This window comes from Hippocampus bargibanti, linkage group LG05, assembly GCF_051943395.1.
Source record: "Hippocampus bargibanti isolate YZ-2025 linkage group LG05, ASM5194339v1, whole genome shotgun sequence".
Classification (NCBI taxonomy): Eukaryota; Metazoa; Chordata; class Actinopteri; order Syngnathiformes; family Syngnathidae; genus Hippocampus; species Hippocampus bargibanti.
This window is the reverse complement of record NC_142738.1, coordinates 13502560-13646738: the sequence shown is the minus strand read 5'-3', so window position 1 is coordinate 13646738 and position 144179 is coordinate 13502560. Positions and strand designations below refer to the sequence as shown.

At 42.7% G+C, this 144179-nt stretch overlaps 6 protein-coding genes across 12 annotated transcripts in view; 3 read left to right on the top strand and 3 right to left on the bottom strand.

Moving 5' to 3' along the window:
* Positions 1–53011, bottom strand: part of shank3a (SH3 and multiple ankyrin repeat domains 3a) — a 235201-nt gene extending 182190 nt beyond the window's left edge. For 3 of the 4 annotated variants that reach the window (XM_088996754.1, XM_088996749.1, XM_088996750.1), the window contains exon 1: positions 52529–53011. Coding sequence is in view for 2 of the 4 variants with exons in the window: in XM_088996749.1 (XP_088852875.1) it covers positions 52529–52542 (14 nt within the window). In the remaining 2 variants the exon portion in view is untranslated. Of the gene's footprint in view, positions 1–4113; positions 4211–52528 lie in introns of those variants that run through there. The other variant, XM_088996753.1, reaches the window with a different exon arrangement.
* A 23750-nt stretch (positions 53012–76761) lies between these two features.
* arsa (arylsulfatase A) lies at positions 76762–82714 on the top strand. The gene is made up of 8 exons (XM_088996733.1): positions 76762–77065; positions 78370–78610; positions 79731–79949; positions 80019–80188; positions 80407–80531; positions 80750–80877; positions 81118–81220; positions 81880–82714. Exons 1-8 carry the CDS (start codon positions 76845–76847, stop codon positions 82173–82175), a joined length of 1503 nt encoding a protein of 500 aa, XP_088852859.1. The 5' UTR covers positions 76762–76844; the 3' UTR covers positions 82176–82714.
* Positions 82715–82821: 107 nt separating this feature from the next.
* On the bottom strand, positions 82822–112109 carry mapk8ip2 (mitogen-activated protein kinase 8 interacting protein 2). 4 transcript variants are annotated; one of them, XM_088996727.1, is made up of 16 exons: positions 110937–112109; positions 110532–110826; positions 100422–100527; positions 92956–93198; positions 92780–92858; positions 92182–92382; positions 89786–92009; positions 89507–89715; positions 89209–89284; positions 88803–88975; positions 88454–88563; positions 88190–88312; positions 87835–87905; positions 87661–87759; positions 84942–85010; positions 82822–84638 (listed from the first exon to the last, which is right to left on the bottom strand). In XM_088996727.1, exons 2-16 carry the CDS (start codon positions 110594–110596, stop codon positions 84467–84469), a joined length of 4020 nt encoding a protein of 1339 aa, XP_088852853.1. In that variant the 5' UTR covers positions 110597–110826; positions 110937–112109; the 3' UTR covers positions 82822–84466. The 4 variants fall into 4 exon arrangements, with proteins under 4 accessions (XP_088852853.1, XP_088852855.1, XP_088852854.1 ...); XM_088996729.1 differs by having other exon boundaries at positions 92284–92382; positions 110532–112109; XM_088996728.1 differs by lacking the exons at positions 110532–110826; positions 110937–112109 and adding an exon at positions 110241–110503.
* Positions 112110–112477: 368 nt separating this feature from the next.
* On the bottom strand, positions 112478–118690 carry LOC148898000 (uncharacterized). The gene is made up of 8 exons (XM_088996732.1): positions 118195–118690; positions 117952–118082; positions 117489–117592; positions 117242–117416; positions 116183–116300; positions 116002–116087; positions 112658–114555; positions 112478–112584 (listed from the first exon to the last, which is right to left on the bottom strand). Exons 1-8 carry the CDS (start codon positions 118588–118590, stop codon positions 112523–112525), a joined length of 2970 nt encoding a protein of 989 aa, XP_088852858.1. The 5' UTR covers positions 118591–118690; the 3' UTR covers positions 112478–112522.
* Positions 118691–118816: 126 nt separating this feature from the next.
* LOC148897999 (zona pellucida sperm-binding protein 4-like) lies at positions 118817–130292 on the top strand. The gene is made up of 8 exons (XM_088996734.1): positions 118817–121417; positions 126203–126387; positions 126461–126558; positions 127761–127918; positions 127998–128190; positions 128277–128460; positions 128893–128968; positions 129078–130292. Exons 1-8 carry the CDS (start codon positions 121186–121188, stop codon positions 129164–129166), a joined length of 1215 nt encoding a protein of 404 aa, XP_088852860.1. The 5' UTR covers positions 118817–121185; the 3' UTR covers positions 129167–130292.
* A 1573-nt stretch (positions 130293–131865) lies between these two features.
* Positions 131866–144179, top strand: part of LOC148897998 (axonemal dynein light intermediate polypeptide 1-like) — a 14047-nt gene continuing 1733 nt past the window's right edge. The window contains exons 1-5 of the mRNA XM_088996859.1: positions 131866–132071; positions 133084–133220; positions 133292–133461; positions 136399–136577; positions 144018–144179. The exon at positions 144018–144179 is cut by the window's right edge and continues 3 nt beyond it. Of these exons, the coding sequence (XP_088852985.1) occupies positions 131991–132071; positions 133084–133220; positions 133292–133461; positions 136399–136577; positions 144018–144179 (729 nt within the window). The 5' untranslated portion in view covers positions 131866–131990. The remainder of the gene's footprint in view (positions 132072–133083; positions 133221–133291; positions 133462–136398; positions 136578–144017) is intronic.

Below are 144179 nucleotides of genomic sequence, written 5' to 3'. Positions count from 1 at the left end.
GAATTAAATATTAGAGAAATTCTTGCTTCAAAGTTCGAACAACAATCGGATTTCGAACGCCGGTACGACGCGCGAGTGCGTACGCGAGGGTGGGATGCTGAGCGGTGTACAGGTGTATTGCTCTCTTCGTGACCAACTGTTGTCGCTTGCGGACGTGCTGCGTTTTGCTCTCATGTTTAATATAGGTGTACGAAGAGTTTTAGCCCCTAATCATGCCTCCAAAGAAAGTAAGTGCTGCTACAAGTGAAAAAAGAAAAGTAGTGCGTACAACTATTGCATTTAAGAAATAAATAATAGCAAAATATGAAGGTGTGCGGGTGTCTGATCTGGCTAGGGCAGGGGTGCTCACACTTTTTTCGGCATGGGAGTATCTTTTGAAATGACCAAGTCAAAATGATCTACTCAATGAGAAATATAGTGAAGATGATTGCAATTTATGTTGATGTATATCCGCATATGTTGCACAACACAATATCAATTGTCAATGTCAATTGTTTGCCATTACCTGAGTCCACTCAGATAACTGACAGACGAGACAACCGCAGTTGAAAATGTCATCGTGAAAAAAAGTCATCCTCTCATTCCGTATGAAAGTGATACGTTTTTTCTTCTTACTTGGTCCAGCTCTTCCACTTTTTTATACTCTATTTTACGTTTAAGGGGAAAAACCGAGTGAAAAATTAGGATGTAACTAACGACATCCTTGTTCACTTTGCAACAAAGGGGCGTTGTTTGAGCTCGCAGTGAGTCTCTCAATGAGATGTCATTTGATTGCTTCCCCGGTGTATCAATCAAATAAAGGGATGGCTGATTGGCTGACGTCGAGTTTTTTTCAAAAGAACTCCACTTGATTTGTTAAGCGTCAGTTCCTGACAATGTCACATCACCGGGTCTTGCGATCTACCAATAGTACAATAGAGATCGATTGGTCGATCACGATCGACGTATTGAGCACCCCTGGTAGGAACTACAGCATGGCGAAATCTACGATCAGTGGCCTGGGAGTCGAGTGGTTAGCACACCGGCTTCACAGTGCAGAGGTCGCCGGTTCGCGTCCTGGTCCGGCCCCGCGTGGGTTTTCTCTGGGTCCTCCGGTTTCCTCTCACACTCCAAAAACATGCATGGAAGGCAGATTGACCACTCCAAATTCATCCAAAACATCTTTTTTCAATTACTGCTGTGGACTGCAAATTTCCCCATTGTGGGACGAATAAAGGTATTCTGATTCTGAAATTGTCCCTAAGTGTGAGAGTTGTACGTATTTGTGTGCCCTGCGATTGGCTAGCAACCAATTCAGGGTGTCCCCCACCTCGTGCCCGAAGACTGCAGAGATAGGCTCCAGCACCCCCCCCCCCCCCCCCAACGACCCTAATGAAGAATAAGCGGTACGGAAAATGGATGGAAGGCCACATTTTGTCCAATGTAATGGAGACAAGCAGTACGTTTTTACAAGATTTATTTTTAATAATCTTATGGGAAATATCTACTATGTTATCGATTGATGTTATTGGAGGACAATTCCCTTTACTTTTGCTGTAGCCACACATGTAACTAAAAGCAGCCGGCAGCATTTTACATTTTGTCTCAGACTAAGCTTTTGATGTCAAACGCAAATGTTTTCAGTCGACAGTGAAAATGAACATTCAGTTTGCTCAGCACATGCAAGCCTGAATTCAACAACTTGTATTTGTACACTGCCGGTCTGAGTCCATGGTTTCCTAAGTTCACTGCCCATCCATCTATCCATTTTTAAATTTTCCGCACAAGAGTTACCGGGCGTGCTGCAGTCTATGCCAGATGTCTTTAGGCTGTAAGTGGACGACACCCTGAAATGCCAGCCAAACGCAGGGCACACAGAGACAACCAACAATATGCTCGCAAACTTCCACCTCGGGACAATTTAGAATGTTTAATCAGCTTGCCATACGTAGTTTGGAATGTGGGAGGAAACTTGAGTACCCAGAGAAAACACATGCAGGCACAGGAGAACATGGACTTTCCATGCAGGAAACTAATATACTACAATATGAGGTCAGAAACAAGCAATAATTCTTACTGCTGTGTTTCATTTGATTCTTTTATATTTAGGGCCTGGAAATTGTTCCATTCTCTAGCAGTGATGATTATATCTGCCTGTTTTTTCATGGCATCCAGCAGCAGTGTCACAGCACCGCTTCGAGGCTCGGTAAATATTTTTACCCTAGATAGAACAAGCAAAAATATTCAGTGATGACTAAAAAGTCAACACATCATAATATGGTCTATTTTTGTTCTCCACTTAAGGTCAGTGTGTGTCACGTCCACTCGAGGCGTGACGACAGGACTCGAGGGACGACGGAAGGTGGTGAAGGTTGGATCCGAAATACACGGGGAGACAGAGTTTCCAACAAAGAGTCTTTACTGAGACACAAATATTTGACAGAAAATAAGGCAAGGATGAGGGCAATGACAAGACAGACCTGCACGCGTAGGGGTGACGGGGAACTTCCCGGAATACGCCGACAACAATCGTACGGTAGGTGTGGCTTTTATAGCCAGATGGCACAATTAAGGGAATAGGGAACAGGTGCGTGAGCCGGGAGAGCCAGGAAGGGAGGGGCCCGCTCCAAGGAGCAGCGGAGGAGACAGGAGGGGAGGGGCGCGCTCCTGACGAGGACGAGGATGTGACAGTGTGCAGAGAGTGAGTACATCACATATCAACATTGAAGATCTTAGATATGAACTCCCATATCAATTACCCATCACACCACATTTGCAGGTTTTATCTGCTTCATGATGAGCTAAGTGGTGCTTCCTCAGGTGAAGAGACTCATCACATAGATAGAACATTTGCTCAGTGAAGGCCTCCAACTGTCTGCACCAGTCATGCTTTCACGAGCAAATGGCATATTTAGATGGGATTTTAAACCTGACAGTAAACGCACATTTTGCCTTCCAGTGCCACCCTAAAATGTAGCAGTTCCTGTTCATTCATGTGTGGATGCAGAATAGCGCAGCTGGCAATCAAGCTCACTTGAGGAGTTGCTATGTGGGCTCCAGTCAATGATGCCAGGAAGCTCATGTACTTATTTTGCTTTTGTGTGGAGAACACATAGAGAGGTTTATATTATTCTATTTATTTGTTTGAGATGTTCTTTTTGGAAATTACCAGCATCAGGCAAAAAGCAGAGTAATTTTCTGTGATTTGTTTCAAAGGGTATGGCTAAAAATGACATAAAGCCCGAAACAATTTTACCCGAAATCAATCGAAAATAAGGAATGGAAATGTTGTCTGTCATGTATTCACATTTACTATTCGAACCAGAGATTCACAAATAGGGACAAAACAACAGCAGAGATTTAACAAACTTCAACTTAATTCACACTTTTTCATCGAAGGTGAAGAGATGGGGACTTGAGTCACGTAACTTTCACTCACCATTTCAGAGTGAAGTCAGCAATTTTACATTTTAAAAACTCGGCTCTAACTACAGCAAAAGTGAATTTTACTTTGACTTGGCATTCATGGGAATAGATTTGACATCAGTTAAAAGGTCTTGCCCTTTGAGAGCTGAACATCTGCATTCTGAAATGAGTGCACCTTCATTTTCATTTTGGAAAGGACAGTTATATTTTCTGCGGTAGATAGAAATCTGGTGATCCATGAGCAGGGTAAGTGCAGAAACCACCACATGAAGTAAGTATCACACAGGGTTTTATGTTTTGGAAAACTTGAAGTGACAAGGATTGCAACATGAAGAGAAGTGACACAACAGAAACCACATCAAACTTAATGCGCACACCACATCTAGAAAAAGCAGGAGAGCTCCATCATATGCAAGCTAGTCAAATTTAATATTTAACATCAAATATCCTTTTTATATCTGACTGTTATGCGATCAATGATGCATTAAATTGTGAACACAATAAAAATAATAACAATAACAATTATACTAGAAAATACAAAGATTTTTTGGTATTGGATTGCACTGTAAATATGTTTGTGCATGTGACTCATGAAAGTACGGCGATGTGATGCGACATAATACTGAGTGCAAAGTGGCTCGCAAACAGCATATATGTAACTGAGCCCATTTCAACTGTGACATGCATGGCAACAATCGTGACACGTACCGTGTAACAGTGCTTACGCCTGAATGGAGCAGCAAGTCGTTAACGAGCCGAAGAAGCGACGGTGTCCATCAGTCATGTCATAGCGTAGCCTCTGAGAAGGTTAACGCCTCTCTTACCGCAAGAGGTAAAGACGTAAGAGGATCACAGGCCGACCAGCTGGCCTCATTGCTGACACAAAGCACAAGACGATAATAGACATGCTAAGAACGTTATTAGCTGACCGTATCACATGGAGGCGTCAATCGATTGTATTGTCGAGATATCAAAATAATGTAGAATTTTAGCAAATGTGCTTGACGGATATAGTGGGAGATAAACACGACAAAGCATGAACTTTTGAACCTCAGCGTGGTTGTGGCCGACAACACGTAGTAACTTGCCACTGTCCCCAATTTGACCGGCCTTGCGTCAGCACTGCAAAGTGGCAATCCCAACTTGAATGATACTTAAATTCTGCCATCTTCAGCGATACAAGCTTCTCTGAAATATTTGATGCATGCGATTTAGCAAAGAAATATTATTTTTATGTGAGACTTTCATAGGTTGAGAGTGTAAATGAATGTTTTGTTTCATGTTGGTACATTAACACAATAAAACGTAAACATTGATGTATAAATAATATCAATGCATTTAAATATTGAAAAAAAGTAAAAAACATTTGAAATTTCAATTACTGACTGATTGATGAAAAGGTTTCTTCAGACGTCATCTGTACTTCTTTGAAGGTGTTGGACGTTTCGCTTCTTATCCAAGAGGCTTCGTCAGCGAACTAAAATTTGCTGGTAGTTTTGGCCCTATAGATATATCCCAACTGTTCAGAGGTGGCGGTCCCAGACCTCTGCTATGATAGGTCCCTGCTCTAAGGTTGGGGGGGAGCAGAGGACTATTCCCTGAGACTACACTGGCTGGGTTATCAGTGGCCATGACACTATCAGTCAAATTTGACCAACAAATTGCTAACGTTAGTTAGCAAAATACAAGATGCCAACAGGAACCCATTTGCCATGAAAGACACATTCCCTTCCTGACTCTTGGCATTAATCTGGGCCTGGAACTGAGTTGCAAACGTGCGGTTACACAGACATCAGGTAAATAGAAGTCTGGAATTCCCAATCGGTCCCTCAGCCAAGAACCAATCTGGTTTAGTTATCCTCGGTGATCGGATGAAATTTATTACACGTCATCTAACTGCACCATAACGTGAGGGTAAAAAAAGCAAATGTGAATTTTAATCTATTGCAGCTTTGAAGGAGGCCACAGTCAGACAGCTGGTTAACTACCCATCTTATTTGAGACAATGTTGACTGATGACTGTCGAGGCCACGGCACCCTTACGGGACACTGCAGTTGATTTTCCTGGGAAAGCTTCCGCAGCATATAGCCGAACTGGTTTCTATCATATTGACACTGACAGATATCAAGAAGTATCCGGCGTCCGTACAAATGATCAAAACACAAACTCAACGCACTTCCAATCTTATGACGAACATTTCTTAGTCCAAAAAAGAGCTTCCATCGTGTCATCTAGAACTGCTTCATGTCACAAAGAGGGTACAGCAAGTGCTAAAGAATGAATGACTCTCTGTCTTTGGGTTGTCATATTATTTGTTATTTAGTTTTTTTTGTTTCCTTTCTTTCCTTTCCTCTTCCTTTCATAATTTTGCTGCTGTGTTACTTCCAGGTAGAGTGAACGCTGGTGTGAATGGTTGCCGCTGCTCACCCACACAAAAAAAATCCAGTGACTGTAAAATGTCCTTGAGAGTTGTGAAAGGTGCTTAGAAATTAAATGTATTATTATTATTATTATTATTATTATGTATTATGTATTATTATTATCATTCCAAGTTTGGAAGGGATGCGAGTAAAATGAATAGGGAGTAACTGTAGAGCACAGGTGTCAAAGTCAAGGCCCGCGGGCCAAATCCGGCCCGCCACATCATTTTTTTCGGCCCGCGAAAGCAAATCAAACTTGTTAAATTCCATGATGATTGCTAAAATCTGAGCCAAAATGTCATATTTTTGGATGTCAACCACAATAAAAGTCATTGTTCTTGACTTCAGATTTGAAAACGAGTTATTCATTAATTTGCTGTGCGCTCTATATGTAATATTTGAAGGGATTTAAACATTCTAATGGGTTCCCCAAATTCATAACGGCCCTCGAGAGGAAACCATAACTACAATGTGGCCCGCGGCAAAAAATGACTTTGACACCCCTGCTGTAGAGCATAGCACTTGATCACGCATGCTGCCGCACGCTTTGGTCTGTGTGTGTATGTGCCCGTGTGTGCATGTTAAATGCTAATTGTCTCCATAGGAATATGATAACAAGGGCTTCACACAGAGAATAGCAAATGTGACCTGGAGTCCACTGGAAGAGCCAGCATGCACTAAAGGAAACAGTCAGCCCTTACTATAATGTGACTTGCCATTATGGATGAAAAAAATACAACTAATGATTGTCCTGATACATCTAAATATAAATTCAATCTCTTCTTACAACATTCCCATTGAACACAGCTCAAACATGATTTGATTATGAAAAATGGGAGGACACATCCTGGCATGTATGTAACCACTTTGCAACAATCCCAACTTTTGCCCGACTGTTAGGCATTTAATTCAGAATCATAAGTATCTTAAATTAATACAGTATTACGCCACCAATTTATGATTTATTGATCACAAATTCACATCTTAACTGATGATCCCATTCTCTGTGATTTGATGGCAAACACATCCATTATATGTGTCTGAAATGCCCCAAAAAGTGACACAGAATTGTGGAATGTTTTGCGGCTTTTTATGCAATATCAGTGTAAAAGAACAATGTTAAAGTCATGGGAGGGTCTTGCATTATCCATGCCAATTTGGACAAAGATAAAAGTAGTGCGATCTACATAGCTATCTTGCTAAATATTTTCAATTGAAGTCATATAAAATGAACAACGGAAAATGAATGAATGGGTTTTAAGTGATGACACCACTCAATGACGATTAAAAATCTAATTGTAATTTGTCAAAGTAAAGTTTTTTTGTACAAAACACAATCCTATAAGAATGGATGAATGGCATTTCATATAACAATTTTGATTGGGGTTGAAAACTAAGCTATACCTTTGGGGGAGCTTCTAAGTATCTGAGTTATATGTGTGACAGGTGTCACAACAGTGACTGTCTTCATCTCCACGATGCTGCCGTCTTAATAAGACCAGACACGTGGATGTGTCTTTTTATTTCTTTTATTTCTGCAACACAGTACGGCAGAAGGGATGGGTGAAGTCGCATAGGTTTCGTCTTGTGATTAACATGAATCTCGTCCATATTGTTCTGAATATGCAAAACATTGTAGATAACAAAACAGAATGAACAATGTGTGATCGTATAGTGGTCATTTACAGAAAATGGGAATACAACACAAGTTCACTGTTATTTACATGATGTCCCTGAACGCATCATATGCGGAGACTCGGCAAAAGACGCAGTTCGCTTGAAATGGCGCACAGTTCAACCCGCCACGAACACTCACGGGCAAATGAAACACGACACAAGAAACTAAATATTGTACAATAAAAACGAAATGAAACAATGATTACCTGCAACACAGTATGGCAGAAGGGATGGGTGAAGTCGCATGGGTTTCGTCTTGTGATTAACTGCGCAACAGAAAAGCACTATGAAGCCAATGTGCTTCAAAGTTCCACTCGACAAAACGTGAATTCAATAACGACACAAAAAGTAATCTGAACTCAAAATGGATAAGGGAACTAATTAGATAACACTAGACAGTACAAAAGGGGAAACAAAATAAGATATTGTCATGAAGATGCGACTCACCCTAAATCTCGTCCAGATTGTTCTGGAAACTATGGGCGGGACCTGGTGCCACACTGTGCGCCGTTGCGTCACTTCCTTCATAATTTAATGATCTTGTGCCCAACTCCGTTACATATGTTCCCCACATTGGTATTTAAAATCAAATTTGAGGAAATCCCAGGTCACTTGGGCAGCAAAACGACATCCACCTGTCAGTTTACAAGGACAAATAAAATTCAGCAAAGTGTCGGATGAGACTCATGAGATTCGCTCTCACAGCTGCTGGCGTCCAAAAACCAAACGGCCCAGGACGTAAAACCTCGAAACTGGCGTAAGGACGTGAGAAATTACTGTACATGTGAGAAAAGTAATGATGTGGAATGCATTATTGGTATCCGAATTAGATCCGGCGCCTTCTGACAGGATGTTGCAATATGTTCAGCAGCTCTCTGACATCTGGCTATCATTTTGACGTTATAATAGTGTCTCGCTAAATTACATTGATGCCTCCAAAGCTCATTATTACATCATTACATATGCAGTTCGTCACAGCTGCCATAGTGTCATTTAAACAGTATGTACGTATTACATTGAAGAAATAAAAAAAATCATACTTTGCAAAAATTCTGACATTGCGTACGAGCAGGCCCTGGGGTGCCAACTCGAACTCTGATTGGTTAAAGCAATTGTTGTGTAAATAGGCAATCACATGTTAGACTTGGCTTTACAAGCAGACTTGAAAGGGTTAATCCGATCAGCCGGTGAGTGGGTGTGGCGATAAATGCTGTCTGAAGCAGGTGGCTCTTGTTAGCCAAGGGAGACACACCGCCGGTGAGTTGCATTCCACGTTTTACCTTTCTATTGATTAAAACCTAAATACAGAAAGTCTCGTTATATCGATATCGGATATATCGATAGTCCCGGTTATATCGATATTTTTTCGGACTCCCTTGAATATCGATATAACGAGACTTTACTGTAATGTCAAAGTAGTGATAGAAATGATTGTGAATGAGTTGCATTTACATTCTGTGTTTCCATTTGTAGGTTTATGACCTACTTCCCTGCTCGCCTACAAACAAAAAGAACCAATGTATTCAAAACTCAATCAACAATAAATAACGAGAGTGAGTTGTATCAGCGTGGTCTCTCTGGGATCCCTTTTGGTGGGAAAACGTGGAAATGTAAATTGACCGAACAGCAATTGTTTCATCACCATTTATTTTTATGCTCTCGAGCAGGCCTGGCCAACCCACGGCTCCCGAGCCGGATGCGGCTCTTTGGCTGATTTCATGCGGCTCTTAAGGGGCCGACTCGTAAGGGGCGTCCACATGACAAGCGTAAAAAGTTATGCAAATCGTCAACTACATCCGCACTCATGCGCGTCACCACAGACAATTCAAGAATCTCATCGCTGAGCTGCACCAAGGGCTTCCAGGTGACCTGCCGCTGCACTGCTGTCAAAAGGCAAAGTACTTTCTTGCTTTTTTGAGCTGTTGGATGCCGTGAAACTGTTAATGGAAGAGAAAGACAAGGACTATCCCGTGCTCTCGGACCACGAGTGGATTATGGAGCTGGCTTTTTTAGTCGACATGCTGTGTCACCTGGACAAACTGAACCTTACCCTGCAGGGTAAGTCAAAAATTCTGCCTTACTTGGTGCAAAGTGTGTTTGCGTTTGTCAACAAACTGAAGCTGTTCAGGGCGCATATTCAAAGGGAGATTTAACACATTTTCCACCGTGCTAAAAGCCAGCGGGCAAGTCACCAGCGACACCCTGGATAAGATTAATTTAAGAGTATTTAAAAGGTGAGACTTATAATAAATCTGTCTGAGCAGAGGTCTGTGTGCGTGACGGATGGGCCGATGGAGTGTTCATGTGTGCCCATGTTTATCAAAGTCAGCGTTATTGTTGAATATGCTCATATGCATGACATACAGCACAGATGAAATGACTGTGCTCTCGGTACACAGCGTGCAAGGCACTTATAATGACTTTAACAAACATAATAAAAACAAAAACGCCAATTTGCCAGGAGTGAGAGGGGAGCCGCTGCGTGTTCACGCGCCGCCATCTTGATGGGCTCTTTTTCGTAACATAGTAAAAAATGTGGCTCTTAGTCTCTGACTGGTTGGCCACCCCTGATCTAGAGCCTGCAGAAATGATTGTGAATGCGTCCAGGTACATTTTTGACCCTGGTAACAAATGATGACTGAAATGTGATTGGTTTAATGCTTAAATACGAAAATGTATGTCTGGAAGCATCACAACAGAGGAAAAGTAGTGAAAGGAAGCTGAGAGAAAATTTGGAATTATATAAAAATAATTTATGGACAAAATATAATGAATTAGTCTGTGATTCAGATATTTGTAGGCCAGCAGCGAAGGCCTTACAGGTTGTTATACATCCATAATCAATAAACATGACAAATTTGTTCACGTTTTTGTTCTGTATTTGAAATATAATAATTGCGGGATGAATAATTTGCTTTTCAGTAAGTCACAAAAAAAAAAATTTAGTGCACTGGACTGTATCAAGATGAGTGCTCGAGGTGAAAATCAGTGCCAAGTGTTTCCAGGAGAGTGGGGAAAAAAGGAAGACCGTATTTTGCTATCAAGCAGTCTTTCTGAAAAATTAACTGTGACACTTCAAGAATCGAAAATTATGGCTCTTGCTCAAGTGTGCGCCAGCATAAACTGCTGTTAGGGCTATGGTAGTGCATGTGTGAGCGTGTGTTTATGAGTGTGAATACATTTCTTTTGAGTGTCCATGACATTGAAACAACAAAACGAGATAACAACTGTAATGATGTTAATTTACACAAATCCGAAACGAGCAGCCCCCGAGCAGCACAATGAGCACGAGTGACCTTGAATGGGCCAGGCGGGACTCGGGTGAGGCTTCTTGGAGGCAGAACACACATGCGTTTGAGTCGTAATAGTCTCGTCCAGTGTGTTAGAAAGAGCACACAAAGAGATGTAGTCTTTTGTAGAATTGGACTGATGATTAATGCTCGTCTTTGCAAACAACAGTCATGTCTGATGTCAGTCATGTCTCTGACAAAGGCGGAAGTAGACGCCGAAACATGTCAGGTATTTGAACACCGACACTACACTGTCTGTAAGATAAGAATCTGTTTTAAACAGTCATGTCATTTACATAGGCACGACATCTTGGAAGCAATGTTTACAAATATTGAAACTCATCTCACTCCACATTTTTATAGCATTGAAAAACGTTAAGAATATTTGTGTCACGTTTCCAGACCGCTTAATCCTCATTAGGTTCACAGGATATTTCCCTCCCACCTATCTTTTATCATTTATTATTATTTTTTTTTAAGTGGCAGGGAGCCAATGGGCGCCGCTCAAGAGTCGCAAGCGGCTCGGAACCCGCGTCTTCCAGACCACTGGCCAAGCTAATCACACAACACTGCAGTGATTGACGATTGATTAGTCGCTGGTGGGTGCTGTCAGAGATGGTTTGATATTTTGACACCTTCAAGTAGGTGCCATCAAACAATGGCAAAGGCGGAGACGGGGTGGGGGTTCAATATCAATAAAATGATTGAAATTCTCAGCGTGTTGGATATTCGCGAAGGGGATAATCGGGACTGGATGGTTGTCTGCTGAGCACTGAGAGTCCTTTTATAGAGTTGTGTGTGTTTGGCTGCCATCTTGGCAGCGCTTTCCTCATCAACGGCTGTGTGATGTGGCGAAGCGACACTCACGTGCATTCAGGCCAAAGGAAGCACTAACACAAACAGATGAGGATTGAAGCCTCTGTGACGGCTTGGCAGATGCTCCCGCTCGTATTCAATTCATCCGCAGTGTCGGAAATCTCAAAAGACTTCTGGTTGACTCTTTCCCAACAGGTTTTGGAAAAGCCCTTTTCGAAAGGCCAGAACTCACAGTCCATTTTGAAATCTTATCTAAGATCAAGTCTACTTGATCCAAATTGCTTCGTGGCCATTTACCCTATTTTCCAGTGCGTATAAGGCGCACCCAAAACGGCTTTATTTTCTTCCAAAGATGACCGTGCACCTTACACGCAGGTGCGCCTTATATGTGAAGGAAGATTGAGCCACAACAGGTCTCGCAACTACTGTCACCAGCCACAACTCCATTTTCCTTCATAGAAGAAGTAGTAGTGCCTAACCCAAGCCTCTTTTGTAACACCTCATAATGTGGTGTACCTTGTATTTGAAAAACTTTTATAGGTGCGTGTGCGTGCGCGTGTGCGTGCGGGTGCGCGCGCCGATGTGCCAGTCCTTGTTAATTCTGAAGACAGCCATATGCACAAGTTACGAGGGTGTGCTCACTTTTGCAACCAAATAATTGCTGATGTTTCCTTTGACTTCCTATCGCAAAAAGAATATGTTTTGCCACATTTGTGTAATGTCTTGGTGTCATTGGCATGTCTCAAAAATAATTTGAACAAAGGTGAGTTCATTACATGTAATTAAGTGTTCTTAATGAGTTGCCCTTTCCCTAAACTTTTTAATCATACATTCTCACTAATGCAAGGACATCTGCACTGAACCGACAAAATCGTACCAGAGTGATTCCGTCATTGCATATAAATGAAGCAGGATAATTGTTATTGAGCGACGAGTGCCTGTATATGGACAGAGTGACTGCACTTGAAGCGAATGAGTAAGGACATTGATCATTTTCTGCAGGCTCAATAAAAACAACTGAAAGATAACAAGACACACTGACCAAAGGGTAAAACAAAAAGAAGAAAAAAAAACACCAGGAGATCTCTGAGCATAGAAAATAATGTGGAAGCAAAATACTGAAAAGAGGTTTTAAAAAAATGAGATTTTGGTTATTATAGTCATTATCCAAGCAGCCAAGGACATGTAACACGATTCCAGTCAAATTTAGATGAGTAAAACCTCAAGGGAAATTCACATCCTCAGGATTCACAAACCCAAAGAAAATGTTCAACATGACCAGTATGTGTGTCGGGGCAAAGCTTTCATCCTCTACATCAGGGGTTTCAAAGTCATTTTTTGCCACGGGCCACATTGTAGTTATGGTTTCCTCTCGAGGGCCGTTATGAATTAGGGGAACCCATTAGAATGTTTAAATCCCTTCAAATATTGCATAAAGAGCACACAGCAAATTAATGAATAACTCGTTTTCAAATCTGAAGTCAAGAATAATGACTTTTGTTGTGGTTGACATCCAAAAATATGAAATTTTGGCTCAGATTTTAGCAATCATCATGGAATTTAACAAGTTTGATTTGCTTTCGCGGGCCGAAAAAAAATTATGTGGCGGGCCGGATTTGGCCCGCGGGCCTTGACTTTGACACCTGTGCTCTACATCATCTTCTCTCATCATTCAGAGATCAAGATAAAAGAAAAAAGGTGATAATGGTAAGAGACAAGTGGACCCTGTGCTGGAAATTAATTGGCTGTGACAAATGAGGCAAATTATATGTATTTTAATCAAAATCAGACAAGAGTAAATGGGACAAAAAAAGGATTTAAAGCCCGCATCTGACTGATGAGTGTTTGGTGGGGTTGGTGTTCATCAAGGATGACAATTAACATTGTTCACAAACGTTAAAATAGATGGTAAATATCTTCGTGACTGTTTGGCACCTTCAACAAAACCTGTCAAAATAAAACATTTTCTAGTTGCACACACACTGGCAAACAAATATGGCCCAATATGTATTTTGGGTACACAGTGTTTTTAAATGGAATGATCCGCTTCGATTCAAGACAATTTCACAAATTAAAAGAAAGGTTATACTGGTATTTCAGCAAGAACACTTTCACAAATTAAAAGAAAGGTTATAGTGGTATTTCAGCAAGAAATATGAAGTGAATGCACATAATTACCTTTGGCGGGCCAGCTAAAATGATATTGTGGGCCAGATTTGGACTCGACTTTGACACCACCGACACCACCAACCACGCATTGTAACGGGCAGAACAAGGAATTCCTCTTCCACATGGGGGTGCATAATTAACCCATATTTGTGTCACTATTTTTCCTGATGTGAAATGTTGTAAAGCACAAGTTTCAAAGTCAAGGCCGGGGGTCCATATCTGGCCCGCGACATCATTCTATTCGGCCCGCGAAAGCAAATCAAGCATGTCAAGTGCCATGATGCTTGCTAAAATCCGAACCAGTATTTCAAATTGTCCCATGTAAGCCACAATAACAGTATTATGTTTTACTTCAAATTTGAAAATTAGTTCTAATTTTGTTGTGCGTTCTGTATGTGATATGTGGAGGGGATTAAATGTTCTAATGTCTTGTGCAAATTCATAAAGGCCCCCTAGAGATAATCGTAACTACAATGTGGACTATGGCAAAAAAATTGTTTGACACCCTAGTTGTAAAGGTTGTGATTCAAAGGTGCTATACATAATGTGATTATCAATTTAGCATCTTTGTGTAGACCAAATCGGCAAAATAAATACAAAAGCCAACAAAACTCACTGCGTCTCTGCTTACCTTTCGGCTTTGACATGTTTTTTTTTTAATCCAATAATGTAAGACGGATGTTCTAAGAAAAGAATTGGAGATTTGGAAAGAGTGGCAAGCGTAATCCGATCACATCTGATGGCTTTAGAAAAACCCCAGTGTCCTGTTCTGTTAATCCATCATCAATTGTTCCAAACTGCCAGACTGGAATGCATGTGGAGTGTTGAGTTGAACACACAAGCTGATAAATGACACCCAGAGAGAGAGAGCACACAAACGGCCCTTTCTGCAAAGCCGTGAATCATTGATTGACTGGCACTTTTGGGGAGAATGTCAATGCTAAAATCACCGTGATGTCATCTCACTTCATATTTATTTTGTGGTGGCTTTTAAGTCATTGAGGTGTCGAAGGCCTGCCATACACCGGGCAATGAGGGTGGATAATCACTAAACAAACTACCTTGAGCAACTCACCTTCGCATTCTTGGCAACTGAATATCACACATACCAACTCGATGCAATCGGAAAAAAAATGTGATCCTTGGTAATTATATCAGTGAAAAACACTTTGAGGTGTCACCTGTATTTCAAGGTGGCCAAAAAAACTCTGCTGAGACCCCATTTGACAACAGGAGAGCAATTGAGAAAACATAGGAAATGGCAGGAATGATAATTTAAAGGAAAACACGCATGATGATATTTTTAGTCAAATGCAAAACGCCAATAAAAATGACTTAGTGTTTAAAAACTACTTCAAATTGAATCCAGAAGTGGTCAGTTTCAGAAGGTCCCGCCCCCTTGTTCATGGTGTCACGTCAAGACGTCTTGCCTTGCTCGAGAATCAAACCAATGGCTTCAGATTCGGTGTAGATGCTTTCTTGTTACTCATCCAGTTATGAATATGATATGAATAGTTCTGAAGAGGAACGGATACATGTTTGCAATCGATTAAAGGAGTCCTCCCATATCAATTCGAGCCGTCAATGACAGCATGTAGTGTCCAAAAAAAATGCTGAAGATGGTGACAGAGCCCCATGGAAATGGGCTGATTTGTCTCCTGGGAATTTTTGTCAGCGAATGTCAAATAGTTGTCTCGGTGCAACACACAACGATTCACCATCGCGTTATTTATGTGCTTTCCTTCTAATTTCGCCATCAACGCGGATCAACACAAAGTTTTCAGACCAAACAAAGCACCGCAAAATGCATTGTGTGTCCTTTCTCGGTCAGGGGCGTTCCTTCCGTGACGTGACGTCAGGAATCGTCACCAACTCAAAAACAAGACTTCCGGAATATTGAGCGCGAGTCTTAAAACGTAAAATATAGCTATATGCGGTGGAATCTTTGTAAACTACGCTCAGTAGAAGTCATTTGAAGCGATTTTACAAATTATGGACACAACTTGTCCGTAGGCGTCGGTTGTCCTTTAAGCCTTGTTTTCTACTGCCGTTGTTTTAGTGTCATGAACTGAGGAGCCCCTACCGAGTTAATTATGGTTTATGATGGTGACACTTTGGCCAGGAACAAATTAATTTACTTAATCCTACAGTAAATCCTCATATGTCGTCGGGAATAGGTTCCAGATCCACCAGTGATAGCTGCAACTCCATGTTATAAACAGACCAGATGAAAAACCTTTCGAATATAGTTTTATTTTTCCCATGCGCTGTAAACATAAGCTGTCACAATTTTTTTTGAACAGACTTGGCTGCTTTCATGCAGAACTCTGTCTACTTTGTCCGCAAAGCTTCAGTTCCCATTGGCCAATATCTTATGTGTCCGTCGGCAGGTGATTAAGAAAAAAATAGGCAGAAGTGAATACAGTGCAACCTCGGTTTTCGAACAACTTACAGTTCGGAGTCCGAACAAAATATTCGAGAAATTCTTGTTTCGTAGTTCGAACAACAATCGGATTTTGAACGCCGGTACGACGCGTGAGTGCGTACGCGAGAGGGGGATGCTGAGCGGCGTACGGGCGTATCACTCTCTTCGTGACCAAATGTTGTCGCTTGCAGATGTGCTGCGTTATGCTCTCGCGTTTAATATAGGTGTACGAAGAGTTTTAGCCTCTAATCATGCCTCCAAATATAGTAAGTGCTTCTACAAGTGAAAAAAGAAAAGTAGTGCGTACAACTATTGCATTTAAGAAAAAAATAATAGCAAAATATGAAGGAGATGTGCGAGTGTCTGATCTGGCTAGGGCAGGGGTGTTCAAACTTTTTTCAGCAAGGGAGCTACTTTTGAAATGACCAAGTCAAAATGATCTACTCATTATATTTATTGAGAAATATAGTGAAGATTATTGCAATTTATGTTGATGTATATCCGCATATGTTGCACAACACAACATTATGTCGCACAAAACAACATTATTATGTCAATTCTTTGCCATTACCTGAGTTCACTCTGATAACTGGCAGACAAGACAACCGCACTTGAAAATGTCATCGTGAAAAAAAGTCATCCTCTCATTCCGTATGAAAGTGATACGTTTTTTCTTCTTACTTGGTCCAGCTCTTCCACTTTTTTATACTCTATCTTACGTTTAAGGGGAAAACCCGAGCGAAAAATTAGGATGTAGCTAACGACATCCGTGTTCACTTTGCAATGAAGGAGCGTTGTTTGAGTACGCAGTGAGTCTCTCATTGAGATGTCATTTGATTGGTTCTCCGGTGTATTAATCAAATAAAGGGATGGCTGATTGGCTGACGTCGAGTTTTTATTTAAAAAAAAACTCCACTTGATTTGTTAAGCGTCAGTTCCTGACAATGTCTACCAAGAGTACAATGGCGATCGATTGGTCAATCACGTTCGACGTATTGAGCACCCCTGGTAGGGAATACAGCATGGCGAAATCTACGATCAGTACGATATTAAAGAATAAGGAGGTTGTGAAATCTAAATGTGCCTATGGGAGTGAGAGCAAGTGTCATTGGATAGATATTTTAAGAGAAAAGAACATCCTGTAGCCGAGTCATCCGTAGCAAAGAAATTAGAACGTGTGAGCACCCCTCAGACAGAAGAGCTCCCCGAAGTTTTTATGGAAGGGGACACTCCTTCCAAACAATAAATTTCCTTCCCCCGTCCACCTGCGCCTTCTGCTGACCACCACAAAGGTAAAACATCCTATTCATAATTCTTTTCTTTACGAACGTACAATTAGCCTGGGTTACATTTGTGTCTTTGCCATTTTGCTTAACATTTTCTGAGATATACATTGCTTTTTATGTGTTGGTCAGAATTTTAATGTGCAATTTCATGCATAAAATGTATAAAATACTGTACTAAAAAGGTTTCTTCAGCCCTCATCTGTATTCAAAGAAGTACAGATGACGGCTGAAGAAACCTTTTCATTGATGGACCACTCCAGTACGACTGAGAGCTTACACAGACGTACTGTACTAAAAAGGTAAACATTCAGGGTGTTGGAACGGATTAAAACGATTTACATTATTTATGATGGGAAAAATGGTTTCGGTGTTCGAACAAATCGCTTTTCGAACAGGGTTCTGGAACAGATTATGGTCGAGAACCGAGGTATCACTGTACATTTTTTCCTCCCAAGAGTCAGGGCAAGGTGATGCTACAAACGAAACAATGTCTGGAACCCAAAAGGAACATGATGGCCACATATCTCAGTGTTTAAAGCGTGAGTAATTAAAAAAGTTACACGAATGCTAATTATTTTGTGACAAGCAAACGAATCCCTCAATTGGATGCATTTGAACCCGTTAATGCCACAGCATTATCCAAGTCATGACACAATTAATGAAATCATAAGCTTTTGCATTTTGTTTTGCCTTCAGAGACATTTGAAAGTCAAACAGTGTCCTGAATAAGTATTGAGTCTCACCGCACCTTAATTTCACAGTGAATTGTTATTGGCAAGATAACATAGAGCAGCTTTGAAACCTCAATATTGCTATCATTTCAACCTCCTCATTATTTTAATACAATGATTTAAAAAAACCAATATGTAATTCTCCAACAAATTACACCTCTCAGATAATATCCAATTAAATATCCCGGTTCCTTTGTGTCTCATATACGCTGAAGAGTTTCCAATAGCAACCAGTTTTGGTCAGCTGGTTGTGTTGATAAACTGGACGACTTTGTGTGTGTGTGTGTGTGTGTGTGTGTGTGTGTGTGTGTGTGTGTGTGTGTGTGTGTGTGTGTGTGTGTGTGTGTGTGTGTGTGCGTGTGTGCGCGCGTGCGTGTGTGTTTGTGTTTGTGTTGCCTGTGCAGCAGCAGACTAGATTTTTATATTTTTTTTTTCCAAGATGGCGCCTGAATAGGCAGCCATCAGCAAGTGCTCTCACGAGCCTTGCTTTTTTTGTTGTTTTTGTCTTGTTATTGTGTTTTCTTTTGTCACTTTATGTTGTTGTGCGTCACGTGTAATGGATACAGATTGTTTTTCAGCATTTTTGGCCATGGCATTCATCAAGGAGGAGACTGTGCTGAGCGGTTGCGCCTTTCGGCAGCATGAATATGCCAGTACTGTTTTTGAATGGGAGGAATGTCGGAGCCATTTGACTACCATCGCTGGACAGCTCTGGGGCCATTGTGGTTTTTTTGCGCCTGTAATGGGCAGCATCGTCACAGCCCCGCTTTGTTCAGTGGAAAGGTCAGTGCTGTTGGACAGTCTGCGGTTGGATGGATGCATGGCGTGAGGAGCCCGCGATAAGAAGAAAGCAGCGTCAGCGCAGAGCGCCGATGCGTATGTGGAACTGTCGCGGCTTGGAATTGAAGCGCATTTATGTGGGACAGGAGATGTGAGACAATGTCTTTTCGTCAATGGATGCTACAGCTTCGTGTTTGCTTTCAACATTTAGCTTGTAGTAGACGTACAAATTCCACCATGACGTCCCTGATCCACTGCTGACATGGATGCTTTGATCCTCTCCTCTTTCAACTAGAACTGCTTCATGTCATCGCAAAGAGGGTACAGCAAGTCCTGAAGAATGAATGACTCTGTGTCTTTGTGTTGTCATATTTGTTATTTTTTCAATTTTTTTTTTCCCCAAGACAGCGGCGCGTGAACATGCAGCGGCTCCCCTCTCCCGGCAAATTGGCGTTTTCATGTTTATGTTTGTTAAGTACAGTAAAGTCTCGTTATATCGATATCGGTTATATCGATAGTACCGCTTATTACGATACCATTTTCATTTCCCTTGCACATTTCTAGTCTTTTTATGTATAATTAGTACCGTTTAGTACGATACCCGGTTATTACGAGAATCCGGTTATTACGGTGCTCCTTTTCATCCCCCGCCGGCCATTTTTGTTGTTTATATCGATATATCCGGCGCGCCATTGGTCAACTTGGTCACGTGTCTTGTTACGTGAGCCGCCATCGGTCGCGCCATTGGTCGACTTGGTCACATGAGCCGCCATCGGTCGCGCTAGTGGTCGACTTGGCCGTGTGACTTTGTCACGTGACACGCCATCGGTCGCGCCATTGGTCAACTTGGTCACGTGTCTTGGTTACGTGTCACGCCATCAGTCGCGACATTGGTCGACTTGGTCAGGTGACTTGGTTATGTGCCCAGCACCCGTGTAGCAGAGCCATTTTCATTTTCAGACGCTAGCTCGTGTGTAGCAGACGAGATTGAAGTGTTTGTGTTAAAAGGTAAAAATGGGAAGCAGAAGAAGATTGATGACTTTTTTAAATTGTATACATAATACAGTAAGATGTAAGCGTTGCAGTTTCCCTGTTGTGTTATGTACATGCCCACTGTACTGTATATGAATGCAATCGTTTTTTGCAACAATGTTTCTTGTTTTGTCTTCTGAAGCGCGATGATTTTGAAAATTATTAACATTCCATACTGTGTATTAAAGGACAGCCGATGTCACTTTTTATTCAAATGCAAATAAAAATGACTTCACGCCAAGACGTCTTGCATTGCTTGTGAATCCAAACAATGGCTTCAGATTCGGATAATATGCTTTCTTGTTACACATCCAGTTATGAATATGTTTCAAATACACTGTAGTTCTGAAGATTAAAGCATACATGTTTACAATCATTAAAGAATTATATGTGCCATTTTGAGGCAACATTGGGTGAACATCTTTCACCCAAAAAAAAGGGAGCTAATGGCCAGCTCCGTTTCTTATATGGCGCTTGGCTTCCCTCTTTTGGCGGCTTTTGTTTAATGCAGTTCGGCGCAGGATCGGATATATCGATAGTCCCGGTTATATCAATATTTTTTCGGACTCCCTTGAATATCGATATAACGAGACTTTACTGTAATTATAAGTACCTTGCATGCTGGGTTCGAGAGGACAGTAATTTCATCTGTGCTGTATGTCATGCATATTAGAAGTCCAAGATGGTGCCCGAGTAGGCAGCCTCAGCAAGTGCTCTCATGAGCCTTGCTTTTTTTGGTTGTTTTTGTCTTGTTTTGTGTTTTCTTTTGTCACTTTGTGTTGTTGTGCATCGTGTGGAACGGATACAGATTGTTTTTCAGCATTTTTGACCACGACATTCATCAAGGAGGAGACTGTGCTGAGCGGTTGCGCCTTTTCGGCAGCATGAATATGCCAGTACTGTTTTTGAATGGGAGGAATGTCGGAGCCATTCGACTGCCATCGCTGGACACCAAAGGGGCCATTGTGCTTTTTTGCGCCTGTAATGGGCAGCATCTTCACAGCCCCGCTTTGTTTAGCGGAAAGGTCAGTGCCGTTGGACGGTCTGCGGCTGGATGGATGCATGGCTGGAGGAACCCGCAATAAGAAGAAAGGAGCGTCAGCGCAGAGCGCCAATGCGTATGTGGAACTGTTGCGGCTTGGAATTGAAGCAGATTTATGTGGAACAGGAGATGTGAGACAATCTCTTTTCGTCAATGGATGCTACAGCTGCGTGTTTGCTTTCAACATTTAGCTTGTAGTTGACATGCACATTCCACCATGATGTCCCTGATCCACTGGTGGAAAGACGCTTTGATACTCTCCTCTTTCATCTAGAACTGTTTCATGTCATCACAAAGAGGGTACAGCAAGTCCTGAAGAATGAATGTCTCTCTGTGTCTTTGTTTTGTCATATTGTCTCTATGCTGTCATATTATTTGTTATTTAGGTTTTTTTTTTGTTCTTTTGACTTCAAGACGGCGCCGCGAGAGTGGCTGCCTTTCCAGCAGCTCATGTATTTCGTTTTTCTACTTTCATTCCTTTCATCACTTTGCTGCTGTGAAATGTAAATTTCTCCACTGTGAGACTAATAAAGGCAAATCCAATCCAATCCAATATTAGCATATTTGACAATAAAGCTGACTTTGACTTTGATGGAACCGTGGGGCTCAGGGTTCAGCCATGCAGAACACAGGAACAGCACTTGAAAACAAACCACCACAATTTCAAACTGGAACACCTGCTATTAAACCCGGTGCGCTTCAGTCTCTCGTCACTTTGTGCTAAGCTTTTTATTGAGTGTACATGCAAATTCAAGTGAAACAGTAAAACGCTCCCTTCTTGATTTGAATACCACACCCCTGGCTGTCCCCATGTACAGCCCTCCAAATGGTCCCCTGATAAAAGCACCAACATCGACAAACCAACAGAACATAGACATTGTAATGAATGGCCTTTCCACGAACTGATAGATTCGTAACCTGGCTAATGACATCTTCTTGTGCAGGAGTGTACCAAATACTCCCTTCCGTCCTGAGTTAGACAGTTTAACAGGCTGTGTCTGTTCGCCTCAAATTGACCCCTGATTATCTGTGCTTCATTGTGTCTACTGGATATGTAGTCACACGTGTTCGGCCAACTAAGCATCCAACAGGATGAAAGTTTTTAACATGATAACTTTGATTCTGTCTGTTCTCAATCATCAGCACAACAGTTACCTGCCTTTGATGTTGCACGATTATGGAATAGATCTCTTGAAACAAATTGCAGTCAACTTTACATGTTCCACTGTCGATTCGCAACTTCCACCTTTGCCACTTCTCCCTCCGCTCTATTTGCTGTTGTTCCCTACAGATGAAAAGGCCAGTATCCTTTGCGCTTAACCTATAATCTCTGTTTAAAGGGCAACATGGAAATGACAACAGTGGTCCCCAAACCAATAAAGAAGAGCGGGAAGCCCCTCAAGAGTCATACCTGAGGAGAATTTTAACAGAGGATAATTTAAAATAATTATGCCTCTTTTGTCCGGGCAACAAAAGGTGCCGTTCACCGCTAACAGGAGGAAGTGAAGCCAATGGAGGATAAATTGGTCATCACAAGGAAAAGTACAAAAGGTAAGCACACATCATTCTGAGAGGGTTTAATGTCCTCAGAACGTGTCACTATGTGGTAGATTCAGACAAGATGAAGTCGGAGTATTGTCAATGTCAGATAAAAAACTGACTATATTGTCAATGTCAGAAAATTATTAAACCTGTTATTAGTTATGGGGACTCATCCATTTTCCGTTCCACTTTATCCTCACAAAGGTCAGTCATGGGGGAGGACTGGAGCTTATCCCACTTTGGGCAGTAGGTGGGGGACACCCTGAACTGGTTGCCAACCAATCACACCAACACGCGTGGTCACACTCACACATCGGAACAATTTACATTGTTCACTAAGATTGCTATGCATATTTTTGGAATGTGGGAGGAAACCCGAGTACTGGGGAAAAGAAAGCGAGCCCCAGAAGAACATGCAGACTCTACCCAGGAAACCAAACCCTGCACGTCTGGACTGTGAGGTCAACACACTAACAACTGGACCACCGGGCCACCAATTTCCCCCCTCTCTAAATTATTTCTTTATTGAATTTGTCATGAATAATATAACCTATTTCAAGTTGAACGTTATTCACACAATATGGTCAAATTGCAAACTGCCAATTGTGTTACAATACAGTAGTATGTCTGTGTAAGCTCTTAGTCGTACAGGAGTGGTCCATCGATGTAAAGGTTTCTTCAGCCGTCATGTGTACTTCTTTGAAGGTGTCGGACGTTTTGCTTCTTATCCAAGAAACTTCGTCAGCAAACTAAAGTCTTACTGGTAGTTTAGGCCCTATATATATATATATATATATATATAGTGATGTCACGAGAGGCTGTGTCCTGGAGGGCAAATACATCCCCCTAAGATGGCTCCACCCAGAGAGAGTATTGGCCCCACCTGATGGAAGGCAGCAATTAAAACCACACACCTGCAGCTGATCAGGGCTTGATTGGCAAGCAAGGCTCTTAAGGCAAAGAGCCTCTGAGTGTGGAGCTTGGGGAAAGACAAGCTCGATTGCTGTGCTCTGTGAAGAAGTTGATTGCTGCGTGGAACTCATTGCCAGTTGGGACCACACGACTGGACACTGGATTTGAACCTAGCTAAGGTGGCTAGGCTACATGAGGAGGACGTCAAGAGGGGTGAGGCCTAGAGACTCTTGTAAAAGAACTCCGTCTTCAGTTTTTCCTCAGAAGAGACTTTATTTGGATTTAAGTATCAGAAGAGACTTTATTTGGATTTAAGTATCAGAAGAGACTTTATTTTGATAGGTATTGGAAGAGACACTATTCAAACCTTTGTTGCTTGTGAATTCCCCCTGGAACCCTTGATTAAAACCTTTTGTTTGTATCCAAACCTGTCGTCCATTGCACTTCTTGTCCTGTCCCGATGAGAGCTAGCCTCTCATGATATCACTATATATATATATATATATATATATATATATATATATATATATATATATATATATATATATATATCCCTACTGTCCAGACATGGCGGTGCCGGACTCTGCTATGATAGGTCCCTGCTCTCAGGTTAGGGGGAGCAGAGGACTACTCCCTGCCACTCCACTGATTGATCCTATTGTCCTGACTAACGACTGGCCTGAATGCCCCATTTCCATCGGTATCACCTCATCAGTATTCTTAATCCTATTTTGCCTAAGTAGGCTGTTGTACGAATGATCCAAATTGAACCTCACCCCACCAAACCGGTGTAATGAAGGATTTAGTTGTTTTATGAAAATTGCTTCTTTTACTCCCCTTTCAAACCATCTATGTTCTTTTACTAAGATTTTAACCTCATTGTCATCAAATGAGTGGTTGCTAGCTTTTAGGTGCATATGTACTGCCGATTGAGGCCCAATAGTATTATTCCTGTGATGTTGATAGTCTTTTTTTTTAGAATTTGTTTAGTCTCCCCAATGTAACATTGTATGTACATGCATGCATTCATGCATACATACATACATACATCATGCATGCATACATACATACATACATACATACATACATACATACATACATACATACATACATACATACATACATACATACATACATACATACATACATACATACATACATACATACTGTAGAATAGTATGCATTGTATTTCACTTTTCTTTCATAAGTTTGCTGCTCTGAAATGTAAATTTCGCCACTGCGAGACTAATAAAGGTAAATCCAATCCAATAGCAGGACCGCTTGTCCTCACAAGGGTACAGGGTGCACAGGAGCTTATCCCGGCTGTCTTTGGGTGGTCAGTGGGTACAGTCTGAACTGGCCCCTAGCCAATCATAACTACCATGCATAATAAACTGGGTTAACTTTTGTGTCAAACAAGGGCTATAACAGGATACAAAAAAGCACAGGAGAACCTTGGTCATAGTGATTTTGCTTCCCTTGAAAGTGCAGGACATGTTTCAAGAAATATATATAAGAAGTATAATATATATAGATGTCAAACTCCAGTCATCACGGGCCACGATGTTCCACGTAAAATGCTTTGCTCCTCTAACAGATCTTTGTCAAACTCCTGCGAAGTTTGCTGATGAGCTGATCATTTGAATATGGTGTGTTGGAAGACGAAAACATCAAAAATATGCAGGACAGGAAGGTAGTTTGACACCACTGGCTCTAGAAGTATAATGTCTGTCAACAGTTTTCAATCCCTCATTGTTTTATTCATCGGTAGAACCGAAAATTATCCAATCCAATTTGAAAGAAGTCAGCGCATCTTCATTTCCATCCCTCAAAACAAACACGTTAGTCCCTTCATGTTTCACTACATCCATCAGCTGCACTTTTTGAAGTCCTATATTGTTTTGCTTGTAAGTTGATGAATGTGGAATCTGCGTGCACATCTTCACACACAGCGTCATTATAAAATCAATTATAAAATGACACATGAGAACATACTGTCCATGTGGTACTGTACCATATTTATTTTAGATCAATCGAGATGTATATTTGATCTAAAGGTAAAACCATCGCCAGATGGCATCGGCGAATGTCCCAATAGATCATCGCATGTCTCAAGGTTCTTCTTCTGCGTGGAAAAAAAGCAGCATTGTTTGTGCTCTCATGCTGACATCAATGATTCTGTATTTTTTTCCACCATGACAAATCCACATTGTGAATTTAAGAAAAAAAAGTGCACTCATCTCAAGTGAATGTGCCTTTGTTGGCAAACCGTTTGTTCTGTTTGGATCTTTTAACCGGCGGAGTTATATGCTGCACATCCTCATTTTTCTGAACCCTTGTTTTGTTAAGTGACATTTTTTTGAATAAAAACAAATGATTGCTTATGAAGAGAATCTGTCAATTACCTCCTGTTCATGTTCCCCTATGTTTTCCATCTGCTGTGTATGAGTGTCTCATGTTTTGGAAGGTTTCAAGCTTGATTCAAGGTAGTTTCCATTGAAGTGCACAATTGTATTACTAATACCTCATCCAGACAAGTGCGCTAAATGGACAGTTTCAACATGAATGAGCTGTGTTGGGATGGCGCATGCAGCAAAATAGCATGAAGAAAAGCGGACAGTGTCGGAATGAGGAGGTTCTGTTTAAGCCTATGTGAAAGAGAGGACCAATGTTGATTTACACTCACGGGAGAAGATGAAAACAGAGCATGTTTGCTGGTAACCTTGGAGATTGAAATGAAATCTTATATTTTCCTCATCAATTTAAAACTTTTTCTAAATGACCAGGACGTTTTGTGATTTTTCAACAATCGTACAAATGCACAGTGATTACCCAGCTGACAAAAAGTGAATTTGAGGGACATCTCCATGGAAATAAAGCCAGTGTTTGCACGAGTCTTTCGCTGCGCTTACAAATCATTCTCATAAACTCACAAATCTTGTGAGTGTATGTGGGTTTCTTCTCAGGGATTTGATTTGACTTGTTGCGATGGTGACAAACGCTTTGATTAAGAGTAGTGCACAGAGATGTGATTCTTTTTTTTGAGGGCTGGAAAATATTTTCCCCATGGTCCCATATGACACTGTACAAAGACTGGCACTCACTCACACACACACACACACACACACACACACACACACACACACACACACACACACACACACACACACACACACACACTCTCTCTCTCTCTCTTGGCAGTCCATCGAAGTCGAGGATGACGTCGCTTCCATTGCTTTGTGGGGTATTGGACAGTGGTTATTGGCGCTGGCGGCGATGCCACTGTAGGTGACTATGAAGCCCGATTCTGGAGCCACAAATCCTGCCACATTCAGGACATGTGAGGCCAGGACCGGGCTGGCGAGACGGTACTGAAGCAGCACAAAGGTGTCTTTGCTCGTGCCGCACGATCCTCCTCTGGGTGCGCTTGTCTTCAAGTTGTGTCACCCCTTCGTGGCATAAGGAGCGCCACAGTGGCCTGTTCGCTGCAGCAGACTCCAGATCGCTGGGCTTGATGTTGCAGTTCTTTAGAGTCTGTTTAAGCTGGTCTTTGTATCGCAGCTTAGGACCACCAGGCTTCCTCTTCGCTGACAAGAGTTGTCCATAAAGCACATGTCGAGGCAAGCGGCAGCTAGGCATCCGGATGACATGTCCAACCCACCGAAGTTGCCTCTTTGCCAGTATGGCCTCGATACTGGTGGAGGCAGTGCGTTGAAGGATGTCGGTGTGTGGAACACGATCCTGCCAGGTGATGCCAAGGATTCGTTGGAGGCACCTGATGTGGAATGCATCAAGGCGTCTCACATGGCGTCGATAGATGGTCCAGGCTTCTGCGCCATATAGCAGCGTGGACACACACACTGCTTGGTAGACTGCGACTTTTGTTGGAGTTCTTAAGTGGTTGTTTTCGAACACACGAGTACGCAATCTGCCAAAAGCTTTGGAGGCTTGATGGATGCGGGCCTGGACGTCATCATCAATTAGACAGGAGGGTGTTAGAATGCTGCCGAGGTAGCTGAATTGTTGGACAACCTTGAGGGGTGTGCCACTGAGGGTGAACGCTGGGGTTGGAGAACTCTCTTTTGCCATGACCTCCGTTTTGGTTACATTGATCACGAGACCGAGTGATCGGTAGACGGAGGACATGGTATCAAGGGCATTTTGCATGGCAGCTGGGCTGTGGGCCAGCAGAGCACAATCATCTGCATACTGTAGCTCGTGGATGCCGCTGATCAGGGTCTTGGTCTTGGCCTGTAGGCGTCTGATGTTAAACAGGTTACCATCCAGGCGGAATTGGATTTCTACGCCGCCACCTTCCTGGATGGACTTATGGAAGAGGAGCGTAGCTACCATCAGGAACAGGTTGAATATAGCAGGGGCCAGTACACAGCCCTGCTTCACCCCGACTTCCACAGGGAACGGGGAAGATTGCTGGCCACCAACAAGTACAGTTGCTTGCATGCCGCTGTGGAACTGTTTTAGGATGCCGAGAAATTTGGAGGGGATGCCAAATTTCTGCAGTATGGTCCAGAGAATGTCACGGTTAACTGTGTCAAATGCCTTTGTAAGGTCAATGAAGGTGATATAGAGGTCCTTGTTTTGTTCCTTGCATTTCTCCTGAACTTGGCGCGCAGCGAAGATCATGTCCAGAGTGCTTCGATCCTTCCTGAAGCCGCATTGTGTCTCTGGGAGGATGTCTTCGGTAATGTGCGATGTAAGACGGAACAGCATTACTTTTGCAAGAATCTTGCCAGCAACAGAAAGTAGGGAGATGCCACGGCTGTTGCCGCAGACTGACTTGTCCCCCTTCCTTTTGTAAATGGTGACGATGTTGCTGTCTTTCCATTCCTGAGGAAGTGTCCCGTTTTGCCAGATGTTGCAGATGAGGTGGTAAAGCTTCCGTGTCAGGAGGTAACCGCCGCTCTTGAAGACCTCAGCTGGAAGTCCATCAGGGCCAGGGCTTTTGTTGTTTTTAAGGCTCCGGATTGCAGAGAGGACCTCTGTGAACTGAGGAGGTTCATCAAGGGAGGGAACTGATGGAAGCTCTGGGAGGGAGTCAAGGACAGATGTGTCTGAAGGGTTTACTTGGTTGAGCAGGGAGTCAAAGTGCTCTGCCCAGCGCTCAAGTATTAGCTGTTTGTCCTTCAGTAGTACAGAACCGTCTGCAGATTTAACTGGGACAATGTGTTGTCTTCGTGGGCCGTGCAGGGATTTTACAGCATCATAGAAGGCGTGTGTGTTGTTGTTGTCTGCATGCCTCTGGATTTCTTGGGCCTTGCTGAGCCACCACTTGTTCTCCATCATCCTCAGCTGTTTCTGTGTTTCACCACGGATGGCCTTGTAGTGAGAGAGGAGAAGTGGAGAATGAGGGTTGGAGAGAAGTGTGGTATGGGCTTTGCGCTTGGCTTCCAGAAGCTCCTGTATGGCAGCTGAGCTGTTATCGAACCAGTCTTGATGACGTTTCTGAGTGAAGCCGATGGTCTCAGAGGCAGCTTGATGAATTGTTGTCCTCAATTTTTTCCACCTGCTTTCAACATCAAGGTCACCGTTACTGGTGTCGTTGTCCAGGCTGGCAAGTCCCTCTGCCAGCTTGTGGCGGTAGCTGGCTGCACATTCTGGGGACTCCAGGGCCCTGGTGTTAAGACGCCTTTGGGGTTGCTGTTTCTTATGAGGAGGTCGAATTCTCAGCTTGAGCCTGGACTTGATCAGTCGATGATCAGTCCAGCATTCAGCCCCACGCATGGCCCGCGTGATGCAGACATCATTTTGGTCCCGTTGCCTTGTGATGATGTAGTCCAGTAAGTGCCAATGTTTGGACCTGGGGTGCATCCATGATGCGATGTATTTCTTTTTCAGTTGAAAGATGGTGTTAGTTACAATCAACTGATGCTCAGAGCACAGAGTGAGGAGTCGGAGGCCATTGCTGTTTATTTTCCCCGTCCCGTGCCTTCCGATTACTTGTTTCCAGAGCCTGGCATCAGTACCTACTCGGGCATTGAAGTCACCCATCAGAACAAGTTTATCAGAGGCAGGGATTTTGGATATGGTAGCATCCAGGGACTCGTAGAAGGCATCTTTGGTGTTATCGTCAGCATCCAAGGTGGGAGCATAGGCGCTGATTAAAGTTGCGAAGCGACCTTTTACCAGGGGAATACGCCAGGTCATAAGCCGTTCACTGATGCCTTGGGGGGACTCAGGGATGTTACTGAGTAAGCTGCTTTTCACAGCAAAGCCAACTCCATGGAGTCTTCGCTCATTCTCTGGGAGACCCTTCCAGAAGAAGGTGTAACCTTCACCAACTTCTGTGAGTGAATCCTCGCCTGAGAACCGAGTCTCACTGAGTGCGCCAATATCGATGTTGTACCTTCTCAGCTCATGTGCGATGAGGGCAGTTCGTCTCCGAGGTCTCTCCATCCCGTCTCGAGCATCGAGGAGGGTGCGAACATTCCAGGAAGCCAGGTTCATAGTCATGGGTTTGATTATATTTCGTTTTCGACCGCAGAGGGGGGATGCCTTGGTGGCTGCGGTGGGCCACCCAGGTGTGGTGGAACAAGCAATGTTTAGGTCACCTTTTCTAGACCCTTCCCCTATAAGGGGTGAGCAGTGCGGACCCTGAATAGGGCTGCTCAGACGCACAGGATGCTGCCGAAGGATAATGTTGCTCCATCCCATCTTCGCAACGACCATCAATCCTGTACCGCCCCTGTGTAGGAATCAAGCTAGAAGCTTCCAGTCACATCCATGACCTGCCCCCGTCACTTTATCCTATCGCCAGTGGACTTATATGGTGGAAGCTGAAACCTGCGCTACTAGTGGATTTAGTGTGAGGGACGGGGCGCGCAATTCCTTCCCCCACATACTTGGCCGCACCCACTGTATTCCAGTGGCAAGAGTGAAGACTCGAGACGACCTTCAGGTGAGTGCGGTTGCAAGGGGCTGCCGGTGGTCCGATCTGTTGGACTCCGCCTACGCCTACCCCCGGGTGCGGATTTGGGATCACTCTTTGTCTGGCCTCTACCCTCCGACCTGTTCGGCTTGGGTGACCCTGCCAGGAGTACAAGACTCCAGCCGACATAGCTCTCGGGGTCACGGAGACGCGCAAAGTGCCTCACCACGATAAGGTGGTGATCCCAGTCGAGGCACACACACACACACACACACACACACACACACACACACACACATACGCACACATAGACACAGACACACACACACATACGCACACAGACACAGACACACACACACACACACACAACTTCAACAAGGAACTTCAACAAGTATGTGGATAACTAGACTGAGATCAATAAGGCTTGTAAAGAAGCTGTTGACAAACCCACTTGTTCAGTTTCTCACTGGCTCAGTTGTCTGGAACTGATCTTAAATGTTGTGTTTGTCAACAAAAATAAAGCTCATTCTTAGTTGGACAGTTGTACCTCTGCTTGTTTAGTATCCTTGCGATATCTATTTTTTTCTGAAGTATGTTTTTTAATGTTTTTTCTTGTTTTAAATGTTGGTTATGTTATCTTTAGTTTACATTTACTGGTTGAAGTGGTTAAAAAAATTGGGTATTTTGCATGCTAACTGTTTAGTCTTATTTTACAATTATGTCAAATTACACACATCTACTGCATATGGTGGGTGCACAGCTTATTAAAAAAAGGAAGCTCTTCTGGCAATTTGGTGCTGCTTCATATCCTCTCAACCAGGAACTGTCATCAGCGAAGCCTTGATGAGCTTAATACTGCTTGATTAACCTGATTCCTCTCTTGCAATGAATGGGAGGAGGTTACAGCACCAAACCACAATATTCAAAGTGATTTTACGCCATCATACACTTGCGCAGAACACTTGCCTCAGCATAGCACGTGCATGCAAAGGGACACAAAACCTCAAGGTCCATAGTCTCCCCCACATCCACCCACTTTTCTCCAGCCTCTCATTTGCTGCAGAGGTTTCGCTCGTCGCTATGGTAACTTGAGTTTCCTGCCAAGACCGCTTCCACTGCACCAGATTTCTTCATTTCCTCTTTTCCCACTTGTGACCAACTACTCCATTTCCTGTTTTAACCTATGCTTGCCTCAAAGTCAAGGAGAGTTTTAAATGAGTTGACTCATAGCAATTCAAAATCTGCAAACTCAAATAAGAAACAATTACAATTTTTCTCAAACAGTGAGCATGAACGACGACACCTGTGTAAACACTGTTGAATGGCTCACTTCAACGATTAACTAAGACATTAGTTTTGAAGGAATGATGAAGCATGGAGAAAGTGGTTCAATATTTGTGAGTCAGACGTGGATTTTGGTCATTGCCAGAAGACAGGTGTTTCGATACATGAAACAGGTTGAGGGTATCTCTGAAAAAATATACTTGTCAGAAGTGTGACTGATGTGGGGTGACCCAATCCAGAAAAAGGGGGAACGTGCAGTTGCTACAATTGTGTACATGATGTGGCTGCCATGCCAGTTTGCTTCACTGCTTGATGTTGTGGTTGTTGTACCGTCTATCTGTTTTGCCCTAGTATACAGACTTTCAATATGGGTTGGGATTTATCCATGACAATAGTTGTCAGAAGTGGGATTGTCACCATTGGCATGATCTCACTGTCGGTGTGTACACAATATCGCTGCCATGCTGAATATAATGCCTGGTGAACCAGTATTCTGGTTCATATCGGGTTGGGGTACTTCAAGACACTTGATGTAAAAAGTGGGATTGTCAGACGAGCTCTGCATGCAGATTCTTGGATGATGGGTCACAGCTAGTGCGAGTGATTGGTCATTAAGGAACCATGACTCAGGGAAAGGCAATAGAAGCATGATTTAATATTCTAAGTCTTTAATAGATTTTATGCATATCTGTCGTATCTGATTTATCTTTACTGAGGCTCTGTTGGTTGATGAGAACATTTCTCTGTTCGTGAGCATTTTTAAAAATGGATGTGTTGCTGCAAAAAAGGCATTTTTTTTGACTCACGAACGTTGACTTTTTAATAAACAGTAATGGGGTCAGAATCAATAAGACTGGATTCATATTGGTTGTTGGGTTGTATCAACTTCAAATGCAAAATGTTATTTGGTACAGTTTATGTTCAGCAGCTAAAAAGAGGGCTTTTTCAGATAAACCCACACAGTTGTCTCTGCACAGATGAGAAATATCTATTCCCCCACCCAAAAAAAAGGCATATTTAATATGAATGAAATTGGCCCAACAATTCGGAAACACTTGCACTTTCTGAGAAGGACTAAGCAAAGTCTTTTATTGTTATCTATTGTTATCAACTAATGCAATTGGGAATAGTCAGACGGCAACAACGGACCTGCTTAATAAAAGGCACAGATTCCGTGACCTACAGTAAACCAGCACTCAAAGTTTCCTCACAGCATCTGTTTTGCGAGGAAAGCACACTGTCAAGTCAAAGTGAAACTTGTGCATGCTGGCTTGCTGAAGCATCTCACTGACGGCAGCCATCAGAGAATCCTGGTCTAAATCTTGATGCGTAACCTTTACCCAATGTGGAACATCTGGGTAATGAGGTCTGGGAAACCAACCAAATGCAATCTTTTTTTCATAGTTTCAATTGAGTAAGGGGCACGGCAGACTTTGCAACGATGAGACACCTCTCAATTTCACACAAAGACTGGCACATAAAGTGCTATTGCACGGCAAACTAATCACCTCTGCTCCGAGCGAACAGTTTGGTCACAAAGAAGTGAGATAGGAGGCTTGGTTAGAAAATTGCAATTGTGAAGAATTCTGCATTGTGGATTTGAATCTTGATGAAATTGTTATTGCTTGTCAAACACCAACAGGTGTTTATGATAATACTAGTGCAGCGTGTACTCCTGGAGACAAATTACTTGTGTGTTTTAAATATTTGACCTATAAAGATGATTCTGATTACTGAGTGGAAAGCACATTGGCTGCTGCCAATAATGCAGAGTCGAAATTACCTGTGCAGTTCTCATCTCATCTCATTTTCCGTACCGCTTACTCCTCATTAGGGTTACGGGGGTTGCTGGAGCCTATCTCAGCTGTCTGCGGGCACGAGGCGGGGGACACCCTGAATTGGTTGCCAGCCAATCGCAGGGCACACAATGACATACAACAGTCACACTCACACCTAAGGACAATTTGGAGTGGTCAATCTGCCTGCCATGCATGTTTTTGGAGTATGGGAGGAAACCGGAGGACCCACGCGGGTCCGGGGAGAACATGCAAACTCCACACAGGGAGGCCGGATCGGGACGCGAACCGGCGACCTCTGCACTGTCAAGCCGGTGTGCTAACCACTCGACTACCGGGCCGCCCCTGTGCAGTTCATTGTGTTTATATCTTAACTTCTGCCAAAAAACGTTGATATGCTGTAAATATCGCTCCGGGTTTCGGCACGCAGCTGTTCCTTTTAGTTCCTCTTAATGGCACGATGAATACATGTTTCATTCATTCATTCATTCATTCTCCGAACTGCTTCATTTTCACTTAAATTGTAGTATTGACAAAAAGAGTGGCTTTTCTCCCAAGCTTCTTCTGTCTCTTGCTTGGTAACTAAGTTGTGAAGAGACTACTACAAATAGTTATTATAATGTTTTGATTCCTATCAATTTGGAATGCGATTCTGGGTGAATGCTGTGAGTATTCTCTGCCATTATTTAGCAAGGGTCTATGTGAACCTAACTGGACTCACTCACTGTTTTGGTTTGGAACACACAGCAAAATAAAAACAACAAAAAAATACAAAAATTCTCAAGTTGGTGAGTCAAGGTACCACTTTCCACAAATTATTCTCTGAGAGGTGACCAAGCTTCAGTCCACTCATGAGCGTCTAGGGCAGCCATGGGCAAACTACGGCCCGCGGGCCACATACGGCCCGTTAGGCTTTTCAATCCGGCCCGCCGAACTTGCCCAAATTATAGTACAAACAGTGTCTAAAACTCATGACAAAAAGCTAGCGAACAACAGGGCAGAAAACTGAAAAGTTGCCGGCCCCATTTTTCCCAACTTGAAGCAAAATGAGAGCAATCCCATTAAGAAACATTGTCACAAAGTATAAAGTTTTTTTTTTTTAAATCAAGAATGCACCAACTACAAATGCTACTTTGCTTAATTTACAGCAAATGCGCATGGCTGCAAATTTTGCTACAGTAGTCGATTGTCATTGTGGTGCACAATGCAACGTTTGCATTGATTCCTACGAGCCACTAAGCCCCTTTCATAAGTCTCACGTACACTTTACAGTGACGGTTTAATGTAAATTTACGTTTTGTAGCGTCACATATGTTGTTAGCTTCTTTTGAATCTTTTTTCTGGGCTGAGGTTCTGTGCATCTATTTTGGAAAATGACATGCAATTGCACAACTTTATAACGCTTGCGAAAGTCCGGAAGAAAGAAGCAGGCTTCTGATTGGCTGCCGTGCCGAGTATGCAAATTTCAACTGCAGGTAGCCTGTCAGTGTGCTCGGCAACGGTACACGTGTATTGTTTGCGCGTGACGGCGACGGCGTCAATGGAGAGTTTGTTGAGCGCGCGGTCAGGACAAACCATCTATGATTTGGCGGAATTTAACACAAGTAGGTATTATTGAGCTTGAATATTTCGTTGTGTAATATGTTTTGAATGTTGAAAGTGATTCCATTTTTCAATAAATGTTGATTTCTTTAACTTTGCCCCTTCAATGAAAACTTATTAAAAACAGACGCAATCTTGATAAATCAGAATCAGAATCAGAATACCTTTATTCGTCCCGCAATGGGGAAATCACAGTGCATATGTTATTTTAATCTATTTCCATTTCCTCCTCCAAGTATCTGCGAAATAGTATGTAAACGCCATATTCCTTGAGACAAATTTATTAACGGATCAGGGATATTTTTCACATTTGAAAGACAGTTAATAAATTGGGTTGTAGTGTTCTTACTGTGCTATGAGGTTTGTACACACTGCATTTAAAGGACAACCGGCACCATTTTTTTGTTTCCCACTGACATCAGAAAAACGTTTTATAGCATCTAAAATACCCAAATCAGGCAGGCTGATATTTTTAGTTAAATGAGAATCACAAATAAAAATGACTTCAAAATGAATCCAGAAATGGCCAGTTTCAGAAGGTCCCACCCCCTTGTTCGTGACGTCATGCCAAGACGACTTGCCTTGCTCGAGAATCAAAACAATGGCTTCAGATTCGGAGAAGATGTTTTCTTGTTACTCATCCAGTTATGAATATGACTCAAATAGTTCTGAAGAGGAAAGCATAAATGTTTGCAATTGATTCAAGGAGTCCTCCCATATCAATTCGAGCCGTCAATGACAGCAATGTAGCACCCAGAAAATGCAGAAGATTGCGCCCAAGCTCCGTTGGAAATGGGCTGATTTGTCAGCTGGGAATTTGTGTCAGCGAATATCAAATAGTTGTCTTGGTGCAACACACAACGATTCACCATTGTGTTATTTATGCGTTTTCCTTCTAATTTTGCCATCAACACAGATCAACACGAAGATTTCAGACCAAACAAAGTACCCAAAATGCATTGTGTGTCGCTTTCTCGGTCAGGGGCGATCCATCGTCATCAACTCGAAAACAAGACTTCATGAATATTCAGCGCAAGTCTTAAAACGTAAATTATAGATATATGCTGTGGAATCTTTGTAAAATACACTCAGTCGAAGTCATTTGAAGTGATTTTATAAATGATGGACATAACTTGTCGGAAGGCGTCGGTTGTCCTATAATGCTTTAGGTTTAGTATTTCCGGCCCAAACACTCCCTCCAAATGCTCCTGGCCCGGCCCCTCTGTCAAATTTTAGAACCCGATGCGGCCCGCGAGTCAAAAAGTTTGCCCACCCCTGGTCTAGGGCAACACAGACACACAGCATTTCCCTGACTCACTCTTGGGCGAAAAAAAAATAAAAACAAAAATCTACCCAAAAGGCCAGAAAAGAAGTAATGAGATTCTGAGTTTCCTCACTTTATATTGCCCAACAGCTGAATCGTGATCTGTGTTGAGTTTGCTACCACAACATAGGTCAGACGGGCAGAGCCATGAAAGATGACACATTGTTTGCTCTGCACAAGACTCACTATTTGGCTGGAGCTGGAAAGACAATCACACACATCTTGTGCTACACAGACAGACTGTAGTCATCCAATTCATATTTTCATTTTCTCCAATTTGTAAAATCACAATATGGCACGGCAATATGTGTGGTTGCGTGGGTGTATGATGGGTTGCCTTTATGCATGACGGCTGCGTTTCCATTAGCACCTGGCTGCCTGCACCTCACCATTTGTGTCACTGCTGTGTTCCAGAACAGATTGTGGATGGACAGTAAGTACATTACGGTTCATTTAGTCTTAACTTAAAATAGTGGGTTTGAAACTGTATGGTACAATTATTGTTTTCCTCTTTCTTGGAATGTTTGTTTTGTTTTGTTTTGTTTTTAATATTCTAGGTTAGTTCACAACGACTACAGTAGGAAAACAAAAGGAAAGAAAGGTCATTTGAAATGATAACATAAAAATGTACAACATACCAACAGTGTGACAGCATTTATTACATTATCAAATTAAATATAGAATGGAGTGAATATGTCCATTTCAGGATCAGTTGTTCTTTTTGGGATGTGAATGATTCTGTCACGGTTTGCAAGGTGGTGATGGCAGATGTGGATCCCAAAAAGCAGGCAAGAGGGAGCAGAAGGTTGTGTTTGACAAATTGTACTAAAATAAAGTCAACAGGAACAAAATCTAAAACGTTAAAATCATTTGAACAGAAAAATACAAAGTATCAAAAGAAAACTGAGACTAAAAGTCCGCCAAGGTTAAACAAAAACATCCACAGCATACAATGCATAAAATTGCATACAAAGCATACAACAATGACCCGAGAGCGAATGGTCGTACCGGGAGTCCTTTTGAGTGTCACTGATTGGGAAGGCAGGGCTGACAGCGCTATCCGTTGGTCACCCATCCGAACGTAGCAGTCCGCCACTGATCGGGACGACCAGCACCTGTGCAGGTGCAGGCGGGGCCGACAGTGCCACCCGTTGGTCGCCAACCAGATCATGACAGATTCTGACAAGTCCAAAAGTAATAGTTTGGCCAAGTCTGACGAACAACTACGTAAATGGAAACTTTCACAACAGCGGTTTGATCCATGATTTGACACATTTTCAAGGACATACACCTTTCTTTGACTCTTCCAGTCTCTGTGCAAATATGTATTGGTTCACACGTGGATCCTAGCTAAGCGTTATCAGTCAGTTGTAACAGCAATGCAGACAAACCGGAAGATTCTCACAAAGGCAGATGAAATGTATCAAACACCAACATGGATCTATGCCATTAAACTCTTTGTTAGAAAACAGCAAGTTTTGAAAAAAGTACTTAATTCCAAAACCATTGGAATTATGCACTCAAAAGTTGAGAGATGTTCAAATAAATGTCAATCACAAGTGTTACTGTGCATTTTAATGTCATTGGGCCTGTAGGCCAAACATTTTGTAAGTACTGTAAAGCCCACCTAAAAGCATTCACCTTTTTCAAAAGCTGATGGTCCGCCTTATATTCTGATTCCCACATAGGTGGATTTCTTTGCAATATTATTTCAAATTCCTGTCAAGTGCTTTGTGACAGCTGCAGCAGTTGTGAAGGCTTAAAATAAATAAAGCTGTATTTTAGTGTATTGTATTCCCTTGAGCGTTGCTCCATCTATTGGCTGTATGACTCAAAGTCGGCCACTATTGTAGCTTCTATTCTGTGCGCCTTACAATGTGATGCACTCTCTATATGAAAATAGGTCATTCGTACAAAGTGCGCCATTTCATGTGGGAAATACGGTCATTGGTCTTCATTAAGCTTCTGACCGCGATGGGTGGAAAGTGGCGTCATTGTAGTATTTCTATATTTAGATAAACATCTGTCTAATGTCACACTTGGTAACACAGCAGGTTCAGTGTCTGCCAGGCAGACAAATCCACTAGCAGCTTCTTCAAGGCTTCAACCAGCACTGTCCTAAACAGACTCTGGAGGCCATTTTGGAGAAAAGAAGGGATTGTGTTTACTTGAAAGCACAGACAAAAGGCTGTGTTTACTTGTTCGCCTCAGCAGTACGTCAATTGCAGATTTTCAATCAATGTCCAACTGTGTCGTCTTTCACAAGCGAGGCCAACCACGCGGATGCTAATGAGTTCTTGCATCAAAACAGCAGGTTGCGGCTGAGAGTTGGCCCTCCATCCATGCATTGACAACCTCGGCAAACCATTGCGCCACTCACGCTGATTATAATAGGGCCACATGACACTGAACCGCTCCGGATATTTTGAATTAATGAATTCCTCACGATGATAATAAGCAGACATAAAAGTTAACATTTGTGCAACACTTGATATCACTTTGAGTGAGTTGATTTTATAGAAAATCACATAATAAACCAAGCATGACATCACACTTGATGTCGACTATTTTCCTGTATCATGGCCCAGGGTTTGCTCCCCTACTAGCCAGTTCTTTGTTCAACATATACAATATAAGCCTACACTGTTATGACCATAAAGCATTGTACTCACTGTAATTTAACCATGCTGGACAAGCTTAATATTTCAACAGCGTTTTGAATGTTGCTCAACTAATTGAAAATGTGTGGTAGTTCCTGCTAAAACACACACACACACACACACACACACACACACACACACACACACACACACACAGCATGATCGCATGTTATTTGACAGAGAACACAGCATGCAATCACGACACAAATGTTGCCCTTGGTTGCAGTTGCATGTGACATCACAGCAAGCTGAAGTGTCAAAAGAATCCATTGCTTTTATTAAATCCTCATGTTTTATTGATCTTCATGTGACATGGCATGCATCATGCAACGAACAGAACTGATCCCAAACATCCTGTTCAAACTATGTGTATTTGAAATATTGATTTGAAGTCAGCCATGTGCATTCATCTACAGCACTGCTAACATGTACAGCGAATAAATTCTGGACCAAATCCGGTCAGTGAGTCATTTCTAACCCATAGTGTATTTTCATATAATGAATCACTAAAAGTATAAGGACATTTGTTAAGAAAAATAAAGAAATGAAAACTGAGATGTTATTTTTTTTAGTCTCATTGCGCGTGCGTGTGCATGTGTGTGCGTGTGTGTGTGCGTGTGTGTGTGTGTGTGTGTGTGTGTGTGTGTGTGTGTGTGTGTGTGTGTGCGTGTGTGTGTGTGTGTGTGTGTGTGTGTGTGTTTGTGTGTGTATTTATGTATGTGTGTGGTTAATGAGAGGGAAAGGTTCATACCACAAAAAGTTAAATTATATTTTAACCAAATTCTCTACAGGCGTGAGGACTTTGAATGTACCCATTCAGAAACCTCACTCCTGCTGTTATTTCAGTTTCAAGTTCACTTTTTATTTCCTTGTTTTTAAAGAAGTTGAAGTGGGAAATGGGGGTGACATTTAGTGCTCAAATGTAACACTATAGTCCTTTTCTAAACTTATCAGCAACGGTGGTCGTCACTCCTTATCTGGAGTTATCCGGACCTCACAAAACCATTGAAACAGGAGTATGTGTGTGTGTGTGTGTGTGTGTGTGTGTGTGTGTGTTTGTGTGTGTATTTATGTATGTGTGTGGTTAATGAGAGGGAAAGGTTCATACCACAAAAAGTTAAATTTAACCAAATTCTCTACAGGCGTGAGGACTTTGAATGTACCCATTCAGAAACCTCACTCCTGCTGTTATTTCGGTTCCAAGTCCACTTTTTATTTCTTTATTTTTAAAGAAGTTGAAGTGGGAAATGGGGTGACATTTAGTGTTCAAATATAACACTATAGTACTTTTCTAAACTTATCAGCAACGGTGGTCCTCGCTCCTTATCGGGAGTTATCCGGACCTCACAAAACCATTGAAACAGGAAAGTGTGTGTGTGTGTGTGTGTGTGTGTGTGTGCGTGTGTGTGTGTGTGTGTGTGGAAATGCATTACATACTGAACCAGCCAGAGTAAATGTCCCATTTTGTAAAAGAAGGAAAAAAACTAAACATTGTATTTGCAGAAAGGGCAATCACTGGCAGTGCAGAAGGTGGCAGCATACTGGAATTGACTTTTTGCAGCACAGTATAGACAAAGGTGAACGTTAATGATAAACAGCTTCATAAAAATCATGTGATTTGCACTATTTGCCTGTGTTGTCCTTCAAACTGGCTGGTGCATAAGTTATACGAGCTACTCATAAATGTCACAACACTCACAGCACGCTGATCCAAGAATAATGTAAGAAATACAACTACCTCCACCGCATACATCAGTGGAACACAGTGTTTGTCTCAAAGCCTTCAGTAGTGCTACATCTGAATCAATCCAACCCTTAAGAACTATTTTAAGACTACACAACTTTTACCGCAAAAACCGCTGCAACTCATATAAATAAAAAGTGTTGTGTTATTTATTACAAGTCCACTAGAGAGTACCCTTAGCCAGGAAATAAGGCCTGCAAGAAGGCCTTGTTGTCACCAACTCGAAATCTGATTAATTAGAGCAACCGTTTGATTGACACATTTGATGCGACAGGGCCCTCAGAACTGATTGTGAAGGCGTCCAGGTAGATTTCTGACCCTGGTAACAAATTATGGCTTAGATGTGCTTGGTTAAATGCTTAAATACGAAAATCCACATATGGAAGCAGCACAACAGGCGAAAAGAAATAAAAAGAAGTTGAAAGATAATTTGGAATTATTTAATAAGAATTCATGGACACCACTGCAAAAATCCCATTACACCACCTGTGCCACAATTTAGACAAAAAAGTCTGGTTAATCTTCAATTACCAGATTGGCAGTAGCACCAGGGGGCGTGTCAAAGAAAACACTCTCGTCCACGCAAATGGCCAGCACGGTGATATGCCCAATTCCCAAACACTGCGAACTAAACTTAGCCTGGCACAAAAAAAACTAAAAACAAAAAGCGGAGCAAAGCAAAGCCGGGGGCAAAGTCACCACTGTCATCAACCATCACTGTGACAGTGATGGTTGCATCAGTGGTTGGTCTCAAGTGACGGGCAGAGACACTCTCCACCTCAGACGACAGCCTAGACAACAGCCAAGTGACGTGACCTTGATGACTTAACTACCATTTTTTCCTGCACTCGCATCCCCAAAATGTGGTTCAAATCACACTGTGGGTGTGGATTACAGAATCACTCAAAACCATCATATAAAGACTGTAATTAAGCCAGGCAGATGTGGCAATGACACTGGAGTCCACTAGTGTTGGCCCCTCACAGCAAGACAACTCAATCATACACTCTCCTTCCTAACTGTCTTTTGGGGTTCATCTGGGGAACCCTCAGGTGCCTGACACCACATGACAAACTCAAGGCTCGATCTGTCTCATCACTAAGGAAAATCAAATGCATCCACGTGCCGTTTCTTGTAAAACTGATTTTTTCCCTTTGGTTTTGGAAGAAAAACAGTCCAAAAATTGATATTTTCCGTCTCTTTATACTGATATCACAAGCATTTTCCAACTTTGCTTTGAAACATCATATTTATATTTGCTTGTCACGACCTTCCATGACTGATTTAATTATTTGATGATAGAAAAAGAAAATAACAGTCAAATTCAGTTTAGAGAAGCATGCATACAAGTAAAATGAATTAGCATTCTGCGGTCTGTTTTATTGCCATTTCTCTCTCCTACCACCCTTCTCTCCAGCCTATAGAAGCATTTGTTTTTAACTCGCTAAAGTTTTTCATAAAAGCATGGGGAATCACGTCAGGCTTAGCACAAGGAAAAGTGTGAATGACAAGAGTTGCATAACATACATGTAATATTCCCCTCTTCATATATTGTGTCTTTGTTTCGCGATTCCATGCGGGTGCAAGGTAATCTCCTTAATCATGGTAATCTCCCATAGCTAAGATTCACGCCTTCTCTAATTAACTTTGACCAATAGTAGTTTCAGAGAAACACAGCCTGCAAAAGACACGGGCATCATTCCGCATACACTATTATTACAATGTTACACTACTATAAAATGTCGACCCCGTGTGTATACAAGCAGCATTTAAAATAAAACTTAAAAAGATATACATTTATAAATGTAGCTCTGCATAAAGACTGGAAATTGTAGCATTCCTCCTAACAAGTAAAGAGCAGTTTTGAATTTTCGATAACAAAGAATTAGTAACGGGAGTACCAATATCTCATAAGGCTGATTCTTAATTCAATACCCGTAATGGCTGCCGATACTGGTATCTTGCCACGGTTTTTGCCACCATCAGAAAATAAAAGTCAAATATGTCTGTGATAGAGAATAGACAGAATAGAAGTTATTATATTTAAAAGTTTCAAGGTTAGTTAGCCGCCAAAGACAAAGCCCACAATGGAAGCACAGAGAAACCTGGGGTGCTGAGGTCAACAGACACAGCCTGTTGACCTGTTATCTTCATGTAGGAGATCTGGACTTGGACTAATTTAGTATTGGTCAACTCCTTCACAGGACTAATTTAGGACTAGTTACTCCTTCACAGGAAGAGGTTATTAGCCAGGTTACAAATCTATCAGTTCATGGAAAGGACACCCAATTAAAATCTATGTTCTGTTGTTTTATAGTTGTTGGTGCTTGGGACATCCAGGGGTGTGGTAGTCAAATCAAGAAGACTATGTTTTACTTATGTTTTAGTTAAATTTGCATATACTCTCAATAAATAGCTTGGCAGAGGGCTGCAGAAGTTGGCCGTCGGTCATGAATGGCTGCGTCCCCTGCCGGCGGTAAAATACAATCTTACTGTGTTCGAGACTTTGTTCACAGTGTCCGACCGAAGATCTCTGACAGTCTGATCAATCTGATCAGGATGCCTCATGGTGCCGATGGTGAGGTAGTCTGGGCATGGCCCGCTGGCAGAAGACCCGGGACACACTGGAGAGACCGTCACCCAGTTGGCCTGGAAACGCCTCGGGATCTGCCAGGAAGACCTGGAAGAAGTGGCTGGGTAGAGTAAAGTCTGGGCTTCCCTACTAAAGCTGCTGCCCCTGTTGCGTCACACGAGTGTATGATTTTGAAGTGCGCCTTTCAACACTTTCATGTCTTTCAATTCCTTGATCTCCTTGATGTGCGTATCACCCTGACGCATAGCACACGCTTGCAAATTGTATAAAAGAAGCTGTCGCGGGACAGAGAGACCGGGCGAACCACGGGGCAGACTCAACTCGGACTCACGCCCGGCTCATGCCGGGCGTCGGACGGACATCACGGCACGACTTGCTCGACTCCACGCCACGATCAAGCTCTGCGCGTCACCTGCCTGGGAGATCTGACAACGAACCTACTTACAAATAAAGAGAAACATCAAACTCTTTATTGGCGAGCCAGCCAGGAGGATTTTTTCCCTCCTCCTCAGCCCAATCAACTCTCCAAATGGAAAGATCCAGATTTCCCAGCCGCCCGTGAACCCGGCATCTTCACAGCAAGACCCCTCAAGCCGAGCTCCCGATGGGCCGCCACCACCCGTAGGCGCCCCGACCCCACCGTGAAACCTGCCGCACCCTGATGGCCGACATCGTCCAATTCGCCTGGCGACTCTGCAACTAGCTGCATCGTATATGTCCACGATCGCACATCGTCGGACATCGCTTATGTCCACGATCGGACATCATATATGTCCACGATCGGACATCGTCGGACATCGCTTATGTCCACGATCGGATTTCGGGAAGACGCTTCATGGCCGACACGGCCGCCGACGTCAGCGTTCTTCCTCAGCGTCCTGCAGAGCGCCATGGCAGCGCGATCAACGCCACCGTCGCCGATGACCCGCCTGTCCGTGCCCGGCAGCATGGCCAACCCCACGCACCTTCGTCCTCACAATCCCTCATCGATTCTCCGATTTGACCGATCCCAGCCGAACAACTCACGGTGAGAAGACCTTCCGGCATCGACTCGACGGCCGCGAGGAAAGTTTCCATCGATCGACTCAAACTGGCAATCGTAGGGCACTCTTTGCCGTGCTCCCGTACAACGACTTCAGGCACCACGAAACCTCCTCGGAAACCACCCCACCGACGCCTGCCATGCCCGGTGACCGTCATCTTGCCTGGCCTCACCATGTCGCAGAATTACTTTTGTTTTTATTTCTTTTTCCTTCATCGTTTTCACAGACTTCGGATCCAGGAGGGGAGCCCTGTTGCGTCACACGAGTGTATGATTTTGAAGTGCGCCTTTCAACACTTTCATGTCTTTCAATTCCTTGATCTCCTTGATGTACGTATCACCCTGACGCATAGCACACGCTTGCAAATTGTATAAAAGAAGCTGTCGCGGGACAGAGAGACCGGGCGAACCACGGGGCAGACTCAACTCGGACTCACGCCCGGCTCATGCCGGGCGTCGGACGGACATCACGGCACGACTTGCTCGACTCCACGCCACTATCAAGCTCTGCGCGTCACCTGCCTGGGAGATCTGACAACGAACCTACTTACAAATAAAGAGAAACATCAAACTCTTTACCCCCGACCCAGGATAAGTGGCAGACGATGGATGGATGGATGGATGGATGGATGGATGGATGGATGGATGGATGGATGGATGGATGGATGGATGGATGGATGGATGGATGGATGGATGGATGGATGCCTGACAAATGGCAAGTAAGATATAAATTATGTAAGTATACATATACAGTATTCGTATGATTAATGTCACTGCTTTGTTGAATATGACTTGGGTGTCACAATACTACATACAATTATTAGTCCATAACTTTATGGATTAAGTACATTGTGCCATGTAATGCATACTGAGAAACGAGTGGCTTCACACACCAGCTTCCATTATCATGGATGTCACATAAACCAAAAATTCCCACATGCAATTTCTGGATTGAAAACACACAATTTGGCATCGACAAGAGATTGTCATAAAAATCGGTTGAGAAAGAAGCAGGTTATGACTTATTTTCAACATGTGCATTACATTGAAATTTGCTTCAGCATGCCTAAAAAAATAATAATTACAAATCTTGCCCATCTTGTGCGAAGTTTACATGTTCTCTCTCTATCCACTCCGGCCGCCCGTGTTTGTGTGTTTTAGCAGATGTCCTTCCACATTTAAAAAAATGCCCATGGTAGGTTGATTGCATGTACTAAATTGTATTTCAATGAAATCGTGACCGTGAATGGGTATTTGTCTATGTGTGGCATACAATTGCCTTGCAACCAGTTCAACGTGTACTTGGCCTGCTGCGTAATGCAAACTATGATAGGTTAACGTATGTTGGCACCCCTTGTGAGGAGAATCAGATCAAATCAGGTGTTTATCTGTGGTATCGTCAAAGAGCATGTGCCTTCGTCGGATTCTGAAAATTGAGTAGAAACTGCTCAATCAACAGTTCTCTGCACATCTATAAAACAGTGAGGCATCACTGTCTCTTTGTAAACTCAAAGAACTGTTTGTCAAGGGAGCTGATCTCAGACTATAAAGACTTGATATGTTTCTTTTTTTCTGGTGCTTGGGTCTGTCCTGCAAAGTTTTTTTTAAGATTCAGGAATTACCAAATGTGTGTCCATTGTATTCCCATGCTCCAATTGTATGGGGCATCAAAAATATGATGTTTAAAGGTATGCCTTTTAAGTATGAATTGTACAGGTCACCGAGCATGCTGGTGAACATTTCACATTTGCAGGTTGGGATATAACAGTGAAAAATGCAGTCTTGCCTATAATTGCCAGACATTCTGGGTGGTATTCGCCTCCAGTAGCCTATGCCGTAATATTAAACAAGCTGTCTGCAGGCTTGCGAGTGGCCATAGAAGTCAAAGTCATTAGTATTTTATTTCATATCGTCTATGTGCTTGAGGGAACGTCATTATGACTGCACCCTATGTCAAAAGAGCTTCTACATTGGTTCTATGGCTTTCCATGCGCTCACATCATTGCTTTTTGTAGCACTTGTCGTGCAAGTTACGCCGCTGAGATAAGGTTGGCTTACAAATTAAGAGGTCAGCTGCTTTTTTTTGAGCGGTTGGTCAAAATGAGCCCTTTTGGTAGCGTTCTTCATCACCTCCATGACAGCTTGCAGTAAGCGCCAGCAGCAGAGAATGGCTCATGTTCAAATTGACTTTCTTAGAATGCAACAGAATTTGTTTTGGGAGATGGGGGCAAAAAAGTAAGCTCATTACTCTTACGTTTTCATATTTACAAAATCCTGTTACCACCGCGAAGGAAGGTGTTGCCAGGTGAGAGATCGTCTCAATTTGGTTAAACTGCATGTTTCTCCTTTAGCAAAACACCGGCTAAGACATTTGTAGCAAGAACAGATATTTCAATGAATAGTTATGCTCCGCTTGAAAATAAAGATTTGGTAGTGTTTTTTTTTTTTAATTCTTTGATTCTTAGATTCTTTTGACTTACAGCAGCACAAACCTCACCTCAATTTCGAGCTACCGCTAAGCTTCTCTTTGATTCTCAGTGACACCACCTGCCATTTTTATGCAACCTATATTATTTTCTGACACCTCATTCTAGTTTTTAGGACTGTCCGGGCTTGCTGATCTTGAGTTTATAATGGGGTTCTGATCCTGATCCTGTGGCAGAGAAACCAAATGTGTCCTAAAAATATGGTTTGTATTTGTTTTAATCTAATTAAGACAGTAAAAACACTATTAAATGACATTAAATATATGTGTAAAACATAAAGAGACTTGGTTTTCCTTTGCCCGGACACGGGTCACCGGGGCCCCTCTCTGGAGATGCAGCTCGTTGGCGAGCGCCTGGTGGCTGGGCCTACACCCATGGGGCCCGGTCGGGCTTGCCCCGAAGAGGAAACGTAGGTCCCCCTTCTCAAGGGCTCACCACATTAGTTCTTGGGACGTGGAACGTCACCTCTCTTACAGGGAAGGAGCCCGAGCTGGTGCACGAGGTCGAAAAGTTCCGACTAGACATAGTTGGGCTTGCCTCCATACACAGCCTGGGTTCCGGTACCAGCCCTCTCGAGAGGGGTTGGACTCTCTTCCACTCTGGAGTTGCCCACGGTGAGAGGCATAGAGCAGGTGTCGGCATACTTATTGCCCCCCGGCTCGCCGCCTGTACGTTGGGATTCTCCCCGGTAGGCGAAAGGGTTGCTACCCTCCGCCTTCGGGTGCGGGAAACGGCTTCTGACTGTTGTTTGTGCATATGCACCAAACAGCAGTTCAGTGTACCCATCCTTTTTGGAGACCTTCGGGGGTGTGCTGGAGAGCACTCCCCCTGGGGACTCCCTTGTTTTGCTGGGCGATTTCAATGCTCATGTGGGCAATGACAGTAAGACCTGGAGGGGTGTGATTGGGAGGAACGGTCCCCCCCGATCAGAACAGGAGTGGTGTTTTGTCGTCGGACTTCTGTGCTCGACACAGATTGTCTATAACAAACACTTTATTCAAACATAAGGGTATCCATATGTGCACGTGGCACCAGGACACCCTTGGTCGCAGTTCGAAGATTGACTTTATAGTTGTATCATCGGATTTGCGGCCTCATGTTTTGGACACTCGAGTGAAGTGAGGGGCGGAGCTGTCAACTGATCACCACTTGGTGGTGAGTAGGCTCCGTTGATGGCGGAAGATGCCAGTCCGACCCTTTGTCACGATTCTGTTCATAACCTTTATGGACAGAATTTCCAGCCGAAGCGTTGGAGGTTTCCGTTTTGGTGGCCTCAGTATCGCATCTCTGCTTTTTGTAGGTGATGTGGTACTGTTGGGGCCTTCAAGTGGAGCTCTCCAACTCTCTCTGGAGCGTTTCGCAGCCGAATGTGAAGCGGCTGGGACGAGAATCAGCACCTCAAAATCTGAGACAATGGTTCTCACTCGGGAAAAGGTGGAGTGCCCTCTGTGGGTCAGGGAGGAGATTTTGCCTCAAGTGGAGGAGTTTAAGTATCTGGGATCTGGGATCTTGATCGCGAATGAGGGTGTGAGGGAGCAAGTGGTCGACAGGCGGATCGGTGCGCCGTCTGCTGTGATGCGGACTTTGTACCGATCTGTCGTGGTGAAGAAGGAGCTGAGCCAAAAAGCAAAGCTCTCGATCTACTGGTCGATCTACATCCCAACCCGCATCTATGGTCACGAGCCATGGGTTGTGTCCGAAAGAACGAGATCCCGGATGCAAGCAGCCGAAATGAGCTTTCTATGTTGGGTGTTCGGCTCTCCCTTAGAGATAAGGTGAGAAACTCGGTCATCCGGGAGGAGCTCAAAGTCTCCTCCACATAGAGAGGAGCCAGATGAGGTGGCTCGGGCATCTGATTAGGATGCCCCCAAGACGCCTCCCTGGTGAGGTGTTCCAGGCATGCCCCACTGGCAGGAGACCTCGGGGACGACCCAAAACACGCTGGAGAGACTATGTCTCCCAGCTGGCCTGGGAACGCCTCGGGATCCGCCAGGGCGAACTAGAAGAAGTGGCTGGGGAAAGGGAAGTCTGGGCTTCCCTACTGAAGCTGCTGCCCCCGCGTCCCGACCCCAGATAAGCGGCAGAAGATGGATGGATGTACATAAAACACTTGGAGGCTATAAAACTAAAACAAGGGGCTGTGACTATGAGGAAGATCATGTCGTCCAGTAACCAGATTGTCACATATTCAGTTCCTGCTCTCTCTCAGCCATGTGTCAGCATTTCCTTGGGTGGGACACTTCACCCACTTTGACCCAGGTGCCACTCACCCAGGTGATCGGCAGGGCCACACTGGCATCCACCATCCTGTCGGCATTTCCCTCGATAGCTGTGGTAGCATACGTAATTTACCAGAATGTGAATGCGTATAAATTTGAACACTGTATCCATTGTGAAAAATGGAAACTAAATGTGACATCATTATATGATTTATTCTCATGCCGCAGTGTGAACAGGCTCATTGTGAGACTTTATTTGTCTCTTTAATCCAGTAACAATGTTTACACTCAAAAGCAAAACAACAGATTTTCTAAAGCTCTTACCAGTCCACCTCCGAATTTGCAATACTGTTACACCGAGAATACAGCTCTGGGCAATGCTTTACCACTAATCCAATAAGCAGACTATCTGAAAAACACTCATACACCTATGCACAGAAAAGAATGAAAGTCCAGCGAGAACAAGGCAAAACCGACAGAGGCGAGCAAAGATACAATAAGTAAGCGAGGCAGCAGATAAACCATCCGTCTCGTATGCAGCTTGTTGCCGACTGCCTGTCGCGGTGGTCCCAAATTATCTCTCGCAGACACTCATGGCAGCTGCCTTGCCTTACTCATCCAGATCCAACGGTGCAGCCCACACTGAGAGGCAAAACATGGGGACTTCTTGTTTTTCATACTTGAGGCGCATCTGTGTCGCCGTGCATGTGCTATCGACCTCTTGGCTCCACCCCGCACTATGCTTAATTGAAACAGATGGAGGAGCCGGAGCAGGCCGGGAGGAGGAGGCCCTGAGGGGGACAGTGATGGAAGAAGAGGCGAGTACGCAGAGCATGTTGGGGTTGTTAAGATCGACCGTCACACATTCAGGTGCCACTCACTTGTGCAGGGCATGGACACAAACAAAGAAAAAGGCTTGACTCACAATGCAGGAAAAATAATTAAGTAGTAGAGCAAATGCAAGTTTGAGCAATGTTCGAAATTGAGAATCATTCGCAACTCCCTAGTTGGTGTCTTTGGCGATTTTGATTGTATTCATGACACTGCTGATGTGAAACATCATTTGGTAACGATGCTGTATTCGACATCAATTATGTTATCGTCATGAAAAAGTACAGTACAGTGATACTTCGGTTTACGAACCCCTTGGCTTACGAACTTTTCGGTTTTTGAACGTTAAATTTATGATAAATTTAACCTTGGCATACAAACTATTTTTCAGGATACACACGGAGCGCCACAATGAGCGATGTGTCATTCGCGAACGAACCCGTTCTCCTAACAATGAAATGGCAGCTTACTTGCTTTTGTCCTCTATTCCCCATCCCCAGTGTTCGGTCAAGAATGCAGCAGTGAGGAGGGGTTCACCATTAAAAAGACAGGCAGAGACAGAGAGAGAGTGAGAAAATGGATACAAAACTGAAATTTGGACTCGTTTCAACTTTGATAGTTCAAAGGCAGAGTGTCGACCGCAAGGTTAAAATATCCTATCAATCAGGCTCCACAAATAACCTGCACAAGCCATCTCTACACTTGATGCAAAATGCCATCAACCCAGCTAAACAGAACACAATTGATGAGTAACTAGGTAAAATTATCACAGGGAAAGCACCTACAATGGATCATTCCTCAAGATGGTGAAAGAAGAAGGTTATGTTCCTCATCCAGTGTTTAATGCTGATGAAACCGGCCACTCCATTCCATCAAGCCATCAATGACCATCACAAAGGTAAATAAAACGACTTTATTATAAAGTGCAGTTTATTCATTTAATTATAATACCATAGCAAATTTATTATACATAAAATAAGGTATATTTTCTGTAGTTTTAAGGCTTAGATAATTAGAAAGTCTTATTGTTTTATGGGGACCTGGGAACAGATTAGTCTCATTTTAATGGTTTCCTATGCGAAATACATTTTTGGGATACACACTTTTCGCCTTACACACTCTTTCTGGGAACCAATTAAGTTCATAAGCCAAGGTATCACCGTATAACATAATAATGAGTACTCACGATGTTTCTACATCATGGAAATACCCCCCCCCCCCCCCTTCTTTAATGAAACCAATCATTTCCAAGAGAGCGTATTATTTTATTTATTTATTTTTTTTGTAAAATCTATACAGTTTAGATTTAGAGTGTCGGGAAAAATTCACAAGCCCAAATAAAAGCTCTTGTTACGTATGACATCGTCACTCTTTTGTGACATAGTGGAATTTATAAAAGCTAAACAGTAGCTCACAAAATGCTAGAGTGCCTGAGGAAATTGTCCAGTACCACTCCTTTTTGTGAAGAGAAAAAGAAATATTTGAGTTTATAAGCTCAACTGACACTATAACTTTACACATTGAGACCGCAAACAATAAAAGGTGAGATTCTAACTTTCATCATTCCTGCCAGTTTCCCATGACATGACAATTATGTGCGGAAATATATACAGTGCTTCTTTCGATCATACCAGGAATATTTTTTTTGTTTATTTGTTTTCCCTCTTTTAATGTTTGGCATTATCTAATTGCCATCTTGTCATTTAATCTCATCTAAAATGGTGAAAGGAAAAATACATTTCTCTGTTTTTTTTTTTTTACTGAAAAAAAAAAAACATTTTTTGTTTTCTGTCTGACAATGTCTGAAAACAACTATCACATCAAGTATTGCCAGTGCAATTCAAAGCTTGTTTGTAAGACATTTTTCGCTTGCAAATCTTCATGGCTGACTTAATAATATTGGTTCCATTTTAAAACATGCTTTCTTTTCTCTCTGCTTTACCAGAATCTGAACCCATCCACTTCAAAAAGTGCCTCCCCATCCGTGTACTTTGGCATCGAGACAAGATTGGTTAAATATCTCTGAACTAACAACATTCCTACCCTTCGCCACCTGCGAAATTGCTCCATCAAAAGCTTTAGAATTGAGAATGAAAATATACATCCACATTACTTCTTTGCATATATTTAGAAAGGTACACCACAAGAATATGGTCAACGCGGTGCCGCAGGGGGACAGAAAAATGCTGAGTCTCTGCATGTGCTACTTTGGCATTCAGCTGCCTCCTTCAGGACCAACTTCAATATGGCAGGCTTTTGACATTATCGACAGGCACTTTTAGCCCTCTGTCTCGTTATGTATCATGTGTATGGTGCACATTTTTTGGGGGCCCCGAAATACTTGTGCAGGTAAAATGTCAACAATTAACATTACATATACAAACATTGTGGTTTTTGCAGGCCCTTTGATTGTTGTCAGGCAGGAACGAAGAAATGTAGATCAAAAGCAAGAGCAAACTATAGTAGAAAAACATATCAATTGATGTATGAATCCATATAATGACATAACATCGATAGTTGACTCATGTCCTACCTCAACATCAACATCAAGCAGTGGGAGAACTTCCGGGTGTCTAATTTGCAAAAAAGAAAAAAAAAAGATTTTTTTTTTCAAAAAAGAAATAAGACCCTCATTCATTATCACCGCGCAGAAGTTACTGTGTCCGTAAATCAGCTTGCTAGATGAACGACAGCACAAAATGTGACCGCTGCTCTCGGTGCATTTGTGTGTGTGTGTGTGTGTGTGTGTGTGCGTGTGTGTGTGCGTGCGTGTGCGTGTGCGTGTGTGTGTGTGTGTGTGTGTGTGTGTGTGTGTGTGTGTGTGTGTGTGTGTGTGTGTGTGTGTGTGTGTGTGTGTGTGCGCGTGTGTGTGTGTGTGTGTGTGTGTGCGTGTGTGTGTGTGTGTGTGTGTGCGTGTGTGTGTGTGTGTATATCTGTGTGTGTTTGTAAGGAGGCAATGCTGGCCTCTTTGTTGTCCGCAGTAAGAGGATCCTACTGGTGAAACAATATCAGGCCGTTCAAACGGAGGTGAACACATAACTGAGTCACGCTGGGCCAGTCTTGAACAGACCAGCCAGTATAAATGCTATGCGTGTGCGTGCGTGCGTGCTTGTGTATGTGTGTGTGTGTGTGTGTGTGTGTGTGTGTGTGTGTGTGTGTGTGTGTGTGTGTGCGTGTGTGTGTGTTTACTGACTCCCTCCCGTGCGACTGGGAAGTAGACATGCCCGTCAGCACTGGTCAGTCATTAGCCACCACAGTGTGTGTGGCTGTGTGTGTGTGTGTGCGTGTGCGTGTGCGTGTGCGTGTGTGTGTGTGTGTGTGTGTGTGTGTGTGTGTGTGTGTGTGTGTGTGTTACCTAACAGGGTAAGTTCAAAGGTCGTAGGGAACAGATTGGCTTTGTTGGAGATGAAACTTTGAAGAGGAAATTGGGTAAACAGCACGAAAGATCACTTTTTAAACAAAGTGTCAACTCTCCCTCTCGAGGCAGAAGTAATCCACACCTGCATTAACAATTGAGTAGCGATCGAGCGTGTGCGCCTGAGAGGGATCCAAAGTTTCCGCTCCATCCGTAGCATGCAAGTGTTGTCCCCAAAAAAGTCAGGAAAATGCTGCTCTTTTGTTGGCAATTTATCAGCTTTGAATTAAGGGGATAAGGGGATAAGGATCAATACCTCAAAGCAATGGCGTGACGTCGTTATCAGCGCACTTTTTTAGGAGGGGCTTTCTAACTGCATCCAAAATGTCATTCCTGATATTGTACCCGCACAGGATTCGATCCCAGAACCTCAACATAAGTTTATTCTTCTCACCCTCCCACCTGAGAAGGGCAATGCCTTCCACTCATGGCAATGAGTTCCAGGCTATTTAACAGTCAGTGAATAGGCCCTCCTCTAAACCGATCTGGCCTGTAATTGAACTCCCCCGAAAAATACAACACAATATATAACATAACCATGACTATGACAAGGGTCACCTTGAAGGAAAATTAATTCCTGCTGGGGATGGAGATTTTCTTTAACCTCGTATGACCTGGCGTGAATATGTGTGGACATCAACCATTTCTGGTTGTCAAAACTACAATGTTAAACAACTGTCCTCATGTCTGGCCATCATTTTTCTCAGAAATGTATGTATTGTTTTAAAAAGATAATTCTTTGTTTTTACACTCATCGGGTCCCAATTAGCCTTAATATCAGCAAGAAAAAAATGCATTCCTTTGCCTTGCAAGAGTTTGGGTCTTAGGAGGTTAATAAAAAATTGAAAAGCATGGTCGGGTGTTTGTTTTTCTTGTGGCGGTGCATTTCAAGCTTTGGTCAGACTTGACCAAAACTTGACCAAATGCTCCCCACTGGGGGGAGCATTTACCTTTTGTACAGCCACCCCCACTTTCAATGAAGACAACACTCAGTAAGAAGACACACAAAGTAAGATCAAAATAAACTTTGTTCGGGTTTTGTATTTTCTTGCAAGGGCGAGGTACGTTTCAAGCTTCGGTTAGACCTCTGGCAATGTTTTCCATCCCACGAGGGGACAGCATTTGCCACAACTTGCACCTCATTTTACTCCAGACCTATATAACTTAGGAATGTACTCTTTTTTTCTCTGATAATGGAAGAGAGTCTAAGGTTTCTTACGCAGCATTGAATGTTTATGTAGTCCGGCGATGAGTCCACGGCGGAACACTCCTCTCAGCGCCCGATCGTTGTAGCCACTCTGGACGGCCAGGATGCAGAAGGCGATGGCATATTCGGCGGCTGAACTCGTACCTTGCGTGCAGTCCAGGAGTAGCCCCTCTGCTTCGCATTCAGTTACCGGGTGGTGGAATACCTGGCGGAGCTCGACCACGAAGTCTGGGTATTACGCGCAGAGTTCGGGTTGGGACTCCCAGACCGCCAGCACCCAGGACGCCGCCTGGTCCGTGAGCAGGCTGGTGATGAACGCAACCTTGGCCTTTTTGTTTTTTTCTCACGGGGGGTGCCAATCAAGGGCTGGTTAGACCTCGGGCAATGTTTTTTTTCCTTCCATAAGGGGGCAACATTTGCCTTTTGGACATCCACTCCCATTTGCACCCCATATTACTCCAGATCCATATAACTTGGAAATTTACTCTTTTCATCAGATGAAAGAAGAGAGTCTCGGGTTTCTTACGCTGCATTTAATGTTTATGTAGTCCTAAAACTCAATATTCTGTGGGTCCTGGAATTTGAGTGAAAATGACAAAAACCCTGGCAATGGAGTGGACACATTTTTGCACTTCTGGCAGTGAATGAGGGATGGGGTCCAGAAGAACAGGATATGTGTTATCAAAACACGGATGGATGGATAGATAAATGGAAGTAGGTACCATGTGGTGCACAGTGGGTTTGTCAATTCTACATTTGGGTAGTGAACAATACATTCTATCTTTCCATCCAGGCTAAGCATTTTCTTCATTGCGCTTGGTTCAGTGTGTCGTGTTCTTTACACCATCACGACTTCTATCTCCTGATGGAAGTTTTATTCCCTTTCCAGTTAGTTTGTGTGACGCTTCTATTTTGTTGACAGCAAATGACTTGATGTACGTATCCATCTGTCTCGCCGGGGATCATGTAAGCCTATGTTGTCAGAAAAGAAGAGGCCTGCATTCGCATTGTGAATAAAGAACGCAATCGTAGCCTCTGTGCCCAGGGGAAAGTGTACTAGGCCAGAGCGCTCTCTGGTGATGACGCCTATTGATCATTCTTGTTTGAAAATGTTGAGCAGCAGAATATTTAAGCAGGCATGGGCGCATATTAAAGACGAGATGTTTCATGCGCTGACAGAGGACAATCAGCCTCAATGTGACCAGCATTGATGAGATTGAGAGCGTAGCATTCCTATTCGATTTGGGGTGATGATGAAGCCGCTGATAGCATTGAGGAAGTGACCTTTACTAGTACTTTAAAACTAAGCACAGTGCCTTCAGACTGGCACAGGTTGAATTTAGTGTGCTGAAGTTCCATTATTCAGGCTGCAAGGATGGAACACGACATAGTTCTCACTTTCACAAAAACACGATTATTGTTTTGTTTTTGTTTTTTTTTATGTCGAAGATCTTGAAAAAGTTGAGTCATTTCAATCAATGTACTGGTAACATTGTACGCTATAAATGGAGGATTCCCACTACCTGGATATTGTTGTCCATGTCTCTTGCTCCCCCACCCTGAGATCAGTGACCTATCAGAGCAGAGGTCTGGCTCTGCCACTTCTGTCCATTTGTAATATACAGTGTAATAATAATAATAATAATACATTTCATTTATAATCGCCTTTCAAAACTCTCAAGGTCACTTTTCAGGCACAGGATAAGTTTTTCTGTGGGTGAGCAGCGGCACCACACGCAGCAGCGTTCACTCAACCCGGAAGTAACTCAAATAGATAGAAAGCTAGCTAGCTATGAGATAGTCAATAGATAGGTAATAGATAGACAGCTAGGTAGGTAGCCGTATAACTGATAGATCGCCAGCTAGATAGCCAGCTGGGTAGTGTATAGGGCCAGAGTTAGCAGCTCAACTTTAGTTCACTGATGAAGCTTTTCGGATGTGGAGCGAAATGTCCGACACTTTCAAAGAAGTACAGATGACGGCTGAAGAAACCTTTTCCTCGATGGACCACTCCTGTACAACTGAGAGCCTACGCAGACGGGTTGTCCATGTAACACACAACCTTGTTCTCAAACACTGCTTTTTGGGAAATTATAACAATTTGAGGGTGGCCCGTTGGTACATTGGTTAGTGCGTTCAGTGCTTCGTGTGGAGGTACAAGGTTTGATTCAGGCATTTGGGATAGTCTTCAGCCCTCACTGTGACCCTTGTGGGGATAAAACTGATCGGAAAATAGATGAATGGATTGATAACAATCAGACCATGATGGCTCTGTCTTTGGAGTGCATTGGACTGTACAAATTATACTCAATCTATTGGGCCTGTGAGTGTTTTGTGAGAAGGACAGTGCCTGTTAGATCCGTGAGACAAGCGAGACACTGCTTCAGCAGGGCAAGTTCAACAATGCGGGAAGACGTTATCAAGTGTGACACAAAGAAATAGGATGTCACTCTTTGGTCACCGCATTGCTAATTGATTCTAGGTATGGCAGCTGACATGCTCTGTGATGACCTGAATAGCGATTCGGTGAGTTTCTGTAGCTAATAGCTTGTCATGCTAATTCCGAGTCAAGAATGCAATTAAACACCATGAGACGCTATACTTGCTAATTCATTTACGTTCATTAGGCTGCCGGCTTCCTCGCCAAATGAATTTCATGTGATTAAGCCGAGCCAACGCCGGAAATGGTAACGAGAATTATGAGCTGCCGCTCGCCGCTCCTCAAGTCAGCGGAGACACAGACAAAGCCTCACTATGCAACACAGGAATTCCAATTCCTTATTAAATTATTAAATTATTAAATTATTGTTTGTTGTTTAGTTGTTTTTTTTTTGTTATTTTGACTTCAGGACGGCGCCGCAAGAGTGGCTGCCTTTCCAGCGGCTCATGTATTTTGTTTTTCTACTTTCATTCCTTTCATCACTTTGCTGCTGTGAAATGTGGATTTCTCCACTGTGAGACTAATAAAGGCATACCCAATATCCAATGTGGAAGTTTGACCACTAATTTAATCCTCTGCCTGAGTAAAGAACGAGAGCATTGGCAATTCAGTCACCATTCAGGGGAAAGAACAAACATTTAGCAGCTAAAAAAACTATTTCAATTTAATTCCAAATGTTAATTTTCATTTGGAATCACCTTTCGCAATCCAAAAGGTTGCATCATAAAAGCAAAGGGAGAAGGTGTCCCTCCTAATTATTAAGTACACATTAACTTGTTAAACCCTTCAAGAGTATTGGAACGGGGAGAAAAATTCCAGCACTGAAGCATTTTTTGCAGTAGACTGAATTTGCCTATAAAGACTATTTTTATACTCATTGAAGGTGTAACCAACATAAAACCAGAGAGGTGTCTGTGAGTGAAAAAAATAAATAAATGGACTTCGTTTCTGGAGCTTACATTTACATCACATTACATGAATCATTTGCGTTCCTGGCAATGCAGCATTCACTAAACGAGCTGGAATCGATGCAGGGTTGTTTGGATGAAGTCCTCTTAATAGGATAATCCCAATGTCCAGCATGAGTGGCAAAATCAGCCATGTTTACCAAAAGCTGATTAAGATAAACTCTAAGACTAGTAAAAACTAGCTGTGAGGCTTGCTCATCCATTTTGCATTTATGACGGTACTCGTCTCTGAAGTCATTAGCGTGATCTGCTTGCACACTGTAAGGGAGCAAAGCGATGAAGCTGCTAATAAAGAGCGGCGATTGCATTGCTAGCAATCTTGTTTACATCTTCCAGTGTGAAATACATTCTGCAAGTGTTTATTGGGGTTTGACATCATTTTGTTCCATGTGAAGAGTATAAATTGTGAATTCATTTGAATACGTTAAGAGTTTGTCACTCTGAATGCATTGCTAGCGGGGTTTTAAGTTCCTGCGTAACCAGCACTGGAAAAGTATGCCAGAGACGGATGCATAGAAGGACATCTTTGGATAAAATTTGGAAATAATCTATATTCAGTATTGAAAAAATAACAAGTTACTGGTCTTGGAAGTCAACCCATCCATCGATTTTGTGGTCCGCTTTAGGCTCACAAATATTGTGGGGGATGCCTATCCCAGCTGTATGCAGAAGGGGTGGGACACCCTGAACCAGTTGCCAGTCAATCATTAGGGCACAGCGATATAAACAACCATCAAAACTCACACTCACACCTAGTGACAATTTATAGCGTTCAATCTACCATGCATGTTTTTGGAATGTGAGGGAACCAGAATACCTCAAGGGAGGCCGGAGCTAAAGTTGAACCCAATACCTCTCCACTGCGAGGTCGACGCACTAACCACTGGCTCACCGGGTCACCCTGCTCTTGTAAGTCATAAAATAATAATAATAATAATAATGAGAAAGGAAAAATACAAAGATGATTGTTTATTATTATAGTACAGTAAAGTCTCGTTATATCGATATCGGATATATCGATAGTCCCAGTTATATCGATACTATTTCTATGCACGCACAGAGAAGATTACATGCAAACAGGGTCGGATATATCGATAGTCCCGGTTATATCGATATTTTTTCGGACTCCCTTGAATATCGATATAACGAGACTTTACTGTATATAGTTCCTTGACTATTGCACAAAAATACGTTTTGCCCTCCCACGAGGGGGCAGCATTTGCCTTTTGTACAGCTGCCCCCATTTCAAGCTTAATTTAGGAATTAACTTTTTTTCTGATGAAAGAAGAGAGTCTGAGGTTTCTTATGCTGCATTGAATGTCAATGTAGTTCTAAAACTCCATATTCTGTGAGTCCTGCAATTTGAGTGAAATGACAAAAACCCTGGCACTGGAGTGGACACCTATTTGCACATCAACTGGCAGAGAATGAGTTAAAAAATAATGTACTTGTGCGTGTGTGTGTGTGTATGTGCGTGTGTGTGTGTGTGCGTGTGTGTGCGCGCGTGTGTGTGTGTATGTGTGTGGTGTATGCGCGCGGGTGTGCAGGCATTGAACGCATCATCCATTGTATGACTAGGGGATTGGAAAATGAAAGAGACAATTTACTTCTAACAAGAGGCATTTGAGGTGAGTCTACAAATTTCGAGGTTAGGAGCGGGTCTTGAGTGATGATACTCTTTGGTGATGGTACACTCATTGCAAACGCTGATCAATTCTGCCAGAGCTGTTTATGGTCAGATTAGCGCACCTGAGGACAAAGCGAATCTCAAGGTGATAATGATGATGAATTTTCACCTCCAAAGCCCACTCATCGAAATAACTTTAGGCAGTTTTTTTTAATAAATCCACTCCTATTAACACACATGCAGACAAACCGATTCTTCCGTCTCTGTCAATTGCTCAGAAGCTGAGGCTGAGGAGGGAATGAGCCTGAACTGGAAAAAAAAATCCCTTCTGGAGCTTGGCTTGGTGGATGGGACGGGAGAGTAAATTAGTTGCCATAAGGGTGACTCGTGCCGCCTCAATTTGTTATATCACAGGGCAGGTCCAAAAAGAAAATGGTGAATTCATCACTGAATTTGATTCAATCTGGCAGTGTCAAAATGCCGAAGTGGGAGCAAAACATATTCCTGACAGTTGCCAGTGCAACACAAATTGCTGATCAAACTGACTTTGAATGAGAGTAAGTATAAATAAATCAATAAATAAAGATATACAGTAATGCCCTGTTTCTTGCGCTTCATGGGGACCAGAACCCCCCACACAGTGACGTGCAGACAGGGGAGCCAGGTGAGGCTGTGCCTCACTTGTCATCATGGAGATATCAAATAAAAAAAATAATTAAACAGTTATATTTATTTCGGAAGTTGTACTTTAAAGTACTTTTTGTCACGTTCCGAAGGCGACAGTGGCAGCTGACGAGTCAGAACGTTAATAATTTGGGGAGGATCGCTAAGCAGGTGACAGAGACGTTGGTGCTGACAGGTGATTTATTAACAAAAGGCGCGGGTCCGAGGTAACGCGGACCCGGAAAAAACAGTTGAACAAAAAGTGACAAAACAGAGCGAAGCTAGTGGGTGAGCGGGGGCAATCCGCCCAACCTCACTAGATCGAGAAAAGAATAAAAGGCACACGATTGTGCAAAACAGCATACGATAGCGAGCGTACAAACCGACGCGATCGTGGCTAATAAATACCTCGGGCGAATACGTCTGTGTAAGCTCTCAGTCGTACAGGAGTGGTCCATCGATGAGAAGGTTTCTTCAGCCGTCATCTGTATAAAAGTGAAGGTTTCGGACGTTTCGCCTCCTATCCAAGAGGCTTCGTCAGCGAACTAAAGTCTGACTGGTCGTATCGGCCCCATTTATATATCCCTAATGTCCAGACATGGTGGCGCCGGACACAGCTATGATAGGTCCCTACTCTCAGGTTGGGGGGGCAGGGGACCCCTCCCTGTGGCCCCACTGATTGTTCCTACATTCCTGACTAACGACTGGCCTATTACCCCCACTCCCCCCGGTATCACCTCATCAGCATAACGACCCTCATCAGCATTGCGAAAGTTGCCTAACCTGTTTTGCCTAAGCAGGCTATTGTATGAACGATCCAAATTGAACCTCACCCCACCAGACCGGTTTAATGAAGGATTTTGTTGTTTTATAAGAATCGCTTCTTTTACCCCCCTTTCAAACCATCGAAGCAACTCTCGTACCGATAGCAGTTCAAGGCACGGGCGAGGCGTAGTATCTTCCAACGCTGGGTGAGTGCCAGCGTCGGGTTTAAACGTCCAAATGACAGTGATGAGGGAATTGACAGCAGCTGGCGGACATCGGGAGCGGAGGCCCCGCTCAACTGTCAACTCGCTCGTGACACTTTTCCATTTAACTTCATCATTTTTTGATGTTTTTTTCAAAATCACGAAATTTTCACATTTACCGTTCAAATACTAAGTAGAGAAGAGCGGTGAGGCAGCAGCCGGCTGAGCCTCACCATGGATTGCGCAATCACAATGCTAACTGTGCCGGCTTGCTCTGCAGTGAGACTGCATTACTGTCCTTCTGCATACTGCTATTAAAGTGTTGAAACACTTTTAGTATATGAACTACATTTATACAGTTTAGCAGGTGTCTATAATGTAGAGTCACTTTACATTATAAACACTGAACTACAGTGTTTATTTTATTTTATTTTTATCAAAACTGTGTGCATAGGTGAGGCACACAGTTCTCCTGCCTTATGACAGGGGGCGCTGGTGATTACAGAGATTGTTCTTGCGCCTCCTCGGCTGCAAAATAATAGAATTAGTGAGAGCAAGCTACAGTAAACAGTTAGCAAGTTAAGTGCAACCATCCAGTCATTTTTTCATGTTGCTTGGCCTTGTTTTCAGAATGGAGGATTACATATCTAAATTGAAAGAATTTTCTAAATCAATCGAAGCAGGAGATAATAATTAAAGGAAGACAAACACCGGACTGTATAGCTCACAAACGGTGAGGGATGAATGTAAATCTCCTGGACAGCTTCTCCGCTCTTTGGCCAAGAAGGATCTCATTGAAACTATTCCTGAAGCGACAAAGTTGCTCCAGCTCGTGCTCACTGTTCTAGCTACTACCGCATTTGCGGAGCGGGCATTCTCAGCACAAAAGACTGAAAACATACAATCGGAACAGGACTTATCAAGGACGACTTTATTCATTGGCAGTGATCTCCAAATGTTTTTTTTTTTCTACAGTTTGTATACAATATATAAAGAATGCTGACATGACATTTTAAACAAAACATGTTAACTGTTGCCAATCAAATGGTGAATAAGCTCCTCTGTGGAGTTCATGTTTGTAAATGTTTGTGGCTGCCTTTCCAGCAGCTCATGTATTTTGTTTTTCTACTTTCATTACTTTCATCACTTTGCTGCTGTGAAATGTAAATTTCTCCACTGTGAGACTAATAAAGGCATATCCAATCCAATCCAATCCAAATCTGACTGTGAGGACGTCAGCGCCTCACCAGCCATGAACCTCACCGGACGTCACTGTGCCCCACCCACCACACGACCCCGAGGAATTTGTGTGCAATTGTTTGTGAGTAAAAAGTATTTATACTTAATATATTTGAGACAAAGACTATAGAGTACACACAACTACTTAAATGTTCAATGAATAAAACATTATATATTATTACTTTGAAAAGGCAGAATTTGAAATATAAACATACAAATCACAGAGTTCAAATCTCAGCAATAACAAGTCAAAGTGAAGTCAAAATTTTAGCCAAGTGAGTTCGTCCAAAAATTGGTGACTTCAGTCTGAAGTTAATTCATGAAACTTGAATCCTACACGATTAAAACAACAAAAGCAATGTCCATTGACAATTTTACGAGCAGATAATTCCCTTTTGCCTCCACCTCCGTGTGGAACAACGACAGTGAAACAGTGCGAACTAATAATGCCAACATTAGTCCAGCAACTCCTCAAACATTAATGAGTTCCTGGACTCCACCGAGGCCTGTTAGATTTCACTGCATGATTCCACTCGCTCACTTTTCTAGCGTCTGTTGTGCCAGATAGAGCTGGTGTCAAGGTTGCCAACGTTGCCATTGCTCCCGCGGCGCACGATCCAGACACACAATAACTTTCATCATAAGGACCGCTTGATCTCCACTCAAACAGTGGATGGCCACAAAATGTGCCTTGAGCAAACAGCTCAGGCTGTCACTGTAGCGTAGTCAATCTCTAGCGCAAATAGACCACTCACACGTGCTCACTTTTGATTGACAGTGTTATTTTTTTCCAGAATATGCATTGCGGATACTTAAGCAGTGGCTGCATAATTATTGCAGATTTTACAACCGTTTGAATTTTTACACAGCCCCATTTTTTTGTAAGAGTGGCTACAATGTAGATAGTGGTAAGTTGACATACCCGTGTTAAAAAGCTGTTTTTAGGGAGGGGAGATAATATACCAAAATGGCACCAAGTGAAATCATTTTGAAACGTTTCCCACCATTAATGGGACCGCCAGTATACACTCCACAATTCAGCTTTTTTTTAATACTGAGTCTAACGATGAATAAGTAACTAACAGCAAAGTGGTTGCACATGTCTGGAACGCTCTTAAAAATTAGGGGCTTCAATACAAAAATGTCAGGAAAAGCCAACTAGAATAGGATGTACTGTACTTGGATTGAGGTTAATCAGATGCACTTAAAAAAAGTATGGCAGTTGTATGCTGATTCCCACTCACTCCAGGCTTTATGCAGGATCAATGCTAAACCCATGACAGGGTATTTTGTTTTCAAATTTGTTCCATATTGTGTTCAGGTAAAAAACAATCATACATTTTTTTGTTCAAATCATATCTGACAGTTTCAACTTTTAAGGGATCATTAAAGGACAACTGACGTCTCCGGACAAGTTGTGTCCATAATTTGTAAAATCGCTTCAAATGACTTCTACTGAGTGTATTTTACAAAGATTCCACCGCACGAAGCTATATTTTACGTTTTAAGACTTGCGCTGAATATTCCGGAAGTCTTGTTTTTGAGTTGGTGACGAGTCCTCACCCTACGTCACTGAAGGAACGCCCCTGACTGAGAAAGGACATACCTTGCATCGCCTCAATGCATTTTGCTGGACTTTGTTTGGTCTGAAAACTTCGTGTTGATGGCGAAATTAGAAGGAAAACACATAAATAACGCGACGGTGAATCGTTGTGTGTTGCATCAATGCTTCTACAGCGTATTTTGGCATTCGCTAACAAAACCTGGCAGGAGACAATTTCCACGGAGCTTTGTCGCCATCTTCTGCCTTTTTTGGGGTACTGTGAGTACTAAAGAGTTTGTCAGTACATTTCTCTCCAGATGCATCAAAATGACCGGAATAAATTATTTAATCGATTGCAAACATGTATGCTTTCCTCTTCAGAACTATTTGAATCATATAACCGGATGAGTAACAAGAAAGCATTTCTTCCGAATCTGGAGCCATTGTTTTGATTCTCGAGCAAGGCAATACGTCTTGGCGTGACATCACGAACAAGGGGACTGGGGAACAAGGAAACTGGCCAAGGGAAAACTGGCCACTCCCGGGTTCAATTTGAAGTAGTTTTTGCACACTTTAAGTCATTTTTATTGGTGTTTTGCATTTGACTAAAAATATCATACTGCGTGTTTTGGGCATTTTAGATGCTATAAAACGTTTTTCTGATGTCAGGAAACAAAAAAGTGATGTCGGTTGTCCTTTAAAAGAATAATGAATGGACGTTTATGCCCCTTGTTCAAAATAAATAAATAAATCGATGGGTGGCCCGGTAGTCAAGTGGTTAGCACGCCGGCTTCACAGTGCAGAGGTTGTGAGTTTAAGACCCTGTCTAGCCTCCCTGTGTGGAATTTGCATGTTCTCCCCGCGTCGGTTTTCTCCGGGTCCTCCGGTTTCCTCCCACACTCCAAAAACATGCATGACAAGCTGATTGACCACTCCAAATTGTCCCTAGGTGTGAGTGTATGAGTGACTGGTTGTTTGTCTCTGTGTGCCCTGCAATTGGGTGGCAACCAATTTAGGGTGTCCCTTGCCTAGTGCCCGAAGACAGCTGGGATCGGCTCCAGCACCCGCGACCCTAATGAGGAATAAGCGGCACGGAAAATGAATGGATAGAATGAATGGATGGAATGAATGCATGCATGAATGAATAAATAAAACATTGCTAACTCGATTTATGATCCTTTAGCGCCCACTAGTGTTCATAGGATAGCCTGCACTTTTTTTGTAAATGCTCTTGCACACCCAATTAAGGTAGCAGATTTGGGTTTCAAATTAAGGTTTCAAGAAAACTGTTTCAAACTACAGTTATGGTTTCAAATCCTGATTGAAGCTTCAAATTCTGCTGGACCCTTAACTTGTCAAGACAGGTTAAGAGTCTCAAACTAGAGTGGTGGTTTTAAATTAGGGTTTTACAGTACGTTTGCTCCAGTAACTCCTCATGAGGTGTTGAAAAGGAATGGATACATACACTGTAGTTTGTGTTTTGGGTGGGTGCAGGGTGTCACGTTAGGCTCTAAAGAAGTGTTTGGGTTTCAAACATGAGTTTAGGTGTTCCATTGGGGTTTCAAGCTAAAGTCAGTGTTCATTTGGGGGATTTATTGTGGTGCGTCAGGTAGGATGTATCGTTTTTATCTGCCGGCCACTACTTTCCAGAGCACATTCAACTGAATGACAGAAATGACAGACACATTCAACTGAGTGACAGAAATCCGTGGACACACACACTCAAACAAAACTGTGAAAGCTGATGTTAGAAACAGTTCCAAAGCTACTCAAGACTCGCAAGCTCCAACAAGGGAATTACAAATCAGGAGACTTGCCAACCTATCAGAGGAAGCACAAATTGAATTACTGGAATGCCATTTTAGAATAAATGATAATTGAAAAAATAATAATAATCTAATTAATTAAAAACTGACGAGTGGCTAAATAACAGATGTCTTAAAGGTCAACCGACGCCGCAGGACCAGTTGTGTCCATAATTTGTAAAATCACTTCAAATGACTTCTACTGAGCGTAGTTTACAAAGATTCCACCGCATATAGCTATATTTTCCGTTTTAAGACTCGCACTGAATATTCAGGAAGTCTTGTATTCGAGTTGATGACGATCGCCACGTGACGTCGCGTTGGAACTCTCCTGACCGAGAAAACGACACACAATGCATTTTGCGGGACATTTTGCGTGTTGATCCGTGTTGATGGCGGAATTAGAAGGAAAACACATAAATAACGCGATGGTGAATCGTTGTCTGTTGCACCAAGACAACTATTTGATATTCGCTGACACAAATTCCCTGCAGAAAAATCAGCCTATTTCCAACGGAGCTTGGGCACCATCTTCTGCATTTACTGGGTGCTACATTGCTGTCATGAACGGCTCGAATTGATATGGGAGGACTCCTTTCATCAATTGCAAACATTTATGCTTTGCTCTTCAGAACTATTTGAATCATATTCATAACTGGATGAGTAACAAGAAAGCATCTTCTCCGAATCTGAAGCCATATTTTTGATTCTCGAGCAAGGCAAGACATCTTGGCTTGACATCACATACAAGGGGGCGGGTCCTTCTGAAATTGGCCACATCCAGGTTCAATTTGAAGTAGTTTTTGGACGCATTAAGTCATTTTTATTGGTGTTTTTCATTTGACCAAAATTATCTGCCTGTGTGTTTTGGGTATTTTAGATGCTATAAAACGTTTTTCTGACGTCGGTTAGGAAACAAAAAAATGGTGTCGGCTGTCCTTTAAGTCAAGGCCCAGGGAGCTGATCTGGTCATTTTATTTAGCTGTGAAAGCAAATCAAGCATGTCAATTTCCAAAAGGCTTGCTAAAGTCTGAACCAGAATTTAAAATTTGCTAATGTAATCCACAATAAAAGTCGATATTCTTGACTTCATATTGTAAATTGTGGTTCAACATTTACAGTACAGTGATACCTGGGTTTACGAACCCCTTGGTTCATCAACGCCCATAGAAGCAATGAACCAGGGACGAACCATCAAGATAAACCCATTACTTGGCTTCCAAACTTTTCGGTTTATGAACGTTACAAAAAATTTTGCCTTGGCATACGAACTTTTTTCGTACACAGAGCTGTCTCAATGAGTGATGTGTCGTTCGCGAACGAGCCCGTTCTTCTAACAACAAAATGGCAGCCGACTGTTTTTCTCCTCTATTCCCCGCCCCCAGTCTTCGGTTAAAGCCACGTGATTGGTCAAGAATGCAGGAGTGAGGGGGGGGGGGGGTTAAACATTAAAGAGAGGCAGATGAGAGTGAGAGAGTTGCAACTTTGAAATACCCCATCAATCAGGCTACAAAAATAACCCGCACAAGCCATCTGTACACTTGATGCAAAAAGTTAAACACAACACAATTGATGAAGAACTAGATACAATTATCACAGAGAAAGCACCTACAAGGGATCATTCCTCAATATGGTGAAAGAAGGTTACGTTCCGAATCAAGTGTTTAATGCTGAGGAAACCGGCCACTCCATTCCATCAAGCCATCAACGGCCATCACAAAGGTAAATAAAACGACTTTATTATAAAGTACTGTTTATTTATTTAATTATAATACCATAGCACATGTATTATACATAAAATAAGCTATATTTTGTGTAGTTTTGAGGCTTCGAAAATTATGTTTTATGGGGACTTGGGAACAGATGATTCTCATTTTAATGGTTTCCTATGGGTTTCCTATGGGTTCCTACTCTCACTTTATCTCAAGTCCAGACAACGGACGTTGATTGCATCAGATGCACTCGTTCACTTCCAATCTTTGCTGTACTTTAAACTGTCAGTATGAATCCATAAGGTACGTTTGGTTGCTACTGAAGCAGCGCAACCATTTGTTTGCTGTTTCAATAACAAATGCTCGCTGAGGATATGATTTGATATTTTCATATAAATATTGTCTATTTCATCCATGCATGATCCGAACTGCTTATCCTCATGAGTTTTATGGCCGTGTTTTGAATGCAAATATTCCTGTCAATCGGGCCCAGTTAATCGTGGCAGCCCACATTATTGAAAATGTATATATTGCAGCCTTACTAGATCTATTTAAAATATGACCATGTACTGATATTTAATCATAAAATAAACTCTCTGAAAAATAATCTCTTTGGAATGACCTGCTCTGAACATTCGTCAAGCCCCCTCACTGCCCATCGACTGCGTTATTTCCTGAGTATGATAGCTGTCCATGCTAAGCGCTTTGTTACAGTTTCAGCTGTTGTTAAAGTGCGATATAAATCAATATGTATTGTATGATATTGTAAAAATGCACACATTTTACATTACACACATTTTACATTACACACATGCACACACATGCACACACACACACACACACACACACACAATTTCATTTTCTAAGGGGAAAGATTACTGACACTCCGACCATAAAGCTTCTACTGTAAAAGAAAAAAAACAATGAATAACACATTGAACTGACTACTAAGAACCCAAGTGAGAAATAAAAGCACTCATGCCATTTCATCAATGGCTAGAGAGCGTCTCATTTTAATATACTTCGTTCACAGTCTCTCTCTCTCACATACACAAACACACAAAATTAGAAGCTGAATCTAGGTCAGTCCTACAGAGAAATGTGATAGTGAATATTAAAGCAAAACTATCACCAGTTGTTACAAAACACACCGCCCAACCCCTAGAGCAAAATTGCAACGTGAGGGTAAAGCGCACAAACAGACACAGATGCCATTTTTTATGCCTCACATTTCAAGTTTAGAGATAACGCTTGCCATGGTAAAACGTCAAGAATTTCAAGATTTAAGAAATTTGATGTTTTCACGGTGGGCTATCACATTGTCAGGTGAGTTTTCATGTTGTCAATTTCAAGTTTTATTCAATGCAATACATCTACTGAAGATTGCAGCTGTAAGAAGGCACATTACAGAACAGTTAACATAAAATAAGAAAATACAGTAATATAACATCAGATAAGACATGTAAAGTGATGCCATTGAAACGACTTTTCCCTAACCGGAAGAACTGCTTTGTTTTTGTTTTGTTACATGTGAACCACATGTGGTGGGTTTTAAATGAAGGTGATGCCACATGTCTTCCTCCCACAACATCCTCCTCTTTCTAATTTCAACCTGTCCACTTCAAAGGGTGGCAATAGATAAATGAGAATAGATAAATGGATAAATAAAGCAAGCGGAGCGTTGTCTTCACCGAAATTGTTGCGCTCTCCACTATACTAAGGGAGATACGGTGTTGTGGGATCCAGGAAAAAACCACAAGACAAGCAATGTGATACGTCTTGACTCAACAGTGGTTTACTTCGAATGCCCCGATCTAATGCAAACGTACGCGCACAACAATTTCCGGTCCAACGATCTAAATCGGTCCGACACGAAACACGAACCGAAGCAGGCGTTCCTTGTTTAAACAAACATTTTCGATATATATCATTTGTAAACCAATAGAACTACGCGAATGTAACCAAAATAGGAAATACGATAATTTACAACCTGTCACATACTCCCCCTCAAAATAGATGTTGTCCCCAACATATGTACTAGTAAATACATAAATCCGCTGGACGACGTCCCCAAAACAATGACGCACGGTATTATGAACTGCATCCAAATATGAACTATAATAATGAACAGTTTACAGACTGGAACTCTTTTCATACATTCTGTTTACATTATAACAATCAACAATTCACAGACTGGAACTCTTTTCATACATTCATGGTGAATTCGAAGGGGGAACCCAAACTTTAAAGCATAGTCATTAAAGATTTTGTTTGCCGCTGTTTTGCCAGATTTGGACGTTGTAGCATAAACTTGAGCGAAATGTGTAAAATGGTCTACTAGCACAAGCACGTATTCATAACCACCCTTACATTTGTCAAGATGCAAAAAGTCAACGGAGACAAGTTCAAAAGGCTGAGTAGTCACAATATTAGTGAGAGGGGCTCTGGTCTCACGGTTGGGCTTTTTGTGTTTTGGGCACACACACTCTCTACACAGTCCTCTATTTCTTTTTGCATAAAGGGCCAGTAAAAACGATCCCTTACAAGGGAAAGAGTCCTTTCTACACCATGGTGGCCCATTTCATCATGCAGCTCTTTTAACACTGTCACCTTGTGTTTTTCAGGAAGCAGTAGTTGGGTTCTGTTTGCCGTTTTTCTGTACAAAACACCTCTGTCATTAAAGTGTAGCTTGTCCCATTCCCTCACAAGACAAACAACTTGAGGACAATGCTTTCTTAGTTCAGTACCTAGCGGTTTCGTTTCGTCTCCGCCAGTTTGTATCTAATAATATGTCCTACAATGGGGTCAGTCTCTAGATCTAGCTTGATCTGTCCAACAGTCAATGGGGCTATCGGTGTGTTTAGTGACACCTCGGCACACGTAGCTGAGATTCCCATAGACCAAGCTGCACTAGACTCGTTCTGTTGGTCAACCGCTTGTACGGCAGCACTCACAGCATCATATGACATTTCTTTTGTACATCCTTCCATATATGTTACCATATCAAGGGGCATCCTAGATAAACTGTCTGCATCAACATTTTCCTTACCGGGACGATATTTAACAGTAAAATTAAAATCAGAAAGTTCTGCGACCCACCTGCACCCAGTTGCATTTAACTTAGCAGTCGACATCGATGAGAAGGTTTCTTCAGCCGTCATCTGTACAAAAGTGAAGGTTTCGGACGTTTCGCCTCCTATCCAAGAGGCTTCGTCAGCGAACTAAAGTCTGACTGGTCGTATCGGCCCCATTTATATATAAGATTTTAAGGTTAAAATCTTAGCGAAATCTAAGATTTTAAGGTTAAAATCTTAGCGAAATCTTAGCGAAAGAACATAGATGGTTTGAAAGGGGGGTAAAAGAGGCGATTCTTATAAAACAACAAAATCCTTCATTAAACCGGTCTGGTGGTGTGAGGTTCAATTTGGATCGTTCATACAATAGCCTGCTCAGGCAAAACAGGTTAGGCAACTTTCGCAATGCTGATGAGGGTCGTTATGTTGATGAGGTGATACCGGGGGGAGTGGGTGTAATAGGTCAATCGTTAGTCAGGAATGTAGGAACAATCAGTGGGGCCACAGGGGGGGGTCCCGCGCCCCCCCCCAACCTGAGAGTAGGGACCTATCATAGCTGTGTCCGGCGCCACCAGGTCTGGACATTAGGGATATATAAATGGGGCCGATACGACCAGTCAGACTTTAGTTCGCTGACGAAGCCTCTTGGATAGGAGGCGAAACGTCCGAAACCTTCACTTTTGTACAGATGACGGCTGAAGAAACCTTCTCATCGATGGACCACTCCTGTACGACTGAGAGCTTACACAGACGTTAGCAGTCGACAGTACATAAGTGAGTGGATTATTGTCACTATACACAGTGAAGAATGGTGCATAGTACAAATAATCACGAAACTTGTCTGTGATCGCCCACTTAAGCGCCAAAAATTCCAACTTGCCCGAGTGTAAGTTATAATTCTTCTCAGCTGCAGTTAATGTCCGAGAGCCATAGGCTATCACGCGAAGTTTGCCATTTTGTCTTTGGTACAACACAGCACCTAAACCCCGGTTAGAGGCATCTGTATGCAAAATGAAAGGATGCGCGAAGTCAGGAAAACCTAAAACTGGTGGTTGAACTAAACAGTCTATTAGCTGCTCTAACACTGACTGATGCTCATCACTCCACTCAATACGTGTGTTGGAAGACACACTGTTATGTCTCACTTTCCATTTTTGTCTTTGATGCTGCTGAGTCTCAACATTCAGAGGGGCTTTAAGCAAAGCATACAAGGGACTAGCGATACAAGAGAAATCTTTGATGTATTGCCTATAATAGCTTAATAGTCCCAAAATGGCTCGAAGCTCACCGACAGTGCCTGGCTGCTTGTTTTTCAGGGCACGCACTGCTGCTGTATCTGCCGGGTCCATTCGGCTCCCCTCAGCAGAGACAATCCTGCCGAGGTACCTCACTTCCGGCTTGAAGAGGTCACACTTTCGGGCTTTGAGTTTTATTCCATTTTCCCTGAGACGTCGCAACACTCGTCTGACGTCCTCAACGTGGTTGTCAAATGTCCCGCTGAAAACAAGAATGTCATCAAGATAGGGGACACATATTTCGTCCCGTAACCCCTCCAGACATTGTTCCATACACCGCTGGAACGCTGCTGGTGCATTCATGAGTCCAAACGGAATTCGAATCCATTCATAAAGGCCCCAAGGGGTCACGAAGGCAGTCAGGTGTCGGCTCCCTTTGGACATGAACCCCTGGTGGTATGCTTTGCCTTGGTCCAGCAGCGAGAAGATGGTGTTACCCCCAAGGCTATCCACCACGTCCTGTACCCGTGGGATGGGGTGCCGGTCAGGGTGTGTTTTCCGGTTCAGCTCTCTGTAATCAATACATAAGCGCAGTGTACCATCTTTTTTCCTGACACAGACGACAGGGGATGAGTAGGAGGAAGTGGACTTTTCCACCCACCCCTGCGCTATCAAGTCCTGTAAATAATCTTTCACCTCTCTGTACATTGGCTTTGGGACAGACATATATGTCTTTGAAACGGGCTCAGTGTCTTTCAACAAAATGTCCATTTGTAGGTTTTCCACACACCCTATGTCGTCGTCCGATTTTGAAAATGATGCCGATTCCTCTCTCAACATCTGCTGAACGGTCTTTCTTTTATCTTCGTCCAAATGAGAAAGGTCAATTGGGGGGTCCCACTGCTCACTGAGAGCGATGGTGGTATTCTGGACATGGACCTCATTGACAACTGCTGAAGGAAGGTCCCTTTTAAATATGTTAGCTGGGTAGACAGACCCTACTGACTGCACTGTACCAATAATAGTCTTTACTGGAAACCTAATATCATGATTAGTAGGGTTCTGGACACTAACAACTATCCTAGGGATGGAACCTGCCTTTACTGAGACCAACGAGTCACAAAGCTCGAGGCCATCTGGCCACTGTGGGTTTTCACTTGGCTCAAAAACCAATGTAACATCTTCCTTAAAGGGCTTAGCCTGTACTTTGCATGGAATAATAAGTGAGCTATGCCTGGCTATAGTGAATCTCTCATTTGTTGTTTTTACACGGTACTCATGTGCTTGTCCCAGACTAACTGCTTTTATGAAAGTGGCAGCTTTATTGCGCTTAAGGTGGGGAAAAGCTAGTCTAACCGATTTCAAGAGCTTTTCTGTATCCCCTGTTTGTGACTCATTAGAGAGACTATCTAACACAAGACGCTCAATGACATTAAACCCTATGATAGGACACTGTTGCTGGTCACCTTTTAGTACTAATACTGGTACAAGTAGCCCTGGATCATTAGCACCAAGTTTAAATGGTATCTCAAGCCATCCTACATAAGGCATATCCGTTCCATTAGCTGCCACAATATTGATAGTGTTATCAGGGTCAATAAGTTCATTCACATTTTTCAATGACACGTCAGGTAAGTTTGTTTGTTTCCATAACTCATCTACAGCACACATGGGACCCCGAGTCCCAGAGTGCTTCAACCCTTTTGTTACCCAAAAAGCACCGAATAAGACATTTCTTTCCCACTAACTCCCTGACCGAAGGTAATTTGCAACACTGTTTCTTATCTGTACGCTCAACAAATGACTGCTTATGTCTCTTCTGAACGGGGCCACATGTGTGGGGCTTACATTCCATTTTCATAGCACCACTGTAATACTGGGACCTATCTGTCTCTGTGGTCACACCATGTCCCACTGGGGTAACCCTTTCTAGTTTAAAGCATGGTTCCTAGCTGAGTTCTGTGCTTTGCAGCCTGCTCTGAAATGTTCACTACTTCCACATTTAAAACAGTGCTGACAATATTTTTCACCTGTCTGAATACAAGAATAACACCTGGGCTGAGGGCGACGGGGCATGTAGTACTGCTGAGGGGCGAACCGCTGCTGGAACTGTGCTGCCCCCCTCATCGGCCTGGGGCCTGGTGCTGGGTGGTACTGCTGAAGAGCTGATGGGGAGTGCTGGGTGTAGTAGTGCCTGGCTGGTGGATCTACCTGATATTGTGAAGGTGGAATGAAGGCGACCTGTTCAGGGTAGTGGTCAGGCAGGCGTTCAGGTCCTCCGCTGGTGGGCTGAGAAGTGGCTGTTGGTTTCTGAATAGTCTCTTTGATCTGGGACACTTCTGCACGCAGCTCTTTTAACAGCATCATCTCTGACCTCATCTCTTTGATCTCTGAAAGGAGTTCATTCGGCACAGTAACAGTATTCTGCTTTCAGACTGTCTTCTTCCCAATCGGGACTGGTGTGTCATCTAACTGGACAGTGTTCAGCGTTGTCACCCGTGCAGCAGCATTTTTCTTTTTTTCCTGTCGCTCTTTTTCATTTGCACATGCCATGTTTAATTTTTCTAACAGTACTTCATCTGATGTGGTGGTTAGCAGGAGGAAAGGTTGCATGTCACTCTTTACATTGTCACTCTGTAACCCCGTCAGAACTGTGTGCAGGAATAAACTCTGGACCAACGTGGGATCATACTTCACCCCTGATTCGGCTTCTTGAGATGCAAAAAGAATCCTTTGACGAAGATCCATTGCACGCAGTAGAAATTTCTGTGGGGACTCTTTATTAGTCTGCACTTCCGATGAGAGCTGCTTGTACAACTCAGTGGCTCCTCTCTCTTGATAGTGAGATCGGAGAATCCTTCGTAAAGAAGTTAGGGTAAGATTTTCTTTCCCTTCGAGGTAGCTTCTCAACTGCAGACCTGGTGTTATGGCACGAACCACTGCATCGATGATCTCATCCCCCTGGTAGCCTTGACTGAGCCCACTTTCTATCTGTCTGACCAAATTAGGAAATGTGAGTTTATCTTTTTGTCCGAGTTCCCCTATTTGTCCAGATATTTTGAAATCTTTGCGCCAGGGGGCAGTGTCTGGGGGCACTATGCTTCTCTTTCGCACAGCATCCCGACCTTTTTCACTTGGTTTGGCTATTCCTAGTTCAAAATCTTTTATACTTTCAATCAAGTCCTTTACACGTAGCAAATCTGACATTCCTCCATCTTCTAGCTCTAATTCAGCTCTTTCAATGTAGGTTGACACAATATTAATTAGTTGGCCTCGAGTCTTTCCTGTAAGTTGCTCTCTTTCCAGTCCAGATATTTGGATTTCAGCACATAACTCTGACAACTGTCGAAAATTCAGTCCAAATAACTTGCCTTTGATGTCCAACTGTAATTCCTCTAACGCCATTTTCGAGAGGGTAGACGCAGTTCAGCTGGGCGGATTCACTTCAAAGTCTTCCAGTGCCCTCTAGTGGTGGCTGTACGCACAGAGATGCAACTAGAGCACATGTAGAAACAAACCAGTAAACGGCGACGCCACTCCGACTGGGTTGATTGGGGATATTCGGCGCGAGCTTCTACCCACGGCGAGTAGACAACACTCGAACGCAAATATCCCAGCGGTGCCTCCAAAATGTTGCGCTCTCCACTATAGTAAGGGAGATACGGTGTTGTGGGATCCAGGAAAAAACCACAAGACAAGCAATGTGATACGTCTTGACTCAACAGTGGTTTACTTCGAATGCCCCGATCTAATGCAAACGTACGCGCACAACAATTTCCGGTCCAACGATCTAAATCGGTCCGACACGAAACACGAACCGAAGCAGGCGTTCCATGTTTAAATAAACATTTTCGATATATATCATTTGTAAACCAATAGAACTACGCGAATGTAACCAAAATAGGAAATACGATAATTTACAACCTGTCACAAAATCAGCAGTGACGACCTATCCTGTGACCCGTTTATTTCTGCTCATGTTGGCATAATGGAGCAATTGCAGGGTCCAATATTGGTGACAAAGCCGAGGTTACCAGTAAAGACATGTGGGGGTGTTTTGAGATGGAACTACCACACACTGGAATTTAAGATTTTTGTTTAAGTTGCACAATGTCTTGGCAAATTAAAAAAAAAGGTGCTAGAAGGATCGTTTCAAATTATGGTTTCAAGACACGTTTGTTGGTTTCAAACAAGGGGTGCTATATCTAATCATATGGTATGCAGTGTAGAAAGATTGGGACTTCAAAGTAATGTTTCAAATGAGGGATATGGATTCAAACTGAATTACAGTCGAACATTGTCTAAATTCAATTGCAAGAAAAAAATCCCAAAAATAACTTTCAACAAAAAATAAATACAATACAACCATGGTCAATTGTGTCCTTTTAAAGCGAAGGCCATTTGCTGCAAGTCGGTCAAGATTCGGTGTAAACGAGCTCGGGTGTCCGTATGAAAGACAATATTGGCTTCTTGGTTCCAACAATAAGTTTTGTCACCGTTGTGTCGCGTGCGTGGGTTTTTCATTGAAAAGTTTGTTTTTTTTCTTCCAAAATACAATTCAGGAAATGAAAACACGGTTGTTACTTTGGAGCTAAGAATATTCAATATGCGCCTGGTCACTTTCAGGAAATCGAGCACCAGGTTGCAAAATAAGAATATTTTATCGACAAAACACGCATTAACATATTTAATTTTAATCTTCTATATAATATGAGAATGCATATAAATACAATGTGATAAACAGTATCTTGGACTTGGCGACAAAGTGAATCCATTTGGTTTTGATTTTGTAGTACGAACAAGACGACGACGATAGACAACAATTCTGCATGTGTGACGTCACATGGATGCGACACCGTGCTGGTAAACAACAGACCCTTTTTTGTGGTTCCGCTAGTGGTGTGAGTCGGGTTTGATGAGCACACTTTCTTCTGTCATGTGACGAGCTTCAGAATGAAATTTACCCTCCTGGGATTTGTGACCTTGTTATTCCTGTGTGCACTCGCCAACACGGTGCCCAATTTCGTAGTGATCTTAGCCGATGATATCGGTTTTGGGGACTTGGGGTGTTACGGACACCCGAGCTCGTTTGCACCGAATCTTGACCGACTTGCAGCGAATGGCCTTCGCTTTACGGATTTCTACAGCACCAGTCCGGTCTGCAGTCCGTCCAGGTCAATGTGCTAATTGTTTGCTATTAACACAAATTGCATTTATTTTATCACTAAACATTCTGCTGCAGCTTTTGGGAATGAAGCAAAGGAAGAACATCGGCAATTGTCATTCTTTAGACGCTCACGTGAATATTGTGCTTTTGTTTTTGTCATTGCGATTGAATAATTAAGTGGACAAATAAATATACTGTAATTGTGTAAATGTCATATGCATTACTGTTTTCATTATTTTTTAATTAATAACATATTTACAAAATTAATGGGGTGAAAGAAAATACTCAAGAATAAACACAAATACAAAAGATTCATTGTAATTATGTAAAATATTAAAATGCGTCTTCATTTCATATTTCTATAAGGATTTATGAATTACATTTGCATCTTTTTAAAGTATCAATGAGAAGGTTTCTTCAGCCTTCATTTGTACAAATTTGAAGGTTTCGGACGTTTCGCCTCCTATCCAAGAGGCTTCGTCAGCGCCGGACACAGCTATGATAGGTCCCTACCCTCAGGTTGGGGGGGAGCAGAGGACCACTCCCTGTGTCCGGCGCCGCCATTGCTGGACATTAGGGATATATAAATAGGGCCGATACGACCAGTCAGACTTGAGTTCGCTGACGAAGCCTCTTGGATAGGAGGCGAAACGTCCGAAACCTTCAAATTTGTAGAGATGACGACTGAAGAAACCTTCTCATCGATGGACCACTCCTGTACGACTGAGAGCTTACACAGACGTATCTTTTTAAAGTAATTACAAATAGTATTGTGTTGTTATATTCTACATTAACCGATTATTAAATGGATAAAATATTGTATCATGATGAATAATTCAAAGAGCAATCAAATTCATTTTAACTTTAGAGAATATTCGATTTAGTTTTGTTAACTTGATTACATATTTACATTATTGTCACAACTATTATGAATGGTTTTAGGATTGTAAGCACAGTCAAATACTGTATTAATGCTTTTAATGAAGACAATTTTAAACAATCACAATACACAACTATGATATTATAAATGAAAAATGTCTTTATTTTATTATTTTGAAACCCTGTTGAGAGGGAAAAAAAACATCAGAATTTATTTGTAGTTCATGAAACGCACTTAACCATGTGATCCCAGTTTCTTATTGTTTGTTTGTTGTACTTGTATTTCAAACGATTTTTACGTTTGAAAGACCAGATTAATGGTGAACAAGATTTTGGGATTATTTTTCTTGGTCTCATTTGTTAACATGACCAAAACGTAAGCATTTTAACAGGGGTGTGTAGAGTTTTTATATCCACCCGTTGTCCATGCAGGGCGTCGCTGCTGACTGGTCGCTATCAGACCCGTTCGGGTATTTACCCCGGAGTTCTGTATCCTGGTTCCATCGGCGGCCTACCGCTGAATGAATCCACCATCGCTGAAGTGCTGAAGCCTCTGGGCTATGCTACGGCTGCCGTGGGGAAGTGGCACCTGGGATTTGGGTTGAATGGAATGTTCCTTCCTACCAAGCAAGGCTTCGACGAGTACCTTGGCATACCATATTCGCATGACATGGTCAGTCCTGTTAAATGTTTTGAAACAAATGTGGCTGAATGTTTTCACTAAAATTCCGTAGGAAGTTAAATTGGGGAATTCGTGCAATACAGTATAACATTTAGTTTTGTCTAAAGCAGAAATCCATGTAAAAATAATACAATAAAAATGCATTTCTATTAAAATGCATTTTGATGTATTTATTTCAGAACAAGATTGGGCAAATTATTTAGAATAGTGAATGTAATATTTATGGCTTCTTTTCAACCTGATTGATTTATATTTTGATGATTGAAACTAGTAAAAACTAGACTAATCTCAAATATTTTGGATTGGATTGGATATGCCTTTATTAGTCTCACAGTGGAGAAATTTACATTTCACAGCAGCAAAGTGATGAAAGGAATGAAAGTAGAAAAACAAAATACATGAGCTGCTGGAAAGGCAGTCATCAAATTTAAGAAATTTAAGTGCTGAAGAATAAATAACTGTCTTTGTGTTGTCATATGATTTGTTATTTAGTTGTTTTTTTTTTTTTTAACTTCAAGATGGTGCCGCGAGAGTGGCTGCCTTTCTAGCACCTCCTGTATTCTGTTTTTCTACTTATTTCTTTCCTTTCCTCTTCCTTTCATTTGCTTTGCTGCTGTGAAACTTAAATTTCTCCACTGAGAGACTAATAAAGGTACATCCAATACAATACAATACAATACATGTAGTTTCACACAATTGAATGGCCAAGAGTGGAATTACACCCCAAGTAAATGACAGCCAAAACGAAATAGCCCTGAACTAACCCCCCCCCCCAAAAAAAAAATACATATCAACATACTCGGAATCTGGAAAGGAGAGGGGTTGACTCTAGACTAAATTTGATTATTTTCTTTTCGGATCCACTATTGAGTTACTGTCGTAACGCTGAGTTCCATTGGTTTGATTCTCCTCAGTATAATCTGGTTTGAAGGAAAAAAATGGATTATTATTAATTTGTTTTTTAAAAAATAATCATTTATTCTTGCCATGAGCACGACATTGATACAGAGTTAGAATGACCATGTTTTTTGAAATTTGATATGTACCAATCAATTATTTCAGTAAATAACAAAAAAACGTGGCAGAATATCCATGTCGCTTTCCCCCACAGGGTCCGTGTCACAACCTGACCTGCTTCCCTCCGGACATTAAATGCTTTGGGGAGTGCGATGTGGGAACCGTTGTGGTCCCGTTGATGCACAATGAAGTCATCAAGGAGCAGCCTGTCAACTTCCTGAATCTAGAACGAGCATACAACAACTTTGCCGCCAGCTTTATCACCACCTCAGCCATGAAGAAGAGACCCTTTTTCCTCTACTATCCATCCCACGTAGGCAGCCAACGACACTCCAGCTAGTTAAGTCAATGTTTGACTTTTTTTTTCTGTGTCCCACACCAGCACACTCATTACCCCCAGTATGCTGGCGAGGGGGCTGCTGGAAAGACATCAAGAGGCCCATTCGGAGACTCTCTGCTGGAGTTTGACAACACTGTTGGCAACCTGCTTGCCACCTTGGAGGAGAGCGGAGTGATTAACAATACACTCGTGTTTTTCACGGCTGACAACGGGTCAGGAATTTGGTTTATGTGGATGTTATCACCATGTGCACTGATATCATAAAGCTATGGATTAAAACAAATATAAAGTTAAAATGTAAGTTTTTTTTAATAATTCGGTCGTATTTGTTTGAGGTTTTTATTTTTGAGAAAAAAAGTGTCATGTCACAACCAAAAATAATCCCATTTCCGAGACATGAACAATTTTCCTCCCCATTTTGTTGTGTCAGGCCTTCGCTGATGCGCATGTCCCGCGGCGGCAACGCCGGAGCTCTGAGATGCGGGAAAGGCACCACGTACGAGGGTGGCGTGAGAGAACCCGCCATCGCCTTCTGGCCAGGCACCATCACGCCAGGTTTGCTGCAAGAACCCTGTGACGTTCTGTTCATACAATCCAAACAGTGTTGCCAAGACATGTTGCGGGACGACAGCACTAAAGTTGTGCAGCTCTAAATTTAGACTTATCTACCTGTGAATGCCCATGTTATGAAACGAAGGATAGCATGATTTACAGGTGATTCACTATATTGCATAAAGCCCGAGTACAGAAATCTCTTCCTTTGTTGTGTTCAGGTGTAACACGTGAGCTAGCCAGCACTCTAGATATCCTACCCACCATCGCTCGGCTTGCAGGAGCAAAATTGCCACCGGTTGAGCTGGATGGTGTTGATATGACTGAAATCCTGATCAATCATGGAAAGGTAAAGTCCCTCTGATTTTGTCCATGGCAGTGCGCCGCCATTTTACCAATTGTCGATTGAAAATGACATTTATTATGCTCAATAAACACCTAACAGGGCTCAGCTTCAGAAAACAGTTGAGCCATGAACGGAAAAATATGGCAAATAAAATATTGATGAAAATTAAAAAAAATATTATAAAAAAAGTTATAAAAATTATCCTTATTCTCAAAAGGCTTTTTTGTCAACTTTGATTTGCAGAGTAAAAGGGAGGCAATGATGTTCTACCCGACTGATCCCAGTGAAAAGTTGGGCCTCTTCGCGCTCCGACTTGGAAAGTACAAAGCACACTTCTACACACGAGGTGATCTTCATTGCAGCAAGAATACTTGAAACAGGCTTCTCATTACTAACCCCAAACTCTAAATTTCTATTACATATAAATATATAAACTAGATATCCATTGTTTCATGTCTGCGTTTGTGACCATTTGTAATGGATTTGTTTGAAGTGCAGCGGTTGTGAACCCCCCCCCCCCCCAAAAAAAAAAAAAAAAAAAAAAAAACTATATTGAATTGTATTTGCGTTAGCATCTCACCATCTAGTGGATACATGGCGCAACTGCAGCCACCAATACAGCTTCTGTCTATGTGCCCTCTATGAAAACAGGTTTAAAATAGGACATCCATTGAAGTGGTGCCTTATAATCCGAAGTGCCTCATTGGTTAAAAAAATATGGTAACTGTGGTAACACTGGCCACAGCGTTTACAGTGCAGAAGCGAAGTCTAGTTATGTGATCAAGCAACCTGATCGTATTCAAAGTTGAAAATGATAAAAAGGCTTTTGTGGGCTTTCATGAACCCCTATTAGAGAGTATGTTTGAACAATCGAACCACTCTGCACCCGGACAGTGCACATAAGCGTCAATTTCCAAAATGCATGTAATTTTCCATGCCGCTACGGTAACCACAATCTTTCAGCTTCCCCTACTCGTATTCATAGTTGTCGTTCCTATCCACCAGGTTCAACCTTAAGCAGCACCACCCCCGACAAAGACTGCTCAATGTTCGCCGTCCTTACCGCTCACGATCCGCCGCTGCTCTTTGACCTGGAGGCGGACCCTTCAGAGCATTACCCGCTAATGCCGGGCGGCGAGACGGATATCCCGGCGCTGCTGGAGAGAATCAAGAAAGTCAAGGAGCATTTTGAATCCTCCATGTTTTTTGGAGAAAGTCAAATTGGGAAAGGAAGCGACCCGCAGCTGGAGCCTTGCTGCAGTCCGCAGTGCAGACCGAAACCTCATTGCTGCCAATGCTGACGCCGTGTGACAAAAGTCAAATCCATGAAGGAGTGCAATTATCTTTGTTCAACGTGGTATTTCTGTTGACTCTTGCACTTATTCTATATAGTTTTTCTAATACTGTGGCGGCAATACCACAAATAGTATGCAAGCTCCTTCTAATGGTATGTGAAAAAAATAAAATTCACAGAATCAGATGTTCAAACCGTGCTTGTTAGTGACTTGCAACCTTTGTTTGAATCTGGTGCAGTACATTTGTTAAGTAAATTCAGTTGGATTCAACATTTAACAAAAAATATGATTTGTTTAGATTCAGGTATGATAGCTAAGTATTTTTTGAGGTTGAACTTGATTAGAAAAGTTATAGAAACAGTGGCTAATATCATGTTTTAATTTACTGCCACAAAAGTAATAAAACAACACCAATGTGCTGGCTAAATTTTATTCATTTATTTTGCCTGTGTAGATTCTCAGTCATTCAAGTCATAGTAAAGTGAGAAGGTTGAAGTCAAGAGTTGGTGTTTTCATTAAATAAAATCAGAATTATGAATAACGAATCAAGTGCCAAATGAAGCGTTATTGCACATTTTTATAAAAAAAAAATAGTACAATTGTTGCATGTGTTGTGTTGTAACAATAAAGACGATAAGAATGGTTTTGCACATCAAGCATATACGTATTTTATTCTTAAAACCAAATTCATGACAAAGCGGATTCTTTTTTTTTCCTTACTTGACTTGTACAAGTTTTGAAAGGTAAAAGATATGTTGCTCAGTCACATACTGTTCCTCTAATGTATGTACTATACACAATCACTCAAGCCAATTAACAACATAGGTAGCCACGCAGTACCTCATCGCCTTCAACACCCATTTTTGCCTGAGTGTTTTTGAATCAGTGCACCGGCATTCACCTCGTTATGTCCTAAAAGTAATGCCAAAAATAGGCTGAAACGTCCCAACTATTGCAGATCACATACACAAACGTGTTGTTCTTTGTTGTTGTGGTGGACTGTTGAATCCATGACATACTCAGTTGACTCACAGAGGGTGGGAAAAAAAGTCACAACACTCCTTGGGATCTCTATGGTTATATACACCAGCAAAATGATAGCAGTGGGATGGATGAAAAAAACAGCCATGTCCTGCCAGAAGCCTACCAAAACAATTTCCAGACAGCTTATTGAGCAATGATACAATATCCTTGATAGCAATTGTACCAGTACACCAAATTGTGAGAATACTCATACATGGAGCCTAAATGAATATCAGTGATTTCGAATAAATGTTCAAACGTCCTCCCAATTTCAGTTCCCCCACCCTCCTGTCATGTACATAAGATATGAAATGCCAGTACTCTTCCTACAAGCGATTATATGACTTATCCTCGCCTTCCCGCCAAGCTAAAAGCTAGAAATAAAATATGTTAGTGCGTATGACAACCTCAATCCTTTTTTTTTGTCTGCCTTTGTAAATAAAAGCATTTTTTAGTTGGTTAAAAAAAATGGCCATGATGTTTTTACTACACACCAGAACAGTCGTGGAAATATGGCTTTTCGGTGGGCCTCTTGGATTCCTGGCAAACAAGTTTAAAGGGTGACACTGAAGAAAAAAAAAACCTAGACAACCAGAATAGTGAATTAAAATTTTATAGCATAAGAGAAAAGCCAGATTGTTTTTTTTTAACCCTTTCACCCTGTAATCTGATGACATGATAAGATGTCCACTGGAATAACCGCTGACCCTTACAGGGCGAAGAATAACGTCCCTCTAATTTCAGGAAAAAAAAAAGAAAGACTACAGAAAAGGTCCTACTAATTTGAGAAGGTCGGAATATCACAAGGGAAAAGTATTTTTATCCTATTTTTACAGTGTAAGTACTCTTGTAGTTTGTGCTAGTGGTTCGGTTTTGTATGGATATTTTGCCAAATTTACTCATCATGCCGTGTATGGAGTTACTCCAATCTATAACAATTGCAAGGTGTGTTAAAATTATTTCTAAACTGCGGGCTGCTTAAACGTAAATGACAAGAGTGAAATGTAGCATTTTATTATGTCACGATAATAACATGCTACATTTCATTGCCATTCATTTTTCATTTTTTGTGCAGTGATTTTTTTTGACATCTGGACTTTTCCCCCTGTAATATTACATCTTTTTTCCCAATCATATCATGACTTTCTGCTTTTTTTTGTCATTTTAAGAATCTTTTTTGTCTTGTCAGTGTGGCGCCTCATACTGCCAAGTTGTATTGTCCAAAATGATTTCAGTTTATGATATCAAACACGATGTTCCTCTACCTTGAGCAATCATGAGAACACTCTCAGCTTCCTTGATGTGTGGATGAGGCGCTTGTTTGAAAGTCTACTTCCTCTACATCTATTTACAGCACACTGTATTGTACGCAACACCGAGGTAAGCCCACTGCACTCTCTGCCACTACTCCGATGCCTTGCCGTGTGACAACCAGTAGAGAACAGCCTGGAACATGAAAACAAATACATATTCACAAACCTTAACGAGCCACTGTCCCAGGTTCCTGAATATGTTTCACTGTACGTAGTAAATCCTACGAGCCATGCATTCGGAGACTGACTGTCAGAGGAGGAACCTTCAAATAGCTCAGCACTTTTTAGTTTATCTCATAGAAAATGGTCAAAGGAACCATTTCATTGAAATGCAGAGAAGATGGATCTGCTGTTGAACTGAGGAACCCAGTCTTAGAGTAGCAAGAAGAAGAAGGAGACCTAAGTTCTCTGACGGCCAAGCGGCAATATGTCTTACTCCAGATAGATGTCCTCAGTGGGGCAGGCGTACTCCACGTGCTCCTGGTAATATTCCTGGAAGGCCCGACTAAGTAAAAGAAAGAGAATGACATGTCTTTGTTGATTGTTAGTTCAATATAAACATGAATATTACTATTTTTCCAGTTATATCATTGGAATTGAAAGAAAAATAAGACAGGTTAATAGCAAATTTGAATCTGAAATGGCGTTATGCGTCGCTAAGCGTATTTATGCCATCTCATCTCATTTTCCGTACCGCTTATTCCTCATTAGGGTCGTGGGGGTTGCTGGAGCCTATCTCAGCTGTCTTCGGGCACGAGGCGGGGGACACCCTGAATTGGTTGCCAGCCAATCGCAGGGCACACAGAGACAAACAACAGTGACTCTCCCACTCACACCTAAGGACAATTTGGAGTGTTCAATCTGCCTGCCATGCATGTTCTTGGAATGTGGGAGGAAACCGGAGGACCCGGAGAAAACCCATGCAGGCCCGGGGAGAACATGCAAACTCCACACAGGGAGGCCAGAGCGGGACGCGAACCGGCAACCTCTGCTGTGAAGCCGGCGTGCTAACCACTCGACTACCGGGCGGCTCTATTTGAATTCAGTTTTGTTTTTAAATTTGACCTACTTGCACTATATTACATTTCTGAAAAAATCCATATTTTTCTGAAAGTAGTCACAGTAGTCGTAGTAGTAGTAGTCGTATTGTTGTTGTTGTCTTTGGTTGGTTGTTTTGATTTTTGTTTTTACACTTTACAGTAGTTACCTTCTTTTTCCACAAGTGAGACAGTTTTTTTCTGAACGACATGATTATAGCCCAGATATGGGCAAACTACGGCCCGCGGGCCACATACGGCCCGGCCCGTTAGGCTTTTTAATCCGGCCCGCCGAACTTGTCCAAATTATAGTAAAACCAGTGTCTGAAACTCATGACAAAAAGCTAGCGGACACCGGGGCAGACAACTCCGAAAAGTTGCCTGCCCCATATTCCATATCTTGCATATGTGACTGTAAAGTGACCTTGAGAGTTTTAAAAGGCGCTTGTAAATGAAATGTATTAATTATTAATATTAATTCCTTGAGACAAATTTATGAACTCTTCTTCTTCTTTTCCTTTTGGCTTTTCCCTTCAGGGGTCGCCACAGCGAATCAATGTCCTCCATCTATCCCGGTTTTGTGCATCCTCTTTTCTCACACCAGCTACCTTCATGTCCTCTTTGACCACATCCATAAACCTCCTCTTCGGTCGTCCTCTCGGTAGACAAATTGATGAACTGATAAGGGCTATTTTTCACGTTTGGAAGACAGTTAATAAATTGGGTTGTAGTGTTCTTACTGTGCTACAAGTTTTTCACACACTACATTGAATGCTTTAGTATATCCGGCCCAAACACTCCCTCCAAATGCTCCTGGCCCAGCCGGCCCCTATGGCAAATTTTAGAACCCATTGTGGCCCGCGAGTCAAAAAGTTTGCCCACCCCTTTATAGCCACAGTATAGCAAACCTAGAAGATTATTTCTGGTTTTGTTACATTGTTTTTCAACAAAAGAGGCTTTATAATAAAATAATAATAATAATAATAATAATAATAATAATAATCTCATCTCATCTCATTTTCCGTACCGCTTATTCCTCATTAGGGTCGCGGGGGTTGCTGGAGCCTATCTCAGCTGTCTTCGGGCACGAGGCGGGGGACACCCTGAATTGGTTGACAGCCAATCGCAGGGCACACAAAGACATACAACAGTCACTCTCACACCTATGGACAATTTGGAGTGGTCAATCTGCCTGCCATGCATGTTTTTGGAGTGTTGGAGGAAACCGGAAGACCCAGAGAAAACCCACGCGGGTCCGGGGAGAACATGCAAACTCCACACAGGGAGGCCGGACCGGGACGCGAACCGGCGACCTCTGCACTGTGAAGCCGGTGTGCTAACCACTCGACTACCGGGCCGCCCAATAATAATAATAATAATACATTTTATTTAATTTACAAGCACCTTTCAGGGTGGCTGCTGATAGAGTGCTTATGACAGCTTTCCAGCTGTATTGCAGCAGCATGTATTTTGTTCTTCTACTTTCATTCTTTTTATCACTTTGCTGCTGTGAAATGTAAATTTCTCCACTGCTAGGCTAATAAAGGCCAATCCAAATCTGAATCCAAATCCAATAAAACCATAAATAAAATGCCATGATGTCCTTGATCCACTGGTGAAAAGATGCTTTGATCCTCTCCTCTTTCATCCAGAACTGCTTCATGAAACAAAGAGGGTACAGAAAGTGCTTAAGAAGGAATGACTCTGTGTCTTTGTGTTGTCATATTATGTCACATTATTTAGTTTTTTTTGTTGTTCTTTTGACTTCAAGACGGCGCCGCGAGAGTGGCTGCCTTTCCAGCAGCTCATGTATTATGTTTTTCTACTTTCAATCCTTTCATCACTTTGCTGCTGTGAAATGTAAATTGCACGCTGTAAAATTGTACATTGTAAATTTGCACGCTGGGTCCGAGAGGACATTAATTTCATCTGTGCTGTATGTCACGTATATTAGCATATATGACAATAAAGCTGACTTTGACTGAAATTTCTCCACTGTAAGACAAATAAAGGCAAATCCAATCCAATCCAATAAATAATAAAATAGCCAATTAAACTAAACTGTGAATGCAGTTTTAAACAGATGGGTTTTGAGGTGGTTTGAGGCTTTGTACTCACCCAACACACTCTGCTACAGGTCGCATGGACTCCTGGGAGACAAACACGTGACACGCAAACCTGCTCAGCATGGGGTGCTTAGTGATGAAGCCAAAGTAGCTGAGTAAAAGAAAAGCAAAAATCAGACTGTACATAAGCACTGGCAAATAACGATCACAGAATCTGTCCGGTTACCAGTTGTTCGTGGGATGACAACCGCAGAAGGAGATGTTCTTCATCTGGAAGAAGTGACTGCATCTGTCAAACTGATGACAAAAATACATTCTATCAACTGCATTTACCAGTTTTTGAGTTGGATTGAGGTTTTGATGGCCATTTTTTTCTGATTAACCTCAAATTTTCGATTGTCCGAGCATGACCAACAGCATGCCACAATAATATGAGCCAGTTATTGTGTTCTGGAAAGCCATTTGAGAATTAATGCAAAATCCTTTATATCCATCTTACTTGTAGCATGTTTTGAACTTCTGGTGCCCGACCGACTCAATTAACTCGCAAAGTGAATTTGAACAAGTCTTGTTCCTCTCACCTCATCCAGACAGTCGTATTCATCTTCCAGACTCATGATCAGCTTCACTCCTTGCAAGCTGATCTCCAGCTCACATAGGGAGGGGGGCCGCACGTGCACGGTCCGTTTCCTGGACAGTGCAATCTTCCGCAAAAAGATAGTGTTACAAATAGGCACATACATTTTTCACAACAACAAAAACAATCGAAAATTCAAGTGCTGGTAAACTAAAGTGCCATAATCCAAAAAATGTGTCTGTTTGTTGTGTTTCACTGTTTTTCTTACCTTCTGCATGGCAGCACAAAGAATTCCATTGCCTTGATGTTGAGGGACTTCGACAGAGCCCAAAAACTGCACATCGAACGTCTCTATCCATGCTGGATTACGTTTCATGGCTGCACAGAAGTGTCGAACACTGAGCCGGCCCCCACAAAATTTTGAGGCATTTGTTTTCTTAAGTTATTGTCCAAATTTAAATGAAAACCAAGGTAATTAAAGCCGAGGTATTTATTATGTATGTCATGGGGTACTTATTGGCATTATGAGCACATGTTCAAATTTGTCCTCTTAGCACACACTTTTAAAAAAAATCTTGAACCTTGGGGAAAAAAAAAATCAGAAGTTTTGTGCTCACCCAACATCTCTTTGGAGTGACCAATGACCTCATGGGCATAGAAGGCAGGGAAGATCCCACGTTCTCCTGTGCGCATATTGTAGCCTCGGTACCAATAGTCATCCTCTTCCTCTTCCACATATAGAGGGTCGTCCACATCCAGCTCCAGCTCGTCGGTGTGTCTGGGGATAAACCTACACAGGGAGGTTCAGGGATTACAATACCACAATTATTGCAGATCACTTCCACCCATTACTGTATCTGCACACGGTGGCAAGTGAGCTGCAATCTGTGCCAATTGGCTTTTCGTCACGCAGCCGGGTATACTCAAGATTGGTCGCAAAACAAATACAGCACATATAGAGATAAACAACCATTTCATTGACTAGGAAATTGTCCGAAAATGTCGTTCAGTAATGCGTTTTACCTGTACACTGCCCAGTGTGTTTGGTCCCTCTCCTTCCCATTGATGGTGCAGGAGAAAAGGCCAAAGGATTCGGTACCTATGTGAAAAACGGCCAGTCAGCAGTTGTCCTAAATATTCAACAAAGTTTAAATATCACAAGTACAGGATCCTATCCTCTTGTTAAAAAAATAGCCACCAAAAATTAAGGTAAAAGCCATCACACAATAGCCCTCTGACTATTGAAGAGCAATGTTCACATAATAGCAGTCCTGTGTGAGCCAATGACCGAAGCAAAGCATTAGTGTGCTTTGTGACTCACTGGAGGAGCGTGATGTGCTGTTGACAAAGATGTTGAGAAACTTCTTGGAAAACGGGAGGTCCGCCTCAGGAGATGAATCTTCAGAAGAACTGAGCAGTTCTGGCCTCAACTTCTCTCCATTGCAATAATAATCCACCTGACCAATCCCCAAAGGCTCTTCGTCGCATAGAGTGGAGAGCTCGCTGTCCTCACTCAAGACTGACGTACACCTGAGGAGATGAAAGCTTTGAACTACACAAAACTCACAAATGATCATCTAAAATTACCACCATAGCCTACCTTCTGAGGCTCACGAGTTCCAGAGTTGTGTTCTCATCAACCACAAGTGTGTATTTCATGGAGTCATAAGCTAGTCCATCGTCTTCATTGGGTGGCTTCGGAGACGGGTCTTTCTCACATGGTGGGAGGTTACGATCCGGGCAAGGATGGTCCGGCATGCAGGGGCCAGAGGGAGGTGAATTGTCAAGCTGTGAATCGTTACCCTTGTAGGACCGTCTCCTCAAGTCGTCCAAGAATGGGTACGAGTCCCCTTGGTCATCTTCGTCATCATTTTCTGTAGAATAGGTGAGGCTGAAGCAACGGTTGGACTGAGCAGTGGGTATGTCCAGTGTCAGCCTTTGTTTGACCTCAGTGATTCGTTCAAGAGAAGCGGATGACCGACTTGTCGTCTGAGGCTCTGTCTCTTGTCCAATGTCTTTATCACTTCTGATACTCTCGCGAAGGCTTGGAGAGTGTATTTGCTTCCTTTCCTCTGGCATGGTAAAGTAATTATTTGGCTGACCGCTTTCCTCTGGTCTTATGGAGTCCTTGAAGAAGTCATCTGTTAAATTCTTTGCAGTGGTGTAGATTTTGACGGTGCATGATCCGTAATCTCTGGTTTCCCGTGAATTCTCTGCACAGTGATCCAGACTCAGTGGTTTGATTGTGTCACCGGTGGGGTTGTACATATACAGACATGTGTTCATGGCAACACCTTCATTTGAAGGTTCCGTCATCTTCAGTCTCTGACATTCCTCAGCTTTTTTCAGTACTTCACATTCCTTGCCGGAAATCCCTATTTCTGGCTCATCATCAGCAAAACTGTCCCCCTCACCAATTTCTGAGGAAGGTGAAATGGTATCTGACACAGACGCCTCCCTCTTGAAGCACTCCTCGGGACAACTGATTGGGTAGGAGCCTTCTGATATCATCCTGTTGACCAAATTGCTCAGCAGCCAGGGGGAGTCTGAGTTTTCACTCAGGTCATCCTCACTTTCTGATTCTGAATCACCTTCACTAGTTTCATCGTGATCATCTGTGGCAGGCATAAGCTTGGGTCCCACTGGAAGGTAGAACGACCGTTTGAAGCACTCAAGGCCATGGTCGGGTTCTATCTTGAGCACCATTTGTCTGGACATGCTGTCCTCGCACTGTTGAGGAGGAAGGGTTTCATCTGGGTCAGCCTGGTGATCGCCAGAAAGACTGCCATCCATGTTCTTTAGCTCAATCAGAGCCTGGTCATCAGCATATGATTTAGGTGGCAAAAAGGTGGAGTCCACCGGGGATGGTGTAGCGATCGTTGGGGAGGGTAAAGGTGATGGAGAGGGCAGAGGAGAACCTTCTTTGATTGGGTCAGGCTGGCCCAAAATTAACGATGCTTTGATTCCCACAATCCCACTGTCCTGCTCTAACTCTGTATCTGGGTCCAGTTCTTGGTCTGATGTAGGTGAGCTGGCTTCTTCGATGGAGTTGGTGAGGTGAGAAGAGCGACCACTGCTGCTTTCATCACTAGTCAAGTCGAGCTCAGTTTCTGAGATGGATGAGATCATATTTGAGTGCACTGGGCCTTCACAAGTAAATGCTATGTCCACTTCTCCATCAAGCTCGGAGTCAGAGCCTGGGGAGCTCAGTTCTTTATCCAGGTCTGAAGTCACATAAACTTGCTGGTTCATGTCTGCAATCCCAGGATCTGACGATGGAGAATGAGAATCATGTGCCGCGACCACTGGAGCTGCCAAGGCTGGAGAATCAGAACATTTGGACTGGCCAGGAGCATCTGAGTGACTGGAGGACACAGAGCCGGAAAAGGCAGCCAGCTCGTAAGGTTCAATACATGGGAATTCCACATACGACGAGGGATTCTCCTTGCACACCATTTCATACGTCTCCTTGCGCATGAATTCAACTTCAAAGTCCTTGTCCAGCTCGTCTTCAGACAAGGGCGTGTCGGCACCATCGTTGCCTCCCAAAGGAGCGATAGATGACAAACAGTGACTGGTTCCATCCACATCCAGGTCGTTCACAGCTTCCATTGCAGACTCGCTTGTGATTGTGTATGTGTCAGTGGGAAGGCGATTCAAGTGTTTGTAGTTGTGACCATTGTTGAGGTCATGGTCCACCTCTGTATCTGAACACTGGGAATGCTCATCCACAGAAGGTACTCTGGTGGTGTGGCATAAAGGGTCGGCCTTAGGTTGAGTGACATCACCAGGGCAATGGTATGACTTGAATTGACCAAATGAGCCTGCAGAAATAATATTTACAGAGAAAAAATACTTCAAGATAGAATAAAATATGATGTATAGACATGTGTGGTATGAAATGTACATAATTGACAGTAATTGTTGGGCATCACTAAATCACTAATGTTGGATGAAATGAGTTCTAAACTAGCTGGGCAGCCCTATTTTTGTTACCGTATTCAAGCCTCTCCCGCCTGTTCCCCTCCATGTCACAGAGGAGGGGCCTGTGAGGAGAGTGGGGGTTCCCACGCTCCTCTGCTTGTTTTGCTGGAGTACCTTGGCTCTGGGACCCTGGTGGCTGGGAAAGCGATGAGGCTGGAAATTGGCCTGTCACATGGGTACCATCCTCTACACAGTGGGTTGGAGTCGTGCGGCCTGGAGTTGGAATAAGAATAGGTAATGATTGTTAAGGGCAAATTCTAATTGTTACAATACAGTATATTTTAAGTGATGAAAACTTATGCCACAGATGGACATTTTTTTAATTATAAATAGTAATACAGTATTGTCAAATGAACCTGATATGAAAATTAAAGTAGAGATGAATGTGATCTGCGCTATATACGATGACGTTTGCCACAAAAACCCTTTTTACAATTTTGTATCATCCATCTGTCAAATGGTACTGCTATTTCTTTCAAGTGCCACACCAGGCATGTGACCCAAAATGGTCAATTACTTACTACTGTATATACAATACAGAGTGAGTTTTGGGTGATCCTACTGCATCTGTTAGGTGTGTTGAGATCTCAGAAATAAAGCTGAATCCCACCCTGTGTCGATGAGTTGCGCAGGGAGTCCTGCAAGCTTGCTTTCTTTGGTGAGACACTGCTGTTGTTGTTCAGTGAATCCTAATGAGAAAAAAAATAAAAATAGACAGAAATGTCTCAGGCTCACATGGATATTCTGTAATTGATAGACAGTAGTTTTCTTGATGTTAACGTTTACCTGCGATACTGCCGTGGTGAGATTTAGTGTAGTCGGTCTGCTTTTGAGGGTGCCAAGAATGGGCGATGGTGGAGGTGACGCTGAGGGAGACGGTGGTGCATCATGGTCCATCTCCTCCTCTTCTTCCTCTTCTTCCTCCTCATCATCCTCATCTTCGTCGTCAATCATTTCGAACTCCTGGAAGTCGTCCTGGAAGGAGCACACTGGGTGGTGCATGTCGTTCTTCTCTAGAATGAGGGAGTCCTGACAGAGAGAGTGGATGGTATCAAATTAATACACTCAAGCAGCGCAGTTGGTGGTATGCATGATTATTTACAGTGTGCTTACAGCATGTGCTCTAACAGCATGTACAATAGAATCCAAAACAATGCAGTCATATTCAGTAAAGCCCCACACATTTACAGCTCAGCACAGATTTTCCATACATTCACAGATTGATTGGTAACTTAACCTCAGTTTTTGCTGAAAGTTTATTATATTTGCTGTTATGTGCTCAGTCCAAAACAATAAAAATATTATTTTGGCACTTGTGGTTGATTGCTTTTGTGACTGTAGTTGCTACCACCCATTTTTATCTTCATCACATGTAGGGCATTTTGCTCTTGAAAATATGCTAAAAATCCATTGAAATTGTGCAGCACACCCATAAGAAACCTTTGCGAACAACACAGTGACTGATTAAACAATGCGGGTGATATACAAAGAGACAGAGGGCTGATGACAAATAAATTTGAAGTGCTGCTCAGGTTTCACAAGCTTTACTGGAAAGCCCAATGAACAGACCACACCTTCATCCCCATATTTGAGTGCACAGGCTATTGACATTCAGTGGTATACGGTTGCACTGCGTCATCTTGCGGGTTGTTTCTGATACTTATAATACAATGACTGGTGACTAGGCGTGGGTCAAGTAGCCAGAAATTGTACTTCAAAATTTGTATACAAAACTTAAGAATCATGGTCCTCCAAATAATAGATAATATGCAGTATTTAGTGAATGCTGTTAACTATTGATGCTAGTGGTTTTCGATGGATTCGCGAAGTCAGTCAGAGGATAAAAGGATGTTATGCAACTTTGCTACCAATCAGTCAATACGTAAAGTGCGTTATGTCTTTTTCAAAGGGTGGCTGGATGGATGGATGGATGGATGGGTCGGTGGGTGGATACTATTTTAGAAATGACTCATGTCTTTTGGCAGTGGTAGTGTGCTCATCTGGTTCTATGTGTCAAGCTCAGTGTTGTGAAATAACATGACACATCATCCCTTCTCCTTACATACACCATGGGACAAAAGTACTGGGACATAATCTGTCATGGGTGTTGACAAGAAACATTACATGCGGCCACCATCCAATGAAGCAGTATTTTGATGACAAAATGAGAGATCACAGCCATTGGTGAAGAGAACTTCATAGGCATTTGTGGATTTGATATATATTTTTACAAGAGGCGATTGATCTGGTTTGGAGTCTGCACGGCGTACCATTTTTCTCTGGCTCTTGCACTGCTCTCTTTTTTTTAGATGGACCAATAAAAAGCTCTCACATCACAATCCAGCTGATGGCAGCTTGATGTGTCTCACAAACACCCACTCCTTTACCAGCAGAGCAACAAATCCTTGTTCTGAGATGCTATTAATGAGCTTGTGCTTGTAAAAATGTTCATTCCATTTACATTTAAATTTCCAACACCACTTATCCTGAACACGGTCGCACAGAGTTACTTGAGCCTATCCCATCTGTCTACGTGCAGAGAGTAGACTATACCCTGAACTGGTAGTTCAGTGCCACTCATCCAGATGATGACGATCATAATGCCAATAATGGGTTCTGTCAGGACACATCTGTTTGCAAGGCCATCAAAAAAAAGCATGAACATAAATAGAAATGTTTGTGGAGAAATGGGACATACTATAGAAAACTGACTTTTTAATAACTTCAGAGTTAGGTCAGGAATGCCTGCCTCTCCAAAATAGGCGAACGACATGTTGTGAAGGAAGCATGTCCAAGACATTTGGGAACTCTTTTAAATTGTGGAGAAAACAATGCATATTCCTTTATGTTTTGTTTAATCAACAGAACACCACAGGCCATTCTCATGAACTAACACCAGCACAAAGAGGACTGCTTCACGGTCATACTGATGGAAAATTTGACAGGGTTGCAGATGTCCCATAATTGATATGTGCTTTGCAAAAGCACCTTGAGAGGGCAACATCCCTGATCGGTTAGCACAAATTGCTTATGCACGGAAGGAAAATAATATGCACAACTTTTCGATGTCTAATTAGCAGACACACATGACTAATTTGATGCCTCTGCTGCAGTCTAAAAGGTTATTAGATGACCGTTTGAACACCATTAAGACGGTCAACATTGTGTAATCAAGCAAATCAGCCAGGCAAATCAAACACAATAAAAATCAAGACACAGTTTAAATATATTTAAACACATAATGAATATATTTGAACACCTACAAGGTGACAAGCATGCAATGCAAAGAAAATATTGATTTTGGAGTCTGTGTGATCATGTGACTTCGTCTCTAAGTATGTGGGGGTGATCAGTGGTTGAGAGTAGATTCTGTATGAGTGTGATCATTGAGTTTATGTGATTGACTGTATTTTAGTGTATGAAAAATGACTGAATGTAGCTCCCCTTTCCCACATTGGAGGGAATTGAAGTGCGTTGTGTGGACCGGATGCGGATTGTTTTTTCAGCATTTCTAGCCACGACATTCATCAAGGAGGAGACTGCTGGGTGCACCTTTTCGGCAGCACGAATATGCCAGCACTGTTTTTGATTGGGAGGACTGTCAATGCCATTTGACTGTCATTGCTGGCCAGCTCTGGGGCTTTTTTGAGCCTGTAACGGGAAGCATTTTCATAGCCCCACTTTATTCAGTGGAAAGGTCGGTGCTGTTGGACAATCTGCGGCTGGATGGATGCATGACTTGAGGAGTCCGCGATGAGAAGAAAGGAGCGTCAGCGCAGAGCACCTATGCATTTTATATTTGTTTATGATTGTTTATTTTAGTTGTTTTGACTTCAACATGACGCCGGGAGAGTGGCTGCCTTGACAGCAGCTCTTGTATTTTGTTTGTCCACTTCTTTTCCTTCCCTCTTTCTTTCATTATTTTGCTTCTGTGAAATAACACTTTCTCCAGTGTGAGATTAATATGGGCTAATGTAATGTAATCTAATCACAGTGAGTATAATGTGACATTAAAAGTGATCACGTATTTCACTGTTTAATGTATTGACCAATGACCAGATGACTGTTTGTATTAAAATAAAAGCAATTCAGTAGTCATTAAAAGTGCAGCTGTTTTGTGTATCTTTTCACAAACTGGCTGCAAAGGCTGATTAAAAACTGACTCCCCGTAACTATTTGGAATGTCTCAGGTCTGGGCACTGGGGTCAAAGGATAATCTCAAGGTTGAAGCTTGCGTTAACAAACATCACAATGCATAATGATTGTCACCCATTGCAGAGTGAGTGCATGGGCGAGCAACTGCCACTGGGGTTTGAAGTGACAACAAGCCAAAATCAAATCCGAAAGGTTCTGTGTCTGACATTTCCCTTTCTTGATTTTGCTGCCCTTAATCCTAAATGTCCTTGTCCAGGCTCGAGGACAGCTGGCCGATCCTGCTCCCGTCAGCAAGATGGATCCCCCGGGGCTCCGGTGCATCCTGATTTGTTTTAGTGGGAGTAGTCTGATGGGTTTGACTGTGTGATATACGCACAATGCAAGTTGTACATCAGGAAAGGAAATCCCTTTCAGGACTGAGCGGGCTTTGGTTGTTGTGCTCAGGAAGTACAAATCAGAATCAGAATCAGAATCATCTTTATTGCCAAGTATGTAGAACACACAAGGAATTTGTTTCCGGTTGAACACGCTGCGCTAGTATCGTCGTCAAAAAAACTGCTAAGTGGCACTATACAGTTCCATTTTGGCTACTGTTGAAGAGTTCAAAGAGTTAATGGCTTGGGGGAAGAAGCTGTTTAAATGTCTGCTGGATTTGGTGCGCATGGATCGGTAGCGCCTGCCTGAGGGGAGTAGCTGGAAAAGGTGGTGGGCAGGGTGCGGAGGGTCCAGTAGGATTTTCCGTGCCCTTGTTCGGATTCTTGCAGTGTGCAAGTCCTCGAGAGTGAGTAGGACGGTGCCATATGATTTTTTCCGCCGTCCTAACCGTCCGTTGAAGTCGGATTTTGTCCATTTTTGTGGCGGCCCCGAACCAAACGGTGATGGAAGAACACAGGATGGATTCGATGACAGCCGTGTAGAAATGTTGCAGCACCTCCTGTGGCAGGCCATGCTTCTTTAGCAGCCTCAGAAAGTACATTCTCTGTTGGGCCTTTTTCAGAATAGAGTTGGTGTTGACCTCCCACTTCATGTCCTGGGAGACTGTGATTCCCAGGAACTTGAAGGTCTCAACGGTTGACACAAGGCAGTTGGATAGTGTGAGGGGTAGCTGTGGTGATGGATGTTTCCTGAAGTCCACGATCATCTCAACTGTCTTGAGCGTGTTCAGCTCCAGGTTGTGACGGCTGCACCAGAGCTCCAGCTGCTCCACTTGTTGTCGGTACGCAGACTCGTCGCCGTCTTTGATGAGACCGATGACCGTGGTGTCGTCTGCGAACTTGATGAATTTGACAGCTGGGTGCGTTGAGGTGCAGTCGTTTGTGTAGAGAGAGAAGAGCAATGGAGAGAGGACGCATCCCTGCGGGGCTCCAGTGCTCGTGGTTCGTGTTGTGGATGATATATTTCCCAGTCTGACCTGTTGTGTCCGTCCTGTCAGGAAGCTGAGGGTCCACTGGCAGATCGTGGGGGACACACCAAGCTGGAGAAGTTTGGGGATGAGGAGTTCTGGGATGATGGTATTGAACGCAGAGCTGTAGTCCACAAACAGGATCCTTGCGTAGGTTCCTGTGTTGTCAAGGTGGTCGAGGATGTGGTGCAGTCCGATGTTGACTGCATCCTCCACAGATCTGTTTGCCCGGTAGGCAAACTGAAGAGGATCTAGCAGAGGTCCGGTGATGTTCTTTAGGTGGTTCAGCACGAGGCGTTCAAAGGACTTCATGACCACAGACGTCAGAGCGACAGGTCTATAGTCGTTCAATCCCGAGGGTGCTGGATTCTTTGGAACTGGGACGATAGTAGACTGTTTGAAGCAGGATGGGACTTCACACTGCTCCAGGGATCTGTTGAAGATTTGTGTGAAGACCGGAGCCAGCTGGTCAGCGCAGACTCTCAGGCAGGAGGGGGACACTCTGTCAGGTCCTGCAGCATTCTTGATCTTCTGCTGCTTGAAGAGCCGTCTAACGTCCAGTTCGTGGATCTATAGGGCAGAGGGCGGAGATATGGTAGTTTCTGGTAATGGTGGGCAGACCGGGGAAATGGTGGTGTCCTTTTCAAATCGGCAAAAGTATGTATTTAACTCATCAGCCATACCATTGTTGTACACTGCTTGGGGGGAAGGTAAACGATAATTTGTTATTGCTTTCAGGCCATTCCACACCGATGCAGAGTCGTTAGCGGAGAACTGTTTGTTAAGCCTCTCCGCATAACTTTTCTTTGCGATGTTAATTTCCTTCGTCAGCCTGTTTCGGGCGAGTTTGTAAACTGCTCGATCGCCGCTTTTAAATGCAGATTCTTTCTCTTTCCTAAGCTGCCTGAGTTTGGGAGTGAACCATGGCTTGTTGTTGTTGAATGAGCGGAAGGACTTTGTTGGTACACACATGTCCTCACAGAAACTGATGTATGATGTTACAGTGTCTGTGTATTCATCCAATGTGCCCGTTGAAGTTTCAAAGACGCTCCAATCAGTGAAGTCTAAGCATTCTTGTAGCGATAACTTTGCTTCATCTGTCAATGTTTTAACTGTCTTGACTACCGGTTTTACACATTTGAGTTTCTGTTTGTATGTGGGAATTAAGTGGATTAAATAGTGGTCAGAAAGACCCAATGCTGCATGGGCAACAGACCGGTATGCGCCTTTGAGTGCAGTGTAACAATGATCTAGAATGTTTTCTCCTCTGGTGAAACAGTCAATATGCTGCTTATATTTGGGGAGTTCACGGTTTAAGCGTGTTTGATTAAAATCGCCCAAAATGATCAGGGGTGATTCTGGATATTTTAGCTCGAGATGGTTTACATGGTCCGCTAGAGTTTGTATACACTGGTTAGCATTAGCTTGTGGCGCGATGTACACGGCAACGAGAATAAAGGAAGTGAACTCAGGTGGCGAGTAGAATGGCTTGCAGTTGAGAGACAGCGATTCCAAACCAGGGCTGCAGTGTGCGTCGAGCATCGTGACATCGGTGCACCATTCTTCGTTGATGTAGAAGCATAGTCCACCGCCTTTGGATTTCCCCGATTGCTCCGTATCACGGTCGGCCCGAAGGAGACGGAATCCGGGTAGGTGTAGTGCGGAATCCGGGTGGCGGTCACTGAGCCAAGTCTCAGTGAAGCACAGCGCAGCAGAGCGGGCAAACGTTTTATTGGTCTTTGTGAGAAGCAGAAGTTCGTCCATCTTGTTTGGTAGTTAGCGTAGATTAGCGAGGTGGATCGATGGGAGCGGCGTTCGAAATCCATGCTGCCGTAGCTTGACGAGCACGCCGGCTCGCTTCCCCCTCCTACGCCGCCGTCTCAAAGCTCCGTACAGAGCTGCTACGCCGCTCGCAAGCAGCCCCGAAAAACCTTGTAGATTTTGGTGTGTCGGTGAAAATAGTCCAAGAGTGGATTCCCCAATGCTCAGTAACTCTTCCCTCGTGTAACTGAGTCGCGTAGGATCGCAAAAAACAAATGAAAATGACAAAACCAGGAACAATACTAGGGAGCGTGTGACCGAGGCTGCCATCCGCGGCGCCATCTTGGATTTGTTTTTTATATTGTGGTTTAAGAAATGAGCGAAAGCTTCTCAAGTAAGACACCTGAGATCATTCAGCTAAATGGGGGAGTAAGGAAGAATATTTACAAGCATTAGAAAGGGAGGAAATGGCTGCAGAGAGAAATAATAGAAGGATGGAGTTGAGAAGGAACAACAGAAAGAAAGAAAAAAAAGAATGGGGCAAACAAGGAGAAAGGGAACAGGATACTTATTCGAAAGAAACCCATTCTGGGGTAAAGCCTGAATATAGATAGATCTAATGACGCAATTCAACAAACATCTTTTTTTCTAACTGCATACTTATTCCCACCATAAGCTTCTTGCAATTTGTGCCAACAGAGATGCATGACACACACATCGATCACTATTGTATCAGTCTTACAGCACCACTGAACCCAAATACTGTAGTTGTGTCCAGCTATCAAGTGTGAAATTACAAAGGCAAGTCAATGTGTTGTGATCATTCTGGAATCTGAAACCATCTGTGTCTCTTTGGGATTGTTTGGGGATGCGTCTGGGAACAATCCCTTCTGAATCACAATGTAGAGGCCCAAGGCAGACTTTTAAAACTCACCTTTTCATAGGGATCCGAGTCATAATTGAGACCAATTCCGCAGTCGTCTGTGATTTCGGAGAGATCTTCATCGTCAAACTCCTCCAGGCTGATATCGTGGGCCGGCCTAACAAATGCAGTAAATACATCACAGTCAATAGATATTAAAGTACAAACAGATATTACATTACAAATTAGCTTAAAGTGTTTTTAGTGATACATACATGTTTCTCAACCAAAATTAAGTGTATGAAGCCCATAAGATAATAAGTGGCCCAACTGAATATCTAAGTAGACGCACACCCATACCCAACCCGCTCATTTTCCATTGCAAACAAAGACAAAAAAGAAAAGTACAGTAAAGTCTCGTTATATCGATATCGGTTATAACGATAGTACCGCTTATTACGATATTATTTTCATTTCCCTTGCACATTTCTAGTCTTTTTATGTATAATTAGTACCGTTTAGTACGATACCCGGTTGTTACGATAATCCGGTTATTACGGTGCTCCTTTTCATCCCCCGCCGGCCATTTTTGTTGTTTACATCGATATATCCGTCGCGCCATTGGTCAACTTGGTCACGTGTCTTGTTACGTGAGCCGCCATCGGTCGCGCCATTGGTCGACTTGGTCACATGAGCCGCCATCGGTCACGCTATTGGTCGACTTGGCCGTGTGACTTTGTCACGTGACACGCCATCGGTCGCGCCATTGGTCGACTTGGTCAGGTGACTTGGTTACGTGCCCAGCACCCGTGTAGCAGAGCCATTTTCATTTTCAGACGCTAGCTCGTGTGTAGCAGACGAGATTGAAGTGTTTGTGTTAAAAGGTAAAAATGGGAAGCAGAAGAAGATTGATGACTTTTTTAAATTGTATACATAATACAGTAAGATGTAAGCGTTGCAGTTTCCCTGTTGTGTTATGTACATGCCCACTGTACTGTATATGAATGCAATCGTTTTTTGCAACAATGTTTCTTGTTTTGTCTGCTGAAGCGCGATGATTTTGAAAATTATTAACATTCCATACTGTGTATTAAAGGACAGCCGATGTCACTTTTTATTCAAATGCAAATAAAAATGACTTCACGCCAAGACGTCTTGCATTGCTTGTGAATCCAAACAATGGCTTCAGATTCGGATAATATGCTTTCTTGTTACACATCCAGTTATGAATATGTTTCAAATACACTGTAGTTCTGAAGATTAAAGCATACATGTTTACAATCATTAAAGAATTATATGTGCCATTTTGAGGCAACATTGGGGGAACAAAAAAGGGAGCTAATGGCCAGCTCCGTTTCTTATATGGCGCTTGGCTGCCCTCTTTTGGCGGCTTTTGTTTAATGCAGTTCGGCGCAGGATCGGATATATCGATAGTCCCGGTTATATCGATATTTTTTCGGACTCCCTTGGATATCGATATAACGAGACTTTACTGTAATTTGGAAACATTAAACACACACAACATTACGGTTGTTGATTCAATCATTTCGGTTATTCAAACAACTTCGCTCCATCTGCATATCTTTTTGCAGTAAATACTGTATATGAACAAAAACTCAAAAAATAGGGTCATTAGTCATTAGGGTCGCGGGGGTTGCTGGAGCCTATCTCAGCTGTCTTCGGGCACGAGGCGGGGGACACCCTGAATTGGTTGCCAGCCAATCGCAGGGCACACAAAGACATACAACAGTCACTCTCACACTCACACCTAGGGACAATTTGGAGTGGTCAATCTGCCTGCCATGCATGTTTCTGGAGTGTGGGAGGAAACCGGAGGACCCGGAGAAAACCCACGCAGGTCCGGGGAGAACATGCAAACTCCACACAGGGAGGCCAGACCGGGACGCGAACCGGCGACCTCTGCACTGTGAAGCCGTTGTGCTAACCACTCGACTACCGGGCCGCCCTCCTATCTTCTCATGTTTTTAGCATTAACACTACAATCCCTGTCACTATTTTTAGCCAATACCTGTATTCAACATTGTGTAGAACAAGTGGGGAAGGGTGAGGCAAAAGCAGAGTTGGTCTGCTCGCTCGCCTTCACAAGTCACAGCAGGTGAAGTCCATAAAGTTGATGTGGCCTGTAATGAGCCATGGCTAGTTTGCGCCATTAGCCTGGAATGCCACGGCGCCCCATTAGCTGCGGCACACATTCGTTTTCCACAGCAGCTGTCTTGCAATTGTGTCACAAGGAAATGCTGCACTGCAGTATTTCTAATCGAGGAGAAGGGAGGACACTGCGTGTACTGTGCATGCAAGTAAGCTTGTGTTGGGCACAATGTCACGGAGCAAATGCTCACATGAAAGTTGGCAACTTATATGACAACAACCGATGAGCATAAGTGAAATAAACAGTGCACTGCACTGTATCAAAACAATGTAAAAAATACCTGCTTTTAAATAATGTAATTGCTGTGCATACTGTAGTATTTATGGGTTGGATGAATGAATCCAGGGGTCATGGTATTGTGAATGACATCAGAATTTACAGTTGGTCATGTGAACATCTGGGCTAAGTGGTGGGCTGTGGTAGCTTTTTATTGTGTATTTGACTGTTTGTCCCATTTAATAAATGGCTGAAAGTGTTTTAACAACCTCCTTTCCTACATGCTCAGGAACATTAAATTGCTCTTTTTTTCTCTTCATTAATGCATTCCTAAATGTTGCCCATCATAAAAAATACATGAAAAAAAAATGAACAATGAACAGCTCGAAAGAGCGAATCCAATTTTTGTTTTGTATGTCAATTTATGTGTGTCGCAATATATCGACCTACTTGTGGATGAGCCAGGACACCTCTTATCCAGCGCTAACATCCATCTTGATATGAATGCTACTGTTTAGTTGTTGTACGCAGCATACACAAAAGTCTTAAATTACAAAAATAAAATAGATACAAATATGGGGAAAAAAGAAACATAGGTGGTAATTCAAATTGAATTAATAATTAGGTGTGGTGGTGAGGGGTATTTGATCCAACTCCTTATTCATACTTTCCTATTACAGTCAAACCTCGGTTTTCAAACATCTCGGTTCTCATCACATTCGGTTTTCAACCAAAAATGTCATATTTTTTATGCCCCAGTATACAACCGAAATTTGGCTCTCAACCAAACTGAGTACATCTGAATGCATCACTCGACTACCCTGTGCGTCCTTATACGTCACTTCCTTATATGTCACGTCGTCCTCATTGTCTCATTGTGACCGACGCATTAATATTGTTATTTTATTTTTGCGAAAATGCTGACATATTTGGTTAAGATCTCCTGAATAGTATGATTTTAAAGCAAGCAGAGGATGGTTTGAAAAGTTAGTGTGCCCTGTGTTTGCCCAAAGACAGCTGGGATAGGTGCCAACATGCCCCGTGGCAGAAAGACAGAGCGATCTTTATGTACAGATGTTAATGTTGATGTTAAAAATTGATGAAAATAAAAGTTTGTTTTTATAGAATTTTACACATGACCTGCTCTATTATTAAGTTTTTATCCGGTTTATGCGATGAAAGAGTTATAAAGTTGTTTTCTAGACTTTGAACGGATTAATATTTTTTACATTATTTTAATGGAAAGTGCTGTTTCGGTTTTTGAACAAATCAGTTTTCGAACAGGTTTCTGAAACGGATTATGGTCGAAAACCAAATGCAGTCTCCCCTTATGTCATGATCTGGTTGGCGACCAACGGGGGGCGCTGTCGGCCCCGCCTGCACCTGCACAGGTGCTGGTCGTTTCCAATCAGTTACACTCAAAAGGACCCCCGACACGACCATTCGTTGTCGGGTAATTGTTGTTGAATGTCATTGTATGCTGTTGTATGCAATTGTATGCATCGTGTGCAGTGCATGTGTTCGTTTAATCTTGGTGGACTTTTAATCTTGGTTTTCTTTTGATACTTGGTATTTTTTCCGTTCAGATGATTTTGATGTTTTAGATTTTGTTCCTGCTGACTTTATTTTAATACAATTTGTCAAACATAACCTCCTGCTCCGGGGGCGGCCCGGTAGTCGAGTGGTTAGCACACCAGCTTCACAGTGCAGAGGTCGCCGGTTCGCGGCCCGGTCCGGCCTCCCTGTGTGGAGTTTGCATGCTCTCCCCGGACCCGCGTGGGTTTTCTCCGGGCCTTCCGGTTTCCTCCCACACTCCAAAAACATGCATGGCAGGCAGATTGACCACTCCAAATTGTCCCTAGGTGTGAGTGTGAGAGTGACTGTTGTATGTCTTTGTGTGCCCTGCGATTGGCTGGCAACCAATTCAGGGTGTCCCCCGCCTCGTGCCCGAAGACAGCTGAGATAGGCTCCAGCAACCCCCGCGACCCTAATGAGGAATAAGCGGTACGGAAAATGAGATGAGATGAGAACCTCCTGCTCCCTCCTGCCTGCTTTTTGGGATCCGCACCCGCCATCACCACCTTGCAAACCGTGACACCTTACTGGACTTATTATAATACATGCTGTGAGTGACAAATCGAAATGTTAGTGTTTTTTTTTTATATTTCCCATATTTTCTCATTTGCTATGAGCTACAGTGACATGAAAATATATAATGTATACATACACTGTATATATTTTATATACATATATATTATATTTTTCATGAAAATATATAATGTATACATACACTGTATATATTTTCATGTGTGTATACATACATTTTATATTTTTTCTAACCAAAAATATGCTGCTGAAATCTTTCTCATAGTAACTATTAAATGTCCAAAAGACACAAATCTTCATAAATAACAATGTCAAGCTGCTTGATGAACACAAATCACTCGCAGTACAACGTTGCAATGAAAGCATTGGCACAGGCTCTGTGTGCTGTGTGCCTCACAACACCTTCCAAGTTCATCCATTACAACTGTCGGATGGATTCAAACTCTGCCAATATGCGTGGGCATCGATTTACGCTCTGCGGGATACGCAAACCGACTACCAAATGCCGAGGCTGTCAAATTGTGTGTGACAAAAAATGTTGTGAGTCTCAAAAAGGTTTCTTCAGCCGTCTTCTGTACTTCTTTGAAGGTGTCGGACGTTTCGCTTCTTATCCAAGAAACTTCGTCAGCAAACTAAAGTATCAACAACCAAATACATTTTTTTTTTTTAAATCTGCTGTTAAGGGAAATTTCCAGAGTGTGAATAGAGAATCTAGCGCCAAAGCATTGACTTGCAATAAGGCAGCGTATTAATATATGTGAGAGAAAGGGTTCCCACCACACAAATAGAAACTGTCCAAATGCGATTTTACAAGTTATAAATTGAAAGAAAAACGTGAGAGATTAAACAGATATCATGTTATTCCTGATTGATTGAACGTGACAAAGAAATTATTTTACATGAGACATGGGTTTGGGAGCCACATGAGGTGGCTCGGGCATCTGATTAGGATGCCCCCTGGATGCTCATCGTGAGGTGTTCTGAGCATGCCCCGCTGGCAGGAGACCCCGGGGACGACCCAGGACACACTGGAGAGACTATGTCTCCCAGCTGGCCTGGGAACGCCTCGGGATCCGCCAGGACGAGCTCGAAGAAGTGGCTGGGGAAAGGGAAGTCTGGGCTTCCCTACTGAAGCTGCTGCCCCCGCAACCTGACCCCGGATTAGCAGCAGAAAATGGATGGTTGGATGGATGGATGGAGACATGGGTTTGGTCTAATCGCAAAATGATGATGATGCAAGCTTTTTTTCATGAATATTCAAGGGTAGGTTCCAAAGCAGCACATTTCTGAATGCTAAATGACGAAAATACACATCATGCCATGAATTGTTAATATTAAATGAAAGAAAGAACAAGGGTTTAATAACAAATAGGGCCGTGTCTGCTCCAAAATGACATCATCTTTAAAGAGCCAAGGACATTTATTTAATGAGTCACTCAGAAGATCAATTCACAGGCTTTTCACCCTCCTGTCACTCACGCTAATGTGCGCGTGGCCTCACACATACACACACACACACACACACACACACACACACACACACACACACACACACACACACACACACACACACACACACACACACACACACACACACAGTCACACGCATGTTTTGAATCATCCCTTTCTTCCTAATGAAGCAGTCCTTTGTCATTGTCATTTTACTGGAGAATAAGAGCATATCGTGTACTACCATTATAAAATGATCTAAAGCCATGACTATTTTTCCTTATACTGTACTGTATATCCATTCAGGCAATCCAAAGATCAATTCCCAACTCTGATCTGATCTCAGCGTTTCTGACCAAATCAATGGTAATGGGACACCCACCTTGCTACAAAACTGATCCCAACCAGATTGACTTAAGAGCCCCCAAACAATGGCTGTCGAATGTTCTCAATGAGTGAATGAATGAATGAATGTATAGTATGTATGTATGTATAGTGCCACTTAGCAGTTTTTTTTTTGACAACGATACTAGTGCAGCGTGTTCTACCGGAAACAAATTCCTTGTGTGTTCTACATACTTGGCAATAAAGATGATTCTGATTCTGATTCTGATTCTGATTCTGAATGCCTTACGTCTGCTTATTAAAATGTCTTTATATTACATAAAGGTTGTATGTTCGGAAAATAAATGCCCTTTTACAGTACCGACTATGTGCATTTTTGTCCTTAGTATAGTTTTTTTGACTGATCCAAAAAGCTGCATTATTATGAAACATATGTTCATGTTTTTAAGTCATTCACTGCCAGATACATGTATGTGCAAAAATGTATCCACTCCAGAGCCAGGCTTTTTGTCATTTTCAATCAACTTGCAGGACCCACAGAATATTGAGTTTTATGACGACATGAACATTCAATACAGCGTTAGAAACCTTCGACTCTACTTTCATCAGAAAGAAATAGTTAATTCCTAAGTTATATGGGTCTGAAAGTATACGAACTTAAAAATGGGGCAGCTGTACATAAACAAGACAATCCATATTGATTTATATAACACTTTAACAACAGCTGAAGCTGTAACAAAGCACTAACATGGACAAAATGTCAATTATGTCCCCTTGTGGAAAGGAAAAAAATATTGCAAGAAAGAAAGCAGCAAGCAAGAAAAAACAAAAGCAAAACTAATTCGGCAATGGCACTCAATGTCACACTTTTCAATTCTTGAATACATTTGAGAATGGCAACGAATGAGTTAAATGATGATAAAAATTTTCAATGATAATTAACAAGACTATACCTTCCCTACCACAAATCCCTAAAACAATAGACACCTGTTTGAAAAAATATATCACAAAATGTAAAATTGAAATGTTTCTAAAACTGCTTAATTTATAGTTTATGTACTCTATGCACATAAAATGAATACATTTAACAAATTGCCCCCTGAGGCTGGGCAATTCATCGTCCACATGAGGGTCACGACTATGCTGGAGCCTATCCCAGCTGGCTTCGGACATAGACACATAGAAGAACAACCATTCCTGCACACACTCACATCCAGGGACAATTTTGAGTGTTCCATTAATGTGCAATGCATGTTTTGGGACTGTGGGAGGAAATCGGAGTACCCGAAGGAACCCCATGCAGGCACGGGGAGAACATGCAAATTCATACAGGAAGGCCGGTGTCGGTGCTCACCACTCAACACCATGCCAGAATACACGTGAAAAATTACAATTATATACAGTAGAGTCTCGTTATATCGATATTCTTGGGAGTCGGAAAAAAATATAGATATAACCGGACTATCGATATATCCGATCCTGCGGGCATGTAATTTTCTCCTTGAGTTCATAGAAACAGTATCGTAATAAGCAATACTATCGATAGAACCGATATCGATATAACAAGACTTTACTGTATTTCTATCCATCAGGTGTAACATTGGCTCGCTTTGTGAACATGAGTTCCCTCGTTGTGAAATCATGACAGGTGCATGTTTGGTCTCATTCGCCAGGCCGTGTCTGTTCCACAACCAAATATTGTATCACGAGGATTATGTAAAAAAATATGTATCTTTGTTGTGATTATTTTTGATATTGTGACACTGACATTTTCTAGGCCTGATATGATAAAGAGCAGTTCGGCCAACCAACTGTCGCTGAGCTGCTAGGTCACGTGTCATCCATTCGGATTGATCTGAAAGCTGCAACGTGAAACTCAATCCCTCAAAAGTGCACAGCGCTGGAAGATAAATCCTTTGGGGGTGCTAATGTGATTGTGTGTGTGTGTGCGTGATCTCAGACATCCGAATCATTTCTGATGCAGTACATTTTAAGAAAAAGAAAAAGAGAAAGTCAAAAGAAAAAGAAGAAAAACAAGAAGAAGAAGAAGAAGAAGAAGAAGAAGAAGAAGAAGAAGAAGAAGAAGAAGAAGAAGAAGAAGAAGAAGAAGAAGAAGAAGAAGAAGAAGAAGAAGAAGAAGAAGAAGAAGAAGAAGAAGAAGATTTTTTTTTTTATTACTGGTCATGTCAAGGTCAAATAGAAGGATTGTTTGAAATGTGTATTTTTTTTCTTTTTGTTCCAGAAATAAGAACGTTGAATATCATTCAGACAGATGAACAGCTTAAATAAAAGTCTGTTTACATCGATACCTTAATACACTAAAAACTCCTTATTCTGATGAATAAGGTACACTCTTGTAAAAAGACAGCATTTGCTTGTTCTGTTGCACTTTTTTAAGATATAATATTTAGAGGATGTGATTATTCCGATGTTGATTTCTACATTTTGCGAACATTAAAACAAGCTGGTTTTAAATTAAAATAAAATGAATGAAAAATGAAATATATTTTAAATATACATGGAGATATATTTACATTGTTTCAGTTTATTTATAGAAACACCATTTTGACGAGCAAAATACTGTATCATATTGTGTTGACATCGCTGTTATCATAAAGAATTGTATCATTAACGCATTCACTGCCATTCACGAATTTATAAGGGAATTGAAAATATGACGTAGAGCACCATTCCCGAATTAATTCCAGTGTTGTTTTCATGGGCAGAGGTCTGCTCTGCCAATGTTTTTCCCCTTCTGGGCAATGTTTTTTTCCACAAGGGGGCAGCCTTTCCATTTTTGCCATGTTAGCGCTTTGTTCTAGCTTCAGCTGTTGTTAAAGCACCAGATAAACCAATATGTATGCATTGCATTGTATTTTGGACAGCCGCCCTTATTTCAAGCTCATATAACTCTAGACCCACATAATTTAGGAAGTAGCTATTTTTATCAGATGGAAGAAGAAAGTCTAAGGTTTCTTACGCTGCATTGAATGTTTATGTAGTCCGAAAACTCAATATTCTGTCGGTCCTGGAATTCGAGTGACAATGACAAAAACCCTGGCACTGCAGTGGACACATTTTTGCACATATGGCAGTGAAAGAGTTGAAATAAGCTGGTTTTAAAGTAAAATAAAATGAAATGAAATACATATATTGAAATGGTTCCTGGTTATTTATAGAAAGACCATTTTGACTACCAAAATATTGTTTCAAAATGTTGTGTTGATATCGTCGCTTAATGTGGACCTTAGGTCTAAAAAAACGTATCGCACCAGCAGCTGCCCTGAGAAAAGCACCATCATGGGTTCCTACGTAGTTCTTTAGATGTTCTGCATCTCGATTTGATTTTCTTTATCCCATTTTGAACTGTGCATCTTTTATAAAGCTAGAATATGACATGAACAAATGAATGTAATTGAATGATTTCATTTAAGCTCTTAGCCTTGGGTGTGATTAGCTTGTACAGGCACCCTTAATGTTGTGACCAATTTGTTGTACCGAACGGGTGATTCTAAGTGTCTCGAAGAGCAAAAGGAGCCATTCCATATATGGATTTCCAAGAAAGTGTACACCAGCGGTGATGATGCTGCCTGCATCCCACTTACACTAGTGCGTATCTTGCATCATCACAAACGCTTTCTAGCATCAGCCTGCGTGTAGGAAGGCGCCAATCAGGATCAGGGCGTGGGCCTCCACAGCACCAAGGCCAGAGCAGACAACAACACCACACGAGAAAACATTTTCACCACCTTTTGTCGTTATCTCGAACATATCAATGGCGTCATTAACCGCATGTTGCACTGGAATGAGGCACAAGTAAGGAATCAGACAGCTTCCCTTCCCCTTTCTCCCCTCTGCGCCCACAGCACGCATCAGCCAGCGCATTTTTTTTTTACCTGCAGCCCGGAGGAGAGAGGGAGTGGAACGTATTGAGGGAGAACATTTCAGCCCGGTCCGCCATCTTTGCTGACACGACAGCCCACTATACCGTGGGGACGATCACGTAGAGGAAACGGCAGTCCATCCACGGCAAGGGCGTTCGCGGTGTTTTTTTTCCCTTTGCTTTCTTTCCCCCCTCCCGAACGCCACTCTCTCCGTCTTGTTCAGACGCTGATGTTGCGCGTGCAGCAGGAGTCGAGCATCCACGCAGAGGGGGCAGAGGGAGGGGAATGCTTTCTCGGTTTAAATAATCTGCATGGAAACAAAGGACAATATTCCGAAGTATGATCCAAAATGTCAGACAAGGTGTCTTCCCCACCCCCTTGCGAACGTCTGGTAAGGATGACGAAGAAGGTGGAGACCTTGAAGATGCTGCGGGTGACACACGACGGAAGCTCGCAGGCAGCAGTGCAGAGACGGGCAGGGATGGGGTGGGGTGGGGGGCGGATTGCGTCATTTAAACCGAGTGGGATGCAAGCAGAGGGAGCGGAGGGATTGTCCAACAGCAGTGACGTCAGGGGAAAGAGAAAAACCTCGATTCTATATATTTTTTAAAAACTCAAATTTCGTTGAGTGCCGTTGAGTACATTTCAATGTCAGACTCGATAATGTCGAAATGATCCTCAGTGAGATGATTAGAGCAATTAAATTGATACCTTTTTACCTCTGGATTGGTTCTGGGGAACAAAAAAAAAGAACTTATGTGTACTGGACCACAAAACGTAAATCAACAGTACAGTAACATTTGAAGATGCTGAGCTGTCATGTACTGTAAGTTTTGAAAAGTCCAGATAAAAAATAACAAAAAACAAAAGATAAGTCCAAGATAGCGCAGGAGTAGGCAGCCATGAGCAAGTGCTCTCACAAGCCTTGATTTTTTTTTAATTTTCTTTTTGTGTTGTTTTTGTGTTTTCTTGTGTCACTGTGTGTTGTGCATTGTGTGGAATTGATCGTTTTTCAGCATTTTTGACCTCCACATTCATCAAGGAGTAGATTGGTGAGCGGTTGCGCCTTTTCGGCAGCACACATGAGAATCAGAAAACCTTTATTCGTCCCACAATGGGGAAATTTGCAAGCACATATGCCAGCACTGTTTTCCATGGCAAGGTATTTAGTCTCTAAAGTGCTTCAAAATACTTTATTGATACCAATTAATTGTTGCTTTTTAGTTCAGGCTTTTGATGCCACCCTCTGACATCAACGAAAGCGCACAAAAATAAATGTCTTATACGATACAACTTCTCAATAATCACGTGAGAGAGAAAAAACTCGACTCTCGTACTGTAAATATGTCTTGATGCAATATAGCTACATATATCAATATATCTTTTGTTTGATACTTGCACTACGTACAGTTTTCATTAAATTTGTTTGCACATTTACAGTATACATCTCTGTCCTCTGACATTTTTTCTATGCTTAGAATGTTTTTTATCCTTTCATCCCCTCCCCCAACCCCTTTTAAATTGCTGCTGTGGACTGCAAATTTCCCCATTGTGGGACGATTAAAGGTTTTCTGATTCAGTTTTCTAATTCTGATTCCAATTCAGGTTCATATATAGCTTCATTCAACTGGGTACTTTTAACATGTTTTTAAAGCTTTATTCTGTTTTTTTTTCCCATGATGTAGGGAGTTTTTTTTAAGAGACTGTGTTGGATGAATATATATGCTCATAAAGACACTTGTATTTCACACAATTGCATTTTTATTTCCATTCAAAACTTTGACTTGGGGATACAAAAATACTCTTATCATTTCACAGTAGCAACACAAAATATGTGATAATTTCCAAACGAAATGTTTTGTCACCTTCCAACACATTGCTTTTTATTTAAATTTTTTCATTGTCATTTTAATAGAGGCATTATGGTGAGGTGGGCAAGAACATCCAGTTAGCCATGATCCAATCAGAATGTTTATTTCGATCACCACGTTGGAATGTTGACTTTATGAGAGTTTCTCTGCAACTTCAAAGGGACCCAGTGTGACAACGCCTGCCCATTCATAAACTGAGAAATAAAAATGGAAAAGTGGTATCACAAATAAATTTGCGACTCTTACAAATAATACTGAGAGGCATACCTTGATCTGGTTTCACCGAACGGCCCTTTCTTCCACTCCAGGTAGTGCTACCCGTTGAGGTGCTGCTCCAAGAAGTGCTTGAGGTGCTGCCACTACTTTCAGAACCTACGGGGTTCCAAGAAACGGTTTGTCTGAAGGCTTGACTGCCATCTGTTTGGCCACTGCCGCCTGCACTGGTGTGCCAAGTGGTGCCTCCAGAATTTTCGCTGCCACCAGCACTCCAGGAAGTACCTGTGCTGCCAGTTCCTCCTGAGCCGGTGGAGGTCCAGAAAATTCCAGTTTGCTTGCCTCCTGGTTGTTTTCCACCAACGACTGCGCTGCTGCCACCACCGCCGCCACCACTGCCAGCGCCGCCGCCAGTGCCACCGCTGCCATCAGTACTGCCACCACCGCCTCCATTGGTGTGCCATGCGCTGCCTCCATAATTTTCGCCGCCACCACCACCAGCGCTCCAGGAAGTTCCGGTGCTGCCAGTTCCTCCTGAACCTCCAGGGGTCCAGGAAACCCCGGGTTGCCTGCCTCCCGGTTGTTTTTCACTGCCGACACCGCCACCGTCGCTGCCACCACTCCCTCCATTGCCTCCGCCGGTGTGCCATGTGCTGCCTCCAGAATATCCTCCGCTGCCTCCAGAATATCCGCCCGTGCCTCCAGAATATCCGGCGCCCCCACCAGTGCTCCAGGGAGTGCCTGTGCTGCCAGTTCCTCCTGAGCCACTGGAGCTCCAGAAAACCCCAGGTTGCCTGCCTCCCAGTTGGTTTCCATCGTCGACACCGCTGCCTCCACTGCCTCCACTGCCTGCACTGCCTGCACTTCCACCACCAATGGTGTGCCATGTGATGCTTCCAGAGTTTCCGCCACCACCACCACGAGTGCTCCACGAAGGGCCTGCGCTGCCAGTTCCTCCTGAGCCACTGGAGGTTGAGGAAACCCCGGGTTGCTTGTCTCCTGGTGCATTTTGCCCGCCACTGCCGCCACCGCTGCTGGCACCATTGCCTCCACTGCCTCCACTTGTGTGCCATGTGCTGCCTCCATAATTTCCGCCACCACCACCAGTGCTCCAGGAAGTACTTGTGCTGCCAGTTCCTGATGAGCCACTCGAAATCCAGGAAGCCCAGGGTTGCCTGTCTCCCGGTGGTTTTCCACCACCGGCATTGCCGCCGACGCTGCTGCTGCTGCCGCCACCTCTAATGCCACTGCCACCACCAGGTTGAGAGTTAGCTCCACCACCGGCGTTCCAGTTACTGCCACCTGTATGAGTGCCGCTTCCGCCACCAGAGTTCCAGTTACCCCCTCCTGTTTGAGAGCCGCCTTCACCACCGGGATTCCGGTTACCTTCTCCTGCATGGGTGCCGCCTCCACCACCGGTGTGCCAGTTACTCCCTCCTATATGGGTCCCGCTTCCGCCACCAGTGTTCCATTTACCCTCTCCTGCATGAGTCCCGCTTCCGCCACCAGTGTTCCAGTTACCCCCGCCTGCATGGGTCCCGCTTACGCCACCAGTGTTCCAGTTACCCCCTCCTACATGGCTGCCGCCACCGCTACCAGTGTTCCAGTTGCCCCCTCCTGTTAGAGAGCCGCCTCCGCCACTGGGGTTCTGATTAGCCCCTCCTGTGTGAGAGCCGCCTATGACACTGGGGTTCCGATTACCCCCTCCTGTTTGAGAGCCGCCTCCGCTACTGGGGTTCCGACTACCCCCTCCTGTTTGAGAGCCGCCTATGCCACTGGGGTTCCGATTACCCCCTCCTATTTGAGAGCCGCCTACGACACTGGGGTTCCGATTACCCCCTCCTGTTTGAGAGCCGCCTGCACCACTGGGGCCCCAGCCACCTGCTTGTGCTTGTCCAACAATAGCGTCACAGTTGGCACATGCTGAATCCACGCCGCTGGCTTCCTTCCAGCTGCAGATATACAAAACAAAAACAGTCAGTTCTGCCTGTGCTCCAGTATCAGTATAGGTACAGCTCAATAAATGAGAACATCACGGAAGATGTAGCTTATGTAGTAGTTCAAACTCAGACATAATTCCTCATTCACTCAAAAATTAACTGACTCATTGAAATGAACTACTAAAAAAAACAGATAATTATTTTGATCATCTGATATCATCAAGTAATTATTTGAAATTATTATTTCAATGATTATTTTTTGTTATTTACTTAAACACCCAATCTTATTTTAAATTGTTGATCATTAAAGTTTTAAAGATAATTAATGTTATTCTAAACTAATTAACATTTGAACAATAATATATATTACCTCGATTTATGTGTGTGTAAGCTCTCAGTCGTACAGGAATGGTCCATCGATGAAAAGGTTTCTTCAGCCGTCATCTGTACTTCTTTGAAGGTGTCGGACGTTTCGCTTCTTATCCACGAGGCTTCGTCAGTTCACTGATGAAGCTTCGTCTGCGAACTGACAAAGCCTCTTGGATAGGAAAGCAAAACGTCCGACACCGTCAAAGAATGACGGCTGAAGAAACTTTTTCATCGATACCTCGATACCTTGAAAATAACAATAATTCATACTTTTTCAATTAATAATGTATCTGTTTAAATTAATTGACACACAGATATGTGGATTTCACCTGTATTTAAAATTATTAACATTGAAGATTTGATTTCAAAGTATTTGGATTCTTGAAATCTTTGCAAAAACTGTTGTGCTAGAATAGATGAGCGATTGCAAAACATCATTAGACTACATGCTTGTCAGAGATATGACAGACAGACACCGTGGACAGAGACTCAGAACCAGAAAGATTGTCCCCACTGCCGGCAGGAGACGCAGTCATCAGATGACATACGTCTGAATTCTGTGCCCCTCTGCCAAGCTATTTATTGAGAGTATATGTAAATTAAAGTGATATATTAGTAAAACATAGTTTTCTTGATTAGCATACCACGCCTCTGGGCGTTCTGAGCAACAACATATGTAAGCAATAAAACATAGACACTCTAATTGGTTGTCCCCTCCATCAACCGATAAGTCTGTAACCTGGCGCCTGTGCAGGATGTTCAAGCCGTAAATAACTTCGGTGATTAAGGAGTATCCCAAGCCCCAAATTGTGTTCAAGGCCAGACCTCCTAGATGGAGCCGACAGTTCACCCTGCCGTGTCTGTTTCACTCAGATTTACTGTGGTCATCTGCGCTTTGACAGTGGGCTTATTGTTTAGTTGGTCAGCAAAGCACGGCACTTTTAAACATGATAACTTATTATTCTCCATCAATGCTTTAAAACAGTGGTGGCCAAACCTTTCTGACAAAACATTGACTTTTGAAGCGACAAACAAATTGGACCCGATCATATACGTGCAATCATATACACACACATACACATAACTCACTCGTTCCTTATGTATGAGCAAGCCCTGTGGTCACCATCAATGTCGTGGTTGGTCGATGTGGCTCTCAAGTGGCAGGTAATGTAAAGCTGTTGAAAGAGTCAATGGCATTTCTTGTATGTATTTTTTTAATATGAGTTTTACCTTTCAAAATCCAGTCAGGCTCGCTTTTTGGGGTGCTCACCATCCCATTTTCGGCACCCTGGAACCTGAAGGCCTCAAACTGGAACTGGAGCATGTTCTCTGCTGTGCGTTGCATGAACCTAGACTCTGTGCTTGTGATCCTTGCGTCAATTAAACATCTGCACGCAAAACAAGTTGACAAGTTTCAAATGAAGTACTCTTCAAGGACAACCGACATCACTTTTTTGTTTCCTAACTGACATCAGAAAAACGTTTTATAATATCTAAAATACCCAAAACACGCAGTATGACATTTTTAGTCAAATGCAAAACACCAATAAAAATTACTCAGTGTCGAAAAAGTACTTCAATTTGAAACCGGAAGTGGCCAGTTTCAGAAGGTCCCGCCCCCATGTTCGTGGTGTCACGGCAAGACGTCTTGCCTTGCTCGAGAATCAAAACAATGGCTTCAGATTCAGAGAAGATGCTTTCTTGTTACTCATCCAGTTATGAATGTGATTCAAATAGTTCTGAAGAAGAAAGCATACATGGTTGCAATTGATTAAATAATTTATTCCGTGTCATTTTGAGGCATCAGGGGTGGGAAATGTCGCACCCAAAAAAAGGCAGAAAATGGCGACAAAGCCGTATAAGGAATTAATCAGCCCGTTTCCACAGGCTGATTAATTCCTTATATGGAGCTTTGTCGCCCTCTTCTGCCTCTTTTTGTTCCTACATGACGTTTTCAGACCAAAGTACAGCAAAATGCATTGACGTGATGGAAGGACTGCTACAACGTGTCCTTTTTTTCGGTCAGGGGCGTTCCTTCAGTGACGTCTTAAAACGTAAAATATAGCTATATGCCCTGTGTGCCCTGCGATTGGCTAACAACCAATTCAGGGTGTTCCCCGCCTCGTGCCAGAAGACGGGCACTAGGCGGGGAGTATACCTATCCCCCACAGGTTTTTTTTCCTTCAAGTTTTTTTTTTCTTTTTACTGCAACAGATATTTGGCTTCCTTTCCTTAATTATGTTCACTGTGTGTGTTTGGGCTGAGATGATCGCTCTGTAAATTGCATGTACATGTAGGACTAAATTGTGGCAAGTACTGAGGTGCTTACCCTTGATCAAGGAATGTATATCTGGGGCTGGAATTTATATCTGGCGAGAGAGTAGCAGTGCAGCTTTCCACAAAAACACGGAGAGGCACGTGGTGGTACTGCCTCACTGATGCCTCGATACGGATCGTGTCCCCCATGAAGTACTGATAACGGGGTCTCTCGTACATCCAGTCGTCTGTAAAGAGATATTGGATTCGGTCCACATGTTGGCAATTTCATACAAGAGGAAAACAGTTGGAGTACTAACCCGTCCTCAGGGTCAGAGTGAAGTACAAAAACTCCTCGCCAACCCTCACCGCAGAGAATGGTATCCATTTTGGATCGAGTGGGAGGCTGCTGACGTTGTGGTGCCTGAAGATTTAAATAGGGGTCAAAGCTGAGATGACACTATGAGTTTTGTTTTGTTTTTCTTAAAGATGATCACATTTGTACAGTAGTTTTTTTTTCTTGCTGCTTGGTTGTTTTTTTTTTGGAGGGGTGAAGGTTTTATTTTTTGTAAGTTAACTTGACTGCACAAAAAATATAAATGTTTGTTTGGTCATCAACTTGCTGACAACCAGTCTCAGTTTGACCACATCTATTACCTATTTAATTTTGTTGTGTGTGTACATTCTTCACTTGTTTATTCCCTTTCAATAGAACCAGTTTTTTGGACACTGTTCGAAAAGTCAATGTATGAATATATGTAATTTCCTGATAAAATATGTCACCTTGGGTAGTGACATTCCACAATCACAGCGGTTTCAATGTTCCTCACAATGGTCCTCACAATAGGCGAGTCGGACAGCATTTGGGGGTTATAGTCAAGCATAAAGGTGTAGACAAGAGCATCATCTGTCATCTGCAGAGGAGGCGGGGTGGGGGGTGGAGAATAAATGTTTTAAAATGCAGGGTGACTAATTAAAAAGGGATATTTGTCCAGTATCGTTTCCAAAAAGCACACCGTGGCTTACCCGTGACATGCTGCCACAGCCTTGCAGCTCGGTCTCGAATATCAACACATGCGCTAGAGTGTCCTCGCCCACTGCGCCGCAGGGACCCAGAGTGAGATCGGACGGCTTGATGTGCTGGCCTGTTCCAAAGAAGTCTTTCTGAACCTCCACTCGTGCATGTCTCTCCCCGCACTCCACGGAGACAGTCGCTGCAAATATGGGGTGTCTCAGCTCAAAATCAGGTACTGGCTCAACTGGAACCGTGGGCCCTTCAGGGTAGGTCCAGGTGAGTGGCCTCTCGAGTACATGCTTAGCTTGCTGCTGATCGTGGTGCCCCGAGGCTAGATCCTGTTGTCCGGAGCAGAAGTTGACTACTACCAGAGCCAGTGCCACAAGGCACACGGCGGTGTGCTTCATTATAATGGACACAAAGCAACCAGTGATCCCCACAAGATGCTCTTGGCAACAAAGTTGTGCTTTCACCCTTTTTATAAGCAGGCCTTTGGACAGCTACCATTGATAGCTGATAAGACAAGGTGTTAGCCAATCCAGTCGAGCTTGCAGCAACTTGCGTGGTGCTGTGTTTTGACTGTCACGCTGATCTCCACTCAAATTGTGCCCTCCAGTTGCATAACATCAAAATATCTCCAGTCCCACCACAAGCTACATTTTGAGGCAAAACGCAATAGTTCAGTTTTACAAATGATTAAACCAGAACCCAAAGTAAGATTCTGCCACACAGGTAACTGTAAAATCACATTGTCAAAGTCTAACGTATCATTATGAATAACCTCTTTTATCCTGATAATTTGGATCAGGCGCTTTGCTCCTGGGGGAAGTGGAAAACAGGCAGGACAGCAGCCCTTGAGGGTGTCCCCTGCCTACTGCCCGAAGACGGCTGGGATAGGTTCCAGCACCCCCGTGACCCGTGTGATGATAAGTGGATCAGAAAATGGATGGATGGATGAAAAGAAAATCCCAAATCCATTTTGAAATGAAAAATTTAACTTCAAAATGGAGAAATGATGAGAGCTCATGAATGTTGAAGTAGTCTCCATTAAAGCACAAGGCATGGCTCAAAGGACTCATATTGACAAATGTGGGGAATTTGCTGTGTATGCACCATTAACCCTTTTAGGGACAGCGGTTGCTCCAGCTTCTCATTTTATCAGGTTACGGGGTGCGAGAAAGGGTTAAATATGTAACACAAAACCAGGCAATGGGAATCATGTGTGTTCTCACAGCCAATCAGCACAAATGTTAGAATGGATGGAAATCAATGAGAGAAAGCTGGAAGTGTAGTACACTTCCAGACAGTATTTATTATAAATAGTAGGATAAAGACTACAAGACACTGCAACTAGTGAATGAAGGTCCAATAATGTGTGTTTTTTCGTCAATGTGTTTTTGGGGGTTGTTTATTATTATTATTTTTTAAATAAGCTGTGCTAAGAAGATAGAGTTCACCAAAAAAGGTTATGTTGACAGTGGGTTACGGTCACCTGTCCTTCACAGAACATGTCACACTCTACTTTCTGCCAAAGTACATTCAGGACAATCGATGGTGGACTGCAGCACAGTAGCCGACCTATGAATGTTCCAAAATAAGAACACTGAAAGAGATTCCCAGGTAGCTCGTTTACATAAAAAGGGAACATTGTCACATAAACAGATCAAGCATACTTCCGGATTCATTTGCTTCCAGTATCAGTTTTATTTTTCAAAGAAATGTCCAACACCATATGATGAACATTATTTTGTGCAACCCTTGGTCAGTATGCTGGGAACAGCATTTGTACATTACAATGACAAGGTAAACATTTATGCGCATCCTACACAATACTTGAATTAGGTTTGCCCATAGTCTGACATAAAAACTAATTGTTCAAAATTTGAAGGACTTTGACTGTAAACAAATTTGATAGCATTAACCTGTGTGTTGATGTGAAAACCAAAGGCAGCTCAAGAAAGAATTGGATTCGTACTTTAACAAGTGTCACTAAAACATTGGAGAGAGGACTCAAAAAAGCCACTGACAGTCATGAGGATGAAATTGCCCTTATTGAAATTACTTTCACTTGTAAGAAATGGTCATGGAAGAGGCAACATTTTTGAATTTCTTTGGAAGTCAGATAGTTGGTGTTCAAAGGTCACTTCTTTTTATGAAGAATTTTCTCAACTTTTGTGAACAGGTAATGTATCTAGCCTTAACCATTAGTCTTATTTGTCCAGAATATACATATTTTTCTCCGAAAAGAGTGCTGTATCTTTTTTCAGGTGCAGGTATCAGGATTAGGTGGACTTTTGGATGGATGGATGGATGGATGGATGGATGGATGGATGGATGGATGGATGGATGGATGGATGGATGGATGGATGGATGGATGGATGGATGGATGGATGGATGGATGGATGGATGGATGGATGGATGGATGGACGGATGGATGTATGGATGAATTCCTTACATGTTTAGCTGAATGGCATAACCAGTGAATGATTTTGTGAATGAATATCAAGTGACCAAGCAATACAACCCCACCTTCCCTAAACTGAACAACATCCATTTAAAAGTGGGCCAGTTAATATCATCAAAGTATAATCAGTGGGAACAAATTCTCAATTATGATCAACATTTGTATCAATGCACTTAAAGATAAAAGCATGTGTTTATTTTTACTATGCTGAATGAACACAGATAGCTTGACACCAGCAGTCGTCGGTCATCCAGACCCACCGAAGGTTTTTATCACGTCATTGCTCAAACAAGTTGGGATTTTATTTGTACGTGGGACTCAGCGATTGTCCCAGGATTAATGCTAAATGTGAAAAAAATCACATCTGCCAATGTTTGTAGTGAAGTTTGGATTCTTTTTAATCTGAATTGAGATTCTTTTGCCTCTCATTTTTATTGCAATCAGATTTGGAGAAACAAATAGAAGTGTTATTATGTCAACATGACCCACACCTTATAAAATCATCCTGTGTGTGTGTGTACTGCGACACTATACAGCAATGAAGTCCATTGGTCTCCTCATGCTCACCCTGCTGCGGAGCTGTTTAGCCATGCCTCAAAACTCCACCAACCGGTGGCCTCAGCAAACCTCCAAGCCCGTGGACTCAGAGCTATCTTGCAAGGTGGAAACGCATCAAAAGATACAGTGTGGTCCTGACGGGATCTCATCTTGTGAATGTGAAGCCATCAATTGTTGCTATGATGCCAATGTGTGCTACTATGGTAGACAAGGTAGGTCAAATTTCATGTTTGAACTGTTCCCTCGCTACGTCACACTTCATTGCTTGCGCCTCCATGACAGCGAAAATTATTCAAGTGATCATTTTGTTTACTGGACTTATGGCATAGAGAACCACCACATTTCTGTAGTTTGGTTTGTGGCTATTTCCATTTGTTCACTTTATTGGGCAGCCCATCCTGAGTGACTGTACTTGTTTTTGCACTTGAGCAAGAGTAATGGAACGTGTTGATTTAGCCCCATCTGGTGGCAGTTTGGTGTCAAGGAAGCTGGAGAATTCAGTTGACACTTCTTATAGGTCAGGGGTCGGGAACCTATGGCTCGCGAGCCATATATGGCTCTTTTGATGATTGCTTATGGCTCGCCGATAAATATTACATATTATAATACATATTGTCGTTTTTTTGCCGTTCATTTCCCGTTGGGGCTGCAGTTGGCGGAAAGCGCAATTTTGATTGGATGACACTGACCTAGAATGGCCGAAAGCGCCATGTTGATTGGATGATAGTGGCCGTCATGTTGAAATAGGTAAACGCCCGTTTAAATGAGCCCAACTTGTGCACTTCAGTGTGAAGGCACCGGAGCATTAGAGGAGAGAAAATGTTCTGATTCTAATTTGCAATGAAACAATACCATCGATGAAACAGTCGGTCAAATGTCAGTGGCATTTTAACAAGTCCGATGTTAACGTTAGCATCAACATACTTCTGCGAGAAGTCGATTGCAGATAGCAAGTGTGGAAGCTTATGAGCCGTGTGCAGGCGAGCTAGCAGTAACTTCGCCGCTGGACCGGCAAATTGAATTTCATTCCGATCGTTTTCCTGGATTTTTACCAAACACGATGAACGGAAAACCATCCATGTTAACGGTGAGTACCATCACAAAGTTATTTTAAATAATACATTCTGATATTTTGTTGAAAAGTGGCCGCGCGTGCGCGTGTGTGCGCGCGCGACGCGAGCTTTTGTATGTGCGCGCGCGCACGCGAGCGTTTGTATGTGCGCGCGCGTGCGTGTGGCTCTCGCTGAAAAACATTTCTAAATATTTTACTTTTATGGCCTAGCCGCAATAATCATATGGGTCGATGACATGATTATTGCGGCTAGCAATGAAATGGTTTTGAAAAAGGTTAAAGAGATGCTTTCTGCAAGGTTCAAAATGAAAGATCTTGGCACACTTAAACATTTTCTGGGTATCGATTTTAGTCAATCAGATGGATGTGTAAAAATGTCACAGGAAAAATATGTTAACAAGATACTACAGCGTTTCAACATGTATGATTGTAAGGTTCGAAAAACACCTTGTGAGCAAAAGTTGGAATATTCCAAAAATGCAATGAAGATGAGTGATGTCAGAACTTATAGGGAAGCAGTGGGTAGTCTGATCTATCTGACGACATGTACCAGACCAGATTTGAGTTTTGTGGTAAACAGGTTATGGGCCCAGGAGACGTTTGGGAGATAAAGTGAAGCCAGAAGTGTATCCAGACTTGAAAGAGCGGTGAGCAAACGAGGCTATCGCTAACCGGCTAAACAGCGGTCAAGATGGATCAAGGAAGGGCAAGCAGGCACCTTCGACTGGCATTCGACGGAGATGAAGATAAGTACGAGATATGGGAAACAAAAATGCTCGGACATTTTCATTTATTGGGACTAAAGAAGACCGTGCTAAGCGAGCCGGCGACGAGTTCCGATATGGCTACGGATGCAGAGAAAAATGCCGATGCATATGCCGAATTGATAAATATGCTTGATGACAAGAGCCTCTCACTAATAATGAGAGATGCACCTGATGATGGAAGAAAATCTTTGAAGATATTGAGAGAATATTATGCCGGGAAAGGAAAACCACGGATAATAAATCTGTACACCACGCTCACGTCGCTTCAAAAGAGGAACGATGAAAGTGTTACAGACTATATCATCAAAGCCGAAACCGCCATCACAGCACTCCGAAATGCAGGTGAAACTTTGGGAGATGGACTACTTGTCGCCATGGTGTTAAAAGGACTACCAGCAAGTTTCAAGCCATTTGCAATCAATGTAGCGCATTCAAATGATGAAATCAAGTTTGCAGATTTCAAGACGAAGCTACGGAGTTTTGAAGCCACTGAGAAATTGAACACTGAGTCAGGGGACAATGTGATGAAGACACAGAGTCTGAGTGGACGACAAACCACCAAAACCAACACCCGTGACCAGCACAGTGATGACACAAGCATAGTGTGTTTCAAGTGTGGGATCGAAGGCCACAAAGCAAGAGAATGTCGACAAAAGACATGGTGCAGTCATTGCAAAAGCAAGACACACAAAGATGCAACGTGCAGGCGTAAGGACAAGGACAGACGAGATGACGCCAGTAAAGCGTCAGAAGACGGCGACACCGACATCGTGCTCAAGATGAGGGACAGCAAGACCAGACCCAGGGAGCAGTTGGGTCACGACATCAGAGAGAGAGGATTGATGGTGGACACAGGAGCCACTTCGCATATCATCACTGATGTGAACATGTTCAAGAATTTCGACAGCACGTTCAAACCGGAAAGACACCGCGTGGAGCTGGCGGACGGCACACAATGCAGCGGAGTCGCACATAAAAGGGGAGATGCTGAGGTCTCTTTGATTGACATCAAAGGACAAAGACATAAAGCAACGCTGAGAGGTGCTTTATACATTCCTTCATACCCCCAAGACATTTTGTCTGTAAAGAAGGCAACCACCAACGGGGCAACAGTGATATTTAAAGAAGGTAAAAATTCACTGATTACGAAAGGTGGGACAAAATATGGTATACATGTGTATGGAAAGTTGTACTATTTGCATATTGAGAAAGAGACACAGATAAATGAAACAGATGAAAACACATATTATGGCATGAGATTACAGCCTAAGACTAGTGAGGTCTTTCAGGAGCCTAATAAAAGAGCCCAAGAGTCATGTGTACAAGACAGGGATGCACGCAAAAGTGCAGTCACAGAGCCAAATGAACATAACCTCACACGACAAAGTGACACAAATGATGAACCTGAAAATAGAAGGTATCCTACTAGGGAAAGAAAGAAACCTAGTCACTTTGATGATTTTGTGATTGAGTACAGCGATAACGATGGGGCACACACCACAGTAGACTACTGTTACAGAGCTGTGTGTGGTGTTCCGCAAACATATGCAGAGGCAATGAGATCAAATAATTCTCAAGAATGGGCAAAAGCTATGGATGAGGAAATTCAGTCATTAAATGACAACACATTTACTGCAACAACCCTACCAGCGGGCAAGAAAACAGTGGGGGGTAAATGGGTATATGCTATCAAACGTGATGTAGATGTCAGAGACAAATATAAAGCACGATTTGTAGCAAAGGGCAAGAGCCAGGTGGAAAACATAGACTATGGAGAGACATTTTCACCAACAGCCAATCAAACAGGTATAAGAGTGGTGCTTCAAAAAGCAACTCTGGAAAATGGAGAAAAGAATGATGGTCTAGTTTACAAAATAGAAAAATCACTTTACGGTTTCAAGCAATCTGGCCGAAACGGGAACAAGGTCTTACATGATTATTTAACCGATAATGAGTATAAGCAAAACCCAGGTGATTATTGTATGTATGCCAAAGAGTCAAGAAGTGACAAGGTAATCAAAATCATATGGGATGGTGATTTCATTATTGATGACTACCAAACAATTGTGTTTAAATGTGAAATGTGTAAGACAGAGTTCACATGTGTAAGACAGAGTTCACATTGTTCTGTTTATCTTGGTTTACATTACAGCAAACTGAGTATAAGTGGGGGTGTTGAGAAAGTTAGATTGTATCCTCATTTTATGTAATGCTGTAATACTGAACTGATCTGGCAACCTAGCCACGACGGGACATCACGTGACTTGACAGCGATAAAAGCCAGTTTGTGGGTTTGTGTGTTTGACTTCTCGTACGACGATGAACGCAGTGGTTGCTGTCTGTGCTTCGGCAAATAAATATCCTACTTGTATGATCTAAACAAGAGGACCTTCTCGACTCTTTATTCTCCCAAATGCATCGCGAAAGCGCTGAAGATCTCAACAGGCTCTCTTAGTCAAAAAGGTTCCCGACCCATAATATGGGTAGTACTGTATGTACTTTGCATTATCCATATCTTGGAGCATCTTGGTGGTATTGTGAAATTGAGTGCCCCGACTAATGTTTTTTTTAGATTAGAGATTGTTTGCCTGATTTTTTTAACTTTGGCTTTCAAGCAAATATTGAGATTCAAGCCCTCTACGGGCAGCAGTAAACTTACCATAACTCAAGTCGCAGTTTGTAAAAAATATTGCCAAAAATTAGTTTTTAAGACTCCTTGAATGGATATATTTTTTCAAATCAGCAAAACATGTCATTTGTCATTCTTTTAAATTTACATTACTGTATGCTTTCTTGCCATGTACGTGTGTTTGCATTATTATGTTATTATTAAAATATATATTTAGTGAATGGCTAGACTGGAACAGCATTTCCATTCATTTCGGTAATCAAATATAATTTGACACATTTGAGAAAGTGCTTTGAATGGTATCACAGGGAATACAAAACTTGGTTGAGGCCAATTAAATTTTTGCTATCCTTCATGTGTTATTGCATTTGCATGTCGTATAGGGAACCCGTTGTACATTTCAAAAGATGAACATGACAACACAACGTACGCACATATACGGGAGCAGACGTCAGCCACGGCTCAGGGACAGACACTCACGCGCATACAAGTTCTCACCTACTGTTTTCTCATTTGTGGTCGTGCTCAGTGACGCTCCGGTGTACCAAGGATGCCCAGATGATTGTGGTGATCAGTCGAGACGCCATCTTTCCACGTGTCGACTTCGATTCCCTTTCATTCATCTCCAGTGAGACCGGATGCGGCCTGGTTGACAGCACGTCGGCCTTTGTCGTCTACCAGTTTCCAGTCACGTCTTGTGGTACTGTCATCACGGTCAGGCCAGTCCCACTTGAATTGGATTGAGCGTTCCTCAACACAATAGCGTAATGTTGCAAACGTCCTGTAGGAGGAGCTTGGTGCTATAACCTATAAGAACGCCTTGTCCACCTCTTTTGAAGTCGCTGTTGGGCTCAATGGAGCGATTACCAGGGACAGCCGGTTTGAGTATGTGCTTCTCTGTTTTCTATTTCTGTGCACTCACTGGACACATTTCGAGAGAGGGGAATTGAAATTCGTACTGTACATTTGTACATCATGAAAAGAAATAACATAACTTTTAGGAAGGGGTTGGCCATTAAGTTGGCAAAATTCCTCAAAGACAATCCAAGCAAACATTGTGTAAGACCTGGAAGAAAATCTTCCACAAACCCAGTGATGGTGGTTCTGGTTCCTGAGAGAAAAAGCAACAAATATGCAAATCCGCAGGTGCCCAAGCATGTGTATGCCGGGTCGGCTGTATTTCACACACACACACACACACACACAAAAAAAAGTAGTTCAAGTTTGAAAAAAAGTACAACTAATTCAATCTTTTCAATCTTTATTAATTACAGGTCAGATCATTAATGGTTCTTCAGAACGTGAACAAGATTGATGACCTGGTCCCCTCTCACATCTCCCTGGTACTTTGCATAGTCCTCAGTGTGTCTAGTTGAACAATGACGACATCAGAGTTCTTGAGCACTGTAGCTTTCCCTGTGCATTTAAGAAATGTCAGTGTGCACATGTGCTCTACTACAAACATCCAGTCTCCTGTTTTTCCTGAAATTGGCTGTTTTTGTCATGGGCGTTTCTCATGGCGACACGTTTCTAAAGACATCACTGGGAATGGGTTACATTCTGACTTTTTCTTCCGCTCGGTGTTCCCTCACAACTACAATTCACTTAAATGTGTTATGGGTATGCATTATGGTAGCCCATAAGTGATTAAAACATACATGGACACGCACACACACATGCGCGCACACACACACACACACACGCACACGCACACACAAAGCAACAACAGAAAAGAAAGTTGGGGGCAGTATGAACATGAAACATCAATATCAAGTAGGTGACTGAAAACAAATCCATCTGCAGGCTACAAATGACCCATTGGTCAAGAGTTTTACACTTGCTTCAGGGGTAACTTGTCCGCTACCGTGAAGACTTGCAATTATCTCTGTATGTCTGTTCCAAACATCTACTCTTTTATCCTCCATTCTCAGTTTCCTTTTTTTAAGAAAGTTGATTAAAAAATAGATACACTTTTTGGGTGATATTTGGTGAAGTACCTTGGCACCTATTATTTACAAACATTATGAAATAGTGTACCGGATCTCATCTGACAGTGCAGACCTAACTAATGTTGTGGTTCCTCTCAGGCTGGCCGTTCAGTGCAGATATGTGGGCACGTCAGTTGAAGCTCTTGTTATCAAGATGGACCACGTTCCCAGTCCCCCTATAGTTGCAGCTCCCGGGCCCTTCATTGTGGAACTAAGGCTGGGCAATGGCAGACGCATAGTAAAGGGTGAAATGTATGGTGGGTAAACAACTTTGTGATGAGAATCGGTCAACGGAAACCACTTTGAATTCACTATTCTGTCACTCTGCTTGTACAGAGGAAGTGGTTTTCAACTACTTCTATGTCGACAGTGACTACCCTATCACAAAGGAGCTCAGGGAGCCCGTGTACGTCGAGGTACGGATTCTAAGGAATACTGACCCTAACCTGGTCTTGACACTGAAGCGATGCTGGGCCACTGGTGATCCATACCCTCACAGTGTGCCTCAGTGGGACTTGCTGGTTCATGGGTAAGAGTAAGTGCCACTCAAATATTAATCAATTTTTTTTTTGAGCATTGACGACACGACGACTAAACCGACTTCTCCACTCTCAGGTGCCCATACATAGACAACCAGTACCAGACGGCCCTGGTGCAGGTCGACTCCTCATCAGGCCTTGAATTCCCCAGCCAGTATCGGCGCTTTTTCTTCAGGATGTTCTCTTTCGTGTCCGCCCTAACAGCCAAGACTGGTAACGGAGGAACTGCAGATCCAGAGAGCACTCCTCTCATGCAAAAGGTATATGCCAAGAATGCTGGACTGTATGTAGCGCATACTTCATTTCAAACTGTGGAATCCATTATAAAGGGTTTTAACGCTGCTACTGTCTAATAATTCTTCTTTGTCATGAGTTTTATAAAACATCTAAAGGTAATTGCCATGAATTAAAAGCAACAATTCTGAACTTTTGTCTTATATTTACCTTTTAATCGAAAAACAAAATGTCTTCTGCATACTAAACAAAGGAAGCTGTTCAAATGCTTTCAAGGGATACTGCACAAACTGTTTATAATTAATATCTGTAATTAGGAAGAAGAAAAGAAACTGAAAAATAAATTCCATTGCATTTTGAAAAAACGGTGCCTATTAATATTCAAAAATAGCCGGCGGAAATACATTTATGAATAGAAAAGAAAATTAATTCTTTTTTTTAAATATATATTTCGCCAGATGTTTATCCACTGTGACACAACAGTCTGCATGCACCATAAAGGAAACAACTGTGACCCTCAGTGCTACAAGTGGAGTAAGTAATGGTCATATTCTTATCATTATTTATCATTACTCTCTCTCTGATGTTCTTTTGTGTACTATTTGACTGCTGTGTTCATACTACATCTTATTTACCTGCACAGGGGACCATGCTGGTGTCAAACAAACAATCACAGATTCTAACAGCGTTGTGGTTAGCAGCTTGGAGATTCACTTTATTGATCCAAACTAAAAGCATGGAATTCAGTCACCTGGAATTTACAAGAAATACATGTTGTTCATATAATGAAATGCGAGTGCTGAAAAATAAACAACGAAGTTGCTGAAGGGGTTCTATAAGCAGTTATTTATTTCCAAGTTACAAGTACACACAGAATGATTGTGTGGAAGCACCACAATGTTCATTAGGCTTAAAATGTGTCTATTGGCTGAGAACCAAATAGATTTTTTTTGCTCTTTTGGAGCAGTGCTAATTTTCTCATCATGCTGCCTTCAAAGACGCATGAATCAAAATACAGTAAAGTCTCGTTATATCGATATCGGATATATCGATAGTCCCGGTTATATCGATACTATTTCTATGCACGCACGGAGAAAATTACATGCAAACAGGGTCGGATATATCGATAGTCCCGGTTATATCGATATTTTTTCGGACTCCCTTGAATATCGATATAACGAGACTTTACTGTATCATGATTTAAATTCAGAAAAATTAACACTGTCATTTTGAAAAGTGTTTGATAAAAAAATGTTTCCTTACGAAACTCAAGACAACTGTCAAATGCCTTCTGATGTACAGTAGTTCACTTTGCAGGATGGGAATAAAATACCTGTAGAAAAAAATACTTCAGCATGAGTTGAGTTTCAGGAATACCCAGTCCATGAGTTTTCATTTCATTTAACATTAATATTTTATTGCATCCGACAGTTTGAAGTCGTGATTTTGATCCCTTTTCAATTAAAATGTTGCTACCTAAATAATTGTTACGCATATTGTTGTACATTGTCATTTACACAGCAACATGAACTAGTTGTTTTCATCAAAACTCACATAATGATTTTGCAAACTGAATAATGATCAAACCCAATGGTGGGCCGTGCATGTCACTCCTAGGCCTTCAGTTGTGCTACGTCCTAATCCACAGCTGCCACTGTAAAAAAAAGTGTGGTGTGATTTACTACACATCCTGTATTGTAGTAGAGGGCACAGTTAGCCAGAAAATAACTTGTGAAGAAAGAAATACTGTCATTAAACTGTTCGGGTTTTTACCATCAACTTGTGGATTCATGATATGGGGTCGGAAGTCGCTCTTTCACACCGCAAAGATGATTGGCAAAGGATGGCGAAGCATCAATAAAAACTTCATAACATTGAAATATTATTTGCTTTTCCGTGTCCGACCTTTCTTAAGGATGTCCAACTTTTCTTGAAAAGTCCGTCTTAAAAATGGCTTTCACAGTAAATCTGCAACCAAATCAATGTCTTCTCCTTCTTCAACTATTGTGGGTTGACAAAACCATAGCGGTAAATCAACACAATGTATTTGCTTATGCAGCTCGCGACTCATATACTGCACTAGCTCTGGCCAGTATGCTCTTGTCACTTGTGGCAAGTGAAAAGAGCAGTTTTTGCAATCTATGATTGGCTCGTGACCAATCATACTTTGCAAAAACTGACGTTTTGGGTTGCCAACTCGAAATCTGATTGGTTAAAGCAATAGTTTGATCTACAAATTTGATGCGACAGGGTCGCCAGAAGTCATTGTATAAGGCGTACAGGTAGATTTCTGACCCTGATGATGCCAAATGATGGCTGAAATGTGATTGGTTAAATGCTTAAATAGGAAACACTTCTGGAAGCAGCACAAGCGGATAGCAATGGAAGGCACCCAAAAGAAGATTTGGAATTATTTAATACGAATTTGTGGACAAAATATAATTAACATCAGTCTGTGATTCTGATATTTTAGGCCAGCAGAGAAGGCCTTGCAGGCCCCGACGGTCCACCATTGATCCAACCATTGTATTGCTTGTTCTGCTGCGTTTGCATTATCTTTCGCATCACTGTATACAATACAGTACAATGTATACACTATACACTATTGGGTAATAATAAATAATAATAATACATTTTATTTCTCAGCGCCTTTCAAAACTCTCAAGGACACTTTACAGTCACGGGATAATAACTTTTTTTCTGCGGGTGAGCAGCGGCAGCCATTCGCGCCAGCTTCACTCAACCCGGAAGTAAGAGTATTTAAAACCTCAGAAGATGGAACACACTGATTCGAAAGGAAAATAGTACATACAACATATTTCGTGGTATCTAAATCCAATTTCCCAAAATGTACAATTGACAAAAAACACCCAGGAGAAGCATTTTCCCGGAACTTTTATAACCGTTAATTATATGGTTTCCTGTGAGTGTGCTTAATGTGTTGTAAACTGATCGAGTTGTACACAAATGTTATGGGCAATCTGGAGCTGACCTTCTCGCTCGATGCACCATCGTGCAAATTGTCGGATACTTGCAACGCAAACTTCGCAAACATAGAAACAATTACAAATAGCACCTTCGCCGAGCTGTTTCCCGACAAAATTATACAGAAGCTGGTAAATTGCTAAAATGACGTATCAAATCGTAGGTAACAATGACAAAACAAAAAGAGACCCCTTCACGCTCAATCGGTCACCGCTATTTGACGTCTTTATTTTCAGACCTTTCTCACGGGCTCGACAAGAAAGCCTGCAAAAGGATGAATATTTATCAACGTATTATATTGCATAATTATGATTGAAAATACCAGCTCGCCGCGTCATGGTCTCCGGGGATTAGTGATGACATCGCGTAACATCTCGTAGGGGAAACAATTTCAAACACTCCTCCCACGAGTTTAATGACAAGGGTGACGCGTATAAACGAGGGCGAGGTGACAGGATGAGAAAAACGGAATGGACAGTTTTGACTACACTCACATATGTCTTCATGAAGCCGAGCGGGGGTCAAGGATTTCCCCTATAGAAGAGTTATTTTATTATTTTTTTAAGGCAACATGTTCGAACCTCCCGAGACTCTGCTGAAATATGAGAGCCCCGTTTTAATCAGTAAAACCACCGACAAGAAGTGTTCGAAGGTAAGTTTCGTGACACTTTGCGCAATAAATCAGAGGTGGGGAAAGTACTCACATTTTGTACTTAATGGATGCATATACATGTATGTATTTCCCTTCTCAGTATGAGCATGAAGTTTAATAATATATATATATATGTATATGTATATGTCAAATCTCAGATTCTTGTATTTAAAGAGGGGGGTTAAAAGTAGAGGTATTAAACTTAAACTGAAAAGAAAAACACAGAATGAAATGTAGTATTTAAGTAAAAAATAAAATAATTTTTACTTTTAATTAAAGTCAGCATATTTTGAGGAGATGGCACAGTGGGGAGAACGGCATACAACATTGTTTAAATAGTCCTTATTAAACTTCATGCTCATACTGAGAAGGGAAATACATACATGTATATGCATCCATTAATTGAGCTGCCTCTACTCATATGAGGGTTGTGAGTGAGTGTGCTGGACCTAATCCTAGCTAACGTTAGACCGAAAGGTGTTTCCAACATGTCGGTACAATTAAGATTACCCCATTAATTTAGCATGCATTTAATTGGCATGCAAGAGGAAACCAGAGAACTGAAAGAAAAATCACACAAGCACTGGAAGAACATGCAGACTCCACACAGGAAGGAGCATGGAATCAAACTCTGGATGTCTGTACTGCTAGGTGGACGTGTTGATTTATGTGGCACATATACCGTATACTACATTCATTCATTCATCCATCTATCCATTTTCTAGTCCGGCTATCCTCATAAATTTCCACGGTGGGCTACAGCCTATCCTAGCTCTCTTGTGGCTATTGGTGGGGTACAAACCGAAATGTAGCCAATAACAAGTTACACATAGACAAACCTTAACTATGAACACTCACAATCACACCAAGGACAATTTAGAGTGATCAATTCACCTATCGTTCTTGATCTTGGAATGTGAGACGAAACCGGAGTACATGGAGAAAATCCATGCAGACACGGGGAGAACATGCAAACTTAAACCAATCAGGCAATGTAATGTGCTATTTACAGGGGGGGCGTCCTTTTAAAGTCAGCAACCAACCACATGCCGACTCCCCGGTGCCTCCACCACCAAAACCCAAATCCTCTGCTACTGAAGCCCCGAGGCAGCAAAATGATGACATACTCAACCTCATCTTTCCACCCAGGTACTATGTGCGGCGATGCTTTTCACGTCATGTCACTCAAGTAATTCAACAACATTCTCTTGCCATGCCAGGGAATGGATGGAGGGAAACCAGCTGTGGGTGCAGCAAGTATCCAGTGCACCGTGCACGCGAGCGGACGTGGTAAACCTCGAGGAGCTCCTGGACAGAAAGCTGCAGCAAAGACGGGCCATAGAGACAGGAATATGCCCTGTCCGAAGAGAGCTTTATACCCAGTGCTTTGGTAAGGAAACTAGTAGAAAGAGATGCAAATACATGCCATGAGGTGGACAATGAATAAGTAATGATTATGACTATAAAAAGAGTATCCCCGATGCCAACATCAATGAAGAAAACAATTGTTTTAGGACAGGGAGACCTTGAGTCTCACTGGGCACTGGGGCATCAAATAGCTAAAAGTGTGTTCAATTCTTTGCCAAGACAGTTGGGGAGGCGATATGGGCTAATTCGTTCAGGGGCTAACTGGAGAGCAGTTGGTGTGCCGGTTAGAGCACAGATATGAAGAGACGTGTGTTCAAGGGCGTGTTTGAATACTTTTACGAGGGAAAATCAATGATACAGACAAATACAAACAGTAGGGTAGATGTTGGGATGAAAGGGAGTGAATAGATGATTGGGTAGGGATAAATGAAGGCTTTGGATAAGGAGGACCACTGAAGAGGGACATTCGGGGGTTCTGTACCCTGAGGTTGAGTGAGAAGGTTTCTTCAGCCGTCATCTGTACTTTTTTGAAGGTGTCGGACGTTTCGCTTCTTATCCAAGATGTTTCTTCAGCGAACTAAAGTCTTACTGGTAGTATCGGCCCTATATATATATCCCTAATGTCCAGACATGGCGGCACCGGACACGCTATGATAGGTCCCTACTCTCAGGTTGGGTGGAGCAGTGTTTGCCCCACTCCCTCCGGGATCACCTCATCAGCATTTCTAATGTTGCCTAACCTGTTTTGCCTAAGCAGGCTATTGTATGAACGATCCAAATTTAACCTCACCCCACCAGACCGGTTTAATGAAGGATTTAGTTGTTTTATGATCACTTCTTTTACTCCCATTTCAAACCATCTATGTTCTTTTGCTAAGATTTTAAGCTCATTGTCGTCAAATGAGTGGTTGCTAGCTTTAAGGTGCAAATGTACTGCCGATTGAGGCCCACTAGTATTATCCCTGCGATGTTGATAGTCTTTTTTTTGAGAATTTGTTGAATCTCCCCAATGTACTGCTCTTAACAATTTTCATTCTTACAATGTATTGAATAAACTACATTACTTTGTTTTTCATTTGGCAGCCTATCTTTTGGATGCACTAATTTTTGCCTTACCGTGTTTATCGGTTTGAAATAAGTAGGAATTTTGTGTTGCCAAAGGACTCTTTGTAGTTTTTCAGAAACTCCTGCAATGTAAGGTACTGCTACTCCTCTCCTTTTTGTATCTTGAGAATTTTTGGTTTCATTCCCTATTCTTTCTTTCTGACATTTGTTGAATGACCATTGAGGGTACCCACAGTTTGTGAGTGCTCTCCTGATATGTTTTGACTCATTTTCTGTACCTTCAACGCTTGTTGGTATTAGTTTAGCCCTATGCTGGAGGGTTCTGATAACTCCTAGTTTGTATTGTAAAGGGTGGTTTAAAATCAAAAGGTAAGTATTGGTCAGTGTGCGTAGCCTTAAAGAGTTTGATGGTTCTCTTTATTTGTAAGTAGGTTCGTTGTCAGATCTCCCAGGCAGGTGATGCGCAGAACTTGATCGCGGCGTGGAGTTGAGCAAGTCACGCTGTGATGTCCGTGCCTTTGCGGGGCTTTGCAAGTCTCTTTGAGTCTGTGAGTCCGAGATGAGTCTGAGATGATTCTGCCCCGTGGTTCGCCCAATCTCTCTGTCCCGCGACAGCTCCTTTTATACAATTTTCAAGCGTGTGCTATGCGTCAGGGTGAGACGCACATCAAGGAGATCAAGGAATTGAAAGACATGAAAGGGTTGAAAGGCGCACTTCAAAATCATACACACGTGTGAGGCCACAGCCTTCCTAGAGACTTCTGTTTTTAGCGCTCTGTCCTCTTTTATAATTACTTTACAATCCAAGAAGGCTAGTTGGTTCTCTTTAATGTCCTCACGAGTAAATTTAATGTTGATGTCTACCGAGTTGAGGTGATCTGTGAAGGATTGAATTTCTAGTTAATTATGACAAAAGTATCGTCCACATATCTAAACCAGTGTCTAGGTTTTGTCCCCGGGAAGAATGTGAGGGCCTGTTTCTCCATCTCTTCCATGTACAGATTAGCCACTATGGGTGAAACTGGTGAGCCCATAGCACAACCATGAATTTGTTTGTAAAATTTCTCCTTAAATTGAGGTTGATTGTTTTGGTCATGAACTCAATGGTTGAGGAATAGCAGACGAGGTAAGTGGGACGAAGGAGGTTTACGGGACGATGGAGTTAATGTCGAGCACAATGGACGAAATGGACTTCAGCCGGCGACTGTGCTTGATCACTGCCAGGACTCTCAATACTGATGGCTTTCCACGTACCCTCAGTCATGACAGGCAGCCCCCCTAATTTCTAAAAGTACTCCCAACATCTTTCGAAGTTTGCCCTTCACCAGGAAATTGCCAAATCCAAAAAGCAGGATGCTTGCGTTCACAAGTCCAGCATTTTCCAAATCCTTGATGGGTAGAATTACCATACACAAGGATCCTCTACTTCTCTGTGTCCTTCATGTACCAGGCCGCAAATGTTCTGTCAGGACCGGAGGGCTCACTTCTACTTATTTGGTTGATTGCATTGAGAAACCACTTGATGAAGCGTAGCCCTTTTTAAGAGCCAGAAGAGTCTTGGGTGAATGAGTTGTTCAGACATCCAACTCACAGTTTTGAGATTGGGGGTTCAAATCTGCAACCCGACCTTCTTGGATCAAGTTTACATGTTCTCCCTATGTAGGTTTTCTCCTGACTACTTTGACCTCCCATCTTCTTAAAAAAATGTATGTTCATTTAAAAACTGCCTTTTCTCTCTCTGTATATTTTTAATTATGGTACGAATCTGAAGGCATGCAACTCTAAATTTTGTCTTATCAAAACAAAGATGTCTTGAGTTTTTGAAATGTTCGCAGGTTGAATCGATTTCTGATAAGAGGGCTGTGTCATAATTACAGCTGCTTTCTGTGTATAGATGAGCTGATCAGGCAGGTGACCATTAACTGCGCAGAGCGTGGTCACTTGTTGTTGCGGGTCCGAGATGAGATCCAGATGACCATTGCCGCTTACCAGACCTTTTACGAGAGCAGTGTGGTTTTTGGCATGAGGAAAGCTCTGCAGGCTGAGCAGGACAAGGTGGACATGGAAAAAAAAGTAAGGACCATTTCTTTTCCTTTCAGCAATCAAGTAATCCTGCATTTTTTATTTGAGAAAGTTGATATAATGGTGAACTTGTTGAGGAGTGAAATAAAAGGAGAAATAAATAAATAAATAGGTAAATACATAATTACATACATACATATATAAATAAATACATGAATAAATAAATAATCACAAATAAATAAATAAATAAATACGTACATAACTTGATGGCCCATAGTTTGAGCGTGTATGAAGTAATGCAGCGTCACAGTGGATTAAAAAAATAAGAGCGCAACTAAGATAAAGCCAGACTGCCTTCAAGGGAAAGTCAACTTCTGTGGTCTCTGTGTTTAATTGATCGAACTATTTTATATGCACATTCTTAAACATCCAATGTTACTTATCTTCAAATCATTTGTATTTGTTTCTCTCTCTCTGTATATATATATATATATATATATATATATATATATATATATATATATATATATATATATATATATATATATATATATATATATATATATCCATATAAAATGGATATATATATATATATATATATATATATATATATATATCCATTTTCCGTACCGCTTATTCCTGCTTAGGGTCGCGGGGGGTGCTGGAGCCTATCTCAGCTGTCTTCGGGAACAAGGCGAGGGACACCCTGAATTGGTTGCCAGCCAATCGCAGGGCACACAAAGACGTACAACAGTTACTCTCACACTCACACCTAAGGACAATTTAGAGTGTTCAATCTGCCTGCCATGCATGTTTTTGGGATGTGGGAGGAAACCGGAGGACCCGGAGAAAACCCACACGGGCCCGGGGAGAACATGCAAACTCCACACAGGGAGGCCGGGGTGGGACGCGAACCGGCGACCTCTGCACTGTGAAGCCGGTGTGTTAACCACTCGACTACCGAGCCGCCTATACAGTGAGACCTCAACTTACAAACACCTTATCTTACAAACTTTTCGTCTTAAAAACGTCAAATTTATGAAAATTAAACCTTATAATAAGCACTATTTTCATAATACACATCCACCACGGCTGGCGGAGTGATCTTCATCACTCGGGACCGCTACATCCACGACAACGGTTTTCCTTTCCCCTTTATCTATGACCACGATATCTGGTTGGTTGGCCATTACCATCTTGTCAGTCTGTATCTGGAAGTCCCACAGCATCTTTGCTCGGTCATTCTCCACCACCTTGGGAGGTGTTTCCCATTTTGACCTTGGGGTTTCCAGTCCATACTCCGCACAGATGTTTTGATAGACTATCAGAATCAGAATCAGAATACCTTTATTCGTCCCGCAATGGGGAAATTTGCAGTCCACAGCAGCAATTGAAGAGGGATGGGGTTGGGGTGGGAGTGAAAGGATAGAAAACAAGATATTCTAAGCATAACAAAATAAAAATGTCAACTGTATACTGTGCAAATGTAGATGTGCAAAAACCGTTCTATAAACAAGACTGTACATAGTGCAGAATCAAGAAATGCATTTAGATATATTGCAACAACCCATATTTACAGGTGTCCAGTTTTTTTTTTTTTTTTTTTTTTCACATGTGATCATTGGGAATTGTGAAGCCTGACAGCAGTCGGTAGGAACGAGCGGCGGTACCTCTCCTTCTTGCAGCGCGGGTGTAATAGTCTCTGGCTAAAGGAGCTACCCAGAGCTGTCAGGATGGGCAGGAGGGGGTGGGAGGGGCTGTCCGTCATAGCTTTTAGTTTAGCTAGCGTCCGTCTGTTGCCCACCTCCTCTAGAGAGTCCAGCGAGCAGCCCACGACAGAACTGGCCCGCTTGACAAAGCGCTCCAGTCTTTTTCTGTCCCGGGTGGTGATGCTGCCTGACCAGCAGACAATGCCATAGTGGATGGCTGATGCCACCACAGAGTCATAGAAAGTCTTTAGGAGTGACCCCTGAACTCCAAAAGACCTCAGTTTCCTGAGGAGGAAGAGGCGACTCTGTCCCTTTTTGATTAGGGCATCCGTGTTTGTTGTCCAGTCCAGTTTATTGTTTAGAGTAACACCCAGGTACTTGTAGGAGGTCACCCTCTCAATGTCCGAACCCTGGATGTTCAATGGTGCAGGTGACGATTGTTTCCTGCAGAAATCCACCACCAGCTCCTTGGTTTTGCCGGTGTTGATCTGGAGGTGATTCTGCTGGCACCAGTCCACAAAGTCCTTTGTCAGTCCCCTGTACTCCCTATCGTCTCCCTCTGTAATGAGGCCGACAATAGCTGAGTCGTCAGAGAACTTCTGAAGGTGGCAGGTTGGGGTGTTGTAGTTGAAGTCCGAGGTGTAGAGGGTGAAGAGGAATGGAGCCAGGACTGTTCCCTGCGGCGCTCCGGTGCTGCAGAGAAGCCTGTCCGACTCACAGTTCTTTACCCTCACGTACTGTGGCCTGTTTGTGAGGTAGTCTGTAATCCAGGATGTGAGGTGATGGTCGACTCCGGCATGCTGCAGTTTGTCCCCCAGTAGACTTGGCTGGATGGTGTTGAAGGCACTGGAGAAATCGAAGAATGTGATCCTCACCGTGCTCCCAGCATTCTCCAGGTGCAGCAACGCCGTATGGAGGAGGTAGATGATGGCATCCTCCACACCGATGCTGGGCTGGTAGGCAAACTGCAGCGGGTCCAGCGATGAGCTTGCCAGCGGTCGCAGGTGGGCGAGGACGAGTCTCTCCAGCGTCTTCATCAGGTGAGACGTCAGCGCCACCGGTCTGTAGCTGTTGAGCTCTTTGGGGTTGGCAATCTTGGGCACTGGGACCAGGCATGACGTTTTCCACAGCTGTGGAACTCTGCCCAGCTTCAGGCTCAGGTTGAACAAGTGCTGGACAATGTCACACAGCTGGTCGGAGCAGGTCTTGAGGAGTCGGGAACTGATGTCATCCGGACCTGCTGCCTTCCTCACCTGCATCCTCCTCAGTTGGTTCCTCACCTGCGCAGTTGTGACAGACAGGCAGGAACCAGGAGGCAGAGTGGCGGCTGAGGGTGTGGCAACGGTTGGGAGGGCAGATGTTGGTTGTGGAGAGCTGGTCGTGAGAGGGGGCAGGGAGGGTAAGGCCACAGTGAGAGTTGGTGCAGGTGCAGCTACAGGTGAAGTTGACGGTGGGCCGGGGGCGGCTGGCGTCTTGTCAAACCGATTGAAAAAGCGGTTGAGTTCATCTGCCCAGTCCTTGTCTTTTTCGTTCAATGTCACTGGGCTTTTGTGGCCTGAGATGTTTTTCAGGCCCTTCCAGACACCAGCGACATTGCTGGCTTGCAGCTGCTCCTCCATTTTCATCCTGTAGGCCTTCTTCCCCTCTCTGATCTTCCTCCTCAGTTGTATCTGCACGGCCTTCAGTTCCTCTCTGTTGCCCGACACAAAAGCCCTTTTCTTCTCCTTCAGGAGGACTTTTATGTCGGGATTAATCCATGGTTTGTTGTTGGCAAAACACCGCACAGTCCTGGTGGGTACGGTGTTTTGTTCACAAAAGTTAATGTAGTCTGTGATGGTGTTGGTGAGTGAGTCAATGTCTTCCCCATGAATCTCAGTAAAGAGCTCCCACCTGGTTGAATCAAAACAGTCCCGCAGAGCTTCTTCAGCTTCTGTGGACCATCTTTTGATCGTGCGGGTCACAGCTGGTTGCCTCTGGACAAGGGGTTTGTACACAGGCTGGAGATAAACCATATTGTGGTCTGCTCTTCCGAGAGGGGGGAGGGGGGAGGGTTTGTATGCATCCTTGGCGTTTGAATAAAATAGGTCCAATATGTTATTGTCTCTGGTGGCACAAGTTACATACTGTGTGAATGTTGGGAGGGAGAATTTCAGGGAAATGTGATTGAAGTCCCCTGAGATGATAAACAAGGCGTTGGGGGACTGGGTTTGCAGCTTGTTTACAACAGATATGAGGGCATCTATGCCAGCCACCTGGTTATGGCGCTCCATGTAGGCTTTCCCTGCCAGCATCTTACACCCTGCAGTTATGTGTTGGATTGTCTCAGGCGCCTCTTTACACAACCTACACCTTGGGTCTTGTCTGGTGTGGTATATCCCCGCCTCGATGGCTCTGGTGTTCAGGGCCTGCTCTTGGGCAGCCAGGATGAGTGCCTCTGTGCTGTGCTTTAGGCCAGCCCTCTCTAGCCACTGATAGGACTTCTTGAGATCAGCCACTTCTGCTATGGTTAAGTGGTACATCCCGTGTAGGGGCTTTTCCTCCCATGATTGTCCCTCATCCAGCACCTCAACCTCTGTTCCCCATTGTCTGAGACATTCCCTGAGTACATCATCCGTTGGAGCCTTCTCTTTGATGTATTCATGGAGCTTGGATGTTTCATCCTGGACAGTGGCTCTCACACTCACAAGTCCCCGGCCTCCTTCCTTACGGCTTGTGTACAGTCTCAGGGTGCTGGACTTGGGATGGAACCCTCTATGCATACTGAGGAGTTTTCGGGTCTTAACATCCGTGGTCTGGATCTCTTCCTTTGGCCACCTTATTATTCCTGCATGGTATCTGATCACTGGCAGGGAATAGCTGTTTATTGCCCGGGTCTTGTTCTTGCCATTGAGCTCGCTTCTGAGGACTTGCTTCACCCGCTGGAGGTATTTGGTCGTAGCTGCTTTCCTTGTTGATATATACATATATCAGTGACGTGCGGTGAGGTTCATGGCTGGTGAGGCACTGACGTCATCATAGTCAGATTTACAAACATATGAACTCTACAGAGTAGTTTATTCACCATTTGATTGGCAACAGTTAACGTATTTTGTTTAAAATTTCATGTCAGCATTCTTTATATATACAAACTGTAGCATAGAAAAAAATAATTAAAAAACGTTTTTATCGTGTTACCTTTACTTGTAAATGAAGTCCTGCGCCGCTCCTTCTGAAGAAAGGCATCGATAACTTCTTTGTAGAAGCCTTCCTTATCTTTCTTCAGTTTTAAAAGTCTCTCTGTCTCAACGGAGATCACTGCCAGTGAAGAAAGTCGTCCTTGATCAGTCCTGTTCCGACTGAATGTTTTCAGTGCTGAGAATGACAATCTCGTCTACTTCGACAGCAACAAATGGGGCTGCACCGATCTCCTTTTTAATGTCATTTCTAATGACATCACCAACTGCTTCAATTAATTCGTTCTGTATTCTGTTTCACAGGCTAGAAAATACAGTGGATGTCCCAAAATGACTCGCGAGCCTGTCATCTTTCTCAGCGAAAGCATGTAATAGTTCAACATAGTTGCCACGATTAGCAGAGCCTTTACTTTCATCATTTCCACGAAATGCCAGCTGTTGTTTGGCAAGAAAGCAGGTGGCGTTGATGAGATCTTCTAAAATCTCCCCGTTCTCCTTTACCTTAGCATTGTGGATGCTGATGTTGAGTCTTCGCTCATTTTTGATGAGGCTCCGTTGTAAATTTTTCAGGTCGCAATATCCCATTTGGGTACAGACATTGTCACAAGTTGAGAATAGAAGGCAGGAAAAGCAGAAAAGGCGGTTTCTTGCTGGACATCCACACAGCCAGCCTTTTCGTGTGTACCAGTCCGCCTGAAAAGAGCGAGTATTGTGTCCCGTTGTCTGAAGCAAACCTTTTAGCTCTGGTGTTGGTCTTCCTTTAATTATTACCTCCTGCTTCGATTGAAAGTCCAGTTTTGAAAATTCTTTCAATTTAGATATGTAATCCTCCATTCTGAAAGTGAGGCCAAGCAACACAAAAAAATGACTACAGGGTTGCACTTTACTTGCTAACTGTTTACTGTAGCTTTCTGTCTCTAATTCTATTATTCTGCAGCCGTGGAGTCGGAAGTATCTCTGGAATCACAAGCGCCCCCTGTCATGAGGCGGGAGAACTGTTTGCCTCACCTACGCACAGCGTTTTGATAAAAATAAAACAAAATAAACACTGTAGTACAGTGTTTATAATGTACAATGACTCTACATTATATACACCAGCTAAACTGTAGAAATTTAGTTCATATACTAAACGTGTTTGAACGCTTTAATAGCGATATGCAGAAGGACAGCAATGCGGTCTCACTGCAGAGCAAGCCAGCACAGTAAGCATAGTGATTGCGCAATCCATGGTGAGGATCAGCCGGCTGGTGCCTCACTGCTCGTCTCTACTTAGTATTTGAACGGTAAATGTGAAAATTCATCGATTTTGAAAAAAATCCTAAAACGGTGAAGTTAAATGGACAAGAACTTTAAAGTACAAATCACTAAATAAATATAACTGTTTAATTTATTTTTTCATTTGATATTTCCATGACAGCTTTCCATGATGACAGGTGAGGCACTGCCTCACCTGCCTCCCCTGACTGCACGTCACTGATATATATATATATATATATATATATACAGTAAAGTCTCGTTATATCGATATTCAAGGGAGTCCGAAAAAATATCGATATAACCGGGACTATCGATATATCCGACCCTGTTTGCATGTAATTTTCTCCGTGCGTGCATAGAAATAGTATCAATATAACCGGGACTATCGATATATCCGATATCGATATAACGAGACTTTACTGTATATATATATATATATATATATATATATATATATATATATATATATATATATATATATATATATATCGTGGTCATAGATAAAGGGGAAAGGAAAGCCGTTGTCGTGGATGTAGCGGTCCCGAGTGACGGGAACATCAGAAAGAAGGAACATGAGAAAATCGAGAAATACCAAGGGCTCAGAGAGGAGCTGGAGAGAGCCTGGAAGGTAAAGGTGAGAGTCGTGCCTGTGGTGGTCGGAGCACTTGGGGCAGTGACCCCCAAACTCGACGAGTGGTTGCAACAGATCCCGGGAACAACATCGGATATCTCGGTCCAGAAAAGCGCAGTGCTGGGAACAGCACGGATACTGCGCAGAACCCTCAAGCTTCCTGGCCTCTGGTAGAGGACCCGAGCTGAAATGACAGACACCACCCACGGTGGGTGAGATGAGGATTTTTTATATATATATATATATATATATATATATATATATATATATATATATATATATATATGTGTGTGTGTGTGTGTGTGTGTGTGTGTGTGTGTGTGTGTGTGTGTGTGTGTGTGTGTGTGTGTGTGTGTGTAAAATGTGTGTATGTACTTTATCTTTTACCCTTACGTATTTGTAGTGTGGACCGTATTCAATCATTCTTATTTCAGTCTAATCATATTTCACCCTTCTATAACTTAGCTGATAGGCCCCTTTTGAAATGATGTCATCTCAAGTGGGGGGAGACCAGAAGCTTCTCCCTAAATGGCCTGCCTACCTCTACCTCACAATGTCTCTCCTGTCCAAGCTTAAAATAAATAATAATAAACCTTACACCCAATAAATGCCTGGCAGCTGTTGTGCCTGACAAAATCATCTTTTGATGTGAGATGTATAAAATCTTAGCAGCATCTCTTCAATTGATATGTGATTTCATGTAGACTCTTGTTCTTCATAGATAGCGTTGCTGGAGCAGCAGAAAGAAGAGCTGCAGAAAGAGTTGCGTGACGAAAAGGCCAAATGTGATGCCATTGAAAAGACTGAAGAAGAAAAACACGAGGTTCAGGAAAAGAAATACACGGAGCAAATTCAGTTCCTTAAAAGAACCAACCAGCAGCTT

Excerpts from the sequence above, each read along its gene's own strand:
- mapk8ip2 (XM_088996727.1), bottom strand. The coding sequence starts at position 110,596 with ATGGCGGACCGGGCTGAAATGTTCTCCCTCAATACGTTCCACTCCCTC. Across the intron at positions 93,199-100,421 it reads ACTCGGATCCCTATGAAAAG|GACTCCCTCATTCTAGAGAA; the intron begins GTGAGTTTTAAA and ends TCTCTCTGTCAG. Across the intron at positions 92,383-92,779 it reads GCGCAACTCATCGACACAGG|GCCGCACGACTCCAACCCAC; the intron begins GTGGGATTCAGC and ends TTCCAACTCCAG.
- LOC148897999 (XM_088996734.1), top strand. The coding sequence starts at position 121,186 with ATGAAGTCCATTGGTCTCCTCATGCTCACCCTGCTGCGGAGCTGTTTA. Across the intron at positions 126,388-126,460 it reads CTTGTGGTACTGTCATCACG|GAGGAGCTTGGTGCTATAAC; the intron begins GTCAGGCCAGTC and ends AACGTCCTGTAG. Across the intron at positions 128,461-128,892 it reads GCACTCCTCTCATGCAAAAG|ATGTTTATCCACTGTGACAC; the intron begins GTATATGCCAAG and ends ATATTTCGCCAG.
- LOC148898000 (XM_088996732.1), bottom strand. The coding sequence starts at position 118,590 with ATGAAGCACACCGCCGTGTGCCTTGTGGCACTGGCTCTGGTAGTAGTC. Across the intron at positions 117,593-117,951 it reads GTGGAATGTCACTACCCAAG|GCACCACAACGTCAGCAGCC; the intron begins GTGACATATTTT and ends TTAAATCTTCAG. Across the intron at positions 117,417-117,488 it reads CACTCTGACCCTGAGGACGG|ACGACTGGATGTACGAGAGA; the intron begins GTTAGTACTCCA and ends ATCTCTTTACAG.
- arsa (XM_088996733.1), top strand. The coding sequence starts at position 76,845 with ATGAAATTTACCCTCCTGGGATTTGTGACCTTGTTATTCCTGTGTGCA. Across the intron at positions 80,532-80,749 it reads GCCAGGCACCATCACGCCAG|GTGTAACACGTGAGCTAGCC; the intron begins GTTTGCTGCAAG and ends TGTTGTGTTCAG. Across the intron at positions 80,878-81,117 it reads TCCTGATCAATCATGGAAAG|AGTAAAAGGGAGGCAATGAT; the intron begins GTAAAGTCCCTC and ends TTTGATTTGCAG.